General features: G+C 36.7%; 10 protein-coding genes and 2 long non-coding RNA genes across 18 annotated transcripts; 5 read left to right on the top strand and 7 right to left on the bottom strand.

Moving 5' to 3' along the window:
• Positions 1–4,407: 4,407 nt before the first annotated feature.
• LOC147509133 (uncharacterized) lies at positions 4,408–4,854 on the top strand. Its single transcript, XM_086597724.1, has one exon. It carries the CDS (start codon positions 4,408–4,410, stop codon positions 4,852–4,854), a length of 447 nt encoding a protein of 148 aa, XP_086453850.1.
• A 10,645-nt stretch (positions 4,855–15,499) lies between these two features.
• LOC147509132 (beta-glucosidase 12-like) lies at positions 15,500–27,984 on the top strand. 2 transcript variants are annotated; one of them, XM_086601445.1, is made up of 13 exons: positions 15,500–15,736; positions 15,851–15,920; positions 20,690–20,748; positions 20,855–20,930; positions 23,657–23,734; positions 24,188–24,275; positions 25,221–25,473; positions 26,178–26,293; positions 26,521–26,738; positions 26,849–26,880; positions 26,973–27,075; positions 27,198–27,306; positions 27,648–27,984. In XM_086601445.1, the coding sequence occupies exons 1-13, from the start codon at positions 15,581–15,583 to the stop codon at positions 27,829–27,831; spliced, it is 1,542 nt and encodes a 513-aa protein (XP_086457571.1). In that variant the 5' UTR covers positions 15,500–15,580; the 3' UTR covers positions 27,832–27,984. The 2 variants fall into 2 exon arrangements, with proteins under 2 accessions (XP_086457571.1, XP_086457572.1); XM_086601446.1 differs by lacking the exons at positions 15,500–15,736; positions 15,851–15,920 and adding an exon at positions 20,340–20,439.
• Positions 27,985–38,683: 10,699 nt separating this feature from the next.
• LOC147509131 (uncharacterized) lies at positions 38,684–42,071 on the bottom strand. Of its 2 annotated transcripts, XR_015218362.1 has the most exons (3): positions 40,625–42,071; positions 39,561–40,590; positions 38,684–39,459 (listed from the first exon to the last, which is right to left on the bottom strand). It is a non-coding gene; the product is annotated as an uncharacterized LOC147509131 (long non-coding RNA). The 2 variants fall into 2 exon arrangements; XR_015218361.1 differs by having other exon boundaries at positions 39,561–42,071.
• Positions 42,072–47,353: 5,282 nt separating this feature from the next.
• On the bottom strand, positions 47,354–48,516 carry LOC147509130 (uncharacterized). The gene is made up of 2 exons (XM_086599194.1): positions 48,454–48,516; positions 47,354–47,934 (listed from the first exon to the last, which is right to left on the bottom strand). The coding sequence occupies exon 2, from the start codon at positions 47,930–47,932 to the stop codon at positions 47,369–47,371; it is 564 nt and encodes a 187-aa protein (XP_086455320.1). The 5' UTR covers positions 47,933–47,934; positions 48,454–48,516; the 3' UTR covers positions 47,354–47,368.
• Positions 48,517–53,474: 4,958 nt separating this feature from the next.
• Positions 53,475–54,091, bottom strand: LOC147509129 (uncharacterized). The gene is made up of 3 exons (XR_015218360.1): positions 54,029–54,091; positions 53,878–53,926; positions 53,475–53,561 (listed from the first exon to the last, which is right to left on the bottom strand). It is a non-coding gene; the product is annotated as an uncharacterized LOC147509129 (long non-coding RNA).
• A 4,574-nt stretch (positions 54,092–58,665) lies between these two features.
• Positions 58,666–67,161, bottom strand: LOC147509128 (beta-glucosidase 12-like). Of its 5 annotated transcripts, none has more exons than XM_086601439.1 (13): positions 66,793–67,161; positions 66,398–66,467; positions 65,845–65,903; positions 65,669–65,744; positions 65,050–65,127; positions 64,871–64,958; positions 60,774–61,026; positions 60,243–60,358; positions 59,873–60,087; positions 59,752–59,783; positions 59,306–59,408; positions 59,060–59,168; positions 58,666–58,964 (listed from the first exon to the last, which is right to left on the bottom strand). In XM_086601439.1, exons 1-13 carry the CDS (start codon positions 66,937–66,939, stop codon positions 58,799–58,801), a joined length of 1,512 nt encoding a protein of 503 aa, XP_086457565.1. In that variant the 5' UTR covers positions 66,940–67,161; the 3' UTR covers positions 58,666–58,798. The 5 variants fall into 5 exon arrangements, with proteins under 5 accessions (XP_086457565.1, XP_086457566.1, XP_086457570.1 ...); XM_086601440.1 differs by having other exon boundaries at positions 65,845–65,907; positions 66,793–67,058; XM_086601444.1 differs by lacking the exon at positions 59,752–59,783 and having other exon boundaries at positions 59,991–60,087; positions 65,845–65,907; positions 66,793–67,058.
• Positions 67,162–72,708: 5,547 nt separating this feature from the next.
• On the bottom strand, positions 72,709–73,314 carry LOC147509127 (uncharacterized). The gene has a single exon (XM_086601437.1). The coding sequence runs from the start codon at positions 73,181–73,183 to the stop codon at positions 72,881–72,883; it is 303 nt and encodes a 100-aa protein (XP_086457563.1). The 5' UTR covers positions 73,184–73,314; the 3' UTR covers positions 72,709–72,880.
• A 930-nt stretch (positions 73,315–74,244) lies between these two features.
• On the bottom strand, positions 74,245–78,401 carry LOC147509126 (ATPase, V0 complex, subunit E). The gene is made up of 3 exons (XM_086601438.1): positions 78,065–78,401; positions 77,932–77,979; positions 74,245–74,454 (listed from the first exon to the last, which is right to left on the bottom strand). The coding sequence occupies exons 1-3, from the start codon at positions 78,160–78,162 to the stop codon at positions 74,391–74,393; spliced, it is 210 nt and encodes a 69-aa protein (XP_086457564.1). The 5' UTR covers positions 78,163–78,401; the 3' UTR covers positions 74,245–74,390.
• Positions 78,402–79,137: 736 nt separating this feature from the next.
• ATLIG4 (DNA ligase IV) lies at positions 79,138–97,178 on the top strand. The gene is made up of 26 exons (XM_086601436.1): positions 79,138–79,641; positions 79,734–79,819; positions 79,890–80,026; positions 80,113–80,187; positions 80,397–80,488; positions 81,629–81,700; positions 84,003–84,082; positions 84,171–84,208; positions 84,288–84,294; positions 84,460–84,615; positions 85,016–85,091; positions 86,455–86,579; positions 86,667–86,701; positions 86,785–86,843; positions 87,995–88,078; positions 88,518–88,610; positions 88,696–88,744; positions 89,260–89,347; positions 89,538–89,741; positions 90,404–90,529; positions 90,610–90,709; positions 90,797–90,902; positions 94,827–94,951; positions 95,035–95,196; positions 95,717–95,872; positions 96,309–97,178. Exons 1-26 carry the CDS (start codon positions 79,208–79,210, stop codon positions 97,036–97,038), a joined length of 3,495 nt encoding a protein of 1,164 aa, XP_086457562.1. The 5' UTR covers positions 79,138–79,207; the 3' UTR covers positions 97,039–97,178.
• Positions 97,179–109,574: 12,396 nt separating this feature from the next.
• LOC147509124 (FAD-dependent oxidoreductase family protein) lies at positions 109,575–110,835 on the top strand. The gene has a single exon (XM_086601435.1). It carries the CDS (start codon positions 109,575–109,577, stop codon positions 110,808–110,810), a length of 1,236 nt encoding a protein of 411 aa, XP_086457561.1. The 3' UTR covers positions 110,811–110,835.
• Positions 110,836–111,405: 570 nt separating this feature from the next.
• Positions 111,406–119,639, bottom strand: LOC147509123 (PHD finger-containing protein 6-like). The gene is made up of 8 exons (XM_086601433.1): positions 119,485–119,639; positions 119,047–119,132; positions 117,375–118,171; positions 117,098–117,251; positions 114,959–115,174; positions 114,752–114,876; positions 112,165–112,287; positions 111,406–112,037 (listed from the first exon to the last, which is right to left on the bottom strand). Exons 1-8 carry the CDS (start codon positions 119,512–119,514, stop codon positions 111,859–111,861), a joined length of 1,710 nt encoding a protein of 569 aa, XP_086457559.1. The 5' UTR covers positions 119,515–119,639; the 3' UTR covers positions 111,406–111,858.
• Positions 119,640–133,960: 14,321 nt separating this feature from the next.
• On the top strand, positions 133,961–142,069 carry LOC147509122 (uncharacterized). Its single transcript, XM_086597722.1, has 4 exons — positions 133,961–134,160; positions 134,389–134,914; positions 134,967–135,291; positions 141,819–142,069. The coding sequence occupies exons 1-4, from the start codon at positions 133,961–133,963 to the stop codon at positions 141,896–141,898; spliced, it is 1,131 nt and encodes a 376-aa protein (XP_086453848.1). The 3' UTR covers positions 141,899–142,069.
• The last annotated feature ends 2,110 nt before the right edge of the window (positions 142,070–144,179 follow it).

Here is a 144,179-nt window from a genome sequence, read left to right as displayed (position 1 = left end):
ATCGATATACGACTAAGCAAAAACATATTTATTGAGAGATAGAAATTTGACAAGTTGTTCCTTGAGCTTGGGGTCTAAATCAGCCCCTACATAAATAAATTTTGGGTCATCATTTGTGCCCAAATTGACTTTTTCTCTTGGTTTGATTTGTGCTTGCTTCTCCTTGAGCTTGTTTGTTGCTGATACGGGAGGGCTGGAAGATTAAGGATCTTGCGGCTTTGGCATTTCTTTTGTTTGGACGACCTGAGCTTTGGTCGTGCTTGTTGCGCTGCCTTGATTACATCGATGAGCTTCTACTTGGTTACTTCTGAGCTCCATGATGCCTCAGGGTCCGGGGAACTGCTGGACTTGGTGTAAGGTTGATGGAACTGCATGGATCTTGTGAATCCACCTACATTCTAAGATGGCAGTGTAGGACAACTTGACGTCAATCACACTGAAACGTGTTGAGGTCTTGATCATGTCCTTTTTTTCTCCAATGGAGACTGGTAGGATGACGTCTCCAATGGCATCTGTGTGGTCTCCATTGAACCCATAGAGTGGTGCATTTGACTCTATCATTACCGAGTCTAGTAGGGGCATATCCTTATATGTTTGGTAGAAGAGGATGTTGCAGGAGCTGCCTAGATCGATTAGGACCCGTTTGACTGTCCATCCGTTGATTTAGACGTGCATTACCAGGGCATCATTGTGGGGTAGGCACACCTTGTCAAGATCTTCTTTGGTGAATGATATGGAGGTCGTAGATTGAGAGTTGGTAGGAGTGATCACCTCAGCTTTGTAGGAAAGGTGGTAGATTTCTTCTGGTAAATCCTACAAGCTCCTTCTTTTTCACGACTGGAGGTCTCGCTTGCTGGAGGTGTCTGTAATCATGTGGATTACCTTTTTCTCGTCGTGATCGGAGGAGTGTTGTCTCATGTTGTGCCTCGACTGACCTGGAGATTTAGATCATCGGGCTGTTCTGCTTCTGCACCTTCTGCGAGCAGGTCGTTCATGGCTCCAACTCCTGCTTCTGTTACGGTTAGCATTCAGCTTATGCCTGAGGTCGTTTTCCGGCAGGAACTCTTTCAGTTTTCTCTCTTCAACTAAGTATTGGAGGTAGTACTTGAGACTCCAACATTCGACAGTGTCATGGTGGTGAAGTTTGTGGAAATGGCAATATGGACGTTCTGGTATCGCTATCACCTTGTTTATGTTTGGCTTAAAGTAAGGTGTTGTATATATCTTCTTCAAGATATGGCTTGGCATCCTGGAGAAATTGGAGAATTCTTTTTTGGTGTAGGAGGGCTTGTGGGAATTGTTGCCCTTGTTGTTGTTGCCTGAGTGTTGATAGCTTTCTTTGGGTCCTTGCTTGTCGCTTACTGCGAGAACTTCCTTGCCTTTGCGCTGGGCCATCCATTCTTCGTACTTCATGTACTTGTCGACTCTTTGGTACAGGTTGTCTAGGCGCTCTGGCTTGTTGTGCATGAGAGACCCTGCTAGGTCAGCTTCGTCTAGGAGGGTGCTGGTAAATGCAGAAGTTGCAAAGCTGTCCTTCAGGCCTGGCTCCATTAATAGGAGTTCCTTCTTAAAATGTCCTAAGAAAGCGTGGATCGTCTCGCCGTGTGCTTACTTTAGCTGGAATAGCGAGTCTAGGTCGGTTTGTTTCTTCCTGTTGTAGGCGAACTCTGCTGTGAACGTCTCTATCAGCTTGTCTAAGTTGCTGATTGAACCAGGAGTGAGCGTGTAGAACCAGTTTAATGCTCCGTCCTTCAAGCTTACTGGAAAGAGTTTGCACTTTAGGTAGTCGTAGTCTAGAGCGTTGAGCGCAAGGATCTGGCTGAAACGAGCTATGTGCTGGCCTGGACATGAGCTACCGTCGTACAATAGGAACTTTAGTTGGATGAAATCTGAGGGAGGCTGCTTGTCCCTAACTTCAGTGGTGAATGGTGACGCCTTGTATGACTGGAGCATCTTTTGAATGATCTGGGTTGCGCTGGCCTTTTTGCTTGACTTTTCCAACCTCTGGGCGAAGTCTTCTAGTCGTTGATTGGTGGTGGTGGTGAGGGCTGTGACTGCATTGTTCTCAATTGGGTCTGGAGTCACGTTGTTGGTGTTGGAGGTGGTTTGCTTGCGCATAGCTTGGTTCTCTTGCTGGAGCATGGTGAATGATTCACTGAGGAATTTGACTTGATCGACTAGAGCTTGTAGCTGTGCTTCCATGGTGGTTTTCTTGACCAGCTTCATGGGCTTGAGAAAAGAGTGTGTGTGTTTTTCTCAAGGAAACGAACCGGCAGACGGCGCCAATGTAGACATTTGTATATTTTGGGGTCTACAACCTAATGTTGTGGTTGGTAGGGCCTACATATTAAGTTTCTTGGGTAAACTTGAATCAAACCTTACATAGTTCATCTATCTCTACTTATAGATGTTTGAGCTGACCTTCCTTATTTTCTCTAGGCCGTTGTTAAGTGTAGATCCATATTTTGTGCTATCTTGATGATTCGTCATTATTCTTGATGTTACAAAGTAAATGTCTCCTTGATTGGTGCATTGACTGAGCTCCAGGATCGCGCTAGATCATTTGCTTCCATATATGGTTGTAACTGATATTTGAGACGACCTGAATCTAGGTCGTTGTTACTAGCTAGTGATGTACGAGCTGTGAAGATACGACCTGGATTGTGGACACTTGTGCTATAGTGATATGCTTGAGAACGGAGGGTACTTACACTTACCTAGCAATTATCTTTTGATTGTCTCCATTCAACATTCCTTCGATCTTTTGATCCCTAACAATCAAATGGAACATATATGAACACTGGATTGATTTATGGTGGCCACTAGCAATGGATATGTAAGGGAGCCACTCAAATGTAGGTGAAGATACCGTTGCATATGGCATGGCCTTAGACAAAGATGCTTCTGAAATTATTAGTACTTTGAAAACTAAGACCAATGATGTAGTTTTTAAGTTGCAAAGCTTTTAAGATTTTGGTACTTAACATTTAGCTCATTATCATGCATTATTGCTTCTTAATATTTCATAGTATTTTCCTAATTTTGCGGAATTATTTATTATTGTTATAGTTCATAGTAAAAGGTTCAGATTATAGTACTTTCGAAGGATTTTTTTTTTTTTTTTTTTTTTTTGATATCTAAAAGAGTCCGGCCATATGGCCGGGTCAAAAACCTTGTTGTCTAATGGTCCCAAAGTAAGCAACATGTCCATTTAATAACAACCATGGGACATCACTTTAAAAGTGATGTTTGGTTTGGAAAACAAATCGATCACTTTTAACGTGATTTTATATTTCTAATTTTCACATCACTTATTAAGTGATTTTAAAGAATAAATAAACCACATCTCAAACTTTACATCACTTCTAAAGGTGATGTTGTAGACATTTTCTAAGTCACTTTCAAGAAAAGTGATGTTAAAACAAGATTACCACAAACTACTAACATCACTTACGGAAAAAGTGACGTTAAATTTTATGTACAATATCATATTTGTAGAAGTGATGTTAAAAAGTGTTGTCATATCATAAAATTGTTGTAGTGTCTAGCCTACATAAAAGGAAATAAGATATTAATAACACATAGATAGGAACAACCTTAAGTAGAAATAATTATTTAACTATGTTTCGTCCAAAAGAGCATCAACACTTGTTTGATTGCCCAATTGTAATTTACTTGTGAGAACAATCATAAAGCAAAAAGTGCGTGAATCAAAGGTACTGATGGATTCAATTATCTTGAATTCTCAATAGTTTATTTAGTTTTGTTTAGTTTAATATTAGTTTAATCTAATCTCTATAGTACAACCACAGTTTTTAATCCCTCAAACCCCCTTTCCATTCTCATCCTTTATAGTGATACAAATTAGGAGCAGATTGATACCCTACTCATTGAGGGATATTTAGGTTTTGATCTGATGTGTTTTAACCAACGACAATCATCCATCATCCATATTCTCATACTCTCATCTCATCTCCATTCTCCCACATCTAAAACACATACTATCAACTTTAAGCGTTCTCTAGTCTTTTAACTATGGATATTAGATCTTCTCACATTAGGGAGAGCTCGTCCTCCCCAACCACTTGGAGTTCCTTGTTTGGTACCCAAGGTCCAAACTTTATAGTTGGAAGTCTAGAATGGATAGAGACTGACAATGACCTAGATATATATAGCTGATGTTCCAGCTGATATTCTAGATGAAGGAGCAGATTTATGGAAAGAATACCTTGTGGGCGAGTTTCTTTATTGAAAAACAAAACACTGCCATTCCCTATGGTTAAAAAGCTGGACTTGGAAAACTAAGGCTGACTACGAGATATCAACAGATAAAGATGTATTCTACTTAAAATATATTTTAGAAAAAGATAGAAATATGGTACTTGAAAGAGGTCTTCTGTTCATAGCATGAAGAGTCTTCATGATAAGCTAAGGCCATGGACTGAAGAACTTGAAGTGCAAAGGAAAAATATGTCTACACTTCCGATTTGGGCCAAACTGTGGGATATTCCAAAGCAGTTATGGACAAAGAGAGGAATCAATTTGATTGCAAGTAGGATAGGTAAACCTCATTGTTGGGATGAGACTACACAGAAGGCACGAAAGCTGGATTATGCAAGAGTGTGTATTGAAATCCCAACAAATGCTAAGTGCCCTGATTACTTAAAATTCGAATTACGAAATGGAGACATTGTAGAAGTTGGGGTGGAGTATCTATGGATCCCATCAACTTGTTCTATATGCAAGAAACAGGGACATAAGGATTCAATGTGCCCAAATGCAACAAAACATAGACAATACCCAACAGTGGTCAGAAGGGCACCTCAAGCAGCTCAAAGAAGACCTAAGCTATAGAATTAACTATCACAAACAAGCAATAGCAATGTAAAATAAAACATACTACAATGAGACACAAGTTGTAACGTGGTTCCGCCAATGATGCCTACTTCTACAAGAGCCAATCTTTTTATAAGTGTAGGAAGAAAAATTACAATCATTCCTCTCAAGTCTCTCCAAACTTACTAGATCTCTCTTTACAAGTTTTATATCTTTGCAAATGATTTCTCTCAATTTTGGTTGCTTTCAAAATTGGTTCTCACTTGTATGACTTGTATGACTTATGGGTAAAAATCTCTAACTTCATATATATAGGATTCCGAGATTTTGGTGTAAAATAAAATTCTGAATCATCTCGGTTTGTCTGTGAAAAATCGGAATTCTATCTGTGCACGGAATGGGGGTGTGCGCCCCTTGAGCTAAGCATATTAAGGGGTGTCCGCCTGTGAACAATCAACTTCCAATATTTATGTTACGTATCTTGGAGATTTCTTCTGTGTAAGACTAAGGGCGTGGGCCCTTTCTATAGAGATCATCAAAACAAAGAAGCTTTTTATTGATTCATTAATGGCATTTTACAATCTCTCAATTTCTCTCTTTCTCTTTCCTCAAATGTAAAAGAATAGAAAAATGAAAATGTGGAAATGAATCTACGATCCTCTCTTTCCTCTGCTTCCAATCCTTTTAGAGTTGTTTCACATAGCTTCATCCAATAGCTTTGTGACATGTGTCTATTCCTTTCTCTTATCTTCTATCTATAACTTAAATAAATATATCGGCTCTCTCACTGATATTGCATTAGAAAATTTGTGAAATAATAACAAATATCGGTACGTACAATATTTAGCCCCCACACCTTCTCGAAAGCAAATTAGGAGGCGTCCACCCCTTCACTTCTTCAAACAAGTCAATACCAATTCATGTCACATGGTGAGGGACACACCCAACGCTATCATGGAGAGTCATCCCATTCTCGCCTCAAAACCCAAACCCGCCCGAAAAAAAAACGTGACCAACCAAGCCGACAAAACCCAAACCGAACCTACATAGGGTCTTTGGTCACACTATCTAAACCGGACCGACCGAACCCGACCCGATAATTTGGCCCTAAACCCGTTAAAAGGGTTAAAAAGCCCAAACCATATCCGCATCGAACCCGAACCCAAAAACCCAGTTATATAGGGTAAAATGCCCGACCAAAACCCGAACCCGAACCACCATAATTCCCAACAACTATATTTTCATTTATTATCTATTTATCTTCAACAAACTTTTTAGTCTTTTGCTCATTACTATTTACTTTTGGTCTTTCAAGACAAATTACCTTTTGGCCTACCATCTTCTATTCCCTCCAACAACTCCCCAAGAAATAAATAATCACACGCTCACGATGAAGAGATTGGTGGGTTTGATGATATTCTTTAGTTTGCATTCACTTAAAATTTGCGGCACCTTCAAATATCGTGGTCACCAAGGTCGAAAGCAAATCAACAATATTTCACACCACCACAAGAAACTCCCAAAAGCCATCAATCTTATCGAAAATCAAAGTCGATTCACACCACCAATTAGAAGTCGAACTCCCAAAAAACCATCAATCTTATTGAGTTATTGTCTTTGGAATTGCTTCTCACTTGTTTTGAATCTTTGATAAAAGTTAAACGGTCAAATCCAATAAAAAAAAGATGGCTTTTGATTAATTAGATGAAAAAGAGGTTTTTCTTTGAGATCTAATAACCAAAATGACGTCAATGAAGAGATTTAATATTCTTTTATTTCAATTTTCGGGTTTACCATGTCACATGGTGAAATATAGGGTTACACATCTAACAAATACCCGAACGCCCGATCAATGGAGGGTCATATTCGCTCAAAACCTTTCGGGCGGGTAGTCCCCGTTTGGACATCCCTAACCACAAATATAGTTGCAACGACAAGAAAAATTAATGACAACTTAAAAGAAGAGATTACGACTCATTGCCACACGAACAGTTATTTGTGGATAGACATAAGATATATATTTTTGGTACTGGTTTTTTCGGATACGTTGGAAAAGTCTCTATCACAAGTTGTGTAATTGCTTTTGTTATTCTGGCGTCCAAGAAGGATTGAGGATTTTGTACGAGTTGAGAACAGATCTATTATATATCTAAACTTCAAAACATCACCCTCAAGATCCCTTCCTCGTATACTCGTATGATCTATCACATATTTAGTCATAGAAATGAAATGTGCTGCTTCTGCCACGACATGAGATGATTTTTAACCCAAATAATAAAGTCTCCCCTATTACTTTTGACTGCCCCATTCATCTGTTATCCCTTATCCGCGTTGCAATCAAGTTTGGATATGATATCTAATGTATTGCTAGTAATAATGAAAAGAATTAGTCGAGTGCGTATAATGGAAGCAAAGACCAAAATATCAAATTCGGTGAATATCTCAATGTATCCAAAAACCGAAATATATCAAACATATTGAAAATATCAGATATATTTATTTTTTTGTTGACCAGTTAAAATTTTATTTTGTATGTCGATATATCGGATATATCGTCAATTATATCAAAAATATCGTCAATATATCGGTCAAAGTGAACAATTTACATTGGATATATTGTATATATCAGTCGATATATATTGTTATATCGGAAATTGGGAAATATATAGGAAAAAAACATATTCAATATTCGGTTGAGATATATCGGACATTTCTATCTCGGTGTACCCAAAAAACACAATATCTCGGCGATATTTTGGGCCTTGAATGGAAGTGCTCAGATCATATGCGTTTCCATTTGAATATTTGCACTCAATTATGGCAAATTACGCAATACAACCCATATGCTATCTCATTTGCCATTTTCCATGTCTATATTTTTCTGGCAAAATTTGTCAAGTGAGATAACACTATTGCTATGATGAACAATCAGAAGAAGATTGTACGGTACGTTACTTTTAAGTGCAATCGGTTCAATATTTGTTCAATATATTTATTACAAACAAAAGGACTATTAAGGGTTCTTTGAGCCGCCATGAGATGGGCATGGCTAATCAACTCCCCGCAAAAACAATTTTGCGTAAACCGAACTAGCTTTGAGATTAAGGATCTCATGCAAAAAGACCAAGACAACACCAAGACACCGTAGATGAAACTCCATTGAGCTCTTGAACAATGCCCTTATTATCCGAACAAACCACCACCTTGCTAACACTTAGCCGACGAGCTTGTTCCAATCCGACTTTTTATCGCTTGCGTACGACCTCTCTTCTCACGATCCTGGCCGACGAGCCGCTTCCTACGTAACATAAGCCGATGCCCATTTATTTAAAGTATAGCCTACAGCCCGCGATGTACTAGGGTCGAAACTACCGCCACATGCTAGCATAAAAAGTTCGTGAAGATGAGAGTCGATATCAAGTATTTCAAACACACGGAGCATGAGCAGAATAAGACACCTTCGTGCTTGTTCCAAAGACCCTATCCGGGTGAACAACTTTATGGACGGGATCAAAACTAAAGAATTTCTATCTACCCAAATCATATAGGCGAGATGCTAGGATAGATAAGTTAACAATAGTATCCTCCTTAGAGGTACATTGAGAGATAACCTTAGTGATCACATCATCAAGACTAAACTGGCCGATTCCGGGGATCAAAAACGATAGCAAGGGGTGAGGCAAACCAAATTTTATCTAAATAAACACAATCAAGAGGGCATGCTCAATGCTTTCAAATGCATGGTGATGGTGACAACGAGGACAGGTATACACAGGACAAACATGCCGATCAAATAACACTTTCCTAGTTGGCAAGATGCCGTTAAGCATTTTCCACAAGAAAAGTTTGACTCGATGTGGAATACGAAGTTTCCAAATATAGCACCAAGTATTTTTGGCAATAGATAAAGATCTAAGAGTCCTACCGACCTTAGCTTGACTTAAAAACCAACTATATGTCGATTTGACAGTAAAAATACCATTTTTTTCTAAAGTCCAAATGATCTTCTGATCCAAATTTTGTGAAAAAATACGAGTTTTTAGAATCTCATCCCTAACCTCTGCAGTGAACATCTCATTTAACAAGCTAATGTTCCAAGCATTTGTAATATTATCAATCAAGTCAGAAACATACCGCACAGCTCTCATAGGATCCGGTTTAGGTCCAAAAGGTTTCTTAAAAGGCATAGAAGGAATCCAATTATCCTCCCAAATATCAATGTTTTGTCCATCGGTTATCCGCCAACAGTGAAGAAAGGAGATGTCATTTCTTACCTTAATGATGTTTTTCCACCATTTCGAAGCAGAGTGACTTTTCTTGGCTTGCAGAAAGGAACCGTGTCGAAAGTACTTATCCTTAATAAGTTTAACCCATAACAAGTCCTTCTCAGTCAAATTTTCCAACACGCGGCTTTAGCTATAAGAGCTTTATTCTGATACAGAGACTGTTTAAAACCTACCCCGCCCATGCTTTTCTTACTACAACATGCCGTCCAGTTTAACATATGCAACTTATTACTACCATGTTCATTATGCCCCCACCAAAAATTAGCATTTATCATATCCAGGTTGTGACAAAAAGACTTATTATACAAATTAGTTTGCATAGAGTAAATAGGGATAGCAGACACGACACTTTTGATGAGAGTACTCCGCCCAGCCATAGACAGAAACTTTGTATTCTAGTTTTGTATCCTAGATAACACGTTTTTCATAATCCTAGAAGTACTAATATGATTGGGTTTGGCAGGGTTAAAATCAATACCTAAATATGCATTGCTAGTATTGGTTAACGGAATTTTTAAAATCCTAGAGAGGAGCTTTTGATGCTTATGATGCAAGTTATGACTGAACAACAGAGAAGACTTGTGAAAGTTGACCGACTGCCCAGACATAGCACAATACTGTTTGATGCCATTTAAAATATGGTGGGCTTCTGCTATGTTAGCACGCATGAAAATGAAACAGTCATCAGCAAACATGAGATGAGTTACAGGTATAGATGATCTAGAAATATGAATGCCATGAATATGCTTGGAAGCTAACAGAGAAGAAATTTTTCGCGATAAAAACTCAGAGCATAAAATGAAGAGAAAAGGGGATAAAGGATCCCCCTGACGAATGCCCCTAGATGCATAAAATTTACCAAAAGATGAACCATTAAGGTTGAGGGAGAAAGAAGTAGAAGTTAAGCAAGTCGCAATCCAATTGATCCATTTTCGACAAAAACCAAATTGCTCTAGCATTTTAAAAACGGAGGGCCATTCTAGCTGATCAAAGGCTTTATGCATATCAAGCTTGATGGCCATACAACCATGAATGCCTTTTTTTCCTTTTTAAGCTTTTGCAGTAACTCATGTAAAATGATAGTGTTATCAGATATTTGCCTCTGTTTGACAAAGGCAGACTGCATAGGAGAGATTAACTTATCTAATAAAGGCTTTAGCCGATTAGCTAAAATTTTAGAGATAATCCTATATACAATATTACATAGACTAATAGGACGATATGAACTAACTTTGTTAGGATGCGGGATTTTAGGAATCAGCGTGATATTAGTATGATTAAAGGTTTGAAAAAGATTGTTATTTTGAAAGAAATCTTGAATAGTATTCATAAGATCATTTTTGAGCAAATCCCAGTTATCTTGATAGAATAGGGGGGTAAAACCATCAGGTCCAGGAGCTTTACCTGGATCCATAGCAAAAAGAGCGGCATGTATCTCGGATAAAGAAACATCTTGAGTTAACAAATCATTATCCAGGTCAGTTATAAGATGATCAATATAAGGAATAGTATCAGGAATGATGGGGCTAGAAGAAGAAAACAGAGTTTGATAAAAATCAACTATGTGGTTACCTATGTCAGTCCTGTTAGTTAACCAATGATCATTGTCATCTTTTATCATGAGAATCTTATTTTGATTTCGCCTACCATTTGTTATATTATGAAAAAACTTGGTATTATTATCACCTAAAGAGAGTTTCAGAAACCTGGATTTATCCCTCCAAAAAGCTTCTTGCTTAAGATTAATCTCACTAATTTTGGTTTGTATTTCATATTCCAGAGCAAGAGTGTTGTAAGTAGGCGTAGTTAACTGGAGTTGACTTAGAGTGTGAAGAAGGTGGTGGATCTCGAAATGAGTTTTACTGAAGTGTTGCTTGTTCCATTTTAAAAGACCAATTCTGACCGCATTCAAGTTATTGATAAAAGTGTTAAGTGGATTTATAGATAACCAATTCTGTTTGACAATATCTTTATAAGACGGATCATAAGTCCAAGCACTTTGAAAATAAAAAGGTTTCCTCATTTTAGGTTGTTTGGGATTGGAATCAAAAAGGATCATACTATGATCAGAGTAAATAATAGGGTAAGAGAAAATAGAAGCATTAGGAAAAAGATGAAAAGCTGGTTCATTGAAAAAGGCTTTATCAAGCCGCTCTTTGGTTAGGACCGAGGAGACTTTGATTATGAGAAATTGAGAAGAAATAATAAGGATGATCTTGGACACACTCATAAAAAAACACTCTCATACCTCAATTTTAAAACAAATAAATAAAATTATTTTAGACACATTTAGGTTCCTAAATTATCATTTTTTTTATTAAGCGTACCCAAGACAAAACAAGTCATTTATTAGAATATACATCGTGGGACTATTAAGTACCCCATACTAATAAATCATAGATACTCTACGTTTTTCACTTGAAACTAAAAAAAAGAACATGTTCTTTTTCTTCCTTTTTCAAATGAAAAAAAAAATGTTCTTAAATTCTTCTCCAATAATTTACCTCACTCTCTAGCAACATTTCTCTCACCAATAAACATAAGCACGAATCAACTATGCCAAAGTAATGAGGATGAATACCAACCTAAGAGCATCATCAACGCGCTGCTAAAAAAAATTGTGACACATCAACCTTTTGTGTCAGTAAAAATTGCAAAAATCACGTTATGTACCAACTCATTTTTTCCAAATGTTTCTATTTCGGATGGGAATATTTGTCTCATCCCTATTATTTAATTTTTTTTTACACGGATAAACTTGTCTTGTCCATTATTCTCTCCATTTCCTTGGCGCCAATTCATTTTGGCGCCCAATGGTACAAATTCTAGCCATTTCAATTTTTTATTAAAAAAAGATAGAAAAAAGTTTGGACAAAACTTGACCTGTCCCATTTGTGGGACGAGAAAACTTGTCTCGTCTGACCCACTGCTAAAATTGTGAGTATTTTGGTTGTGAATTTAACAATAGCTAATATAGAAACGAGGTTTTAGTAACGCGTTGGTGACCCAATTCAAATTGCCAAAAAATTTTGCTACCTATCGCATTAGAAATAGTTTTTAGTAGTGCGTTGATGATGCTCTAATGAGGATGAAGAAAAAAAATCAAAATCAAAATTTGACGAATAGGGGAACTATTATGCTTTGGATTACTACAATGGACAAGTATAAATACCCACATTTTTTGTCTAGACTAAGTCTCGATCAGCAACTAATGATTTCGTCTCGATCAGCAACTAATGATTTCGATCTGAAGTGCAAGATTACAAGGTCGTGGTTTGTTTGTTTGTTTGTTTGTTTTTTTTTTTTTTTTTTTTTTTTTTTTTTTTTTTTTTTTTTTTTTTTTTTTGCCCCTATTGGAAATACCCCAAATAAATTTGGAAGATATTATTGGATTCAGACGATTATTAGGGTATGGAAAAAACTTTAGTTAGTTGTAGGGTATGAGAGTGTTTTTATGGGTGTGTTAGAATTCAGATATTGAGGAGAAAAAGTAAAGAGAAAAAGAAGTAAGATATGAGGAGAAAAAAATGTTGCAAAAGTCAACAAAGTGGCATAATGACAAATTTTGGGGCCCACGTGTATAAATAAAAGTATATTATACTTGAATGACATACATCCCTTATATAAAATTTTATGGGTTATTTAGACTTTAGTCCTACTTTTTATGGGGTATTTAGGCTTTAGTCCTAAAATTATCGATTATTAGGTTTTAGTCCTACTTTCATCTTCGATTTTCTTAAATAACCAAAATACCCTTAGATCATGTTTATCACGTGACTTGAAATTGTATAAAAGTAGGACCAAAACCTAATTTACCCAATTACAGGAGGAGTAATCCTAAAAATGAGATTTCGACTATTCAACACAATGTTGCGTTCATTGAGTCCTTTGAATTGGAGTGCTACATTCATGGGATTGAAATCCGCTCTGTCTTAGGAGACAATTGTTCATCAACCTTGAGCACCGAGAGGGAGCAAATTTGTTTTAATAAGGACATAGTGATTATCACTAGGATCGAATTTAATCATTGGTAAATTAAGTTAGTTTGTTGAACTAAAGGTTTGTTCATGACATATTTGTTGTATCAATTTGATTTTCTTGTTTACTTAACAATAAATATAATTTTATAATAAGTTTCCTACATAAATTATATCTGCTATTCGATCATTGATAGTTTTCATCTTGATGAATTAGATGAGATAATGAGGGAAATTTCTACTCACTCCCTATTTTTAGTTTAGATTACGAAAAGTGAGAGAGAGAGACGAGTGGGCGGAGATTTCTTTTTTTTTTTTTAGCCCTACTGGAGCACTAGTTTAATACAATAATGTCCATTTAGTTTTAATCATAAACATTTTAAAAGCGGAGCTATACTTGTAAAACCAACTCTATGTAGTAGATTATGGGCTCACTAAAACTATTTATGGGCTTGGGCTTTTCTGAGCTGGAAGGTCTCTCTGTCTATGTGGCACTCTCTTTAAAGAAGAACCTCAATTCAAGCGGTAAATTCTTCATTATATATTTGTATTAAACACGCGACTCGTCAATATTTGTATTTGTATTTTTATCCTATAAATGTAGCACTCCAATTCAAATGACTCAATGAACGCAATATTGTGTTGCGTAGTTGAATCTCATTTTTAGGATTTACCCCTCATGTAATTGGGTAAATTAGGTTTTGGTCCTACTTTTATGCAATTTCAAGTCACGTGATAAACATGCTCTAAGAGTATTTTGGTCATTTAAGAAAATCGAAGATGGAAGTAAGACTAAAACCTAATAATCGATAATTTTAGGACTAAAGCCTAAATATCCCATAAAAAGTAGGACTAAAGTCTAAAAATACATTTTATAGTATTTTTGTATTGTACATTTGTAATATCAATAGTCGAGTGAAGCTAAACTGGGAAAATGAAATGTCCGTGGAGTCGAAAAATTCTGTTGGTGTGATGTTTTTACCCTCCACTTATTTAAGCTATTACAAAATGTTCCTAAAATAACAATGTAATAATAATTAGAATGCCTTACGGGCAAAGTAGGAAATCTACACTGTAGATTGGCCTTCTCTCTTTATCTAAATCTAAATCTAATCTAAACAGTATAAAAAATTATGGGTCTGAGCAATAGTAGATTCTGTTTCTGTCACGATGACACTTTGATTATTATTATCAATTACAGGGGCAAAGTTGAAAATATATTTTTTTTAAAAAGAAAAACACAAAATGCAAGTTGGTCAATCAACTTGATGGGTAGGGCTGTCAATGGGTTTCGATAACCTAATAACCAACCCGAACCAAACCGATAAAAAATGGTTTAGGTTTTGGTAATTTGGTTTGCCCTCTACCGACCCGAAACCGAACCAAACCAAACCGATAAGACATTGGTTTGGTTTTGGATTTGTCCTCCACCGAACCGATATGAACCCGAACCGATAAGATGGCATTTTAGTAATATTTATGATTAATTTTGTATATGTTTATCAATTGTGTGCATGGCTGAAATTAATTGATTTAATTTAGAATTTAATTGATTTAATACTTTTCAGTTCGGGTCGGTTTTGTTTCGATTTGTAATATACTAAGGTATGCCCGTGTCTACGGCCTGCGAGACCTCGATGCACCTGTGGCGCTATCTCGACAACTCGTCGCGCCTTTGGCGCAAGGACTGCCCAATTGTCCATTATCCATAAGCCCAATAGCATCAATTGGGCCAGTCAACTGTGCAGTACCATGTCAAATTTGGATGCCCAACAGTTTATAAACTCAACCGCAATTATTGACTTTTAGTTGATTTTTGAATAGATCCCATGATATTGATTGCACTAAATAAAATTGCACAAACCCTCCAAACACTTAGATTTGTCAAGTCATATTTTGGTGAGAATAATTATCTATTAGATTTTTGGGCCCACACTGTTCTATTTTGTTAGATAGATCTTATCGGTTCGGTTCAGTTCAGTTCGGTTTCAGATTCTCAATTTTCTTATCAATTCAGTTTGGTTTCGGGTTTCCAATTTTCTTATCGGTTCGGATTCGGATTTTCTAGAATCCGACCCAAACCGATCCATTGACCACCCTACTCATAGGCTTCGCTCTACTCAACAATAAAAAAAAATGTGGGTTTGCCAAAAGCACAATGCTAGTATTATATATATATATTAGTTAGATTATGGTCAATTTTTTTGCTAGGTGTTATGGTTATGGGTCAACAAAAACAGTTGTGTGTTAAAATGGTTAACATGTTTTTTTTTGGTTGAGGTTAACATGTTTGAAACGAGGTAGTCTCAACTGAAATAAGAGTCAGCACTCAGCAGCCCCCCCATCCATGTCAACAAACACGTATGTATATGTTTCTAATGGATAATGTTCCTATAATCCTATTTTTTAAATTGGGACGGAATTCTATATATATATCCGAACATAGAACCAACGCCTATTAATTAGGAACCAACCTCTGTCATGGGTATTGCAAAGCTAGTTCATTTGGTTTTAGACCTTCTTTTAATGCTGAACACAATATTTGTCAATGAAAAAGCCGATTATGATTCCTCTACATTCAATCGAAGTTTTTTCCCGAAAAATTTTACATTCGGGACAGCTTCTGGTTCTTACCAGGTAGATTATCTAATTTCTATGTTCACTTAGAATGTTCAAATGCATGTTGTTGTACCATTTATATATTTCTGAACTTATTTTTTTTCATCTGTTTTTCCTTATTGTTGATGATAGTATGAAGGTGCATATAATGAAGATGGTAGAGGACCGAGTAATTGGGATACCTTCACTCGTGAACAACCAGGTAACGAAGTGTTACTTTTCGGAAAGCAATACAAATTAAACTTTTGTACATGTGAGCTCGATCGCCCGTGGTCTAATTATCTGCTCACGTGTGTGCACATATGTAACTAGCTTCATAGTTCTAGATTTTCAGGGAGAACTAAATTGTACATAGTTCAATACAAAATTAAACTTGCTTTTCAGTCTTCTCCTTCGCTTTGACGAAGAACGAACTCTTCCACCCACCCCATCTATCTTTTAAGTGCATAAGAAAAATAAAAAATGGAGAATGATACCGGCGAGAAAAATTATTTGGTTTCAATTTGGGGCTTGGAACTTGGGGTTGGTGATTATGTCAAAGAGAAGGGAACTTTAATTATCAGAAAGACGACCATACTACTAAATACTAATATATGCATCATCATAACTTTAGAAGGTAAATATGTTAATGCCTACCAACGAAGAAAAAATACAATTTTTATCATTAAGATCAAAAAATTTATTGACATTATAGTATTGGGTTTTTGCCCGACTTAAATTGAGGCCTTGGTTTGGTAGTTCAAACCATAGTACAAAATATCATGATATATTGCGATATTTGGAGATATCTATTCATATTTCAGAAAAAAGATATATAAATATCACGATATGTTTAGAGATATATACGACTGCAAATATCAGTGATATTTTGATAATATTTGTGATATTTGGAGATATTTGGCGATATTTTGTATATATAACAATTTTATTTAATATTTACCATTATATTTCAAATAAATATAAATAATGTATCATGATATATCAAAAAATATCTACAATATTTACGATATTTGTCGATATTTTAGATATATCTACAATATTTGTATGTGAAACAATATCAAATATCTTCAAAAAAGAGAATATATCCACAATACATATCTAGAAATTAAATATCGATAAATATTCATATTCTGATATTTTATACTATGGTTCAAACTTCAAAACAATGTTATCTTACCCAGCCTAAATCTCGACCTGGTAAGAGGACCTGGTTACTGGGTTGGTGGTCCAACCCGTAAGATTGGGACTGGACTATTAGGTTGAAGTTGAAGTGTTGAACATTGAACTGCAGGAAGTAATATATAGATATATATAAATTATTCAAATATACAGTAAAGATATTCTTACTCCAGCGGACAATGTGTGCTGTGTTTTCCCAAGAACCTCGAGTTACCCGTCCAGCAACATCATTATATTAAAGGTGTAAGTCAAATCAGGTGAGTCTTTATGTTAGTTCCTAGAAACAAGGTTGTAAGTCTGCATAATAATTTTTTAATTTTGTGAGATTGAGAACTGGGTTAATGGCTCAGTCAACTAAAAACAATATATTTTCATCACGTTGTGTTTTGGTTCACAGAATTTTGTTTTGAGAAGAAACTGAGTTTCTGATTTCACTTTACTTGAAAATATAATCCGTGAATATCTTTTTTCCATGTTTGGTTAAAAAAAAAACAATTTTCATAAAGTTTTCCGCTGAGAGCACTTGATCAAACCTTGCAAAACATTATATCAAAATATCAAACCCACAAAAGGTAGATCACTCATGCGAACCACTAGATTAACCCTCTCATAACCACTAGATCACACCCTCGAAACCCCAAAACCTTTATTAAATGTGTAAGTCAAATCAGGTGAGTATTTATGTTAGTTCCACAAAGAAACAAGGTTGCAAGTAGGGCAGGGAATCGGGTCGGATTTGACCCGAATCCAAATAATTTAGATTCGGGTCGATTTTCATATCCGTTTATTTATTTGGGTTCGGATTTATGTTTGGATATATTTTTTGGGTTTTTTTTGTATTTTTAGTGTTATCCGATCGGATTGGTCGGGTTCAGGTTCGATTTGGATATAAAATTTCGGTTTTATTCGGATTCGAGTTCGAATTCTGATATTGTCAAACTAATCGGGTTTGGATTCGAATATAGTCATATTCGACCCGAACCCAACCCATTTTCTGCCCTAGTTGTAAGTCTACATAATAATTTTTTAATTTGTGAGATTGAGAACTGGGTTAATGGCTCAGTCAATTAAAAACAATATATTTTCAACATGTTGTGTTTTGGTTCACAGAATTTTATTTCAAGAAGAAACTGAATTTCTGGATTTCACTTTGCTTGAAAATATAATCTGTGAATTTCTTTTTTCTATGTTTGGTTAAAAAAGAAAACAATTTTTATAAAGTTTTCTGCTAAGAACACTTGATCAAACCTTGCAAAACATTATATCAAAGTATCAAACTCTCAAAAGGTAGATCACTCATGCGAACCACTAGATCAAACCTCTCATAACCACTAGATCACACCCTCAAAACCCCAAAACCTTAATATCTTTCGTCTTTCTTTTACTTTGTAAATTATGAATTTGCGCATTAACGTTAATTAAAGGTGGAAGATTGAGGTAATAGATCTAAAGATTAGTGTTTTGTAGTAGAGATGGGCGGAGGTTTAAATCATAAGACATGAAAAATAGAAGGGAACACAATTTTTTTTTTTTTTTTTTTAAATTGGTTTCTTCCATTTGTACATGCTCAGGGAATTGCTTTTCCACTTTTCTATTTTCCTCACGTTACCAAACACAACCGAGATTTCAAATTTCATGAAACCATTTTCTTTTTCTCACTTTTCCGTGAACCAAACATAAGTCTCCTATTTAATTAAGATAGAGTGATAGACCATCTATTTGATGTTGCTACTTAATTGCTTGCTGACCATTATCATATACTAGTCATTGTGCATGTGGTACCCACGTGGGGCCACATTGGAGTTTTTTTTTTACTTTTTTTTTATTAATTTATACATTTAAAATTACTATTGTACCCTTAGGTGCAAACCTTTCTCCCGACACAAAAACCCACCGAAGCCCACATATTTACCAAAAAAACTATTTTTAAAATAGCAAAATTATTATTTTACCCCTCCAAAAAACAAAAAAAATATTAAAAAATTTAAAAACTGCGAAATGACAAAACTACCTTTGTGGCGTACGTGAATCTACTATTATTCATCGACTCCATATTTTTCCATATAGTAAAGATATGTCTAAAACTTACTTTCCAAGATAAGTACATCAAACAATTCTACACATCTTTAAGATATATATACTTAACTATAATTAAGACGTTACACTTATCTTGGCCGTTTATTAAATATTCATATTTTGAAATTAGATTATACCTTTTTGTATGATTTGTTTGGTTGCCTATATATGCAATAGTAGTAAGGCCGAATCTTTGGGGCCCACAAAAATGGCTTATCACCAATTGACCACAGACCCACAACTGCATACCACTAGGAATGGCATGTGATAGTCAATTCTAGGGCCCAATAGGCCAGTGGCACTGGCATCTGAAGCAGTGTTCAGAAAAACGCTAGACAGTAGTCAGGCGGTGGGAGAGCGCCTAAGCCTTCTAGACAATGCCTAGACGGGCTAGGCGCTAGGCGGTTTTTTTTTCCCTAATATATATAGTAATACACACCTATACTACAAGAAATGAATAAAATCATTTACCATAACTCAAAAAATAAACACAAACAAAAATAATTATTACAAAAATGTGTAATAGTTGAAGAATATCAACTTCATATAAAAATATGCTCTTTGTTATAGTGGCATATAATTTACATTAGACTTTCGTCTTTTAAACTAATTCAAATTTTAAGCCTACACAGGCCTTTAATTTTCGACATTTAATCATTAAAAAAAAAAAAAAAAAAAAAAAAAAAACTTTACTAGACCGCCTAGACCCCCTAATCGGTTCACCTAGTTGGTCCACCGATTTTTTAAACGACTTGGGCCTAGGCGAGTCAGTTGGGCACCGCCTAGACCGATTTTTAGAACAATGATCTGAAGACTCACGCATCCCTGAATATGAATCCAGAGTCATAAAGAGAATATATCTTGACTATTTTAAAAAAAAATCTGGATTGATCTGAATATTGTATTGTACAATAATATATTTTTATTATGCGATTTGTGACTCTTGGTCACACTTTTTAGAACAGTTTTGCCCATATTATTACTTTATATTTACGATCTTACCCTTGTTGTCTTAAACATTTAGTTTGGGCATAACATGTATCATGCTAGTACATATAGAGATGCACGGAAGGAAAAATTGGATGCCAATTGTTGTTGTTGATAAATATAGGTTGCATACCTAATCCTTGTATGATCTACCCAGTTGTGTACTCTTTCGTACATAAGTTAATTACGAGATTGATCTAATTTGTATTAGATTAAGGGCCCAGATTAAATGAATCTTTATTATTTGACTTCAACGCTAAACAGGGGCGTCTTCAAATTCTAGATGACATTTCTTGTATGACCGAGATTTTAAGTTGAGAGTCTTGCAGGTACTTACGATCTTCTTGGAATAACGGGGTCATCTTCTACTGCATGTTCAAATGCGGGCTCGAAGAATCAGACATTTCACCATCATTGCCCTTCAATTTTTCTATTAATTTTATTTTATTTTAACCGAAACTTCTGTAATTAGGCCAAAGGTAACAATAATACCAGTAATCTATCAAAAAAGAAACAGTAGTACCAGTAATTTTATTGTACTTATAATCTTTTCTCTTCTCCACAAGGCACAAATATTTTACTGATCCGTTTTCAATCTTAGCAAGTGTCTAACCTCAATTGATCCTAGAACAAAATGATCCATTAGGAAAAAACTAAACTACCCCCTTTCTATTTTATTGATTTTGAGTATTTATTTACCTATTTTTCCATTTTTATATGGCAATACAGAGAAAATAGCAGACGGGAGTGATGGGAAAGTAGCCGATGATCAATATCATCGATACAAGGTATAGTACATATGGCATGAGATATCCTGCTCATTTCATTCATTGATTTTGTAATTGAGAATTGACTTTTTCATTGCCTACGTACATACTCTTTATACTTTTATAGAAAGACGTAGCGCTTATGAAGGACATGGGCATGGATGCTTATAGATTTTCCATCTCATGGTCAAGAGTTTTACCTAGTAAGATATCACACATTTTCACTTCTCTGATTATTTCCTTGATAACAATGCTAATTAATGGTATTGGTACAAGCAGACAATGTTTTCCAGCATATTGGGGACATTGGAGCTTTGACAATCTACTTAGTGCCTTGCAAGTATTGCAAGTTGGGCTAACCCAACCATAGTACAAAATATCAGGATATAGGTATTTATCGATATTCAATTTCTGGATATATGTATCGTGGATATATCTTTTTCTTTGGGGATATTTGACATTGTTTCATATGCAAATATCGTGGATATATCTAAAATATCGACAAATATCATGGATATTGTGGATATTTATTGATATATCATGATACATTATTTATATTTATTTGAAATATAATGGTAAATATTAAATAAAATTGTTATATACACAAAATATCGCCAAATATCCTCAAATATCATAAATATCGTAAATATCGTCAAAATATCACCGATATTTATAGTCGTATATATTTCTAAATATATTGTGATATTTATATATCTTTCTCTAAAATCTGGATAGATATCTCCAAATATCGCGATATATCGGGATATTTTGTACTATGAACCCAACTGCCCAACCTAGATCAATGATAAATTGATGGCATCTAGAAAAGCATAATCTAATTTGGTTGTGTTTGCTTCCAAAACAGGAAAACATCTACCCCTTAATTTTGATAGTTACCCACCTATATCTAATCTAAAGATTAGTTGATGACAGGTGGTTGTGGTTTCCTACCAAACTGAATGTAAAAACTCTGTTATCTCAATTTTCAGTTCATACATCATTATTATTATTATTATTATTATTATTATTATTATTATTATATATATATATATATATATATATATATATATATATATATATATATATATATATATATATATAACCCAACTGCCCAACCTAGATCAATGATAAATTGATGGCATCTAGAAAAAAGCATAATCTAATTTGGTTGTGTTTGCTTCCAAAACAGGAAAACATCTACCCCTTAATTTTGATAGTTACCCACCTATATCTAATCTAAAGATTAGTTGATGACAGGTGGTTGTGGTTTCCTACCAAACTGAATGTAAAAACTCTGTTATCTCAATTTTCAGTTCATACATCATTATTATTATTATTATTATTATTATTATTATTATTATTATATATATATATCTTAATATTAAAGCTCCCGCAAGGGGTATTTTTCGAACTCTATTAAAATTCCACGTCATCTCCTATTAAAACGAAAATTTCTCTCCTATTTGAAAAACGGGAATTTCTCTTCTATTATAACGAGAATTCTTCTCATATTAAAACAAATTCTAACACTTTTAATTAAAGCGGGAATCCTTCTCCTATTAAAATGAGAATTCCCCCCCTATTGAAAATTAAGTGAAAATCTAGCGTATCTAATTAAAACGGGAATCATTCTCCTATTAAAACATAATCTCTCTCCCAATTGAAAAAACGGGTTTTTAAAACTTAATTTAAAACAATTTGTTATAAAATTAAAAATAGTTAGCGACTAAAACAATAGTCCCAATTTTTTTTTAAAAATATAAATGTTTTCAAAAGATTCCACAAGGGGTATTTTTCGAGCTCTATTAAAATTCCACGCCATCTCCTATTAAAACGAGAATTTCTCTCCTATTTGAAAAACGAGAATCTTTTTTTATAACGGGAATTATTCTCCTATTATAACGAGAATTCATTTCCTATTAAAACAAATTCTAGCACTTCTAATTAAACCGGGAATCATTCTCCTATTAAAATGGGAATTCCTCCACCATTGAAAAGGGAAAATCTAGCATATCTAATTAAAATTTGAATTATTTTTTTATTAAAACAAAGATCTCTCTCCCAATTGAAAAACGGTTTTTAAAACTTAATTAAAACAATTTGTTGGAAAATTAAAAGCGGGTTAGCGACTAAAACCGTAGTCCCAATTTTTCTAAAAAAAATCTAAATGTTTTCAAAAGAGCGATTATCTGCATTACAAGCTATATATATATATATATATATATATATATATATATATATATATATATATATATATATATATATATATATGAACTGAAAATTGAGATAACCGAGTTTTTACATTCAGTTTGGCAGGAAACCACAACCACCTGTCATCAACTAATATTTAGATTAGATATAGGTGGGTAACTATCAAAATTAAGGGGTAGATGTTTGGCAGGAAACCACAAGCACTTTTTTTGGCAGGAAGCCACAAGCACAAGCACTTCAGTTGGGCAGGAAACCACAAGCTTGTTGTTTTTTTTTTTTTTTTTTTTTTTTTTTTTTTTTTGGAAGGGGGGAAACACGAAAACACATGCACTTTGGCGTTTGTTTTTTTGTTACTTATAAGTGCTTGTTGCTTATAAGTTTTTGTAGGTCAAGTTTTCTTACTTACAATTTTGGCACTTAAAATATACCAAAATAAAGGATTGGATTTACTTACAGCCCATCACTTACAGTTTATAGAAGTAGTAGGCGCTTTTAAGCCTCTCCCCCCAACCAAAAAAAATTTCTTTGAAGAACTTAAAATTCTAATCCAATGCAATGCTTACTATTTAGTTGGTTTGGGCTTGGCCACTTTAGCAGTAACTTGATAAATAATATAATCATTTAATAACCTTTGTTGTATAACCATACCTGCCATATTGCTATTTAATGAGTAATAATTGTTGTTTTATTGGTGAAATGACTTAAACTTTTTTTTTAGATGGAAAGCTAAGTGGGGGAGTTAACCAAAAAGCAATCCAACATTACAACAATCTCATTAACGAGCTCCTATCAAATGGTAAATAATTTGGTGTCCCTTGTTAATATTTCACTCTCCTCTAAATTCTATCATCTGCCTACTTTGAGTATCATTGTTCAACTCAGGTCCGAAAATTCAACCGATATATCAAAATATCGGTGATATATATCGGGTTTTGAGATACCTGATATGGACAGATTTGATATATCGTTGCCGAATATTGACCCATTTTCAAGGCGATATATTTTGCATTTTCCGATATAATTCTTTTATATCAATGATATATATGATATATTTGATATTTTCGGTATATATACTTTGATTTCATTTGACTGTTTGACCGATATATATTGATCATATTTCTAATATATATCAATACAAGATGATATTTTGACTGGTTCACCCAAAAAAAATATCTTTGATATATATATTTTTTGATAGGCGATATATATATATACCTTGGTTCAAGTAACATTGTTCATGACACGGCAGGTTTGCAGCCCTACGTGACTCTGTTTCACTGGGATGTACCACAACACCTTGATGATGAATATGGGGGCTTTCTAAGTTCACGTATTGCGTAAGTAAAATTCTCATAATATTTTGTAGTATTCGTTAATCTTGGGATTTCATATACCTTCTTTAAACATTGGGGTCAGGGTCCTTTTCTCAAGATTTTCCCCATTTTATTTTAGAAAAAATCTGGAGCACACAGGCTATATCTGTACTATCAAATCTAGGCCCTCTAATAACCAAACGGTGAGGGTGTATTGCCCCCACAAAGTTTATAACTAAGGGATGAGATGTCAGCGCACCCATACATCCCGTGTACTCTAGAACTGCTATTTAGTTTATTGGTGATTTGAGAGCATCTCCAATAGGGGGTGTAAACCGTATAGAGTAGAAAGTTTACACCCCAAGTGTCAAAAAACTTTATTCAATGGGAGTGCTAAACTATAGATAATAAATAGGCTATTAGTTGATAGAAGGGGTGGGGAATTCCCCATCTCGCTATCAGTTGATAAATAGTCCGGGCGACACTTGAACACACGTATGAACAAAAGAAACATTCGGACGTCACTTGGAGTGTCTTCCCTATCTATTTCTAAACTCACAATTTGAAATTTTAAACTCGGACTCACTTCAAGTGTCATCCAAGTTTAAAATTGAACTTTCTTACATTTCTTCATTGGAAACAATAGATAGTAGATATTTATAGACTATACAATAATTTGCAATTGGAGTTGTAAACACCTAATGGCATCTAGGTAGAGCCTACATGGAGGTGTAATTTTACACCCCCATTAGAAATACCCGGAGTGATTTGCAATATGTTCACTTTTCATTTGCCTTCTGTTGAGAAAATTGACCCGTGCACCAATGAATGCAAGTTTATGTTTGGGCACTTTCGGCCTAATCATGTATGAGGCCAAAATGGTCTCCGAGAGCTTGGGTTTAGTTGCTCATATTGACCATAACACGGCTTCAACCCAATTCTCTAAGCATGTTTGTATGGCATATACAGGCTTGATTTCCAAAACTATGCAGAGCTTTGTTATAAGGAATTTGGTGATCGGGTCAAGCACTGGACTACCTTAAATGAGCCTCGGACCTTCAGCGACCGAGGTTATAACTCGGGCAAACATGCTCCTGGTCGATGTTCTGCACCAATTGGAAATTGCAGCGCTGGAAATTCTGGAACAGAGCCATATATTGCAGCTCACAACCAACTTATTGCTCATGCAGCTGCAGTGAAAGTATATAAAGAAAAGTATCAGGTGACATTAGTTGTGCAAAGTAGTTTTTTTTATGCAAATAGTTTCTTATGGCTTGAGCTGATGTGATGGGTATGGATTAAGTATGGTTGTATGGAAGAAAAGTGCCCAGAGCTGGACTTAGTAGCACATTACAACAACTAATTGGGTCTGGTTGTAGTTTTTTTTTACTTAGAGCATCTCCTGGTAGAGGCATCAAGTGTCAATTTGTCTCCACCATTCAGAATTTCGTCAAAATCTAACTCTAGGTGGAAGCAAATATAGAGGTAGCAAATGTCTGGCCGCATCCGTAGAGACAAATTTGTTATTTTGTTTGCGGATGCGACATGACACTACCACTATCCCGCGACAGTGGGATTGTTGCATGTTTTTTTTTTTACTTTTTCAACTTAGATGGGACAAAAGTGAGAGTGTAGGGTGTTTTTGGGGCAACTCTAGCCACTTTTTTAGGCAAACTTGGGACACATTTTTAACAAAAAAGATATTTAAAATGAAAATAGGTCCCACTATTATTATATTTGTTTCTATCGTCTAGAGTTAGTCATTGTTTGAAAATGTTTGTTCTCAAACTTGGCCTCAAACATAACACTTGATGCCTCCACCATCTAGAATTGCTCTTAGAAATTGAATCAATTGCTAGAGCACAATGAGCTTGCTAAACTAATCCTAAATTTCGTACAATAATCTAATGCATTGAAGTTGTGCAGGCTGTGCAAAAGGGAAAGATTGGAATAACACTAAATTCTCATTGGATGGTCCCTATTTCTGAAGCAAGTGATGACATAGATGCTGCTCAACGTGCCATTGATTTCATGTTTGGATGGTAAGTGTTTTTCGCATGAATGTTTAAATAAAAACTATTTCTTTGGTGCAGAGAAAAGAAAAAAGCCCCATATAATAGGTCCATTGTTAGCATTGGAGTTTATTAAAAAATAAAAATAAAAATCAGAGTAGTCGGTCAGATATATATATCCACTCCAATTTTCTCAAATTTTAATTTGTTAATTAACTGAGAAATAAAATTTAAATGTAATTACTCTGTTTGTATAGGTTTATTGATCCATTGACCCACGGCGAATATCCAAAGAGTATGAGGTTACTTGTTGGAAAACGATTGCCGATATTCTCCAAAACGCAATCTGAAATGGTTAAAGGATCGTATGACTTCATCGGATTGAACTATTATACGGCACAATATGCAACAAATGTCCCCTGTTGTCGTGATATCCCAGCAAGCTTACTTACAGATTCTCAAGTTAATCTCACCTGTAAGTTACTTCAAGAGTCCCTTGCCATTCCATGCAATGAACTTGATTTTTCTTAGTGTGGCATATGATGTTTTAAGATCATGGTTTGACGAAACAATTTTTTTCGGCAGACGTGAAAAATGGAATTCCAATCGGCCCAGTGGTAAGAAGTTTTTGACGAACCTCGATAAACATAGTATCATGAATCATTTCAACTTTATATGATATACTAATTATGTTGAACCATCATTACAGGCTGGTTCACCCTGGCTACATGTGTACCCAAGAGGGATTCTAGATCTCTTGCTTTATACCAAGCAAAGATATAACAATCCTACCATTTACATAACTGAAAATGGTATGATCAACTAAGATTATTTTCCATCAACTTTTATTTATGATTTGACGATGGTTTAACAAACGTAGGTCACTTGTAAGTAGATCGGTAACTAAGCATAAAATTTTGGACCTCTGTTTCAGGTGTATCCGAAGTCGATAACAACGCATTATCTCTTGAGGAAGCATTGGTAGACAGTATGAGGAGAGACTACCACCATGACCATCTTTCGCTTGCGCTAAGGGCTATCAAGTGAGTTTTAGATTGGATAAACGATATAAAATTTGAAGAAGCATGGTCAACTTTTTTTTTATCACTTTTATATATAGAGGTCTCCCAAAAAGAAAATTGAACATGTACATGTACAAAAGGGAAGTCATCGTTCTTAATGGTATCACCAACATATTGCATCATTTATATTGGGGTATATCACTCTATAAATTTAAATTTTCCTCTTTATGTACTTATTTTCACCAGCATATTTAGCTTTGTCATCTGGCAAACCTCCCTCTACGGCTGTACTTCGTTTAAAAAAAAACTGCATTCATTCGCCCTTTCACTAATTAAGCTTTGTTTAACATTGTTTCTTACAGTGAAGGGGTGGATTTGAGAGGGTACTTTGCTTGGTCACTTCTGGACAATTTTGAGTGGGAAGCAGGCTACACTATTCGATTTGGATTATACTATGTTGACTACAAAACTTTGATGAGATACCCGAAGCTATCGTCCCTTTGGTTTAAGGAATTCCTCCTCCTGAAGAAAAATAGAAACGCTTGATTAATATAAAATTAATTAAATTGATATTCTTTTAGTTTTCTCTAAATATGTCAGACAATGTGTGTTTCGTATATTATAAGAAACAATGACACTTAATTGTTTAATTTGGACGAAGGTGTGTGATTCATTTGTTAAATGGGATTCAAAAGTGAAGATTGTCTAAAGGGATAAGTACCTGAACAAATCTCATTCACCCCAAAAAGTGGGAAGAGATCAACCTGATCCTAATAGGCGAGTCCAAATTTGTTCACCAGCACATTTGCTGGTGAAATCTACCAGCGCTATTTAGAGCCCACGTATATTACCAAATCTCTCCTATTTTCTTTTTTCTTTTTTCTTTTTTAGAGAAATGAATTAAAAAAAGTAAGTATATCAAAAAAAAACTAAAAAAGAAATAACAATTTTTTCTACGATTTTCTCCTCAAAGCATTGGCGTACTCTCTCTCTCTCCTACTTCCCTCCAACTTCCATTCTCTCTCCCGCCCTTCCTTCATTCTTCATCTTCTCCACTCTTATACCTTTCTATATTTTTCCTCTTTTAATAATTAAAGATGGAACCTGATGAAAGCGAAACCGGAGAAAAATCAAATAAACTATTATACGAGGTGAAACCTGTACTTGGAATGACATTCGAGAGTATAAAAGAGGAGGCTAATGATTACTACAACAGTTATGCAAGAGCTGTTGGGTTTAGTGTAAGGATTAAAAGATCAAACAGTGGTCACTCGGATTCTAAAAAAATAATAAAATGTTGTTTTTGCTGTTCATGCGAAGGGGTGTACAAAAATATAATAACGCCTGAAAAAAAATAGGGATGAAAGGTGATTTGGATGTTTGGCGGAATTCGAGATTAGGCTAAAGAATGAAAAATATGTTTTGACTAAGTCTTTTAGTGAACATAGTCACGATCTCGTGCCCCCAATGAATTCTAACTTATTGAGGTCTCACAAATCACACGGTTCTCAAGAAGAAATGGTGAAAAAATGCATTCAGCGAGATTAAAACCAAGTCAAATTCATGCTTATGCTTCTGCAGAAGCTGGAGGGGCCAAATATCTAGATTACACTCGGAGTGATTTGAATAATCTGTTACAGAAAGAGCGAAGAGAGTTTCTGAAAAAAGGAGATGCACAATGTCTTCTTAACTACTTCAGAGAGAAAAAGAAAGAAGACAAATTCTTTTCTTATTCTATTCGGTACAACGAAGAGAATGAAATAACAGCACTTTTCTTTTGTGATGCAAAGGCAAGACGAGACTACGGGTTGTTTGGTGATGCAATTGCTTTCGACACAACCTTCAAAACAAATAATTATCATATGATGTGTGCACCATTTGTGGGTATCAACAATCATGGGCAGACCGTTATTTTTGGGTGCGGATTATTAAGTGATGAAACCACAAAATCATTCATCTGGTTGTTTTAGACATTCTTGGAAGCAATGGGTGGGCAGCATCCAAAAACTATTTTTACTGATCAGGCTATGGCCATTTCTAATGCGATTGAGGTGGTATTCTCTAAAACTAGTCATCAGCTTTGTCTTTGGCACTTACGTATGAATGCTTTAAAGAATTTAGGAAAACTTGGTGAGTTCAAGAAAATTGTTAAGCAGTTCACAAAATGCATTTATGTCAGACCAAACCAGTCTTCCACAAGAAGGTAACCAACTAATTACATATTTTTATGTTTCATCTGTTAGATTTGATATATGTCCATGATGCTCCCCAAGTGAATTAAGTTTGCAATGGGTTCTAAAATCTGTTAGTTAAAGGATTAGTGGTTCATGTGTATTTTACTGCATCATTTGGATAATTATCTTACATTATTGTAACTGAAATATAAACCCTGTCAATTGTTACAATGTGAGGGGTTGGCTTCCATGAGGCTTAGGGCGTGCCTCAGAGGGTTATTGAGGCTTAGGTCTTAGTGGAAAAAACAACTCATTTTTTTTAATTATGGAAATCGAACAATTTTCCATGTGAATAGCGTTGTTGTGTCCTATGAAAAAAGATTGAGGGTGGTTGTGACTTGGCAGGATAAAAACTTAAAAGAGAATTTGAAAAAAAAAATCAAGTGATGTATCTTTGTCGCGGAAGCAAGAACAATAGATACACAATGTATAAAAATACCCAAAACTAGGGTTTAATGAATAAAAACGAATTCTCTTAATTCAATAATGATAATCAAGTCCGAAAATCTTAATGTTTACATCTGCTTATATAGAGAACTAGTTAACAAATCCTAAGCATAATAGAACTTGGAAAACTAAAATAAAAGCTAGTCTAATTCTAATTAACTAAGGATTTAAAATAGAAGTAGAATAAAAGATAAACTATAGCTGTAGCATTATGCATGTGTTGTTCACATGATAATCTATTGCGTCCTCGCATCAATCCCCCCAACTTGAGAAGAGCTCGTCCTCGAGATTAAGTCCTTATACTTCTGGTAGAAAGTAGGATCCATGAGTTGAAATGTAGCATCAGAAATCCATGAATTTTCTGAGAATGGACGGTCACACCACTTCACCAAATAACGATCATAAGTACCCTGGCGAGTCGTAATAGTAGAAACATCAATGACAGTTTCAATCTGATCTGTAGCAGTAGCAGGAACAACATTACGATCTACAAGTAGGGGAATAGGTGGAATACTATCGCCAACAAAAGGAGTGAGATCCGCTACATTATGAGTGCGAGATATACGCATCTCAGGAGGGAGGTCCAATTCATAAGCATTTTCTCCATGACGGGCGACAATGGGAAATGGGCCAAATCGTCGCATCATTAACTTGTGAGATGAAGGCCGACGTTCTTTTCTCAAATAAACCATCACCAAATCACCAACCTCGAAAGTCACCAAGCGCTTGTGTTTGTCTGCATTAGTCTTGTACATGGCATAAGATTTCTCCAAACTCTTCTTGACATCCTCATGAATAAAGTGAATCCGGGAAGCAAATTCCTCTGCAGATGCACAAACGGGAACAGTCAATAGAATAAGAGCAAGATCAAGAACAGTAAGAGGAGTCATGCCAGTTACAATCATGAAAGGAGAAAGGCCTGTAGAACGGTTGACAGAGTTATTATAAGCAAACTCTGCTTTTGCTAGAACAAACTCCCAATATTTGGGATTATCATCAATCTAACATCGCAATAGGTCACCCAGTAAACTTGACATCTTTGTCAGAAGTGATAGTGCGGGAAACGAACTATCTTACGGGAGTATAAATGAGCAACCTGTGCAGCATCTATAGTACGAGTGTAGGGAATGAAATGAGCCATTTTTGAGAAACGATCCATAACCACAAAAATAGAATCCTTTCCGTGTGTAGAACGTGGTAAACCCAACACAAAATCCATGGAGACATCAACCCAAGGTTTGTCGGGAATCGAAAGTGGAGTATACAAACCAGCATTAGTGTTCTTACCTTTTGTTTGTCGCACACATAACATCGCCAATAAACCGGTTAATATCTCTACGATAGTAGGCCAAAAGTACTTCTCCCGATAGAGGCAATGGTCTTTATGATCCCAAAGTGACCATTCAACCCCCAAAGATGCATTTCAAACATAATCGATCACGCGGGGAAGAAGAAACGGAATACAAAGTCATGAACCCCCGAAATATGAAACCATCATGGAGAAAAAATTCACCAGATACACCATGATGTACTAAACAGTCGGCATGAATAGGACCAAAATAGGCATCGTGAGCATATAAGTCGCGTAACTCATCAAAACCAAACAAAGAGGTACGGAGAGTAACCAAGAGATGCGAACGACGACTCAAAGCATCAACAACTCGATTATCCTTTCCAGCCTAAAACTATAAGTGGAAAGTATATTTCTGCAAGAAAGAGTTCCACTTTATATGTCGAATACTGACATCCTTCTGAGTATTAAGATAACGAAGAGCTTCATGGTCAGACTTTATGAGGAATTCACGATAAATAAGATAATGATGTCAATGTCGTACAGCTTGGACAACTGCATAGTACTCCAAGTCATATGTAGAATAATTCAATTTAGCACCAGTAAGTTTCTCACTATAGAAAGCAACCGGCTTGCCATTTTGGCTCAAAACAGCACCAATGCCGTACTTACAAGCATCACATGTTACCTCAAAAGAGTTGAGTGAAATCTGGAAAAACTAAAACAGGGGTAGAAGTCATCTTCTTCTTAATCAAGTCAAATGCCTCATTAGCTTTAGGAGTCTATTTGAAAGCTTTCTCACATGTCAAAGCAGTTAAAGGAGTCATAATACTGCTGAAATTATAAATGAACCTTTTATAGAAAGAAGCTAAACCATGAAAACTACGAACCTGAGTCATTGTAGAAGGAACTGGCCACTCAATAATAGCCTAGACTTTGGAATCATCAACACGAATACCATTGGCAGAAACCACGAAATCCAAAAATACCACAGAGTCAACCATGAAAGAACATTTCTTAAGTTGTAAATAAAGCTTCTCAGTACGCAAAACACCCAAAAGAATCTCAATATGCTTGATATGTTCAAACTCAAAAGAATTGTAAATCAAAATATCATCAAAGTAGACAACACAAAATTTATTCAAATAAGGCTTCAAAACCTGAGTCATAAGACGCATGAAGGTAGAAGGAGCATTAGAAAGACCAAAGGGCATGACCAACCACTCATATAAACCGTCTTTTGTTTTAAAGGCAGTTTTCCTTTCATCTCCAAGGCGGATTCGAATGTGATGAAATCTAGATCGCAAATCAAGCTTAGAAAACACCTTAGCACCATGTAATGAATCAAGCATATCCTCAAGACGTGGAATGGGAAAACGATATTTCACAATGATTTTGTTAATAGCCCTGCTATCAATACACATCCTCCAACTCCCATCTTTCTTAGGAGTAAGTAAAGCTGGCACAACACAAGGGGACATACTCTCTCTGACAAATCCCTTAGCTAATAACTCAGTAACTTGCCTCTGTAACTCGGCGTGTTCAGAAGGAGCCATGCGATAATGTGGTAAGTTAGGGAGGGGAGCTCCAGGAATAAGATCAATAGCATGTTGGATATCTCGTAAAGGGGGCAATCCTCCATTAGCAGGCTCAATACAAACATCAAAATATGAATCTAGCATTGGTTGTAACACAGGTGGTATAGTAGTAGGGTTTGCAAGAAATGACGCAGTAAGAGCAAGAAACATTATGCAATGACGTCCGTTTGCTAGAAAACCTGGTTTCACTGGTGGGTGTGGCTGAGAAGGTGGGCGAAATGGAGTTAGTGGTGCCAATACAATTTTCTCGCCACCAGAAGTGAAAGTATAAGTGTTATCACGCCCATTATGAGTAACAAGGAGATCATACTGCCAGGGACGACCAAGTAACAAGTGGCATGCATCCATGGGTGCAACAGAACACCAAACATCATCCTTGTATTTAGGACCAATGGAGAAAGAAACTAGACAACGACGAGTAACCTTGACTGTGGCACCATCTTGTAACCAAGAAATAGTGTAATGTTCAAGATGTGGCTCATCCTTGAGTTTCAGCTTGTCCACCATATCTTTAGAAACAATATTATCATTGGAACCGCTGTCAATGATAACATTACACAACATGCCATTCGAAGTGCAGCGAGTACGGAAGATATTATGACGAAGCCATGACGTAGGATCATGCTTAACAACTAGAGTAACTAAAGAACGGCGAACAATCAATTGGGGACAACCAGAATATGCATAAGTTAAAAAGCCATCAATCTCAGTGACGTCTTCTTCTGGATAGGTGAGATTTTCTTCATCCTGTATTAAACCCACGCGTTTGCGTTTAGGACAGTCACTACGAACATGTCCAATTTACTTACACTCATAGCATGTGAGTGGACCCACTCTGGTAGGAGGAGGTTTGGATGATGAATGAACATGGGTAGAAGTGGCACTAGCAGTAGCTGAAGGGGATGAGCGAAGCAAATCTTCAGCTTTGAGAGCATATTTAATAGCATCAGATATATCATAAACATCTTTGAAAGCTAATGCCTTTCGAAGTGGTTTGCACAACCCATTCAAATAACGCCCAATTTTTTTATCGACGGATTCAGACAAATCAGCCCGTGTGCACAACAAAGAAAATCCTCAGTATACCCAGCCACACTTTGAAGCCGTCGTTTCAAGTTTTGGAGGTGCATGAATAAATCCCTTTCATAGTCATGAGGAATAAATTCTTTTTTGAACTCTCGGCGCATCTTATCCCATGTAGTAATCTTGTTGTAACCCAATTTAGCACGAGTCAATTGAAGTTCATCCCACCAAACAAGTGCATAGCCCGTTAATTTAGTCGCAACTAATTTAACACACTTAGGATCCTCAAAAAATTTATAATCAAAAACTTTTTCAATCTTATTTAACCAGTCGACAAAAACATCAGGCTGTAATTTTCCATTAAATTCAGGCATATCTAATTTAATATCACCCATCTGATTCTTCTCTAAAATGCGCAATAAACAATTAATATCAAAATTACCTAGGGGGTGCTGAAAATTTCAATGCCGTGGATTTCTCCGATTTTTCCCATTGCGACGAGGTGGTGATGGACTAGATGAGAAGTCTGAAGGATCAGGTGGATCAAAATCAGGAGCAATGCGGTGGGGCTGTCGTCAATTTCGTTGTGGAGAACTTGGTGGTGAAGCTCGTCGACCACGGGCTATGGTAGCACCCTGGTGGAGTCTCAAATTCTGGTGGGCGTGACCATGAGGAATGGGCATGAAAGCACGTTGTGCTCGGCCTTGGGCCTGGTCTGGATAAGTCCATAGTTGGAAATTAGGTGCAAAATTAGAACCTGGTCCAGTGCTAGGAGCATATTGGGCTTGGTCAGTAGAAGCCCAATTTGGGGTTTCAATCTCATGAACAGACATAGAAGGAAGAGGTCTTCTTCCCCGATGAACTGGCTGTGGAGGACGATCTGCCTTTGGAGCAAAAGCTTGATCTGTGAGGTAAACTTGCTGATTTTCTTGGCGACCTCCTTGATTGCGCTGATGGTGGTGGTTGCCAACTTGATTTGGAGGAACCAAATTCGGAACTTGGCGGTGGTGAGTTCTTAGATCTTCTCCTTCTCCTTCAAAATCAAGATTTTTGTTGCTGTAAGTGCTGTGATTTCTCTCTCTAACTCCATGGGTGTGGTAGGGAGTTTGAATTCCATGAATAGGAGATGGTAGGTTTGATATGCTGCGATTGTGGGGGTCGGCAAAGCCCACCCATCGAGCAATAATGATGTTCGTATCATTAGAAACTGTGGGTGAATGTGCTATAGAAGGTGTGTGGCTACGTTGGCAAGGTCTTTGGAGGGTCGCGATACATCGACATCGAACCGGAACTATGCAAACCGCGGATCACTAGGGGCATCGTCTTCATCCCTTGGCACGAAGTTGCTCTTTCAACAGCTATGATGCGTCGATAATTAGGTACGAGTTTCAACAACATCTCCTTAATCTCTCGCAATTCCATCTTGCTACCTTGTAGTTCTTCTTCTACACGGTTTAGTCGTGTACTTACTGCTGGTGGTCGTCCGTGTCCTCTTTGTTGAGTGTCCATGACGAGCAAACCAGGAAAAACCTAAAAATCTGATACCAATTTGATGTATCTTTGTCGCGGAAGCAAGAATAATAGATACACAATGTATAAAAATACCCAAAACTAGGGTTTAATGAATAAAAACGAATTCTCTTAATTCAATAATAATAATCAAGTCCGAAAATCTTAATGTTTACATCTGCTTATATAGAGAACTAGTTAACAAATCCTAATCATAATAGAACTTGGAAAACTAAAATAGAAGTTAGTCTAATTCTAATTACCTAAGGATTTAAAATAGAAGTAGAATAAAAGATAAACTATAGCTGTAGCATTATGCATGTGCTGTGCACATGATAATCTATTGCATCCTCGCATCATCAAGTTCCAAGGGTCTTTGTTTATTCTACTATTGAAACTCCAGCTCAGTGTGCCTAGGTGTGCAACTTCTTGTGTCCAATGTAATAAATAAACATATTCGGACGGTACAATGTAAGTATTGCATACAAATATTGTCTGACTAATGTGTTTCTTTCCTTTCTCTCTTTCTAGGCCAAGACAACTAAGAAGATTGTACTGAGGTTGCAGTGCCAGAGCTGCAAGTATGTATCCTAGCATGCGATCAAGGTTATTATGTTCAATATACTTTGTTTATGTTTATGCATTAAATCACCTGCTTATTAATGCGTGCTTTGTGGTTTCCGCAGAGTGCAAACATTTTTAGATTGGCGGGGACAAGAAGGGGAAGGGAACATCTCTCTTTTAGGTTGTTGCTTCTTCATTGTTCTTTTATTTCACTTGTCTGTTGCTGAGCTCATAGTTGCTACAATTTGTTTTATTGAATTGTTGAATTTGATTTTCCATTCAATACAAATACAATAGTCGTTTTTTTTTTTTTTATGGGATTGATGGCTTGTGTATTTAGAAAGTCCAGACCTGGGAAGAGACAATTTGTGATGATTAATGTCATGAAGTTGCGATGATGCTCTCTCAAAAAATATGAGTGGCGTAAAAACTAACATGTCAGTTCAGTCCCATAGTTATCCACTAGGCCAAGTAAATTTCCAAGGAAAAATTTCTCATGCATATGTATTGCTGCAGTCAAGCACCTGTTTAAATTAGATCCTCAGAAAAATAGCATCTTTAGGCCACCTACTTGTGGAAAATAACCTAATTGGGCAGGATGCTAAAATATTAAGCAGACCAATATTAGCCCGTCGGGAAACTAATTAAATAAAATCTTTGAATGAATTTGCAGTTGGATTGTATTTTAGTTTCAAAAATTAAATTTCTTTTTACCAAACCCTTGAGTTTTTTTATTTTGTTTGGTTATCTTTATAGAACCGTGTATGGAAGCGCAAAAGTTTCATTCTTATATTACCTGACCATACTTAATCCATCTCCTTGAGTTATTCAAATATGATACCTTGAACTGGATTTTGATTTTGATTTGGCTTCACTAGGCAGACATGAAATCACGGAGGTACTTCTTTACACCATGCTATTAACAAAAAAGCTCGAGTAATCATTTTTATTTTTATGAACTTGGATAGCAGGAATATACAGAATTGGGTTTCACAGTTCTGCCTCTAAAAATAAAATAAATTCATAAAGACATACAATGTTCACTCTCTTCAATAAAATTTGTTTGTCTAGCATGTGCAAAGCACGTGCATTTTTGCTAGTATACATAGTGTGTTTAAATTAATTAACATAATGAAATATAAATATACCTCATTAAATTGTTGTAACTCAGGTACAAGCACCGAACGCTCCAAGTGAAATGTGGTCTCCATTCCCTGAGAACTAACAACGCGGTATGACCATGGATCATATGGATCACTAGGTGGGGGTGTATAACCATGATATACTCCAGATGTTCTTGTGGAACTTGCAGATTCTGGGAATTGGACGTCTCACCTAAAACTCTGACTAGTTGCAACATCCATGTTTGCACTTCTATACAGTGGACCCGTAGATAGGCTTCTCCTAGAAACTTTCCGCCAATAAGTCTCATAATAAAGACGTACTGGAGTTCACATCAACATAATCTGTAAAACACGGTCACACACTCTCAACGCGATACCGTTCAATCAAATTCTCTGAAACATCCATGGTACGCATATCTGTGGGTGGGGGAGCAGAAATATATGTATATCCAATGGTTTGCATAGTCACCCTCTTAGTCACACAAACCGTGGGCATCACCTATCGCTCCCAATCTAAAACCTCGCTCTCGCGGTTTTACAGCAAATGCTCCTCAAAACCGCGCTCTGTGTTTCTAGAAACCGCGCTCCGTGTTTCTAGAAACCGCGCTCCTTGTGTTCTTGAAGAAAAGCGTCTCTTTCCCATCATTAAAAAGTGCAAAATTTTGTTTTAAGTTTAGATTTAATCATCATTTTGCTAAAATTGAGACAACTCCTTCTATTTGGGGTGAGATTGTATAGATTTGGAAGGTTGTGGCATTTAACTTTTCAAATATGCTTCTGGTTTTAAACTTTTTTTGTGTAACTGTGAATTGGGAACGAAGAGAAGAGAGTGACAAGGTGAATAAAATATGGATACTTTAAAACGTCTAACAATGACTATTATTTTGTTTTTGACTGAATTATTATTTGTCTAGTTAAAGCGGTATCTAGCTTGCATCAATGGGCTTGGACTTCTGGTATCACTAAGCGTTTATGCCAATTTTATAACATTTGACTATTTAAAAATTAAAATAGGGTCCCACCTTAAATTGAGTTGCATATGAAATTTGTTATTCAACAAAAATGAGATGTGTACCATAAGTATGTAATATAGTAATGTATTTACTATGAAATTATTCAAAATATTCTATGTGTATATGCGCTCTCAAGGCACTTTGAATTATGGAGCTTCCCAAGTTAGCCGCTTTCTCGCTCCCGCTTCCACTTCACGTTCTGGTGACTAAGGTCACCCTATCTCCAAGGAACCAAGCACGTATATCAGGGGCTTGCAATATGAATCTTTTTAACGACATTAGAGTACTATGCTGACATATATACATATTCTCAAATTGAGAACTTTGCCACGGACTCCAAACAATAGATCTCATACTTTTCGTCTCTATTTGGATCCTAGCAGCTTGAAGATCATTACGGACCTCATCCCTTAATCTAGCATGACCATCTGCTGCCCATCCCTGTGGGCGAGGCCATAAGTCTTTATCTCAATCCTCTCTCAGTATAGGGTTTAAGCAAGCCAAATACTCATACCACCAATACTTAAATAATCAAATGAAAGTATATCTAATTAATTTAAATTATATAATATTTAACTAACAAAATAAAAGCTTATATCTTAAAAGTTAAATCCTATTGAATTACCTGTAGTATCCAAGTAATTCTGTTGCATTGTTTCCCCATTTGATTTGTTTGTACAAACAAATCAAGCTAGCCCTGTATATAAATGTGGCATAAAAGCACCTCCCCAGTCAAAATCTTCCAAGCTATCAAGGTCTACCAAAGATGCTAACCAACCAGCCCGAACTCCAAATTTTCTTGTTGTAAAACTCACTTGGCCTAAAAAATATAACAAAAAAATCCTGATAAACTCATCCTCCTCCGCAGAGTTTGGGTCCAAATATAGGGCGTCAACTTCATGTTCTAAACAATAATCTACATCTAATCGATGCATGAATTTGTCTCTGATGTGCAGGTTCAAAATGTATCTGTCATCCATATTCCCTAGAACAAGTCTACCTTCAAAATCAAACAACGAAGGCAGTAGAGTCTTCAACCTTTCAAAATCATCTTCGATACTTGAATCAAACAAAACTAGCTTCTTCTTGCCCACACTTAAACCCGTTAGCATTGTAAAGTCAAGTGGTGTGATACCAATCTCACCACATGGAAGGTGAAAAGTGTGCGTGGTGTGCCACCATCGTTCCGCCAATGCAAATATCGATGGATGATCAACCAATGCTCGCTTTCATTACCGCGATATCAATAGACCAAAAGGTGTTCCCAAAATTCGAGCTCTTCGTGCTCCATTTCCTCCCTCTTTCCACTAGATGACTCCGAGTCTCTTTAATACTGGCATTATGCGATCTCTATTTTGTCGAACTCATTTTCTACACGTTGAGGCATTTAATCAAACAGTTAGTATACGTTAAATTCGAAACACGATTTTAAATCAAAATCAATTGAACAATGTTCACAAACTCATACTTACTCCATCAGTGTTATATAAACACGAAACATGCTTGTCTGGATCGGGAGCCAACGTCGGATGATCAACAATACTCAATCTCCGTGGAAAATTGAAATCATTTTCCGATACGAGTTTACTATCATTTTCCCAAGGATTTGAACTCCCCGAGCCACGCATAATAGTCTTCTTACGTCCAGCTCGACGACATTGATCCATTGCAAAAAACATAAACAAATTTGGTTGAAAAATGAATTTTTATTTGGTGATTGAATATTTGGGTTTTGAGTTATCTTGCTGAAGCTCTCGCGGGGAATGTTACTGGAAGCTTGTACGTGCATTTTAAATAAAATGTGTGGAATAGGGGACGGGACAACTATTCCCGTTTTAAAAAACTTTAGATTCGCACGGGACAACTAGTCCCGTCCAAATTTTTTTACCCAAATTTACACAAATCGCGCTATTTCTTCCCTTCATTTTAGAAATTTTGAACTGCCAAAACTGATGAGGTGTCACAACGCAAAATGGAAATGCGTTGATGATGCTCTAAATTTGGAGAGACTTGAGAGGAGTGATTGTAATCTTCCTTCCCACACTTATAAAAGGATTGGCTCTTGTGGAAGTAGGCATCATTGGTTGAACTACGTTACATCTTGTATCACATTGTGGTATGTTTTACTTTACATTGTTATTGCTTGTTTGTGATAGTTAATTCCATAGACTAGGTTTGTGGTTGTTGGTTATAGTGAAAGCTTAGATTTTTCGATTGGAGTTTAGAGTGTTCATATTCAAGCTATCTTAGTGGGGATCGATTGGTATCGGTTTCCCCAACAGACAGATCGGGGAAAAGTAACTCTTATAACCAATTTTTTTTTAATCACTCACAAGGACCGAGTAGATGAAAGGTTAAGTATACTCTTGACGCAAAATTAAAAATGGCTCGAGTAGGTGAAAGGTCAAGTAAACCCCTGATGCAAAATAATAAACGGTCTGGCCCAACCAAAACGATCCGGTGTATATAGTATGAACAATCACTGCTCATACATGTTCATACCTCAACATGAGTTATGAACAATCATTGTTCATACCTCAATATACCTAAACATAATGTGTGGTCAATAAGAAGTATGAACAATCATTGTTCACACCTATTGGAATATGAATAATCATTGTTTATATATTAACATGAGGTATGAACATACAAATAGTGATTGTTCATACCTATTTGGGGTTCATACCTCAACTTGAGTTATGAACACTCATTGTTCATACCTATTTGGGTTCATATCTCAACATAAGTATGAACAATCACTGTTCATACATCAACATATTGTATGGTCATTGTTCATACCTCAACCTAAGCTATGAACAATCATTGTTCATACCTATTTTGGGGTATAAACAATCATTGTTCATACCTTAACACGAGTTATGAACAATCAATATTCATATGAACAATTATTGTTCATACCTCTTAACATAATGTATGATTAGTAGGAACACATATTGGAGTATGAACAATCATTATTCATACATATTTGGGATATGAACAATCATTGTTTATACCTCAACATGAGCTATGAACAATTATTGTTCATATATCAACATAGTATATGAAGTATGTTCATCTATTTGGGTATAAACAATCATTATTCATGCAACAACATAAGGTATAAATAATCATTGTTCATACCAAAACGATATAAAGGGTAAAATCGGAAAATTTTATTTCAAATCCAAACTATTTGTCTTTACGGATTATTTTCACTTGAAAATTGGTTTTATGGGTTATTTTCACTCGAAAATTGTCTTTGAGAGTGAGAGTGAGAGTGATTAAAAAAAAACATTGGTTCTGAGAGTAATTTTCACTCAAAAATGGGTCTTGGGACTAATTTCTTATTGTGGTTTTATCTAGGAAATTTTGTCACTTGTCCGATTTAAAACTATTGCGTTCAGTCCACAATCGAAACGCAAGAATTGTAACCAGCTACGTAGACAATTGATCGAAATGCTGGAGACAATTCGATCAATCGAGATGCTGTTCAAAGTCATGACTTATCAAAGTCGATCTTTGGTTTTGAGCTTCAGGTAATCAATGTGCCACGCAGGGGTCAAATATATGTTGCGTATAAAATTAAGTTGATGTGAGCATGAGCAGGCCGGATGTGGCATTCTTATCATCCCGACCACATATTAGATGAAGATCAATATGTATGAAAATATATGTACTCTAAGTTTAAGTCTATCCTTCTTTAATACAAAGATCCCTACTAGCTAATTCCGAAGCCAATTCAATTTTTATCAGGAAATTACCCTGTCAAAATCTGTTATTCAACAGCCGAAAAATTGTATCTATAAGATTGTCCTTAGTATGTCTGCCGATTTTGAGTTAGATAATATGTATAATTTTCCAAACTAAAAGATGACATCAAAGCAAACTATTGTGTATGGTCCGAATCCTTTTCACAAGGCGCTAAGTAGCTAACAAAGCAAAAATCTCACTTTCAAGGAATAGTTGAGGTGACCTGTTCGATTAATTAAGGTGATTCCATTGGGCACTCATCAAATTGGATTGGGCAACCCCTCAAAAAAAAGAAATTTTACAAATTTGCCATATTACAAATTTGCCATAAAGCCCAAGCCCAGCAACCAATTCAACCGGTATTGCCAAAACGAACCCTCCGGGTCGTTTACGTTTTAATTTCAAACGACATGACCATGTCGCCCGAAAGTGTACACACTCAAACGACTTGGCGGTCGTTTTCTGTTTACACTCAAACGACATGGTCGGTCGCTTTTTGAGTGTAAAAGCGAAACGACATGACCATGTCGCTTCGATTGAAAAAAAAGAAAAACGACTTCGCCAAGTCGTTTGAGTGTACACTCGCATCGACATGACCATGTCGCTTTGAGTGTTACTTTGAGTTTGAGTTACACTCAAACTAGATGGCCAAGTCGTTTGAGTGTATACTCAAACGATATGGACAAGTCGCTTGAGTGTTACTCACACTAACACTGAAACTACTGGCGGCCATGTAGTTTGAGTGTACACTCAAACTACGCGACCATGTCGCTTGAGTGTACACTCAAACTACGCGGCCATGTCGTTTGAGTGTGCACTCAAACTACATGACAAGTCGTTTGAGTGTATATCAAACGACATGGCCGCAGAAGTTTCAGTGTTACTACCTCACACTAACACTCAAACTACGCGGCCATGTCGTTTGAGTGTACACTCAAACTACGCGGTCATGTCGCTTGAGTGTGCACTCAAACTACATGACAAATCGTTGAGTGTATACTCAAATAGTTTCAGTGTTACTCTCACACTAACACTCAACTACGCGGCCATGTCGTTTGAGTGTACACTCAAACTACCGGTCATGTCGTTTTGAGTGTATACTCAAACTACATACCGCGTAGTTTGAGTGTACACTCAAACTACATGGCCGCAGAGTTTCAAAGTTAGTGTGAGTAACACTCAAACGACTTGTCCATATCGTTTGAGTATACACTCAAACGACTTGGCTTATCTAGTTTGAGTATACACTCAAACTCAAAGTAACACTCAAACGACATGGTCATGTCTGCCCGAAAGTGTACTTTCAAACGACTTGGACATGTAATTTGAGTTTACACTCAAACGACTTGGTCATGTGTTTGAGTGTACACTCAAACGACGATGGACACGCACTCAAACGATTCCAAATGCACTCAAACGATTTCAATTGAATTAGAAAAATTGAAATCCGATTTAAAAATTGGGTTAGAAACAACACAATTACATCAATAAAACTACATGCACTCTACACTCTTTATCCGTATAATGACATAGTATCTTTATAACCAAGTTAAAACATGTAATCAAACATGCTATAAAATCTAAAATAATAATTTGTTTTATATCTAAACTTGTTATTATTATTATTTTTCAATTGTGAATCATAAACTAGTTTGGGGTTTAGAGTTCAGAGTTCAAGGTTTAGAAATTTAAGTACCAACATATTTCACTTAATTATTTGAAATAATAATTTGTTTTATATCTAAACTTGTTATTTTTATTTTATTTTTAAAATTGTGAATCATAAACTAGGTTGAGATTTAGGGTTTAGGGTTTAGAGTTGTTTACAAATTTTGTGCTAACAAATTTTACTTAATTATTCAAAATAATAATTTGTTTTATTTATAAACTTATTATTTTTTTTATTTTCTTTTCAAATTTTGAATCATAATCTAGTTTGGGGGTTTGGGGTTTGGGTTTAGGGTTTAGGGTTTACAAATTTCAGACTTCGACAAAAAAAAAAAAAAAAAAAAAATTTAATTTCAAACATATTTCACTAAATTATCCAAATCTAAAATAATAATCTGCTTTTATATCTAAACTTGTTATTTTCCATTTTTTATTCAATTGTAAATAATAAACTAGTTTGGGGGTTTACAAATATATTTCACTCAATTATTTGAAATATATCAAAATTTCAAATATATATAGAATACTCATTCACTCGGTTTAGAGTTTAGGGTTTACATAGAATACCAAGTTTCTCTACACACTCAAGTTTCTACACACTCAAGTTTCTCTAAATGGAACATGAAGATGAAGAAGAAGTATTTGAGGTAATGTTTGATGTACAACAACAAATTAGAGAAGAACAACAAATTAGAGAAGGAGAAAATAGAAGATATGTTGAAAGTGAAGAAGTGGAACAAAATGTTGAAGGTCAAGGTGAAGAATTTGAAGATCGACAAGTCGAGCAAATGAAATTCCAAGAAATCGTCGACGACAAAATGCAAACCTAAATAATGAGGTAACACTTGATTAAAATGAGTACAAAACACTTGATTGATTGAATGAATGAATGAATGGATGCAAAATGAATGAATGCAAAACCCGAGCCCAAACGACATGGTGGTCGCTTTGGTAACACTATCAAGCGACATGGGCCTGTAGTTTGAGAACACTACTGAACGACATGGCGTGTAGTTTGAGAACACTACGAACGACATGGCTGGGTCGTTTCATTACACTACCGAACTACATGGCCAGGTCGTTTCATTACACTATAGAACTACATGGCCGGGTCGTTTGGACTCTTGATGAAACTACATGGCTGGGTCGTTTGAAACTAAATGCATTGTTTGAGACTCTTGTTTTATTCTTCTATATGTAGAATTCTTTTGCCGCTATCCGGAACCGATCTTCGCAAACTCGAATGATGTGGATTGTCAACCGATTTTAAGTGATACAACAGAAATTTTTACTACAGAAGAGGTATGATTGAGTAGGCATTGATTTTTTTTTTTTTTTAAATTTTCTAAATATAATTTTATTAGTGTATTAATAATAGTTGTTGTTTTTTTATGTGTGTAGGTCTTTCATACACGAATGAGGCAATCGATTGGGCAACCGCTAGAGGAAGACAAGTTAATGTTGTTGTAGTCATTGAAAAGTCGGAGTGTGCCAAAGGAAACCGAAAGTAGCAAGATTGAATTTGGCTTTATGAAAGTGCTTTCGGGTGTGTATCGGTCACACAAGAAGGAAGGCTAAGAGAAGGCTAATAAGAGAAGGTCGGAACCAAGAAATCGGGATGTCCATTTAAGTTAAAAGGTATTTTCCAACGCTGCAATTGCCGATAGTTGGAAAATTGTCGCTCTTAATGGTGTTCACAACCATCCATTGGCGAAGACCCTTGAAGGACATGCATTTGCTACTTTCCCTAACCGTTCCAGAGTTCGAGTATTTGTCGAGATGAGTAAGTGTGGAATAAAACCTAAACAAATATTGGATTCCATCAAGAATAGGTATCATGATAACATCTCTAGTATATCCTAAGTCTACACCGCAAGCGCGTAAGGTGAGGAAATTGATATGAACGGTCTCACACAATTACTGATTGCGTGAGTTGTTAGCAAAAGAACATTATTTTGAGGAGTTGAGACAGGGATGAGAATACCGAGGAGATAACGGGATTGTTATGGGCCCATCCGGAAGGTGTTAAGTTGGCTCGACTTTTCCAACAGTTTTTCATGTTAGACGCTACCTACAAAACTAACGGTATCGGTGGCCTTTTCGCATGCGGTTTGTAGGGGTGACTTCAACGTGGAAATCTTTCACCGTGTCATGTCGTGTCGTCTTTGCCGAGACAACAATGACTATGAGTGGGCCCCCCGCATCATTTTAGTGGTTTGCTTGGTGACATAAGCCCATCCGTGATCGTGGTCCGCAGCGGGGACTTAGCCCTAATGAGTGCCACCGACGAGTTTTTCCTAACGACACAAGCATCTATGTAGATGGCATATCGCTACGTCGTCCCTTTCAAAATGTTATGATATTTTTCCAACTGAAACTTGTAGAAAGGCCCGGTTTAGGGAACACCAGTAGTCAAATCGAAGATGAGGGTTATTTTCCAACAGATGGGATGCTTTGGAAAAATATTACGGGGTTGAAATACTCCAATTTTGTTTGTTATTTCTTGCGAGAGACTTGGTTTCCTCCACGGGGATCGATTCATATGTTGTTGGACCACCAACACATTCACTTTGGGAGTACAACGACCAATAGAGTTGAAGGGTCTCATGCTCGTGAAGCGTGTACTAGGAAATGCAAACCGGCCATGATTTTTTGAGTATGTTTAAGCTTAATCCACCCGATTCTAGAGATCCGGATGTCCGAGATTAGAGCTACCTTCGAGAAAGTATGATTGTAACTCAGCACCACCACCGGATTCCTTTGTTTCGTGAACTCGGAGGCCTTGTCTCACGCAAGTGTTTAGACTTGTTATTTGAAGAAATAGATACCCGTAAAAGCGTGTTAAAGATGGAGAGATAAGGTGTTGGTGCTATTTGGCGACGAAGTCATGGACTGCCATGTGCTCATGAATTAATTGAGTTTGAAGAGCAAGAGCGGTCCATCCCTTTGTCCGCTATCGACCCCTTTGGAAAACATTGTCCGCTTCTCCCAATGTGTCGATTGGGTGTTGGTCCCGATGTTGCACCTTCGATGGACTTGTTCATGAATAGGTTTGCAATGGTTTTACGAAGAAGAGCGAGGGTTATGATTAGGAAGCTTATGGAGATTGCCGCATCGAAAAGTACATGGCTAGTACCGCCTTGTGAGGAAGCAAAACCAAAGGTCGGCCGAAGGTAGCTGCAGCAGAAAGCTTCAAACTGGAGATGATAACTCTTCAAAGCGAGATCCATCTCATTTTGAACATTCTCAACGTGACCATGAAGAGTGGGTCTCGTCACAACCAAACACTACGCCCACCCAAAACACCCACACTACACCAAGAAAGAAGTCTTCTCCAAAACTACCAACCCAAAACATCCACACCAAACCAATAAATAAGCCTTCTCCAAAAACACCAAAAACAACCACACCAAGAAATAAACCTTCTCCCAAAACACCAAAAACAACCACACCACGAAATAAGCCTTCTCCAAAAACAGTCACACCACGAAATGTGAGAGATGGCTTAGACTTTGGAAAGACGAGGGGTCCTAAGGATTACGGGTTGGATATTCCTGAAGAAATGCATAAATACATTGTTAGAGTCCATGACCACGTTGGCGATGGCAAATCAAGGGTTATAGAGCTTTCTCGCATTACATTAGGAAGAAGTCAAGAAGAATGGCCACAGATGAGAAGGGAGTTGTACGAAGAGCTTACTGACAACCTCCCCCTTTATTGTACTTTGTACAATCAAAGTGAGGTTTTTTATTCGATGAAGGAAATCCTACATGAAGAAGGTTACGCACCCTTAAATAAGTGGATGAGCATGCCTTTTGCTGGATACTTATTTGCTTCAAAATTTAATGTTGTCCTTATGCATTTAGGAGCTCGTCAGTGCTTCCTTCTCATGCAACAACTCTGACTCATAGTCATACAACAACTCTGACTCATACGGGCCTCCCCCATACACACCTCTTTGAAACTCCAAATCATCATTGGATTTTCTTACGAAATCCAATACCGGAGGTGCTTCTTCCACTGGTGGTACGTCTTCTACCACATATTCTTCAACATCATCATCCTGCTCATCCTCCTCCTCACTCTCCTCCTCACTCTCCTCCTCACTCTCACTCTCCTCTTCTACTATACTCTTCCCTTTGTCTAAACCTACATCTAAACCTACATCTAAACCTACATCTAAACCTACATTAGTATCACTATCTACACTATCTACACTATCTTCACTAAACGAATCAACCTCAGGAACCTCAAGAACCTCTTTTTCCAAATGGTCCCCTCTACGCGCTGATGCCGTTAAGCCGTCTGCCCTATGTCTTTTTCTTCCAACTGCATCACCGCTAGAGGAACCGCCACCAAACAATTTCTTAACACCCTTTAATGTAGTTTTCGCTACATTCTTCACATTCTTTGATCGAGGACCCATCGCTACAAAGAAAAATAAAACAAGTATTAGTAAACCATATTTAAATAAACAATGTACAAAGAAAACCACTAGAAAAAAGAGATCATCCCAGTCGTAAAACTAATAGACTTATAAGCTTGCTATGATAACTCCAAGTATATATGAAGAAATAGAATGAGGTGTTACGCTATCCAAATTCTATCGAATTTTGGGCAGAGTTTCCTTTGTTTAGTCAACATTTCGTATACTTAAACCTGTCATAATCTAGAAATCAATAATGACATCCTTCCAACAACCATATGTACATAATACCCTATAAAATATTCAACCCACAATACAATTTCTAGCCGCATATACAAGATCAACGTATGAACCGAACCGTCATTTATGTACATCAAGTATTATAACAAAATAACTGGACTCTCTCTACAACAAAATGAACTTGACTCTGTCCCTCGTCAAGCACAGGGGAAACCACCCAAAAAAACCACCTTGATAACATACATTCAGTAAGTTTGATAACCAAAGAAAGAGCTTCTCACCTATAATGCTTTACCGCTTCAGTTTTGTTCCCCTGTATCCAGACCTTAAGCAAGTACTTGTAATCAAGGTCATTACTCATTAGTCAAGACTCTCCATATATGCTTACTGCTATTTTTTAACCGATATGTAAAAGGCTTGGAAGTTCTTTGGTTTTATGTTCATTTTAGTGAAGCCTTGTCAAAGAAGTTCAATAGGATTGGAAATTCAAATGTTTGGTGAGAAACCACAAGCTTCTTTACTATTCAGATAGAACTGATTGTAAAAGCTCATAATACAAGATAATTGCAAAAGTTTCTTTATCTTTCTTTTAACGTTCAATGCTACACTTTTTGTCGAGAATGTAAATCAATGGATAAAGATATGATAACACAAACCCATGTCACTATCAAATACAAATTCAAGTGTCAAATGAACCCGATTGAGTTCTAATTTCTAAGGAACAGTTGCAACAACCCCCCCCCCCCCCCAAACACCCCGTTTCTTTCTATATTTTATCTGATGTAAACCCTAATTTTTTCCTATATAACGGTGTAAGAAAAAGGCCAAAACCCTCAATGCGTATTCTTTTCTCTCCAAACTTTCTTCTTCATTAGCAATACTATAATTCTATTTGGACGAAAAAATCGAACATCATAAATCGATAAATATCAAAGAAAAATCGACTTATCTACTAATCGATTCTACTCTAAAACAAATCAAACTTCCACAAAATCTAGCAATGCAGAGCTAAACAGAGCTAATCAAGATTCATTACATAAAAACTAATCAATATAACACAAGATCAATACACAGTGCAAAATAACAATCATTCAATACAGATCAAGCTAATAAACTCAATTAAGTTGCTTAATTTTTCACCTGATTTGCCATTTCAATACACCAGAGTAGTAACACTAGTAACCAAAACCAAAACCACCTCCTTTTCCAATACTTTCAATTCAAAAAAAAAAAAAAAAAAAAAAAAATGAAGAGATACGAGCATGGAAAACTAGTTCATGATAATTTATGTTTCTTCCTTCATTTATGCGTTTGTATGGATGGTTCTTTCTCGGGTCCATGTTCCATTGAAAATGTAAACGTGATTCTGTTTATATGCATTTTCAGCTGTGTATTACAATATTACTTAGTACTTAAGAGTTTCAATGAGATTCCATGATCTCCTTTTCTGATTTCTGGAATGCTCTGGGCATTATGAAGATTAGTATATAAGTGTCTTCTATGTACCTGTTTGGTTTGTTCGTGTTCTGTGCATCTTTTCAAAGATTTCCCTTCTGGATTTTCAGTTATGTATTCTATCATAGTTTAATATTCAAAAAACATTTCTTACTTCCTGAGTTTGGAATTCTATTAGCTTGGGATGTGATGCCAAAACTGTGTTTTCTGACTTTTAGTCGAATTTCCACATGCTAGATCATACTATAGACCAACTTAATAGCATCCTAGATAGTAAAACAACAACTCCAAGTCCACATGCTTGTATAATACGCAATAATTCTTTTATTTTTATTTGTAATTTTTTTTCTTTCAATCTCTTCTGCAATGGCATGCTCGGAGCACTCAATAAAAACTTGGTGTGTGACGGTTTAAAAGGTAAGTGTCTTGACTGTTAATCGTGGGGCAGTAGGAACGGGCAACCCCTAGTAAGTATATAACAACCTTACTCCAATTGTCGACAATCTTTGTTCGATGTTATATAGACCCAACGCTAAAATGGCAGTGGTCGTATCAAAATATTCCCACAATAGAGATATTGAAAAAGAGATTCAGGATCTCTGACATCTTCCGTGTGTACTAAATAAACTCCATATTTAATAAAGAGTAAAACTGTAAAACAAAACAATCCCTATTTCACGGAACCCGTGCTATTAACGAGCCCTTCCTTTTAGACTTCTCAAAGTATTGGATTTGCATTCGAGACCTACCCTAGTGCAAACCTTTGTGCTTTGATTCTCCAAGATCGCAAAAGGCATTTCAATTATAGACCTCTTTTTTATCCTTTTTCCACCAAATGGTGGTGAAGGCGACCCCTAAAGTTTTCTATAAATACTGTTGAGGTAAGGAAAATAACTTCCAAAATCCAAAGCTTACCCGGGGCTATCCACCTTTCTTCATCCCTCTTTTTTTTTAGGTATTCTTTACCTGGTCCTATACTCTTATCTAGTTTTGAGCTATGGGTTCGAGTACCACAAGTCTCCGAGACGGTCTTGGGTGCGACAAAGATGAAGGGGTAGGGCGAGGTGAAAGACAGATTTTATTCTATCAAAGGATGGATCGACAGATTTTATTAAATCATCCAACATCTCCAAAGAAGCAAGAGGTGAAAGACCCTTTCTATGTATTGGACTTGGGAATTCTAGTGAGCCTAATGGAGAAATGGACGCCGCACCATGCCCATTGTCCGTCCCTTTTATCTTTGTCAAATGCAATCCACGAGCCTGCCTTCCTAGGTGCACTTGCGGCTCTAGGAGCGGGCTTTGATTGTGCTAGCCGCTTGAAATTGAAGCCGTCTTAGCACTTGGAGTTTCACCGGATCGAATTGTTTATGCAAACCCCTGTAAGGTGAGGCTCATATCAGGTATGCAGCTAAGCGTGGGGTCAACCTCACCACCTTCGACTCACGAAAGAAGTTGAGAAGATCTGAAAGTGGCACCCCAAATGTTCCCTCCTAATTCATGATGGTGGTGCAAGATGCCCTCTTGGTCCTAAGTACGGGGCATTGCCTCGAAGAGGTTACTCCACTTCTTCAAGCAGCTCATGCCGCCGCGCCCGGTGGTATCCGAGTCTTTTCCATGTGGGCAGTGGAGCCACACACTCACGCGTGCTTACAGCGGTGCAATAGCTACTGCCAAGGCGGTGTTTGACACAAATGACAAGACTTGGCATGCCTCATATGCACATTCTCAACATTGGTGGTGGTTTTTGGATTGGAATGGTTTTTGGATTGGAATGGTTTTTGGATTGGGCGATTCTAATTGGATTGGGTGATTCTAATTCGTTTTTGGTTAGGGTTCGAAGGGTTTTTGGGCGAGTCTTGTAGATGACCGACTAGAGAAGGTTTTTCCGGTTTCGCGATGGAAGTGGGGGGTGTACTGGGCTTTTTGTTGGGCTTCGCAATTTGGGCTTGGGCTGGAGGCTGCCCAATCCAATTTTGGTGGCGCCAATACAGGACCCAACAAGTTAATATTCTGAAGACTAGCTAAACACATTCTATGTTTAGCTACTTTCTACTTTTGGTCTTTGCAGGTTTCCGACTCAGACCCCTACAGACGTAATAATTCAAGTAGAAGACGTCAACTTTTATGTTCACAAGGTATGACAAACAAAGATCTTCTCTTAAGCTACAGTGTTCAGAAAGAAACAAAGAGCATATACACCCAAAAGAGTGAAAAATGCCACTTGGAAAATATAGAAATTCTCATAACTTTGTCCATCCCAATGATCCCATATAGCTTATCCCACTCCTCTCGCCCTCACTACTTCCACCCCTTGTCACAACCAACACTATTAGTAAAACATAGAGGCAGGGAAATTGGTTCCGAAGTGATGAAGTCAGTCTTTGGCAAAGGATCAGAGGCGATGAGTGATGTGATATTGATAGGAAATTGGTGCCTTTACATTATGAAGTTCGAAAGATTTCAAGCGAGATGCATAAAATATACAATACTTTAAGAAATTATAAGAAAAACATGAAAAGAAATGATCTTATTGGGCAAAATGAAATTATACCCACAAAATAAAATATGCTAGGAAGCTAACCCTCTAGAAAAAAAAAAAAATAGGTTAAACGCTTTACTAATTCAAATTTGTCCTGTTTTGGCATCCTATAAAATGAACCTACAAAATCAATGCCCACTTCAGAAAATCACAAGGTTAACTAAGAGCGTGCCAGCATTTCTGTTTTAACATATGATAATACACTAGATTTAGATATTCAAGTTTGAACTCATTTGGCCAGACTTAAACTTGACCACACAAGATATTCAATGAATGAAACTTTCAAAGGCTTATACATAATTCAGTTCCTCCCCTCTCTGTGATGATGGCCAGCGACTTCCTTTGATTTCAAGAAGCGGTTACACTGAGTCAACTCAATCGTAGGTCTCATAGTTCAGATAATGGCTACGACTTCAAACTAGACAACTTCCCGGGAGGAGTAGAAACATTTGAGACCGTTCTAAAGTTTTGCTATGGCCTCCCAGTGGACCTCACACCGACCAACATAGCTACACTAAGATGTACAACAGAGTTCCTACAAATGACCGAAGAGTCTGAAGAAAGCAATCTTATAGCCAAGACAGAAGCTTTCCTCACATTCATAGTACTCTCCTCCATTAAGAATTAAATATTCACAACTTACAACACTAAAAGTAGAAAGAGAGCAATGACGTCCTAAACATAATACCCAACTAACCCTCACAACAAAAACACGAGATAACTTCGAATCAATATATCTCTAGCTCTCCACCATTAATCATCAAGTAATCAATATAACAAGGTTTTTATTCCAAGGTAAACAATAATGAAACAACAATGACTCAAGCCATTAATCCACATTCTGAATGCAGATGGAACTAGCATGACATGCACCTACACCAATGGCCAAATGCGTTCAACTAAAAAGAACGTAACTTATTCAGTCCACACTGTTGCCGACTTGCCGTGTCAAACAATATTTGGAAATTCGAGGAAACCCAAATACATATCAACAAAGATGGAAGCCTAGAATACACACAATCAAGAAAAGACACAACAGATCCTATAAGTGAACATGTCATGCTATAATACCAGTTTAACTAACTATTGAATTTTTCCTGTTATCTCTTCTTACATTTTCTTCCTTATAGTTTTACTCCATAAACAAACTTTATCTTCATTTTGCAGCGACAATTAGTTGCATTGTACCCGACTAAACACGGATGGTTTCATATAATTGAACTGTGATAATAAAGAAAATTACGACACTCAAGTCCATAGTTGGGCACACAATGCTTTTGGAGAAATTCAACAAGTACCTCTCCCGATGGGCACAAAGACGATTCCTCCAAGCAGATGTTTGGTAGTTCGTCTCTATCAATTCTTCAGTATAATCAACACTCAAGTAGGTAAACTGAAAATAAAATGAGTGTATTACTATATTAGTATAAACTCTAGCTACTTCCAGGCAATAAGAGTTAACATTATCGACTACATGAGTTGGGCACATCAAGACTACGACTAAATCAAACCGGCAGATGTTCTTAGAACAAGATTTAATCCAACATTATGGTCGGTAGCTTAGTATCTTAGACAAATAAATTTACATTCAGATACAGTATAATTGAGATATATATTCACACTAACATAACCTAATAGTAGGGTTCATATTATTGATATATATTCACACTAACATAACCTAATAGGGTTCATATTATTGCAAGATGTACCGTTCTCAGGTGCCGAACTCATGGTTGGATTGCACCATCTTGATCCGCTCTGCATAATAAGGGTAATCAAGATCATTGTGTGTCGGGTTAAGCTGCATTGGAATACTATCCCAATTATAGATAACCAAAGAAATCTCTATCAAGAAAGTACCTTTAGTATGGTTTCAGATTTCTCCAATTGGTACTCCTTTTATTAACTTGATAAGAACGGAAATCTAGCGTCCGACCTCTTTCACGAATCGTGACAATCCTCACAAACAAACCCAAATGGGTTGGAGATTTGTTGTTGGAGATTTGTTGTTGTTTTATTAAAACAACAACCGTTCTTAATTCAATTGTTGGAGATTTGTTGGAGAAACTCGAATCGGGATTGTTGGAGATTTGTTGGAGATTTGAAATTCGAATTTGGGGTTAGGGTTTCGAAGGGTTTGGGCGAAAGAGACGACCGGTAATGGTAGGTTGTTGCCGGTTTCGATTTGGTGGGGGGGGTGTATTGGGCTTTGCGATTTGGGCTTTGTTGTTTGGGCTTGGGCGGAGGCTGCCCGATCTAATATAAGTGGCGCCCAATACAGTACTCTTAATTAAAAGCAACAAATACCTACCCTCGCGTCCAAAAGGCCACCCACGGATAATCTAAAATGGCAATCTTGGGCTTTATCCTGGGCCTGTTTTGAAAATGAACAAAATATTTATATATTTGAATAGTACTACCTCTTTAGATTTTCAAAATTAAATGAGGCATCCGTTGGGGAAGAAATTTTGACTTCATCTGAGCCCAACCCAGGCCCAACATATCTTTCTCCCTTTGTTAGCTTGTGTGGCTGTGTCAAATAACCTTGAACTCTGACGAAGAGCTAACAATTCCTCATATATTGTTTGATCGAATCAAAATTGGATATTGATGGTGAACCTCTAATTCACTTTTGGATCTCTAATTCACTTTTCATGATCCACATGAGTTGGCATGAGTGCATGACATAACTGTATTGTTTGTTTTTTTTGGATTCAGTAATCAAAGCTTCTTAAACTTAAGTTTTAAGCATTTAGAAGTTCAAAATTTGTTTGTTTTTTTTAAGTAGTTTAAGTATTCGGTGGTAGTTTCAGCCCGCACCAAAATTCTTTTTGAATGCTGAATTCTAATACTTTAAACAAGGAAGTCACTTCTTGCCCTTTTTTAAGAACTCATCTACTTTCTTACCATGATTTTTATGGCTTCAAAATGAGTTCTTCAAAATTTGATGATGGCGTCATGGATTTTTTTTTCATTTTTTTAGGGTGAATGATATTCATTTTGTTAAAAATAGAATTACATATATATTTTTTGAAAGTAAACAAAATATGAAAATAAACCGTTAAAATATATTTGTGAAAGCATATTTTAAAATAAATTTATTTATCATTTTTTTTCTTCGATAATCCATCTCCCCTCCTCAAATCTAATATATATTTTGTTTTATAAGAAATCAAATTATTGTTTAAAATAGATAATATTGGTAAAATTGTTCGAATGATTTATATTCAGCATTCAGAGCCAGGTTATTATAACATAAAACAAACATGTTTTTCAGAGTTCAGCAATCAACATTTAGCATTTAGAGGATATGCCATTTAGCATCCAGCATTCAGAGGCTCAGAAAAACAAACGACCCCTTAGGCTCTTTTTCAAAGAAAAAAAATGTGAGAAATTTTAGCAAGACTGACAAACAACCTTCCAAGTTGTTCGAAACTAGCACATACTTAGCTCTCGACCAATAAATCACAATATACAAATTCTGATTATTGTCAAGTGGATCTGAATATTTTTAAATATTTTCAAATCTATATATCATTTTTTTTTTCTTCCAAACCATCGGTATAATATGATTGACGATATATTAACAGCATAGTAATCTCTATTGATTTTTTAAAGACTATACATTGAGATTTTTGTTAATGGAAAAACCAATTAATAGATATGAATTTTTTTTTATTGTTTGGACAGTTGCTTAAGAGATTTGGAAATGGTGTCCACACGTGAGAATGCCAAATTGCCAAATTGGTCTGGATTCATAGTCCAATTTCCTTTTAAATTTTAATTATATATGCCCAGATTTAGGCTACATTTGCTTAAGATCACGAGAATTGAAAATGTTGTCCACCCACGTGAGAATGCTAAATTGCCATATTGTTCTGGATTCATAGTCCAATTTCCTTTTAAATTTTAAATGGGGAATTTTGACTTAACCCCCCAAAGTTTAGTAGCGTTTTGACTTAACCCTCCATTTTTAAAATCGTTTGAGTTTGCCTCCCACTCCGTCAATTTTGTGTGTAACAGACATTGGTATTTTAGCTATTGACCATTTTACCCTTATGAAATAGACGTTGCATTGCCCCCCACATTAACACGTTAAACCAGCTTTGCGAAAACCCCCCAAAGGTTGCCATTATTTAATTCTTTCACTCTCTCTCTCTCGTATTTTCCATATTGGCCATATTTTATTCCTTTCGTATAAATATCATCTCCTCCTCGGCCCTTTAGTCTGAAATCAACACAAATCTCATCTCATTTTTATGGGCGGTGGCACTTGCGAGGTTAGCAACACAAATCAACTATCTAAGGCTCTATTCTCACACTTAATCTTCTTCCTGACCTTCTTCTTCTTCTTCTTCTTCATTGACTGTTTACTTAAACATTGGGGGGTTTATGCAAATAGCATATTGACATTTGAAATTGAAGAAGAAGACATCATGAATATGGTAACACCTCTTGACTTCTACTGTGATTATCAACAAGAAAATCACCTTAGTTCATGCGTGCTCACTCTTGTTGAGCATACCATCTATGCTGTACAACCTCTTCATCAACCAAAAGCCCAGTCTTCTTCTTCTCCCAAAGGATGGATAATTAAAGTGAAAGAAACAAGGCCCAATGTATTTCAGTTCCTCGAGCCACTTTCTGGATGCCCAATTAAAGTTCTACCCAACTCCTTTCCAAAGATGCTCAACACACTGGACTTCAAAATTTATGTTATAGGTAAAGAATATCATCTTGAGAAAGCAAAATCTGAACGTGAGGGTCGAAAAACAAAACAGTCCATGGATCATTTTGGTGTTAAGAAGCATGTTTTTTCTCAAGCAGCAACCAGCAGTGATTTTGTAGTCATGGCAATACATTCTAGTGGAAAATTATTGGTATTGTTCCGATCAGGTGATAATAATTGGAGTGTTATCGAATATCAAGAAGATAAGTTTTTTCTTGAGATTGCTGTGTTGGATTTCTTTGAGGGGATTACTGTTTCCTGTCACATTAGGAAGAGATCCCAGTAAGGAAGTTCAGTTTAATTTGTAGTCTGAGAGTGTTGTTAAGTTAGGAGAGAATAGGTGAAATTCTTTGAATCTTTAAGGGGGAGCAATGAACTTGGGTGATTTGGGCTATATGGAATCTGTTTATTTCCCTGGAGGTTCTACTCAGTTCTGGATGCCGGATAGTTTCGCTGGATATCCAAGGAAGTGAAAGAATTGAGAAAATCAGAGACTTGTCCAGGTGCAAAGAGCCTCACACCCACACTTCTAGTTCTACCCTATAAGCAAATTGTTTTGATTTGTTACTACATTCTAAATTATCCTTCATTTGTTCATATCGGTATTGTCATACATCAGTACTTTTTGGATATTCGTAGCAATTGTCTTTTCTCATTTTGGCAATTTTTTTGTTATATTTAACTTTTGTATTTCATTGGTAGAATCTACTCGTTCAACAATTATAGAAAGCTTGGATTATGTTCAGTGGTATGATCTTAAGATATTGGATATATGTTCAATGCTATGATCTTAAGATAAGTTTGGGGGGTTTTCGCAAAGCTGGGTTTAATGTTAATGTGGGGGCAATGCAACGTCTATTTCATAAGGTTAAAATGGTCAATAGCTAAAATATCAACGTCTGTTACACACAAAATTGACAGAGTGGGGGGCAAACTCAAACAATTTTAAAAATGGGGGGTTTAGTTAAAACGCTACCAAACTTTGGGGGGTTAAGTCAAAATTCCCCATTTTAAATATATATGCCAACACTTAGGCTGCGCGTTTGGAAAGATGAGTAAAAGAAAATGTTTTCATGGAATCTAAAATCTTATGAGTGTTTGGCAAACAATAAAACAGAAAAGTGGAAAATAGATTCTCAAAGTAGAAGGGGTGAAAACAACTTCCTAAAAAATAGAAAGAAAGTTGTTTTCTTTTCCATCTCGTCTTCTCATAAGAGATTTATCTATCTAACAAAATAGATAAGTGTGGGGCCCAAAAGACCCTATCCAATGGTAGATAATCATTCTTACTAAAATATGACTTGGCAGATCTAAGTGTTTGGAGGGTTTGTACAATTTTGTTAAGTGTAATCAATACCATGAGATTCATCCAAAAATCAACAATTGAGACTGGGCTTATAAATTGTTAGACTAGCCCATAAACTGTTGGGCCTCCAAATTTGACATGATATTGTACAATTGGTTGCCCCAATTGATATTATTGGGTTTATGGATAATGGGCAATTGGGCTCGTCTTGCGCCGAAGGCATGGCTTACCTGCGCGACAAGTTGTCGGGATAGCACTGCATGCACGTCGAGGTCTCGCGGGCCGTAGGCACGGGCATATCCTAGTATATAAAAAAAATAGTTTTCCTCGTTGAAACAAACAGTTGGAAAACAAATTTTTGATAAGGCAGATTCCAGGAATACAATTTCTTGTTGAAAGAGAATTCTGCCGAACCAAGTAGCCGTAGAGAAATTAAGTACTGTGGATTCATAGTTCTTAATGTAAAGCTTGCTAAAATGTGTATTTATTTCTGATACGAAATGACATTTTCCCTAATGGAAAGGCAAGGAGAATCCCTTCCTTATGTGAATGTTTAAAAGACAGCCGAGCATATATAATCACCTTTTATTCCTTATCAATTGTGGAGGAACTTTTTGAACCATATAGATGAGTGCTTGGGGTATCTCTTCTTAGTTTTGAAGTCCACATAGTTAATACCAAATCGAACTGTGTAGCCTTCAGCCCATTCAAAATTGTCCAAAAGTGACCAAGCAAAGTATCCTCTCAAGTTCATACCTTTCCTGTTAAAACGAATGCTCTAACTTAGTTTAGCAAAACCATGATTTGCAATGGAAATTTGTGTATTTAAACCCTTTGATGATAATCTATAACTTACTTGATGGTATTCAGAACAAAAGAAAGATGGCGATGATAATAGTCAATCCTCATATTGTCTGTTAATGCTTCCTCAAGAGAGAATGTCTTGTTATTGACCTCATCTATACCTGCAAGCAGAGAAGTAACAAACACAATTCGTACTTGTATTTTTTATTACTGGACTAGCTATTAAGTCATCACTTCTTATGAATGGTATGAAAAGAAACGTGATTAAAATTTAAAAATTATTCAAAACCTTAATTACCGTTCTCTGTTATGTAAATGGTAGGATTCTTATATCTTTGCTTGGTGTAGAGCAACAGATCTCGAATCCCTCTTGGGTACACAAAAAGCCATGATGAACCAGCCTGTAAGATCGTGTATATTAAAAAATGTGATTTTTGCCAAGTATAAACTAGATTACTTCCATATGAGCTCAAAAATAAATGTAGGCGACTTTCAAAATGCAAGTGGAAGTGAAAGTGAATTGCGTACGCTTGCTGGTACGTGTTGGTTCAGTTAACTGCTTTGTGTTGCGATACTTGCTAAATCCTACAAGGGATGTACGTGTGAAGCATTGCAGCAGTATAAATGTTTTTGGGCTTCTCTACTTATCACCAATTGATTCTAAGTTTGATGCTCATAATGATTTTTGTAAATTATTTGTAGGAGCATACTAGTTTTTAGTATGTTCTATTTAAAAAGTCTCACCTTTGGGCCAATCGAAGTCCCATTTCTCTCCGCTATACATAGCAAAACCGCTTTTGGTTACAATATTAGATAAATATATATATGAACAAAAGCAACGTGGGGTGATTGCGCTATAACTTACTAGTGAGCGTAGCGAGAGAATCTGTGAGATAGCTTGCTTGGACATTACTAGAGGGATTATTTGTTGCATAGTTTGCAGTATAGTAATTTAATCCAAGGAAGTCGAATGATCCTTTTACCATATCAGATTGATTTTTGGAGAATTTTGGCAGTCGGTTTCCAACGAGCAACTGCATGTTCTTCGGATAAGCGCCATAAGTCAAAGGATCCATAAACCTATATATCAAAGATTAGTTAGTTCAAATAATCCTAAAATTACTAAGTACTAATGATTGTGTATTTGTGCTTTGAACCTTTGACATCATACAAATGATTCAAGTAATTTTCTTATCAAAAATGAATCTTTGATTAACTTTATGCAGTTGTCTTACCAGCCAAACATGAAGTCAATGGCTCGTTGGGCAGCATCTTTATGAACCTTGGCTGGAGAAAAAGGCACCATCCAATGAGAAACTAGTGTTATTCCAATATTCCCATTCTGCTCAGCCTGCAAATCTCACTTTCATTTTATTCCAATCTGTAACTTTCTACAATATGTAACTACTGAAAGGTAATTAGGTAATCTTAATTCCAGAAGTATGTTTCAAAGATCATACAAAATCATAATGGTTTTGTAATTTGTATCATGATCGAGGCCACATACTGAAATACTGTGTCAATAATGAATAAGTTGTATTTGATCGCATTTCTGAAATCGTAAGTTTCCAACTTTATGCTGAATTATGATAAAGTTTTGATACTGTTTTAATAAGGCAATTCGCAAGGCCAAGTATGTGTGGCGTCCCATGCATATCAATTATCTCCAAATTAGTTGTGGGTTTAGTCCAAATTACGTCATTATGGATATACAACACAGTATATCTTTGAAAACAAGCCATTAAGACCATTTTACTAAAGTTCACCTGATATTTTTCTTTGTATACTTTCACTGCAGCTGCATGAGCAAGAAGTTGGTTATGGCCTGTAATATATGGCTCTGTTGCTGAATTCCCAGCACTGCAATTTCTAATTTGTTTCGAGCATCGGCCTGGGGCCAAGATGCCCATGGCGTAACCACCACTGCTGAAGGACGAAGGCTCATTTAAGGTAATCCAGTGCTTCACCCGATCACCAAACTCCTTGTAGCAAAGCTCAGCATAGTCTCGAAAATCTGACCTGTACTCCCGTCAAACAATCTTAATGGACCAGGCCAAAGAAATGTATAAGAGCAATAAAATATGAGCATGTCTTCAGTGCGCAGGTCGTATGGTGCGCAGGTAATATGGGCTCAGGCAATAATGTATGGTGCCCAGGCAGTGGCGGAGCTAGGAATGTAAGTGAGGGTGAGCCACCCAGAAACCAAATATAAAAAAAACAATACACTAATTTTTTTTTAACTAAAAATTTAAACCCGATCACAAAACAAGTATATTTCGAACATAAAAAAATCATATAAAATAATTGCATTAAGTATAATATAAAAAATAATAAGAAAAGAAAAAATAATTCAATCTAAACAAATACTTATTCATAGTTGTTCTTGGCGGCCTTCTTTTTTATCATCTTTCTTCATCTTTTGGAAGCGTTGCAAGATCAACTCGGTATCAATGCTATCAAAAACTTCTTTTTCAATGTATATTATTAAATAATCATTCAACCATTCATCCACCATCCGATTGTTGTTGTTTTGGTAGAAGAGTAGAAGACTTAAATTTTAATATAGAGTAATAGAAAGTGGAGGAGAGGAGAAGTAGAGTATGTTAGGGTTTTTTTTTTTAGTTGTTTTTTTTTTAAATAGATACAAGATGATTTCTGTTTGGGTTTATATATGGGTTGATAAAAACGAGATAAATAGGAGCACAAATACTATTGGGTTTTCTATTAGCTTTTTTGGTACTATTGTTTTTTTCGCATACCAAATAAACAAGTCAAATCTGTACATCAAGTACAACACCCATCACATGACATCTAACACATCCTTTTTGTTTCGCTCAGCACATGCCACCTTTTTTTTTTGCTCCCTTATCACTTGGTTGATCACTTCAGATAGCTCCTTTGTACAATTGCTTTTAGATTCTTCCTTGAGATTCCTAATTTGTGATGATTTCTCTTTGAAAAATCAAAGAGGAATTTGAGACTCTTCACAAGCAGCTTCTTGAGAAGGAGATTGACCTGAATGTGTTTCTACAAAAGCACAAGAAGCTTCGAAAGGCGATCACAAGCGTGCACTCGCTCATCTTCTTGCAAAATCATCTTCCGTTGAGGCTATCAAGTATCAATCAGTATGATATATGAAAAATATCATTCTCAAACAAGAACATTCTTGTCTCATCCATATCGCACCACCCAACTTCTTGACATTTGAGTGATAAAATTAGAACAATCTACAGTTCTTTTGTATTTTTTCTTTGTTGTTTATATATTTTTTTTTTTTCTTTCCATTTTTCACTCCGATTTGTTAGTCGTCATAAACTCATTGCTTTATCCGCCCCCTCGAACTTCGGATGGTGGCGAGACTTTATGAACTTCGGATGGTCACTGATAGCTACTTTTTTTTTTTTGTTTTTTTGGTTAAGTTGAGGATACGCCAGGGTGTACCCTGGGCCCCCCTGGCTCTGCCACTGTGCGCAAGTAATATGGGTCTTTGGATCAGTACTTTTGCCATTAAATACACACGCACCCCTTGGTATGAGTGGCCGAGATGTAATGGCGCACCATACATCTCGCGCACCATAGATTTAGCCATAAAATATAGCTTGAGCCCGCAATGATGTTAAACATGGCAATGTGCTAATGTGGCATGATTGAAAATGTGTATTCTGTATACGGGCATTTCTAATTGAGGGTGTAAAATTGCACATCCACAAAGTCTCATTAGGATTTTACAATTCTCACCACACACTAATGTATTGATTATAAATATCCAATTTATCCACACTCAATACTCAATAGTTTCCAATGGAGAAATATAAAAAATTTAAATTTTGAAACTCGAGCGTTGCTTAGAGCATCTCTAGGTGGTGGTAGCATATTCTTCATATTTGAAGAATGCGAATGAAGAAATTGGTCGCAAATTTCGACCAACTCTAGGTGGTCGCAAATTCGATTACCAAAAAACAACCCACGCGACATTAGCACTGTCGCGCGATAGTTGTAATGTCGCCCATGTATAATTTGAAAACAACTCACGCAACATTAGGAGTGGCGCGCAAGTGAAAAAAAAAACCCCTACGCGACATTAGGAGTGGCGCGCGACAGTGCAACTGGCGCGTGTGTTGCTGGTCAAAGTCAAAAAAGTTGTGGGACGACATTTGCAATGGCGCGCAACATTACCAATGTCGCGCCGCATCTGCATCCAAATTGCCAAATTTGCGAACAAGAATGCGAATAAGCAAGTAATGCGACCACGAATGCGTCCACCTAGAGTTGGAATTCCGGGAAATTTCGACGCATTTCTTCAAATTTAAAGAATGCGACCACGAATGCGTCCACCTAGAGATGCTCTTATAACGTATTTTAAACTCATGCGTCACTCGTGATGCCCGCACCTTTTACTAACTTGTATCCGAGATGGGGAATCCACCACTCCATTTAGAAGGTTGGTCATCCTCCATTTGAAGGGAATTTTTGAGATTAAGAGTGTAAACTTCACTCTTATATTGTTTACACCCGTACCCCGCAATTGGAAATGCCCTAAAGTGTACGTGTTAGAAGTTAGAATGTTTGATATAACCCAAAATTAACTTGTCATTGTGTGAACATAGTACACAGCTACAAAGATTATTGAGATTTGTTTGTCATCCATTTTGATTCTCAAGAAAACATAGTGGTGTCATTGGATTGAACTTAATCAAACCCGAGATTGTGTAAATTTTAAGACCTTCGTACATTCTCTAAACATCCTTCACTGGGTTTTTAATTTGCTGTCATAAGAGCATCCCGATGGTTGGATTATATATGACTTGCCACCTAGGTAAGTCATAACAAAGTATAACCCAAAAACTTACCATCAAAAACCACAACCCCGACAGGAAAAGTTGGGTTTTGGTTACTTTTATGAGCCATGCGCGGTAAGTCACATGCTGTACAGATGGTTTTCTGTTGTCCATAAAGTATATCTGAAAAGATCGTCAAGAGACAGAGAACCTACCGTGCAGCAGCAGAGTTGCCACACAAGTCATCGGTTATTTCTGTTGCTAACACCAAAATGACAAATAACCTAGTTTTTTAAGCAATAGGGTATGTCCGTGCTTACGACCCGTGAGACCTCAACGCGCTTGCCGCCCTACCCCGATAACTCATTGTGCCTTCGGCGCAAGGCGTACGCATGCCGAAATGCGTGTTTTCGGCACGAAACAACACGTCGCGCCTTTGGTGCAAGGCCAGCTGCGCCTTCGGCACGAAACAACTCGTCACACCTTCGGCGTAAAGTGTATGTGCGTCTTCGGCGCAAAACAACTCGTCGCGGCGCAAGGCCAGCCCAATTGCCCATTATCCATAAGCCCAATAACATCAATTGGGTCAGCCAATTGTGCAGTACCATGTCAAATTTGGAGGCCCCACAGTTTATAAGCCCAGCCTTTTGGCTGATTTTTGGATGCCTACTCCCACTATTACAATTTTTTTTTAATTGAGCCCATGCTCATGGTTCCAAGCCCATAAAATATTCAACCCATAAAAATTTTGTCCAATGTTGACTTTTTTGTGTGGGGGTGGGTGAGGTGAGAAAAACTGTTTAACTCACCCTAAAAGTTTTTTAATTCACCCTCCATAAGTTTTGAGTAGCTATGGTTAGGAGGTGTGTCGACCACGTCTCACCTTAGGACGTGGAATCTGTCCTCCCACTCCTCCCTATTTTATTAGATAGATTTGACACAACCATTAGGGCACACCTATAAAATGGTTGTTTCAAACATTGGGGATGCTCTAATACTTCCCTTCTATAAATGTTATTAGTTAAGGCAGGCATGGTCGCTACCACAAAACGGAACAGAATATGTGACACTACCTTTGTACTTACACAATATGTGAGCTTAAAAAGCCTCCATATTCATCTTCAAGGTGTTGTGGAACATCCCAATGAAAAATAGTCACATAAGGTTGCAGACCTGCATATGTTTAAATATAGTGAGCCTGATATGTTGAGAAGACGGGAAAAAATAAATAAAATGAAAGAACATTGGCAGTGCAAGGATGGACCCTTAGACAGGAGCTCGTCAATGAGGTTGTTGTAAAACTGGATGCCTTTTCTGTTCACTCCACCGCTTAATTTTCCGTCTAACATCATTGACAATAAACAATTAATATGAAATAAAAGAATGACAATAAACATCAAAATATGGGCAATTTTCACTTTCGGATACCCAGACCAAAACTAAGCAAATTTTTACTTAGTTTGGGATTTTGGGCTATCCCAAGAATATTGGCATGAGCTAGATCGTTTCACTAGTTGGTTGTTTTAGTTTGTGGATCTCGTATTCTGTCAACTATAGTCTATAGGGAAGGCTAGCTGAGAGAATTAGAGTATGAACGAAAGTGGAGGAGAACAACAATCTTTTTAGTCTAAGGAAGTTGTTTTCTTTATTTTAATTTTTTTCCCTACCATACATCGAGTTTTCTCTTTGGCTTTCCTATTTTTGACTGAATTTTGATTCTACGGATCGAAATTTTGATTCTAAAAGACACAACCATCATCTACTCCGTGAAGTAGAACAGTGAATGATCTTTGAGCCCCAATTAACTTGAGGAAAATTGCATCTTTTCTTTTATATAGATGAGATGGAGACAGACATGGAGTAGAGATGAATGGGTATCCTACTAGGCATAACTCTTGACCATGAGATGGAAAATCTATAAGCGTCCAATCCCATGTCCTTCATAAGCGCTACGTCTTCCTGTTTGGGAAAGAAAGGCAACAGATAAATAACATTGTGGTAATTTTTAATAAAAAATATGTGGACAACAAGAACAAACAATGTTGATTACAGTACCTACCTTATAGTGATGATAGTGATCATTGGCTACATCTCCGTTGCCACCGTCTGCTATTCTCTCTGTCTTATCACATTAATTTTCCCAGTAAGTAGAAATAGAGTAATATCACAATGTTCAACAATATATCACATCGACCTTACATCGAGCACACACACATACCGGTACACGTACATTTGTTTATCAAAATTACCAAAGGTTCCATGACTTCCATCAAGCTATTCAGAAATTAAAAAGGTATTGGAAACCAGGGTTCTAAGTTCTAACTGGGCCCTTGTCATGCCAAAAAACACCAGAGGAAATCCTGACACTCGTATGTTTTCAAGCTTCTTGAATAAATGAATAGTACATATTACTTTATGGAGATTTTTATAAAAAATTCTCAAAAAAATGGTCCTAAAATTTTTCAAAAGTATCTGCTAAGTGCAAACAAAGAACAACGAAGTATGACCTTCATCAGGTTCGTACTTCAGAACTTCAAATGTAATTAAAATGAAATTAAAATTGTGCACCTGTGTCAAACTAAAATTGTCATGTTCCAGAAACTATTCATTACCTGGATGCTCATGAGTATACGTATCCCAGTTACTTGGGCCTCTACCATCTTCTTTCCATGCACCTTCATACTAATTACAGGAGAATATATCATAATTATATTAGAACAAACATTTTTTGACAAGAAGCACATGAACATGGCCTATTTTAGCCTCTATATGTTGTGTTAATTACCATCAACGCGCTACCAAATCACAGCACATCACAAATTTTATATGTAATATCTCTTTTTTTTTTGTTAAAATTTATAATGTAATATCTCACTTATGCTAGTTCTAAATAAAAGTTAGTTGATGCTTAGCTCAACACTAAAGGTATAGATTAAAAATTGTGTACTAACATATACTTTGTAAGGTTGTAATGCTGGCAAATACGAAAGCGAAATGCACTTAGTACCTGATAAGCAGAAGAAGCAGTCCCAAAAATAAATCCTTTAGGAAAAGTACTTCGATTGATTGTGGAGGAATCATAATCTGCTCCTTCTGTGACCATTAAGCCAAGCATAGCGACAATGCATAGTGCCAGATGAACTCGACTACCCATGACTGACTAACAATTGGATATTTGGATACTCAAAGCTCCATGCTCTAACACGATATATATATAGTGATATTGCTGTCTGATTCCTACTATTGGGATAACCATAAAATTATGGGTGTTCCAATTAAATTATTGAGTTATTGACTAGTACACACATGCTGGCCTACCCTTCTTTCTTAGTAGTTTTTGACTTTCTGCTCAGCAGGGAAAAACAGTTGATGTGATAATGTACGTGAATGGATTTTACAGGAATAATATTTGCGAGATAAAGGATCTAATCACTATAAGACTATATTTGATCAATTAATTAGTCACTAAAAAGTAGGCCCGTGCATACGCACATTCTCTTTTGAAAACTTGCTCAATAACATATGCAAATTTCGTAATAAATTATACGTTGTAATTGGAAAAAAAAAATAGGGTTTTAATTTCATAACAAATTGTTTTAATTGAACATTAAAACCTCGTTTTTAATTTGGAGAGGGATCCCGACCCATAAGTTTTAATTTCCTAACAAATTGTTTTAATTGAGCTTTAAAATCCAATTTTTTATTTGGAGAGGGATCTCGTTTTAATAGTTGACTAGAAAGCGTACATACGCACCGGCTTTTTTGAAAACTTGCTCAACAATCATAACTATACATATGAAAATTTTATAACAAATCGTGATTCCTATTTTAATCGCTAACCCGTTTTAATTTCTTAATAAATTGTTTTAATTAAATTTTAAAAACTCGTTTTTTAATTGGAAAAGAAATCCCGCTTTAATAGTTAACTTAATTTAGAAGTGGTATTCCCGTTTCAATAGAAGAATGATTCATGTTTTAATAATAGAATAATAATTTCCATTTTAATTAGAAGTGTCGTTTTAATAAGAAATGATAATGTGAAATTTTAATAGAGCTCGAAAAATACATTAGTGGGAGCTTTAACATTAATATATAGATAGATTTGATCTCATATTAGTTTCTTTAAAGATTATGTTTTTTCCCTATTTATTTGTTATTTCCATTTTAGATGATTCTTTACTATATTTGTTTTGTGTAATCTTCTATATAGTTCATGTTTGGATTTGATCTTATTAATCAATTGCACTCAACTAGTTTAGTACAGTACTCATTCAATATTATTAGTTTTAATTTGTCTCAACAAATTGTTTTAAATTTTTTTTACCGGTTTTTTTTTTTTTTTTTTTCTGGTGGGATTCATAGGAAAAAATGTCTCATTTTTTTTTCTCGTGGGCCCACAAGATAGGAAATTAAAATTTAAAAAAAAAATGTGCAAACAAAAATGTCATGGCTTCTCGGCTCAAACCCCTACGCCGCATTATAGGGTAGAATATATAGTGGGGGCTTTATATTTAGACTAGAAAGTAGGATACACACTAGTTTTTTGAAAACTTCAACAATCAATGAATATATATATATATATATATATATATATATATATATATATATATATATATATATATATATATATAAGCGGGAATCACACTTATAAATTAAGTCAACTATTAAAACGGGATCCCTCTTCTAATTAAAAATGGGGTTTTAAACTTAATTTAAACAATTTGTTAAAAAAAATTAAAATGGGTTAGCGGCGAAAACAAGAATCACGATTTATATAAATTTTCTAACAAATCGTGATTCTTGTTTTCGTTGCTAACCCATTTTAATTTTTTTAACAAATTGTTTAAATTAAGTTTAAAAACCCCATTTTTTAATTGGAAGAGGTATCCCGTTTTAATAGTTGACTTAATTTATAAGTGTGATTCCCGTTTTAATAGAAGGATTCCCGTTTTAATTAGATATGCTAGATTTTTTTTTATTGTTTTCAATAGTGAAGAATTTCCATTTTAATAGGAGACGATGACGTGGAATTTTAATAGAGCTTGAAAAATACCCCTTGTGAGAGCTTTAATATTAAGACTAGAAAGTAGACCCGTCGTTCATATGCATCAGCTATTTTAAAAACTTTCTCAGCAATCATAACTATACATATATTAATTTTCTAACAAATCGTGATTCATGTTTTCGTTAAGTTGCTACCCCGTTTTAATTTCCTAATAAATTGTTTTAATCAAGTCTTAAAAACTAGTTTTAATTTCTCAACAAATTGTTTTAATTAAATTTTAAAAACCCGGTTTTTAATTAGAGGAAGAATCCCGTTTTAATTTAGAAGTGTAATTCCCATTTTTAATTAGAAGTGCTAGATTTTTCTTTTTCAATAGAGAATGAATTCCCATGATAATATAAGAATAATTCCCGTTTTTATTAAAAATGCTAGAATTTCTCTTTTCAATAAGAAAAGAATTTTTGTTTTAATAGGAGTTGATGACCTGAAATTTTATGAAAGCTTTAATATTAATATATTAATTGATTGGTCTTTTCTAGAGGTGCGGTCTGCTTTAATTTGTCGACCACCACCAATAGTTTTAATAGTTGTGTTTCTTGTTTGAAGCATAGTTCAGGATTTCAAAATTTTCAGAATTCCAATAAATCTAAAAATCGAAATTTATCAAATTTCGACTCCTATCATATTCGGAATTTCAATTGATTTCGGAATAAACAAATTTCGACTCTATATTTGGAATTCCGGTTTTAAAAAAAACCAAAATATTAGACAGAATTCCGAGGTTTCTAAGAAGAGCCTTCTTCATGAGATGTATTGTCTTGTTATGTGGGCCTTTGGATCAAGATTACCAGCGCCCCTATACACACGCACCCCCTGGTATGAGTGGCTGTGATTTCACAGCGCACCATACGTCCTGCGCAGGGTAGATTTAGCCTTCTAAGAAAGGATGAGGCAACGTAGGCAGTTCCATCCACATCTATTCAATTCGTTATTCCATTCCGGCTGCTTTCAGTCTTGGAGAGGAGATATAGAACTATTCGTACGTACGGAATGAACCTGTAAGGGTAAGAATTCCGAGGTTTCGTTTAGAAGAAGGAACAAAAAAATGTACTTCTCCAAAAACTTTGGAGGAAGGGGAAAAAAATGTACTTCTTCAAAAGCTTTGGAGGAGAGGGTGTCGATCGAAGTATATGACAGAGTATTACATTGGCAAACATTGGATTAATACTTGAGAACACGAGTATAAAATGTTGGGATTTATCTACATATTAGGATATTAAGTTAAGAATAATATGTGCGATATTGTCCATAATATCTCTTCATAGTGGGTTACTATAATTAGTGTATTTTATATGATATATTTTCATGTTAAGGTGGTGTAATTCTCTACTTAAACTTATAACAATGAGTTCATCGATCTAACAACAACAATAAAACAAATTGTTCATATTTTAAATTGTTCAAATTAAAAAGCTAATCTAGTGGGGATAGAACCTTTTTTTTCTATGGAAAAGGCAGGTTATGCTGCAATTGGATTGTCTCAAAAACATAATTCGGACAAAATATCTACTCATGACTGGTCACATTATCAACTTCATATTCCATGTTCTTTGCATACTTCATGGAGAAAGATTTGAAAAACGAAATGTATTAAACAAGTGCTTTTGTCTTGAGCTGAATTTCATCTCCTTGTTTCAAGATATTCTGGTCTTCGATATAGTTAGTTTCTGTCAAATGAAACAAAACTCTGCTTTATTCTGGTCTTCGATATAGTTTCTCTCAAATGAAAACAAAACTCTGCTTTCAACTAAGAAAATTTTTTCTTAGGGATATGTTATTGTATTTCACAAGCTTGTCACATGAGCATGACTGTGTTGAAACTTGAAACAGGTTGGGTTTGTCGTGCTGCAAAACAAGTCCTGGATCACCTATCACATGACTATGCAAAAACTGACAGGCAATGTTGATAATACATCCATGTGTGCACAAGGATAGAATCAGGGGAGTGTGGATTGTGGAGGGTGGACAACACCCGAAAATGTGAATTTGGAATTAGCTACGAATAATTAATATGAGAAACTAGGCCACGCGGGAGATTGGTTTTATTTATTTTTTTCTAAGCAACAGGACTTTCAACCCTCTTTCAAGCTAGATTAGGACCACTTTGAGATATTCATTTCTAAGAATCCAAATGCACTTAGCCATATAAAGGAAGAATCCAAAAACTTTGCAGATTGCACCATACCAATTATTATTGTTGATCTATGAAGGTGATGATAAGTTAGTGGTTTTGCATTTGTTGAGGTTGTTGATAACTACCAAAGTCTGATTTCCTTGGTGTGAACTCCTCCAGGGATAGAAAGTAACTAGATTGAGGTGTGACTTTCTAGTGAAATCTCCCAACAATCTACGTTACCAATGACATGATGATCAAATTGTAAGAACAAGGAGTGGTAAGCGATAGATAGGTCTTCTGGGTCTGTCTTGAGTCTTGACTACATCTATTCCAAAAATGTGTCTCTAAAATCCTCAAGCTTTGGAGCTCCTTTGTCATCTCTTATAAGAGAGCAAACCATCATGATCTGTATCCAGTTGATCAACGTGCCCAGACACTAGTCTTTCAAATGCCTGCTCGTCCTCGACATAGTTACAGATTGTCGCTTTCTATTACCTCTACACGACTACGCTCATTCCTTCTTCAGTACTTTTTTCTTACTTGTCAAGGGCAGTAGGAATGTAGGAATGAATCAAAGTTAATATGATGAACTAAAACAACTAGGATCGGATCGGAGTACGATTTTCTTGTGAGTACGCTCAGGGAGGTTGCATTTGTTTTTATAAACAAGGCCAGAGTGGTCTCTGTAAGTGCCGAAATTCTATCATCAACTTAGGTAGTTTATCCAGCCTATACAAAAATGAAGTAATAGAATTGGTTTTCTTAGTGCTCTCTTTTCTACCGAATACATATCACTGAAAACCGCTCATCCTTGCTTCACGTCCCATATTAAATCTATATATACATCCATTCACCTTCTCATCCACCTCAACCTTCACAATGCTTTGTCATGCTGGGGTGTATTGACAATCTGACATGTGGCCTTGGACTGCCACCTCATTACCACATGTTTCTCACTGCTACATCATGTATTTAGATCATGCCATGTCATTCCACCTCATGTTGTAGTAAAGTGACATTTGTCAAGTACTACTATAGCCATGAGCCATGAGCCATATATGTTTCATAATGTGCTACTTCCTTGTGCTGCCATGTTGTACTCCATAGGATGCCATATGGAGTTTTGCTATTGGATCAAATGATCGATTTATTAGGTTTTAGTCACTTACATACAGTCTCAAACTCATTTCACATGACCGATTGGTTTGTACGTAAGTCGATCAGTTGTCTTTCACTTCTGTGTTCACATAAATCATACATGAGGGAGCGTGGGACTTGGTCTTGTCCTGTTTGCTTGGCTCAACTGGTTGGTCAAACACTAATACTAGAGCTTTCTTCAATACTTTCAAGGGTCAAGGCATCACAATTAATCGATTAGATACATCAATTAACCCAGTGAGGTCTTCAATAAAAAATGTCCATTCAAGTGATTAAGTTAATATGATCTAGAAAGTCGAAGAACATACAATCAAAGTAACTAGTTTATTAATAATTAGGCGTCAAAGCTCAAATTCACTCCTATTTTCCACTGATTATGATGTACGAGATGATCTTAGACTATGGCTTTATGGCCACAGACTATTCTTCTTTTCTTACTCTTTTTAAAAATTTAAATTGGTTTGTTTTTGTAGTTTACATACATTAAAAACGAAGGAAACGCCACTTCGCGTCAAAGAACGAACACTGTAAAGTTGATTCCACTCTCGAATGTATAGATAGAACCCAAACCAGGTCACACAGACTTAATTAAAAATCTAAACTGATTTGGTTTTGTAGTTTACATACATAGATCACAACTTCCAACACGAGGTGAAAATTGCCTTAGGAACAATATGATTCATAGTACAATTCCCATCAACGCATCAACACATATAGAGCAAAAGTTAGTACCTAATACAGTCCGTTCAGAACCACCTATTTAGCACAACTACACTTGCACCTAGACATGCATTTCTTGCAATCCGAAAGGCGTGGCTTCCCGCCATTACAATCACACTTTTTTGAACACACGGATTGTGATTTACCACCCCACAGACACCGGGCCATGCAACGTAGTATTGGCGCACATGCTGGGCAGCCGTACTTCATTTGATCAGCAATGCAGTCTCTACATCCGTTGCCTTTCGAAGAAGAGCATGCTAGAGAAGGGGCGATAACCAGCAACAATAGAAACGAAACTATCGCCAAAGCATTTAGTTGAAACCACTTCTTCTCCATCTCTTGCTGCACCAAAACATGCGACTCTAAGGCACTTATAGACCTCTTGGCGAGAGAAATGAGAGTAGAGAGCTCCAAAGAAAGGGTAGGTTCTCAAAAAGTCTTTCAAAGCTATTGAATTCTATTAAATGTGACTGTATTTCTATCCATTCAATGTCTCGAATTGTGTAATGTTTCTTAGTTCAAGCTTGGTGCTGCCAAGTGACCCAAGCTCATCTACAGCTCGGACCTCCACATAAATATGAAGTCAACTGCAAATAGACAAGTCTTTCTCATCCTTTTCTTTTCATTAGTTTTTCAGAAAAATATATGAAACTTCCAAATATTTGCACGAGTCTGTCATCATCTTCAATCCAAATACACGGAGAGAATGAGGGTACAATATAACAAGAATCAGAAGAACGATACTACAGAGTAAATGCAGACACAATACTACATAGTAAATAAAACTTAGACTTGGGCTTCCTTTGGGGCTTGGGCAAGCTTTTAATGACTCATTTTTTCAGTAACTAAGAAAAACTTAATCTGTTTCCGGGTTACACTTAATCCGAAAATATGACTAAATTATCAAAATAAACTGCCTATTTTGGAGCATGTATACCATCTTGGCAAGGTCTTAACTGTAGGTATGATCCAAAATAGCATTACGATCTTAATTAACATGTTCCGCATCATCTCATGGCTCATACATTCACTCACACCTGTGATAACTCTCGTGCACTAAAGGTATAATGGCATGCAGGGGGATATTCCAACTGCACTGAGGCATGAAAAATAGAACCCAAACCATTGTTAACCACTGCACTGCACTTAGGCATAAAATTTCCATCTCTGGATCAAATACTACCAGTGATTCAGTGCACCGTCTTTACGGCTTTACATATAGGAAGTATATAGTATAAGCTAGATTAAGTGCTGGGGAATGGGTAGAGGAAACAACTACAGCTGAATAGGGACCAGGCAGAATCCATCATTTATTACTCTTTTTGGAGGTCTAACAATAGACTACTAAACGCTTTTGATAAACTGAAGAATATAGACTGTTCTGTAAGGCAGATACAGGAAGCACAAACCATCATACAATTTTTCTAAATAAAATATAAGAATGTTCGAATGAGAAAAAGGGTCCAAACAGTATTCCAGGGAGACATCCATCATACATAATGTTGATGCAACAAGCGCCATCACGTAACTCCTTGGAGAAGCATCACTCTTCACTGAGGATTGGATTAATTAATGGCTTCATCTGCGCAAGATATACAATTGCCCACCTAACAAAGAAAGATAAATATAAAAACAATGTTATAGGAGTAGATGCAGTTGTCTGCTGAAATTTCGATCTTAGCATTTATGAGTTAAGTATTTAAGACACAAAATATTATGAACAATGGATCTACAAATCTCATATTGCAGAATCAGTAACATAGTTTTGGAATACTAATATTATTAATACATGGTGACGATACCAAAGAGTGCCAAGAAAAATATATCTCTACTGCAACTCATAAAGTTAATTGCCCAAGGCAGTAATTCCCACCATTTGAGCAGTCCCTTTTGGTCAATTTAAACAAATATGGAGAAACAATGATATGCATCAAATATTTATCACTAAAAGCCTAAACGCATATATGAACCAAACTTTACATTTGCTCCAAAGTAAAGTTCAAATGGAAGGGCAAGAAACCATAATATATGACAAACGCTAATTGGTATCTTAAAATGAAAATTATAAAACAACCTAAACTGTTGCACAAGAGTCAGGTGGAGTTTCACTCTCCAACATAGCCACCTTGTCTACAAAGATATCTCCACCATCACAAATAGTTGAAAATAACTTGATCGTTTGTGATCATCCTGCGTACCATGTGTTTGAAATTAAACTTCTGATCCTAATCTCCTCCAAACCCTGTCCATCTACATTCTCATTTTTGCCCTTAACTCCTTGTCTCCGTCTTCTTCATCCACATTGCTATTGTATATAGATCTTTCAAAATGTTAATATTTTTTAATTCTTGCTGTCCCCTACCTCAACTCTTCGACTCTAACATATACTCAAGTACATACTGTTATGTGATAATTATACAGTTATTTCAAAAGTGTGAGTTCATAGTTAACTAGTCAAGTTGAATCTAGGCTGAAAAATTATGTATCACGGACTTAATTACTTGTCAAACACGTACCTAGAAAATCCTAATTAGTTCTATTTCAGTATCACACAAATACCCATCTTTATATTAGTTAAAAATGTTAGATCATCTCCATAAGCTACTCAAGATCTAGTTCCATGTTGATAAACAACCTAATTTTTCGTTTCTTCTTTCCATCTCCAAATCCACCACTGACCCTCCGTGCCATTTTCGACTTCAAGTAGTTATAGGCCTGTCTTTTGTCCAGAGCTTAAGGTGAGTCGCCGAATTTCACTTGTCTTGCCACCAAATTAGCCGAGACCTAGCAAACTCCATACCTAGACACTCCTCAGCAACTAAATATGCTCCCATCTACTAATGTGGTGCATACTACTACTGGTCGCGGGGCTAGCAAGTGATGGGGTGTCAAAGATGCTAGGACGTTCCTTGCTTTTATAGTATTCTATTTTTCACAACAAATCAGGCTTATTTAGCCACAAAAAAACCTACGTGGTAGGCGGCAAGGTTGGCAAACATGTACGGCAACACGATTAAAGGCGTGGGGCGGGAGGTTGTGCCTTGGCGCCTTCGGCTACAAAGAAAAGAATAAGATACTTATCCATAAGAATATCTACATGTACATGAATGAAGAGGTCGAAAGCTTGAACAGCAAGTAACACCACAACCCCTGCAAAGAAAATTCCCCACAAATAAGGTAAGTCTTGCTGAACCTATAGTAGCCCAACCAGCTACACCCTCGAGCTGGTGCTCAAAGACAACACCCCAATCTCAACCAAGCACCCTAGGATTTCCTTAGATGTTTTCATGGATCATCCATAGGGATTACTTCATGCACACAGCTTTAATTCAATTTTTATGGTAGTTGATTGATTTTAAAGATGGTACACTCCATACACTGTAAAAAGAGTCTAGATGCTGGTCATATAACTCGTTTATACTCACAAAAAATTAAACGTCTACATGGCACTCCAGGGAGTATCACTTCTCATCGATGTCAAGTTTACTGAACTCGACTGGATCGCCTTGAACACCATCTAGTGAGTAAACTAGGTATCTACCGGAGGTCGACTGTTTGTTGGCTCACTTGACCTCGTTTGTGTCGCAGTAATAGATGAGCTTGATTTTGGAGCTCGCTAAACCAAAGGACTCTAGCCCTTAACATACTGAAATTCGACTCTAAGGGCTCAAATACCTGACCTAATACCAACTATGCTATATGCCCAAAACTATTGCAAGGTAAAACAGTCACATTTGAAAGCCTTTTAAACCACCAAAGGCATACCAATATAACGCAGAGTATCATCTGCATGTGAAATAGTAACCAGTTAAAAATCTATAGAGCCCTTAAAAGCGCCTTTAAGCCTCGAGGCAGAAGGCCTCCTTGAAGTTTGGCTGAGAGGCGTAAGACTCAGATTAAAGATCGAAAATAAAATTAAAAAATAAATTAATAATAAAAAAATGTATTGTAGAAGAAAATATAAATAAATCAAACCAAACAAAAAACCTCGAGTCATATGACAAATTTAATTAGACAAGCACAAAGTTATAGAAGCTTTCAGTTTTACTTTGTGAGGGACACTGACGAGCTGCAAAAACTAAAAATTTGAACAAAGCAAGAGACATAGGTTTAGGGATGATTGTGTGCTAACTAAGGGTTTAGGACAACATATTTCATTTATAGAGTTGGACTAACGTGTAGTTTTCAAACTTAATAGGATAGATTTCATTTTTATTTATTTTTTCCCAAAGAAGATCTGTAAGAGGGCTTCATTGAGGCTTAAGCCTCGAGGGGTAGGAATCGGGGGCATGAGGAATAAGTCTCTTTAACTAACAAAGAGGCTATAATCACAGTGTGTTTTCTGTCTATGAGGCTAGAGGTTGCGCCTCATGGCCTATGTCCCAGTGATCAATGCTAACATCGTTACGATCCCTTCCTCTTTCAAGAAATTTTACTTGAAGTAACCCTGTACTAAAGAATATACCCCTCTTATCTATGTCTTGTGTTGGGCCATATGAATGCAAGGGTAGACAATGGAAGGAGGAAGAAATGAATATCCATGTTTTGAAGTACTGGCATTTTGGATATCTTGGTATAAAGTCTACAACACCGTGAACGGCCTAACTTGGTATGACGCATTGACGCCTTCAAGAAATACCTGAAGAAGTCACCGAATTGGGTACCTATTCTTAATTAGCATATGCATTGACACCGGAAAACAAGGCGTGAACAGAAAAGGAAAAAATTAAACAATTAATAATAATTATAATTATTACAAAAAAATAATAATCTGGTGCTCTGATCTCGACCAAGCACCCCACATGTTTTCATTGGGATTACTTAATGCACAGGGATTTAATTCAATTTTTACTGTAACTGATTGATTTTAAAGTTGGCATACTCATGAGGTTAGATGCTGGTCATATAACTCAATTGTACTTGCAAGAAATTATATATACTCCTCTTGTGTCTATCGTTGTATAAACATAGCCTACAGCTAACTTGGTATGACTCGTTAAATAAATTAGCATGTGCATTGGGGATTGGAAAAGATGATTACAATTGAACACCCAAGAGAAAGAAGAAGATACAAAAAAACTTACATCAACCAACAGCACACAACTGCAGTGATGACCAATGTCAGGTGTAAACTGCAAATCAGTAAAAAAAAAATATGAATCGTTGACCGGATAAAATTGAATAGAATTAGGGGGAGGGGGGACTTATTGTACTTACAGATTTGCAGAAGGACCTCTATTGCAGCATATTCTCATGAATAGAGCGGCTACAATACCGACCACGAGGAAAATTATACTTGTTAACAAGAAACCCATTTTTTGGTTTTTTATTTCGATCTACACCCCCAACTCAATATTGAAATTTATTAACTACTTAAAAGATAAATCTTCTTCACTCAGATCTGCGAACCGGTTGTAAAACCCGAGTGGTCGATCTTGATATGGGCTTTTTGTTTTTTATTATTATTATTATTAGAAAACCCAACACTCATACATTTTATCCAACTTTACCCTCACCCCATTATCACCCATTCACCCCAACCAGGGCTGTCAATGGGTTCGATAACCCGATAACCAATTTTAACCTAAACCGATAACAAACTGTTTCGGTTCGGGTTTTAGTGTTTTGGTGATTCAGTTTTAGTTAGCTAATAGGTTCAATTTGAAGTTCCGAATAGATGTTGTTTGGTTATGGATTTGCCATCCATCAAACCTATATGATTGCAAATCCAATCCATCAAACCGATATGATGGCATTTTATGATTAATTGAAACATCGTCTAATTGTCTCTTTTTCTCTCCAACCTCTCATTTGCTTGTCAAAATAAAACTCTCATTTTTGTCTCCTCGAAATTATTCCTGTCTCGTTTTACTCACTATTTTCTCTCTCAACTCATTCTTGCACTATATAGTAATTATAGTTTTTTACAAGCTCAAAAAAAAAAAATGTGGTAAAAATTAATTTATATGATATAAATTTTAAATAAATTTATAGTTTCAAATGGAAATATTTCTCGTCAGTTCGGTTTGGATTCGGATGCATTATAATCAAGTGAGCAAAGAGTATATTTATTGGACCGGGGTCATCGCTTGACTCCCTTTCGCCTGTATCTCTCTCTTTCTGCTCACTCTCCAGTGCTATGCAATAATATAGTATTATCGGTTTGGGTTGGTTTTGGACACACCATTATTTTATCGGTTCGGTAATGAGTTCCCAAAATCCGACCCAAACCGTTCCATTGAAAACCCAACCCAACCCCACTATAAAATGCCCAGGAAAAGGCAGAAACCATTTTTCATAAGAAAGAGAGGGAAGCCGACTATAAATCTTCCGAAAGAAGGAAGTGAAAAAAAAAGAAAAATGGGAGACGAAAAAGCAGTTCCGTTCAGTGTCCTCTGTTCAATGTACAACTGGATGGCAAAATCAAAATCCTCATCGAAAAAACGTTCAAAATTCCGTAAATTTCTGGACAACTACTGCAAATCACCCTCCGATTATTTCAACTCCATTCGTTTAATCCTCCCGTCACTCGACCGCGAACGTGGGTCCTACGGTTTAAAAGAATCAGTACTTGCCACGTGTCTTATAGACGCGTTGGGTATATCGAGAGAAAGTGAGGATGCCGTTAGACTTATTAATTGGAGGAAAGGTGGTGCCAAGACTGGGGTTAATGTTGGTAATTTCGCACTTGTTGCAAGTGAGGTTTTGCAAAGGAGGCAGAGTTTGAGTTCTGGTGGGTTGACTATTTTGGAACTCAATGTTTTACTTGATCGTTTGTCTGCTACCGAGAATCGGTACGGGTCTCATTATTTATTTATTATTATTATTATTATTTTAGTTCAATAGAAATAGTTTTTAGTTTACTTTACATGCAAGTTTCGAATAGGGCGGAAAAGACTGGTGTTCTTGCGGAACTTATCAAGAAAACAAATGCTCAGGAAATGAAGTGGATTGTCATGATTATACTTAAAGGTACTGTTAGTCAACCTCGTTTTGGACTTACTAGTTATGGAGATGATATGACTTATGTTTCTGCTCATAGATTTGAAGCTGGGAACTAGTGAAAAGAGCATATTCCATGAATTTCATCCTGACGCGGAAGACTTGTTTAACGTTACTTGTGACTTAAAACTAGTATGTGAGAAGTTAAGGGACCGAAGCAAACGACACAAACGCCAGGTGTGTGCAGCATTCTGTAACCTCTTTACATGTGTGTTTAGTATGGTACCTTATTATCTTTGGGGGTTCTTCCATCTTTTGATCAGGACATAGAAATTGGAAAAGCTGTGCGCCCTCAGCTAGCTCTACGAATTAGTGATGCTGCTGCTGCATGGAAGAAGGTTGGGATTTGAAATGATTTCACAGTCCAATAGCTTTCCTTAATTTTACTAGACCAGCTAAACTATCTTTTCTTTTATTTGTTTGACAAACTATTGTCTCTATTATCGAGATGTCCATCATGTTGCTTGTATCATCAATTGATCCTTAATTGTTTTTTTAAAGATACGTCAAACAAATTAGCTGAATTTTTATTATTAAAATTTTATAGCTTCATGGAAAAGAAGTGGTTGTTGAGTGCAAATTTGATGGTGACCGCATACAAATTCATAAGAGTGGAGCAGAGATACACTTCTTCTCAAGGTAGTTTCATATAGAATGATCTGTCTTGTTATTTCTTTAAGCTACTTTTTAGTAGATAATTTTCAGCTTGTCACCCCTGTAGGTATTACAGTATTCCAATTAGCATATTCGTTTCCAAATAATTATTCTCCTTACTTCAGCTTAGTTTAGTTTGTTTTTCAGTTTTGAAATTTACTTTATTAAGCAGGTTTGTTAAGAAATAAGAACCATTATATAGCAACAAATTAAGAAATGAGATGAACTAAGATATATCTCTACTTAGACCAGTTTAAGCTTGAACTATATAAGAACGTGCCTGCTGTCCTAGGAACATAAATACTATTTTTGCCCATCACATTGTCCTCTGCAATTCTGAACTGTTTGTAGATGCTTAAAATACTTGGGTGATGGGAGAGTAGTTTGGTGTTATGAAAAGGTTGATAATTATAAATTTAGGGCCGTGAACATCTCCGATCACAATTTATCAAGTATCTCTAAACGGATATCTGAAAAGGATTTCTTTCCCTTTCAAATTCCTGGACCTTGAACTGGACCATGTAAATCATATAGAAGTCGTTGATTTTAGCTGTGAAGCACCGATACGTCCCTAAGGGTGAAGTATCCGTGTCCGACACGGATACGCGTCCGATAGATACGCGATTTGGAGTATCCGATTTTATAATTAATTTTTTAATTTCCGACACGCGGGGGACAATAATCTCACACATACAAGAAATTTTTTTGGAACTTCAACAAAAAAAAAGCAAGTGAAATAAAATCCAAGTTAAGAAGAGATGCAAAAGAAGAAAGATGAAGTGAATCCAAGTTATACATGTAAGTTGCTGCTTAATGTGTTTGAATTGGTCATTTTATGAAGTAGAATTGCCATTTGAATTTGAATTTGGTGAAAAATGCTCAATTATATAATATTTATATATACATTATTCAAATGTGTCCATGACGTATTTGTGTCCTATATTTTTGAAAAATGCCCTGTCCGCATATCCGTGTCGTATCCGTGTCGCGTATCGGTATCCGTGCTTCCTAGGATTTTAGAATTTGCCAAATTTATCAAAATTAGTGTGATTATTTAGTATTCAACTGTTAGTTCTCTACTTGGATAAATGCTAGTTTTATAACTTTGGCTGTTCATGTATGAAGGAACTTTCTCGATCATCCCGAATACGAACATGCAATGTCAAATATTATAAAAGAAAACATCCTGGTTGATAGGTGAGCATTATCTCTAAACTTGATATGGAGCCTATGTTTTAAAATTTTGCAACTAAGTACATGTTGTACGTTTCATTTGATGTGTTCACACTTCATTCCACCTATTCATTTCAGTTGTTTATTTTAATTTGTCCCTATGTTTTCCATTTTTTATTTTATCTAAGGTAACCCCTGTGTCTTTTTCTTTTTCTCTTTTGTATTTTCTTGACAAGACAAAATTTCTTTGATAAAAAGACACGGTCATTCTAATTTGTATTAGAATATACTTCATTGAGTACCTAAAGGCCTGGCTTATATAAGCCTATAATTTGGCCCATTAGGCGTTGATATTCTGAATGGCTTCCTGAGTGGATTGGATCAAGCACTTTGTTTCCACCATCAATGCTAAAATCACTTGAAAAGGAAGCAAATACTAGAGCGATTTCCTCCATATGTGAAGATTGAGAAAGAGCCAGCTAAAAGAACTCTATTAATATGGCAATAATTAAAGTGACACCTGACTAAAGGTGATACTTGAAATAATTAGATCTACTCCGAAAAAGCAATGTAAAAGAATATTCTGAGCAGATGCATGTTCGATGAGTATTTCTTTGAGACTGGCATGCTGCATTGACCTTGGCCTTCCTATATCAGGTGGAAAAGGTCATTTTTTTTTCATGGCATAATATTCCTTCAAACAAGTGTAGATTGGACATCAAAGGACCCCTTGATTGTACAGACTTTTAAGGCATGGTCCAACGAACACTACAATAAATAGGAAGTGACCCTAAAGGAAAAGTGAATTGCAAGTTTAGTTGAAGATCTCCTTTTTTACCAGAATGTTGCTCCCTTTGCAGAATTCTGGCATTTTTGTTAAAATTGGTGCTTTTTCACAAACTAGGATAATGTTGAGAGAGAAATAATAATAAGGATATAAACACATTACAACAAACTATGTAGAAGACAGTGATGCCATGTTTGGTGGGCATAACATACACGCACATTTTAAAAAATTGACAATATTGAGATTCACACTAAACTTTGAATGCAAGTGTAATATAGATACAGAAACCAAATCGCTCCTCCTTGTCACAGACGCCAAGAATTTAGTTAATTCTTCCTCCTTATGCTAAATGGGCTTTTTCGTAGGGTGATCATGAAGATTTTCTTCTTGAAAGCTGAGAACTAAGCCTCTAACCTTTCAGTGTGCAATCTTAATTCCCTTCATTGCCATGTATTTAGGATAGGATCCTCCGTAGATCGCCTCATCTGTGTCTTGCTGTAACCTTAAGTCTGTTGCTCATAGTAAAATCATAATATTGCTAATGAAGAAGAAAGTTTGGAGAGAAAAGAGAGTATGGCTCAAGTAATTTTGGCCTTCTCTCACACTTCTTATATTGGAAAAATAGTCGGTTTACAATATAGAACTCTAATGTCTCACTTAGAACTCTAACAATCTGATTAGCAAAAACAAAAATAACTCTTAACACTCCTTCCTCATGAAGCTGCACACCTTCTATTTGTTGTTCTTATCAGACCCTCCTAGGTGATATTGTTGTTTAGAATATTTTTTTATTTTCTCATTTCCTCTTTCATTTGAGGTACGTGGTCACGAACTTTCAGCTAATACTGCTCAAGCGACTAACACCGCCATTAGTATAATCATAAGACAGTAATTACATTTGTACTACATTGTTTTGACGCACACGGGTGTTCAGTTCTGCGAACATATGTCCGTTTGCTGCATGCCCAGAAACAAAACGAATACAAAATGGTATCTTGGACTATTTTTGAATATTTTCCGAATTGTGAAAAACAATACAAAGATCTTGGATCTTCCTCAGTGCGAATGAAGTGCACTACTGGACGACAGACACATGCATTTGCCCTTGATTTGCTTTAAAATCTAAGAAGAAATCTCAAAATTTTAGTGTATATTTGAGGTGTTAATGTGCCCTAAAATATATGGATTTACCTTTTCTTTGCTTGATAAGCAAATTATAAGTCCGCCTCCAAATCTGAGAAAAACAGAAGAATAAAGCCTCATAAGAAAATTTCAGTTTCACAAGGGAAATACTGCTTCTGTTATTGTCTTTATTAGGTCATCATGAAAATCCTTGCTTGTAGGTCTAAGGAAGTCATTGTGTCATTATTTCCCACTTTCAAAATGGCGTCTGTGAAAGACAGGGAAATTGAAATTCTCGATCGTTTCATCATTGCTAATGAAATTCTAGAATGAAGATCCGGTATGGTATTTATTAGTCATGGTCATATGTGTGATTATCAATTGGGTTGAGTGTTCTAAGATTGGATGCATGCTCAGGTGCATCCTTGATGGTGAAATGTTGGTCTGGGACACATCTACCAATCGTTTTGCCGAGTTTGGGTCAAACCAAGAAATAGGTATTTAAGATTCTGATAAAGTTATATGCATGAGTGGTTCATATTCAACCATTTTCTTTCTATACTTTGAACTACTTTCTTTTGACAGCAAAGGATGCAAAACAAGGATTTGACAGTGACCGCCAGGTCCATTCCATAAACTTTTTCATTTACAATTTAAATATTGTTATTTCCAGAGCCTAATTTATATTTTTCTTATATGCAGTTGTGCTGTATCCTTGTGGTTCAAAAGTTCATTGGCTACTTAGTCTTTGTAATTTGGTTTTCATCTGTGTGATTGATTTGCTGAAGTTTTATCTTCTGCAAATTGACTGTGCAATCAACTCTTGGATTTGTAATGGAGTTAATTATGTTTACCGTGACAAAGATATGGTCAGATGTTGCATTTGATATTCTTTATGTTGGAGATACTAGTGTTATCCATCAAAGCTTAAAGGAACGTCACGAGCTTCTTCGGAAAGTTGTAAAGCCTTCGAAGGGCCGATTAGAAATATTAGTACCCAATGGTGGTCTTAATGCTCACCGTCCTCCAGGTGAAGAAATTAGAAATGTTCTCTTCTTTTATCTGACTCTCATGAGATATTTCCAGATTATGAAAGCTCATTATAAAAGCGATGTTGCTGAATATATTAAATATGCTTGTCTGTTGTTAATAAACTTATAAACCTTTCTTCTCCTGATGCCATCTATGGAAAATCAAACTCAAGATGTGATTTTTTTTCTTCCTGTCTTCCATGATGTATCAATTTCCTTGGAATCATATTCATCTTATTGAGAACTATGTACACGTCCACTAGTCCTTTTTTATGATGTGTCGGTAGAATTGTCTGTTACTGGATTAGTGTAAGTATTATCTTAGTAAACCTATATTTTGCGTGTCAGTTATTAGTTGGTTATTTGATTATTACCTCTTTACTTGTGACAAATTTACAGGGGAACCATGCTGGTCTCTTATTGCGTATAATGTAGAAGAGGTTCAAAAGTTTTTCAATGAAACGATTGAGAACAGGTTAGAGATATTTATTCTCACCTCTTTCATTGGTAAAGCAAACCATATTTTTCTTTGTTTCGACTTTAAAAATTTCAAGTTCATACTATTCAGTCTAAAGAGTTTCCATTTTTTATGTTGTAGGTACAAACCCCGTGCACACACACACACACACACACGCACCAATATAGCAAAAAAGTGATCACCACCCAAATAAAGAAAAGCTATGTAGTCAAAGATTTTCGCAGGTTGTTGTGAGAAGTGTTCTCAAAGCGGCCCAAGGCGTGAGGGGTATATTAGTTCCTAGCCTCGCACCCTCGACCCTGGCAACATAGGTCAAACGTGAGAAGAGGTGGGGGTAAAGAAAGGAGAAGTAACAATGATTTGCACCAAATATATATCGGTGGAAGTATATATTTAGTTAGACAAATCATTAACTGATTATATTATTTATTTTTTTATTTGTTTTATTTTTTTAAAATCAATCAGATAAAAAACAAATCGGCATTTTGTAATTGCAAAAAATGGAACCTAAAAATAAAGTCCTAGGCAATGTCATTATTGTATAATATGTATTTACCTATAAATATAAATAAAAATGAAAATAATTGAAGGTAGTGTTGAGATGTTTGTTATAGTCCCACATGGGACATGTGAAACATTGCAGTATAGTATAAATGTTCCTGAGCCTCTCCACTTATCACCAAGTCAATTCAATCCAATGACTTAGGATAAAGATGCTCAGTAAGTCGATGAAGCATAGCTAACACGTTTAAGATGGTACCAGAGCAGGCTATTGTTGTTGGCCCGAATGGCCCGTTTACTCCACATCACTCACGTGTTAAGCTCAAGTAAAACCACAAGTGAGGGGGCGTGTTGAGATGTTTGTTGTAGTCCCGTATGGGATGTGTGAAGCCTTGTAGTATAGTATACGTATTTTCGGGCCTCTCCACTTATTACCAATCGGTTTTAAGTTGGATGCTCATAATGTTTAAGAGGTAGAAAAGTGAAGGACTTAGAGTTTGAATGGACTTAGTGGAGATAGTGCACATGGATTAGCTGGCTTAAGGCGTGTTGGGAATTAACTGAAAAAGACATCATCGTCTCGATCTAGGAATTTCAGGACAGTTTCATTACTGGAATGGCAACTGAATTTTACCTGTTTTACTCTGATCCAAAGATGAATGGAGCTTATACTCAGAAACATGAAACCCTCCTAACCACCCCAAAAGAAGGAGAAGAAAAGAACCACACACTTGCACAAAATGTAAGAAATTAGTAATATTTACCGATTACTAGTAAGTTTGGGTTGCATAATCGTACTCCTGTTTGCAGTGTTTGCTATTTATCTTTCACACAAATAACATTATTTCACATCTTTCAGAGATGAAGGGATTGTCTTGAAAGACCTTGGCTCTAAGTGGGAGCCTAGTGATCGGAATGGAAAATGGTTAAAGTTGAAGCCAGATTACATACGTGCTGGTTCTGATCTGGATGTTCTGATTATAGGTCTTTGTTTCTTTTTAGTTATTTTTTATAATAAATTATCCAAAATGTGTTGTTCAAGTTCTTTTACCGCGGAGTGCATTTTGATAGGGGGATACTATGGCTCTGGACGTCGTGGTGGGGAGGCGAGTTTCTTCCTTCTTTCAAAATTCTTTTTACTTTCAATGGTGTAATTTAAAACTACTTACAAATTTACAATTAATTTCAGGTTGCTCAATTTTTGGTGGGTCTTGCTGAGCGTTCGGTCCCTAACATTTATCCCAGACGGTAAATTTAATAAACTCGATAATTCCTTGAAAAGCAGTTTTGGGCTCTCATTAGTTCCTTACTCTGAGCTTGACTGGAGACACTGTTAAGTAAAAAAGGATTCACCAAATCTGCAAATTCTATTAACTAGGACTTATAAAGGCGATGAAGCTAATATACATTGATCCAACACGCATACAAGGTGTCTGACACGGCGAAATATAAAAAACTGGGGTATAGTACATACAAAATGTATCCGTGTGTGTCCGACACAGACACGTGGATACGTATCCAACGGATTATTTTTGAAATATGGTGTGTCCATGTAACATAGCTACAAAGTTAATCTGAGAACAAGTGGGCTGAAAAAATCGTCATAAAAAAGGGGATTCCTTCCAATTCGACGATTGTAGTTCATTTACCTTATTCCCCTCCAGCATCTTCTTCCCTGATGAAGATTGAAATCCCAAAAACTGGTAGATGCCTATCCTTGTTGGTCTCTCCAGTTTTGAGATTGTTCGCCTTCTTTGAAATGGCCAACAGTCTTATTGAAAGTGTTGGAGAAGCTAACTAGCCTAATTTTTCTTGAATATGACCAGTAACATCCCTTTGACCTGAGTGCTTGTTTCATTATTATTACACAATCTTAATTTTTTTGTCTGTGTATTGGCGATACTGCTCAATGCTGATATGCTACAGTGTCATTCTATGTTATGTATGGCAAGTTTTCCATTCCGTAGATTTTGTACTTAATGAATCAAATATGTATTTTTTTTTGTTTATATACTATTCAATAGGGTTATTGAGCAAATATTTGAACTTGATCAATGACTAAAACGAGGATATTTTTGTCCTGAATTAACACCGAATGCAGAATTGCTAAAAAGGCACGATTTACTTTGCCAAGTGTAACACATTTTTCCAGATTAGAGTTTTGATGACTTTGCTGTATCAACATTGCTTGCAACCGTGCATAAATTTTTGTGTTTGTCACATTATTCATAACAATCCACGCGCAAGTGCTGTCTTACTTGCTTTAGTCCAATACTATTGGTTATGTATGATTTGGGTGATGAATTCTACAGCCTGGTGAACTAGAATTTCATTTTTCAGCCTCTTTTAAAGTTTACTTGTGAACCTTATGGTTGATTAACAACGTTCTTCTTTTTCAGCTTTATTTCATTTTGTAGAGTGGGTACTGGACTTTCTGATGATGAGCTTGATGCTTTAGTTACAAAATTGAAGCCTTATTTCAGGTAAATCACAGAGAAAACAGTGTGTTTTCATTTGACTTTGAATTTTTTTTCCCGTCTTTTAAGTCCCACATGCCACATGCATATAATTTTCTAACGAGATTTGTCAAAATCGTATGATAGGATAGGTGAATTTCCTCATCATTTAGATAATCAGCACTTGAAATAGGCCTTACTCTTACATTCTAGCCTTTTCAATAAAGTATACAAAATGAAAAAGAAGGAAAAAGAGGGTGAATGATTTTAAGTTTTTAACATTTTCTTTGAGGACATATTTTATGAGATTGTAAACTTCACGAGTGGCTCATTTTTACCTTTTGAGGATGATCTCAACAGTGGGATGATTCTCTTAACCGAGAATCTACCTTTTGAAGTTTTCTGTATAGACTCGCTGTACAGTACGCATATATTCATAGTCACTGCCCTAAATTTTGTTTGACAGGAAAAATGAGTACCCAAAGAGGACACCAAGCTTCTATGAAGTAACAAATAATTCAAAGGAGAGACCAGAAGTTTGGATTGAAAGCCCGGAAAAGTCAGAACCTTGTCTTTGTACATCCAGGCCGAACTAAGATAATTGCATTTTCTGACAATAAGTTTTGTCTTTTTCCCTGTTGCAGATCAATCATACTTTCCATCACTAGTGATATCCGAACAATCAGGTCTGAGGTATAGTCCAACAACTTGAGATATTTGATTTTCATGCTATGTAGTTCACATTTGCAAGAAAGGGCAGAGTTCAATATGCTGTCTTTCCCTGATACCACTGCTTTATATGGGTACTTCATATTTTGTGCTGTGTCGTCAGTGTGTACGACACTGACACACAACTCAGATTTGACTACCACACTTCTAGATGAAGAGGTGGAGGATAATGTACCTTAATAAGATACGACCCAAAGTAACATTAAATATTAGAATTGAAATCCTGTAATTTCAAAATTTTACATATCGTTTCCTATAACCTTCTTGTCAAATAGTTTTTTTAACTAGAAACAAATGAAGAAAATAAATACTAGCTTTGTCCACGAATCTTGTTTTTTAGACCATGTCATGTCAGAATATCCGTACCGGTGTCTAAATCGGATACTCGCACACGTACCCATGCAATACGGAGTCTGCGATTTTTAATTGTATTTTCAAGTGTACTTTTTGGTATCTAAATAGGTGTTTTTTTCTAACAGGCATTTGCTGCCCCATATTGCTTGAGATTCCCCCGTATTGATCGGGTGAGATATGACAAACCTTGGCATGAGTGCCTTGACGTGCAATGTAAGAACCTTTTTGTGTGTGTGTGTGTGCGTGAGTGTGGATATTTACAACTTCATTTGCCTAAATCCTTAAGCAGCCCCCCTCCCCTCTTCTCTAGTGATCATTGTACATTAATGCATGTTGAAACAAAGAATGTTTCCCTCTTTATCTTTTCACAATATTCATTGGTCTTTTTATTACAATATTTCAGCTTTTGTGGACTTGGTTCATTCAAGCAATGGTAACACACAAAGAGGAACGGGTTATGGAGACTTTCAAGAGAATAAACCAAAACGAATAAAGACATCATCAAAGGGAGATAAGAAGATCTTTTCTGTTGTTCCTTCTCATTTTATTAAGACCGATGTTTCTGGAGTCAAGGAAGCAACTTGCATGTTTGCAAACATGATGTTTTGTATCCTTTGGCTATTTGACAATTTTCTGGGATGTTTATTTCTTTAATTCCTCTACCCCTACACTCTTGTTGGTTTTGTTCTGGAGCTGGTTATATTCAGTACTAAGCTAATGTTGTTTATGATAAATATGCTTGGATGCTGATCTGGATTTGTTTGTCCCTTTTTGTTGTCTAGTATGTAGACTTGCTAAGTTGGTAACGATGCTTGCATGGCTTGTATAGGGAATGTTTCATGTAAATTTTAATTAACAAGGTTGTTGTGACCGTCCATTTTCTTTGTTTTCTTTGTGTTTATTTTTTGATTAAAAAAGTTGCATTTGTTTGCTTATATCATTTTAAGATCCTTTGTCTAGGATGCTTAACCAAAAGGATGTATTCTGTAGGTTTATTTCTTGATTAATGGTTTCCCAGTCATCCAGATGGCCAGTGATATCTATTCCCGAACTATTGTGGCGCAAAACAACCTTGTATTAAGAATAGAAGGATGATGCTTTACCTTTATTATTTCAGTCTTCTAATGCTTGTCTCATTTAATTCAATTTGTTGATACTTAATTAGTTTTGGTTTTCCATTTAAATAGTGTTCTTTACGAATACGTTTTGGCACATGAAGATAAGCAGGTTGTTTTGATGTACCTCCAGTTCTTACCTTAACTTCCATAGACTTCATCAATGTGCCCCCAAACCATTCTTTAGATTCTTTCCACAAAATGGTGGCCGAGAATGGTGGGAGTTTCTCAATGAATTTAAATGACTCAGTTACACATTGTATTGCAGCAGAAAGAAAAGGTATGGTTTACTTTGGTTTTGAGCATCAGTATTTTGTTAGAATCTAGAATAGTTTCTTGACAATGAGGACATTTTTGTAGGGATCAAATATCAGGCAGCTAAGCTCCGTAGGGATATTATTCACTACTCGTGGGTCTTGGATTGCTGCTCTCAAAAGCGTCTCTTGCATTTACAGCCAAAGTTAGTGCCAAAATATATTTAATGTATATTCTTTGTTTTTATAGTTGTTCAAGTATTTTCCCTTCCTTAACACTCTTTTTCTTGAAGGTATTTCTTATTCCTCGCTGATTCTTCAAAAACCAAGTTACAATCAGAACTTGATGAGTTCTCAGACTCCTACTTCTGGGATCTTGATCTTATGGACATTAAACAGGTTCGTTAAGTCCTTATTATCAACAAATGACTGAATCATTTCAGGATATTGCATAAATTTTTGGCATCTCCAAACATGGGGGATGAAACCTATATTGCCAAGAAATTGTAGGTGGTGCACTATTATCACTTACCTTAATAGAAAAAGGTGGGACAGGAGGATACTCATAATCCACATTGTCCTAAGAGAGAAAGCCATGGAAAACCAAGATGTCATGGTTTATATTTGACTTCAACACTCAACAACTTTCGAAAGATTTGAATATGATGTGATCAACCCATTGCCCCACCAGTTCATACGAAGGGTAATAATGTAATATACAATGATGTTGTTGAGATGTTTAGTATAGTCCCACATGGGATATTTAAAGCCTTGCAGTATAGTATAAACGTTCTTGGGCCTCTCTAATTCATCACCAATTGGTTTTGAGTTGGATGCTCCAAAGTTTTAAGATTGTGTAAGAACAGGCTAATGTTTTTGGCCTAAAGGGCCCGTTTACTCATCATCACCCAACTTTGTTGTCCACCTGATAGGCTCAACTAACCCACACGTGTGTGTGGGTTAGGGGGTGTGAGATGTTTAGTACAGTCCCACATGGGATGTTTAAAGCCATGCAGTATAGTATACAAGTTCTTGGGCAGTTGGGCGTGTCTCCACTCATCAACAATTGGTTTTGAGTTGGATGCTCAAAAGTTTAAGAGATGGTGTTCAGTTTTCGTGGGATATTCAACAAGGATATTAAGTGGCTCATCAAAAAAAAAAACCACCAAAATGCCTTTTCAATTATCGGTTTCCATTATTACATTTGAGTAATAAGCTTGATTCTGATTTAGGAATGCAATAATCACATAATACCCTAGAAATATTTTAATTGATATTTACCAACCTTGATTTTGTGGGTCATAGTGCCATACAAATTATTTATGAATGCCATCAATATTTCGCCATTTAATAATTATTTAGTCCTTCTCTAAAAAGTAGCTACGTAAGTTAATTTAAAATAAGTACGTAAGTAAAATTTCACCTAGAAAATGAATTCAAATCTAATGTTTGGTGGTTATAAAACACTTACCATAAAGATCATCTCCACAAAGTTTCAGCTCATTTAGAAACCTCTAACATAGATAAAAATTATTGTTATCTTTAAAAGGAAATTTAACGGTCTAGAAATTGAGTTTTTGCAATCATTGTTTGTCAATGTTAGAAGTTTCCAAATGAGCTAAAATTTTGTAGAGATGATATTTATGATGAGTATATCATATCCATAAATAATTAGGGTTAAATTCATTTTCTAGATGAAGTTTTACTTACGTACTTATTTTAAATTAACTTAAGTAGCTATATAAATATGACATATGGAAATAACATACACATGCCAAAAGCGGACTTGCACATTGAACTAGGGGCTGATTTATGGTAGAGATGACTTGCCCACCATGGATAGTCCATAAAAAAATAGTTGAATTGGATGTCTCTAGTCTTGTGAAAAAGGTGTTTAAATTCTGGACCGTCAGATAAATTTCAAACTCGAACTCAACTTTTGGTAGGGTTAGATATGTTCAAAAGAGCTGATTTTTTTCATGGAGATCACATCCGAAAAAAATCAGCTTTTAGTTCATCACATAGGTAAGTAGGATTGTCTATGCAATTAATTGCGTATATATATCGGGCTGGCTATGTCGACATACACAAATGACATACACAATCTTACCTACCTACACAATGAACTAAAAACTGATTTTATGGGGATGTGATCTCCATAGCATGAAGATCATCTCTACAAAAAATTAGCTCTTTTGACCATGTCTAATCCTACCAAAAGTTGAGTTCAAGTTAGAAATTTATCTGACAGTCCAAAATTTAAACACCTTTTTGACACGACTAGAGATATCCAATTGATTTGATTTTTTTGTAGAGATGCTATCCATGGTAGGTAAGTCATCTCTACTAAAACTCAGCCCTTAGTTCAATGTGTAAGTCCACTTTTGGATTGTATATGTCAATTTCGTATATTATTTATGTATGTTGATGTAGCCAGCCCGTATATATATATATATATATATATATATATATATATATATATATATATATATATATATATATATATAGTCCACTTTTTGGATTGTATATGTCAATTTCAGTATATTATTTATGTTGTTGATGTATGTTGATATATATATATATATATATATATATATATATATATATATATATATATATTTATATATATATATCCACAAAAATTTAGTTTATTTGAAAACTCCTAACCATGAGAAAAATTGCTCTCAACCAACGAATTTTTATCAACAATCCAGAAATATCGATTTTGTAACTTTTTTTGGGAAAACTTAGAAATGTTTAAAGGACCCGATTTTTAGTGGAGGTCATATCCATAGTGAGGACATTTTATCCACAAATAATTGGCCCTTAAAACATCTTGAAGGGTCAGGTGGGGGGTATTGTATAAAAAGTATTGTAAACGGAACCTATCCCATATATATATATATATATATATATATATAGTCATTCTCTAAAAAGTATCTACTTAAGTTAACTTAAAATAAGTACGTAGGTAAAATTTCACCTAGAAAATGAATTCAACCATAATTTTTTGTAGATATGATATACTCAACATTAATATCATCTCTACAAACCACTTCCAACCTTGGTAGGGACATAGGGTAGGTCGAAATTATGATAGAGCGAGAAAAGGGAGGAATAGACAAAAAAGTGAATAACAAGGTAGTACACTTAAGAAACCACTTCCAACCTTGGTCGCCTTTGCTTGGAACTCGTCTATCTCTCATATAATGTGATTTCGATGCTTTCAGCAGAACTTACCTGAGGACGGGCGGATCCAGGGGGTGGGGGGGAGGGGGCACCCCAACTTTCCCCCAAAATAAAAAATAATAGTGATAATAGTATATAGTTTACCCAAAAAAAATATTAGTAGTGTATATATGTAGTGGCAGCCCACCTTGAGTGCCAATCTTGGATCCCGCCCCTGGCTAAGGATGCTTCTTTGCGCAGCTTTCCCATAAATTATGTTTAAGTGGTTGCTTTTATTACACTGGTTGTTGTCATCCTTCATTTTTCACAGTCGAGGATTCAGAATTCCGAAATCCTATCAAAAGTGTGGTTCTCTATGCGAATAGCAGCTCTGTAGAGCATTTTGACATTTTTTTTCGTTTTTAATGAGTGAACAAGGAATTGTATAAAAGTGTAAATAAACGTTAGATGTTTGATTCAAGAATGTTTGTAGATTGCAAAGCGTTAAATATCAGCCAGGTAAACCCCTGTGGACCTGTACAAAAGCAGCTGTGGCTGCATTTCAGATCCGCTCTAATAAAATAACCACCAGCATTTTATCTTACAGAAGAAAAGATTTCATACCATGAGGAGAAACCCGATTAGCAGACCAAATAGTATGGATAGATTTGCTGCATGAGGAGTTGCAATAGATTAAATACTTAGAGATTTGTAGCTTTTCGGTTATTCTCTTATCCTTTTCTCCAACATCATTGCACATGCGACATAGTTTATTATTACTGCCATTATAGTTTATAAAGTTGAGGCATGCTTGGAAAATACCAAGCATATACTGAGAGGAGCTGTAAGTGGCTCAAATTTTCTCAAACATAAGGTCATCCCAGTCAGAGGTAACACGGGTCATACACGTGTAACAAGCAAAACCTTAACTATAGTGAATGCAGCTTGAAAGGACATTAAACAAGTAATGTCGCTGCAAAGATACACTTGTACGCTTAAGATACTGTTAAAGATATGATATGTTTCATGATTTTGACTAGGAATTTTATTTGATTTTTCTATTATTATTTTTTTGCTCTTCTTTTATATATGGCAAAAAATGTTAATATGAAAAATATGTTCTGCATATATGGCTGAAAAATGTTTTCCTTACAGCTTCTCAAGAACATAGACAGATTGGAAGATTGTAAAACTATTGATTACTATACAAGGAAATACTGTCCAAAAGAGAAGTGTCAGTTTCAGGATTGCCAGATTTACTTCCACTTGTTGCACCCTTTGTAAGACTCTCTGCATGTTATTTACATTTCCTTTTTAAAACAATCATGCTGATGAGCTGATCCAAATCAATTGGTATCCAAAGAAACACGGATTGGGAAATTTTACTGGAGCTTGCTCTGAAGAGAATGAAGCTGGAAGTGTCCATGCATGGTGGTGAAATCAGCAACAAGCTCGCGCATGCTACTCATTTGGTAGTTTTGTCAGTACCTGGGTCTGATGTAGACGTAGAAACTTTTTTCAAAAGGTATTTTATTCATAAAGTGATATTGCATAGTAAGGATCTTTGTTTATTCTTTTTAATCAAATAGCGATTTATGAATCATTCATCTGAAGAACTGGTGATGTCCACAATCACCAAAGTTGTTTATTGTGAACTGCATGCTTAATTCCTTTGGTTCAGTCTAGAAGATATATATATAATTATCTACTTAAAGAGCAATGGCCAGATGCCTCCTAATAATGTGATCATTACTGCTTTTAGGTTATGCTGTGTTAATGATGTCACTGGTCGTGATATGACCAAAGTTATCACTGTAGCTTGTGCTAGTTCATTTTACATCTATATGGGAAGTAATTGGCGACGAGTGGAGCAGCCACAAAAACTTATATGTTGATTAGCTGGAATTAAGCTCCAAATGTGGGACAATTTATCTCAACAAAGTCTACTTCCCATATAGATGTAAACATCCATGTAATTTCTTAGAGAAGTAAACAGCCATTTAGGTCATATTGTAGTTAACTTTTTCTGCTTCTGATTTTTGCAGCTTGTCAGTTTCAGATAGACGTCTATTGCACAGCAAAAGGTTTTATGTTGTTCAGTACCAATGGTTAGAGGATTCCTTTGAGAAAGATCGTAAGTTGAACGAGGACGCTTATAGCTTGAAGTTAGATGAGTTGGAAGAATCAAATACTGAAATAAGGTTAGAACAAGTATGCTTTGATATGATTAATCCCTTCAATCTGTTGCATGTTTTCTTGGACGAATATAGAGTAGGTAGTATTGACAAGTGACTGCTAACTCTGCACACAAGTTTAAAGTCATGTGGGCAACTGAATTGGTTTTGACAGTCACCTGGAGAGAGTCTTAATTAAATCATTGGTCTAAGCAGTGGTTTGATCTGACCAAGCAAAAATACAAAAAAATGAGTAGTCAGTTCTGATGATCATTATTTGAAATGAAGCGGAGACGGGGATTAAATAATAGGTAACTTAGATAAGCCTTTGAATCTATTTCTTGTTGTCACCACTCAGCAGCTCAAATTACACCGCCCTTGTGATATAACCACTGTGGCATAACACTCGTCATAGTTTATCTCATTCTCTATCAGCTTGTAAGCTGTGTTTTCACCTTTCCAGCAAACATGTCTTGGAAACACTCTCCAGCATAGATGATGCAGAAAGGGAAAACATCTCTGCGTCTCCTGTCAAAGATGTTGAGCGGAGTGGAGGTAAACCAGCTGTACAGGAGCACAGAATCTCAACATTCTCTGAGAGGAACAGAAAGCGGAAAAGAGGCAGGCCCACCCAAGCAAACATGGAGACCCGCACAAATATGAAGAGAAGAAACATTCGGGGAAGGCCTGGGCACAGAGCTGCTAAAATAGATGAGAATGAAATAGAAAAAAGTGCTTCGTCAGATGATGCATTACACAAGGATGAAGTTGGATCAAGTGGAATTCACAAAAGAATACTCGAGGAAGATGTAGGAACCAAAGGGAACAAAGGACCAGTGAGTATTGATACATTACATGGTGATGAAGCAGCCGAATGGTCTGATAAAGTTGATACAACTGATCTAGGCGGTGGAAATAACAGCCAATACACTGAAATGGCTGAGAGGTCTGCTAGCGTGCATGAGATCGAAAGAGAAGTAAAGAAAAATGCATCAGAGAAGTTGGAAGTAATGGTTGATCCACTTGAAGCCATGTTACTGGACATGATACCCTCTCTCGGAGTGGAGAAACCTGAAACTACAAATCCGGTTTTTGAAGGTAAGAAGCCGTGTATAGATCCTGTTTTGGAACAAGGGAAGAAGAAAAAAGTTAGCTATAAAGATGTTGTTGGTGAGCTGCTCAAGGATTGGTAGCATGCCTTAATAGTGGCTGGAAGGATTCTACATTTCTAGACAGCTCGACCATAGATGTCATTTCTGAATGCGAAAAATCTTGTATAGTTAGCGACTTAGCGTATCACTTATGGTTGAAAACTTCCACAAACACTGGTTTATGTAAGTAATGTTACATGTGTTCAAGTTCAATGCTCGGTAAATGGCCTTATAGATGTAATCAAGTACATTCTAATGCTCTGTCTCTCTAAAATTTTCCTTCAAGTACAAGTACCCAAGGGTGGAATTTGAGCCGAGGGCTCGGAGCTCGGCTTGGGCTTGGCTCGTTTAAGCTCGGTTCGAGTTCGCTTGTTTACTATATGGGCCGAGCTCGAGCTCAAATTAAAACTCGTGTAACAAATGAGTTTGATAAAGCTCGGCTCGTTTAGCTCAAATAGCATATTTATAGTGTAAAATGACCGAGCGGCTTGGGCTCGGTTTGGGCTTGGCTCGTTTAAGTTCGGCTCGAGCTCGCTCGTTTAACTATATGAGCCGAGCTCAAGCTCAATTTAAAGCTCGTGTAATTAGCGAGCCGAACTTGAGTATGGTAAAGCTCGGCTTGTTTAACTCGAATTTCACCCTTACAAGTACCTATGTCACACTGCATTTGCTTCTTGTAAGTTGTCACTAATGCATAATTCTTTATGAAGAAGAGTTAATTTATACGGGAACTATAAAAAGGCTTGTAACAATTATGTGCCGTGTTACAAGGAAAAGATCAAAATGAGATTTCCATGAGAACTATAATGGGAGAATGGTAAATTTATTTTAATATTTATATGATTCCCCTGTTGTGAAGAAAAACAATTGTATAGAAGTAGTCAATAAATTCAAGGGTTAATTAGTATTACCCCCATACTAGATTAGCCAATTAGGATTTCCTCCAACTAGATGGAGAAATTAGGGTTTCCCCCCTAAGTGCACACAAAAAAAAAACACGGTCAATCTAAGTTGACTTTTGTTTTGTGTGTATTCAGGAGAGAGACCCTAATTTCCCCATCTAGTTGGAGTAAATTCTAATTGGCTCATCTAGTAGGGAGGTAATACTAAAAGATCCTAAATTCAATACAAAGCAACTAAAAAGCTTTAGTTGCTTTTTAGTGAATTTTTGGTGGTTGCCTCTGTTGAAGCGATGATGTGGTGCAAGGGTGTTTTCTTTGAATCCGTAGATGGGTATAGCGAGTTGAATACTAGGTGCAAGGAGGCATTTATGCAACTGTAGGCATGTTCTGGTATATTTTACAAAAACTAGCACGATGCATGTGCTGAGGCACACGTTGTTTTTATGTCCAAACTAAATGATTAAGACAGCGACAGTAAGATCGTAAATATAGAGAAATAGCATGAACAAAACCATCCTAAAAAGTGTGATCAAGAGTCACAAATCACTATATAAAAAAAATATTATAGTACTATATTATTACTGTAGGCCAGCCAGGAATTTTTTTTAAGTTGTGAAGATACTTGAATTATGGGTTGAAAGTTGAAACCATTAACCACTGTTCCCCACCTTCTAACACAGTGAATCGATCCATATCTGAACGTTTTGTTGCTGGAGTCCAAGTTGTTAAAATTGATACTAAATTCGTGTGTAGGATGAGATGTATTCTTAGAGATAGAGCAGAGCAGTATCTTTATTGGCTTTATTGCATATATGGATGTGGCGTTGTTTAAGTGTAGGTTAATTTTTTGTAACAACGGCAGCAACTAGAAAGATCAGGCGAAGCAGAATTTATACCCATATACCGTATGGTTTATTGATTTCTGGTCTATGTAGTGTCTGCTATTAATGATAGTCTATCTATTGTGCGTCTCAACGGAGTACTTTGAGGCACCTAGCTACCGGAAAAGACAGTGCCCCTAATACACGGCCACCGGTCCATGTGTGCCTCAGATACAAAACGATGCATAACTCACTATCTGGTGTTCATCTCAATTCTCAAAGCAACATGGACATGAGGATGATCACTTTGGAGATGTCGGCAAGGTATGCTTCAAAATATTGGACCACATGCATCTTAAGTCCTTCTTATCCAGAAAAATCTTAAGAGTTCCCATATCTGAGGTTTGAAAAGTTTGACTTCATGTTCGTCATCTTATGTTTTCTAGTTGCCCTTTGCATGATACACGAGAAAAACAAAAGTTGCAATTTGCGCTGTTATCTGTATTTGGTAGCCTAATATCCTAGACTTGATGAGACATAATTGATGACGGACTTTGTCAAACATTTTCAATTTCAGTGACGATGATTGGTGACCGCAGTGATGATGATTGTTTTTATTAAACTACTTGGTAACTACTAACCTAATTATGCCAACTAAATATCTAAATGAGAGATAAGGTAGGTTTCTTACTATATGCATGTTATATCGTATAATAATTAATGGGAGTCTTGCACTATAAGCAAAAATGATATATTCTTTATGAGCTATAAATAAGCTAGATCCATTTGCTGAATCGATGAAGATATACCATTAGGATTAACTAGCTGGATAGAGATGTGAATTATAGTGTTTTCTTTTTCTTCGATAATATAGAATTATAGAATCTGTTCATAGTATATTATGTTGATCGAGCAGGTTCCGTTTACCACACTTTTTATACCATAGTTTACACTATGTCCCACAACTTTACATATGACGTAAATTATAACCTAATTTTTTGTAGACGTGTTCAACTAACCATGAAAATCACCTCTACAAAATTTCAACTCATTTGATAATGTTTAACTATGTCAAAAGATGATTACAAAATCAAAAAATCTAAGCCGTTTAAAAAAAATCAAAATTAAGAACGATTTTTAACTAGGTTAGAGATTTCTAAATGAGACGAATTTTTGTGAAGAAGTTATCAATGGTTAGTAGATCATATCCACAAATTATTAGCACTTAACTCATCTTGTAGGTTGAGTGTAGTATAAACTATGGTATAAAATGTATGGTAAACGGAACCTGCTCGTATATATATATCGGGTTGGCTACCTAGACATCTTATCTTGTCAGCCCATTACAACCGTTTGATCCCATCTAATCCAACGACCAGATCATTGCTGCTAAACAACAAAAATATAGGTTGGGGCAGATTGATCTTTTGACTTTCTTTCTCAATTAAGCTAAGACAAAACCCATGACTCTTGTTTTCTCCCTTCTCTCTCTCTACTCGCCAAGAGTGAAGATGACAAACTAACTTTCCACCCCCATTGAAGCTTAACATTGCACATCCCTGTCTCTCTCCACCCTGGTTTCTCTCCCTACTGATGCTTGAAATTTTTTGATGCTCATTACACAAAAAAGCTTAAGTCTTTTTGATGCTCATTACTGAAAATTGAACTTCTCTTTCCCCTTTGATTTGGTAGAATGACTAAAAAATAATAATAATAAATAAATAAATAAAATAAAAATAAAATAATCTATTTTGTTCTTATCAGTATTTTTTTTTTCCATCTTTTTTGTTTAGTGTTTGATTTTTGGGATCTCCTATCATGACTAATTAAATATTGCCAGTTCACTAAAAACAATTATGAAGTGTCTTGAAATTGACATCAAAAAATTATAGGATTTATACAAAATGGAATGATCATACTGTAATTGGAATATTATAAAAAAGACAAAGATTGAAGAAGGCAGTAAAATATGAATTCAAAACTCTGTATACAAGGACTGAACCGACACCCTTTTGAATCAAGTTTCATGCAACACAAAATATAGAAAATCTGTAAAATCTAAACTTTGATTCAAACACACAAAATTGAATAATACGCGTAGAAGACAAATTTGAACTAAATAAACTTTATTATATCAATTCAACCATTTATATTAAACTTTATAAACAAAAGAACTTACCACGTCATATCGATGCATCTCTTTTCAACAATATCTCTCTCTTATTATTCTCTTATTTATTCTTATGCTAATGTCTAGACACTCACACACATATATATAGTTTCTCCAACTATTAATTTCTACTAAACTACTAATTAGAAACTTTTAATACCAACCCAATTCTAATCTTACTTGTATTGCCAATATCAACTTGGTTCCTAATAGCAAATTTTACTTGCTAATCACACCATTTTCTAATTAATTAGCCTCTAACTCTAATTTAACCAAAATAGCTAGATCTAAAATTACTAATTCCAATAGCCTCCTTTAATTTGAGATCTAGCAAGTACTAAATCTCAATTTAGCAATTCCAACAGCCTCTCTTAAATTGAGATTTTGGAACGCGGTTATTCCTAAGAACGTTTTCAGCTTAATTTTGGTTTGTACCATTTTTTATTTTTCTTACGAACACTTGGAACCAATCTGGATCTTGATGAGTTCTCCCCTTCTACACTTTTACTCTTCCCACGAAATACTGAACCCTTCTTATATCTTCTCAAGTTTGGTTTAGATCTTCTACTATCTTGTTTGCATACTCTTGATACCATTAAAATCTTCACAAAACTTTCCCCCTTTTTATTCTTGTATATTTTCCTATTTTGTTTATGTATCTTTTGTACCAATTTGACTCTTGAACAACTCTCTCCTTTATTTCCTGACTTGTAACAATGCTTCTTGTGTAGTGTTTCTTCCGATCTAGTTTTCAAGATTCACTTTCTTATTTTTCTTGTATATTTCCTTATTGATTAGTTTGATACCAATTACCATCTTGTCACAGAGATACTCAGTAAACTTAATTGTCTCAAATTTCTCATGCATCTCCATGGATTTTCTCCACCAATATCTACTATCAGATTTTCTTCTTCATGTACTACTTCAATGTATTTTTCTTTTTTGTCTTCTTCATCATCATGTACTTCATGTTCATCATCATCAAAATCAAGACTAACAATCACTTCTTTTGAGTCTAACACTTATGTGTTTTCCTCAATTTCTTTTCCATCATTAACAAAATCAAGATTGACATTGAATCTTCTGGATCAAAAGATATGATTCTGTATTTTTCTCAATTTTTGTTTCTGAAACCAACTCTTCTTCTGCACACTTCTAATTACTACAACGAATTTCTGGGCACAACTTGTTTTGATATTCATCCGATGTATTGCTCAATGACAAAATTTGATAATCTTCTCTATTCTCAATAATAATGTCTTGGTTTTCAGCAACTCCTATCCTTTTTGTATTTGCACTCATATCTGCAATGACCAAATTCTTTACACTTGTAGCACCGAACTTTTGATTTGTCAACCCTTGTATTTTTACCATTACCATCAAAACAAACATGTAAAATCTCCCATGTATCTTTTGAAGTTTGAGCGGAAGCGATTTTTTTATAATTAGAAATATCTAGTCCTCTGTGAATACAACATAATGCTATGCCATCTATTCTTTTGTTTTCTTTAAGTGTACTTTTTTCTTCTTCGGTCAACAATGTTTCATCTTCAAGTTATTCAATTCCTTAATCAATGACTTCCCATATATTCATGTACTTAAACACAATCTCCATCTGAAAACTCCAATGCTCAAAATTCATGATCTCTTCCCACTTTGGAACCATCCACATACCATCTTCCATTGATTAATTTTGGATCTTTAACCGTAAAGCTCTGATACCAAATGTAGAATCTAAACTTTGATTCAAACACACAAAATTGAATAATACACGTAGAACACAAACTTGAACTAAATAAACTTTATTATATCAATTCAACCACTTATATTAAACATAAACAAAAGAACTTACCACTTTATATCGATGCATCTCTTTTCAATAATGCATCTCTCTTATTATTCTCTCACTTCTTCTTATGCTAATGTCTAGGCACTCACACACACATATATATAGTTTCTTCAACTACTAATTCCTACTAAACTACTACTAATTAGAAACTTCTAATACCAACCCAATTCTAATTTTACTTGTGCCAATATCAATTTTGTTCCTAATGGCAATTCATACTTGCTAATCACACTATTTTCTAATTAATTAACCAACAACTCTAATTTAACCAAAATAGCTAGATCTAAAATTACTAATTCCAACAAAATCCACCAGTCTTGACATTTGAAATTCCATATAAATCTTGTGCAAGTCCACAACTCCATGACAATCAACACCCCCAAAAACTTGAAATTTTTTCGTCCTTGTAATTTGAGATGAAAAAAAAATTGGTTTTTGCCAAGAAAGCAGCAATAAAATGAGCATCAAGAGCTAGTATGCCTTTTCTCCAAGTTTCCTTATTTAGATGGAGGGAGTTCAGTTCATGATCTTCTCTTATTATTATTATTATTATTATTATTATTATTATTATTATTATTATTATTTTCTGTTGAAAAGAGGGGAAATAGGAAAAAAAAAAACAGAAAAGTCATATGGTTAGAGAGAGGGAGAAAGGATAAAATATCGAGTTCTTTTTTTGGGGTCATTAGAAAGGCAAAAGACAAATCTGCCCCATTATATTATTTTGTTGTTTGGAAACATGATTTGGTTATTTGATTAGATGGGATCAAACGGTTGTAATAGGCTGGCAAGATAAGCTGTCAAAGTAGCCACTAGCCACCCCGTGTGTATATATATATCAACCAGGCTCTGTTTACCACATTTTTTATATTATAGTTTATACTACAACCCCACCACCCGATTTGGTTATTGGATTAGATGGGATCAAACGGTTGTAATAGGCTGGCAAGATAAGCTGTCAAAGTAGCCACTAGCCACCCCATGTGTATATATATATATCAACCAGGCTCTGTTTACCACACTTTTAATATAGTTTATACTACACCTACAAAAATGAGTTAAGGACTAATAATTTGTGGATATAATCTATTAATTATAGATAGCATTTACACAAAAATTCTTCTCATTTGGAAATCTCTAACCTAGTTAAAAATCGTTGCTAACTTTGAATTTTTTTTAACAGCTCAGATTTTTCGATTTTGCAATTATTTGTTGGCATAGTTAAACATTATCAAATGAGTTAAAAATTTATAGAGGTGATCTTCATGGTCAGTTGAACGCATCCACAAAAAACTTGGTTATAATTCACGTTGTAGATGAAGTTGTGGGGCATGATATAAACTATGATATAAAAAATATGGTAAACTGAACCTACTCGTGTATATATATAGTTATAGTATTTGTTTCAGTCCCACATTGAGTAGGCAGTAGTCTAAGTGTGTGTTCACTCCTTATTTAAGGAGAGTGAGTCTATATGTAATGGTATCTAAGCATAATAATATTTCTATTTTATAGAATTATGCATGGTATTGAAGCTTTAGGGTTTAGACCTAGTATTTCACGTTTTCTGGTCACTGGTGGCCGGAAACCTACGACCGGCTATTGGCCAGATTTCAGTAAAGATTTGGTACTTATTTAAGGTCCTTTTAACCAGATTTAAAGTCCACTCCTAAAAAGACCTTAAATAAGTACCAAATATAAAACAACCCACAACTTCACCTACCAAATTATTTAAAACTTAAAATTTTGTGTATATGATCTACTAACCATAAAGAACATCTCTATAAAAATTCAACTCATTTGATATCCTCTAACTTGGATAAAAATTATTGTCCACTTTTGAAAAAATATCTAACGGTCCAGAAATGTCTAGTTTTTGCAATCATCTTTTGCCAGTGTTAAAAATTGTCAAACAAGTTGAATTTTTGTATAGATATTATTTGTGGTTAATAGATCATATCCATAAAAAAATTAGGTTTTAAATCATTTTGTATGTGAAGTTGTGAGTTGTTTTAGATTTGGTACTTATATATATATTCAAAGTTAGTTTGTTTTTTTTTTTTTTTTTTTTTTGGTGGTATTTGTTTATGAAAGTTGGAGATTTTTTCCGGTGAGCAAATCTGGTGGTGTTCTTATAACACCCCGTGTTTTATTTTTTTTCTAATAATAATATTAATGGATAATAGATAAAATAAAATAGGATAAGTGTTAGTGGAAATAGGAGACGTGGGTTTAGGGGATAAACCTTCTTCCCTATTTCGGGAGGTTTTTTTTTAAAAACAAAAAAAGAAACAAAATAGGGTTGGTAAAAAACAGAGAGTTTTACAGAAAAGAGAGTTTCACAGAGACAAAAGGGAGGAGAGAAGTTTTTCTGAAAATGTACGAATAGCTAGCTGACAGTCGGAGCTAATCACGGGTGAGTAATTTAGTTTTCTCATCTATACATAAAAAAAAAAAAAAAAAAAAGGTTTTACTGTAGTACAATGTTGTTGCTTATTTTTCTGCTCTTCCTCTCGTCTATGATTATTCTACTTGTTATTGTTAAAAATGGTTTTACGTATTGGACTGTTGGAACTGTGAAAGAGTTAATGGCTGTACAAGCTAAGCCCACATGACAGAGAAATCGTCTCTGAAGGAGTTAAAAACCTGTATATTGTTTGAATATTTATTATGTGTTAAATGTTGGTTTGGTTGGGTAATGGAGGTTGTCAGACGGGCTGTTGAAGCTTGGAAAAAGCTTGAATAGGTGTTAATGGTGGCGGCTTGCACAAACATCATCATGAAAATTATTGTGAACTGTTATTATGTTGATTGTGTTGGTTGATTACTGATTGGTGGTGGTGGAATTGTTATATGATAGCTGTGAAGCTTTGAACCGCCATTAATGGCGTTCAAGCAAGAACCAAACCGTCTGGATTTTTGTGTTGTTTAATTGATTGTTTGTCTGATTTGGTTGTGAGATTGTTGTTGGGTTGAGGTGGATTGTTGGTGGTTGATTGGGTGCTAGAAAGGGGACGATTGAAGCTTTACAGAGTGTTAATGGCGAAAAAAGTGATTTTTCACAGTATAAGGGAATCACGAATTGTTGGTATAGGTACATGGGGTTTTTCTCCATGAGTCAAACCGTGAGTTTTATATTGGAGATAGATGGCCGATGGTGGCTCTGTAGTGGTGGAGGCGCCGTGAGGAAGAGGAAGAAGAAGAACGTCCTGTTCATTCTTTTTTTTGGCTGTTGGGCTTGGGCAGATATAAATGGGTGGGCTTATGTGTTTTTAAATTTTAGATTTTCATTTTTGGCCTTAAGTTTAGACTTTGGGCCTTAAGCTTTGGGATTTTGGGTTAGAGAAGTTTAGGTCTGGTTGTCTGCTGTTGACTTGGCTGGTTGACTGTTGTTGACTTTTGGCAGGTTGATTGTTGACTGTTGATTAGGGTTGACTTTGACCAGTTGACCCAATTTTACCTTTTAACTCGGATTATGATTCGGTCTATTAGGATAGGTCTAGGGCTATTAGCATGCTTGGCTTTAGGCTAAGACCTTTCTATATATATGTGTGTACGTGTATTAACTGCTATGTGATATTTCAGTTTTTTTTATGATATACAACGTTATGACACTTAGACATCAATCTAATTAATAACGCGTAAACCAAAAAAAAAACATAAAGCAAGATACTCTTACGTTCTCTGAAATAATTTATACTATAAAGTTCAATAATGCGTAAACAAATTTACCACCTCTTTTAGAACTCTCCACGCCTCAAGTTTTGGAATTGAGTTTTATGGCTGTTGATGTCATATGTTAGGTGGGCATTTATTGAATGTGCCATAAATGGCCCGTTAACGTTATATATGGGTATTCATTGAATGTGCCATGAATGACCGTGATTGTTTGGGCTTTACTAGAGAGGAACTAAGGTATTAAGCCTTTATGGGTTAGTTGTATTCTTTGATTATACGGGTGTGCTTGGACTTGCATTTGAATACCTATAGAATATCTACATATGTTATATAAAATTTCTAACTTTCTTTTGCAGGAGGGTAGGACTTAATAATATTTTGTGCAGGGACGCGGTCTTACCCTGATATAGCAGTGGATATCGGTAAGTTTAATTCAATTACTTAGTTAGTAAAACAAGTTATTATAACAAGTTAATAAGATAGGAGTCTTGCTTGGGAAGAAACTATGTCGGTTGAAATGACGGAACTACATGTCTTCCAAGCTGATAATGATTATATTATGATCTTTAAAGTATTAGTTATGATAAGTAAAGACTAGAAATGGTTATATATGGTTAATCTACTCATACCAGCAAATTTCATTTTGCTGACCCATGTTTGCTTTGTTTTGGCAACGTGGGTGTGTTCTTGGGAACATAGGTGGAAGGTAGTGGAACCGCGGCGTGTGATTTGAATTCTTGCTTGGAGCAGTCCGTTAGTTATTTTATTAGGTCTGATCTTTTGGAAGTATGTAATAACGTAGTTTCCTATTCATATGACATGAAAATACGATGTTGAAGACCTATTATTCTTAGAATGTTATATTGATGATTTTTGGATGGAAGATAGTCTTTTAAAAAAGTGAATTTGAGAAATTTTGGAGATTATTGTTTTCAAGTTGTTTCTTTTATGATGTGGGTTGTAGGTTTTGACATGGGTTATATCCACCCCGTCATAGCCTGGGTTTTTAGACAATTGAATCGAGTGATATTTGAGATATTTATATTTCAAATATTTACTTTGTAATTGTTTAGAAATTCGGGCTGTGACAGTTCTCGTTGATTCTATTATTTTTATGCTATTGGTTTTACTGTTCACGACACTGTTCACTAGAGTTACTGTTCATCAAGTTTATATTCATTCAATCTAGTGGTATTACCGTTTGTTCTCTTCTTTTGGTTTTATTGGTGAGCTCTCAATCTCTTGACTGACTTTATCTGTTTTTGGTCGAGAGATATGGGTTAAAGCTTCTCCTACTCTCAAATTGTACGATTTACAATTTGGTAGGACTCCCTAATGATTATTGGTTGGTTGATAAGTATTTTAATTTATAAGGGTTTGCTCACTTGTATGGTTTAGCTTGTAAGGGTTTGACTCCCTTTTATGTCGTGGTGCCGAGTTCTTTGGAGTTTCACATGCTTTTTGTTTTAGTCCTCTTATTGAGGAACTTATCGTATGTTGTTGTCATGGATGGTTCAACTTTTCAGGGTTTATTCCTTTTTTATGTCGCAGTGGTGCCGACTGCCGGAGTATTATGGTAATTCATTGTTTTTTATGCTGTCATTATTTGTCTGCGACAAGATGCTTATAAAGAGTTAGGTACATTATGTCTTTGGATTTGAGGGGGGAGTATATATTGGAAGTATTTGCTTCTGCATTATCTATCAAATGATGTTCGAAGTTTTGGTATAAGGTGCTCATGGATGAGATTGTTATTTTGGCTTTTGGATGAAGTTTTTCTAGTTGGTTTGGTTGTATCTCCCCTAGTTATTTGTGAGTTGTTTGGATACATCATCCCTAATGCCACGATTGGTCTTTAATATTGATTATTGGATCCAACTCATCATTTTCTCTTGTTGGTCAAACTCTTCCATTGTTCGATGTACCCAGTTCTTGAGCTACCTCTACATGAGGAGAAGTTGTTATTGTAGCTTCCTTGGCATGTGTCTGAATTTTGGAGCTACAAAGTCCTAAGAGTCCGGAGTCTTTGTTTTTGTTTGTTGATATTGTTGCGGATGCTTGTTCGAGGATGATGTTTGCAATGAAGCGTGGAGGTTTATATCTTTGTATTTGAAAGGGATACTTTATGTGATATTTCTGTATATACTCAAGGGGAGTGTTATTGACTGGTTACTTATTGTAATTACAAGCCTGAAATATACAAAGTTTGTATATTTCGGCTTGAGAGAGAGTGTTGAGATATATATATAAATTCTAATATGTGTTTAGTCCCACAATGAATAGGTAGTAGTCTAAATATGCGTTCACTTCTTATTTAAGGAGAGTGAGTCCCTATGTAATGGTAATCTAAACATAATAATATTTTCGCTTTATAGAATTCTACATATTACTTTGACATCTAACGTTCCACATCTTAGTTGTCGCTCCAAATACCAATGTTGGTACTATTCACAAATTATGACGCCATATCTATTAGGTATGGGACTTTATGTAGGGTTTGTTTGATAGGAATTGTCGCAAAAGCGAATTTGGTCACTGTTGGAGCTCTAATGTTTAACACTCTCTCCTCTCTTCTCTCTTCCTAGGTCCAGCCTCTCTCTAGTTTGGCCCAAAAAGGCCCTTCTTCTCTCTCTCACTTCTTTTTATACACCCTTGTCTTCTATCTCAGATGTCCATATGTCTTTCCATCCCTCGCTCTCTCTCTTTTTCCATATGTAGGGTTTTTACTGCGTACCTGCAGGACCACAGACCGATCCTATACTCGCGAGGTCTGTGCATATCTTGTCTCGGGCCCATCATACTGTTGATTCTTTATATCACCGACCCTACCATCACAGTCACCGTTTGCCAGTGGGAACTGGCAAATTTATCATGGCTAATAAAGTGGGTGATTTATGTCAAAAGATTCTGGAGAAGACATGACGAATGACTTGTACGTGTTTTCTTGTCTTTTGAGCCCCACTTGTACATCATTTTTTTGTTGCTTGTAGGAGTTTGAAAATTTGCTGAACAGCTAAGATCGTCACAATTTTTGTCCCTTTATAAGCTAACTCAGATTCCAATTGTTCTCAAAGTGAGAGCATCATATTCTGTGTACTTAGTTGTGAGTTGTGACAAACTAAGAGTGCGTTGTCTTTGTGGTAAAAGAGATAAAAAAAATGGAGTATTCCGGTGAGCAGTTTGATGTGATAGTCATAGGTGCTGGCATCATGGGTAGCTGTGCTGCATATCAAATGGCTAAACGTGGCCAGAAAGTCGCCCTCCTCGAGCAATTTGATTTCTTGCATCCACTTGGATCGTCTCATGGCGAGTCACGCACCATTCGCACTACGTACCCTGAGGACTACTACTCTGATATGGTTATTGAGTCATCTCGTCTATGGGAGGAAGCAGAAGCCGAAATTGGTTACAAGGTATATACCAAGACTCAACATTTTGATATGGGTCCAACAAACAACAAGAGCTTGCAATGTGTGATTGAAAGTTGCAAGTCTAATTCACTTCCATATAGTGTTCTTGATCACCACCAAGTCTTTGAGCAATTTAAAGGAAAATTTGAGTTGCCTGAGAATTGGGTCGGGGTTTTGACACCATTGGGTGGTGTAATTAAGCCCACAAAAGCAGTTTCCATGTTCCAAACACTAGCAATTCAAAGAGGAGCAGTTCTTAGAGATAAAACGGTAGTTATAGATATAAAGAAGGATAATGAGAAGGGTGGTGTTTGTGTTTTTACAAGTAATGGCTCTATGTTTTTTGGTAAGAAGTGCATTGTGACAGTTGGTGCTTGGATGCAAAAATTGGTTAAAGCAGTTTCCGGACTAGTCTTGCCTATTCAACCCTTACACACCACAATATGTTACTGGAGGGTCAAGGAAGACCATCAGGTTGAGTTCAAGGTTGATAGTGGTTTTCCAACATTTGCAAGCTACGACGAGCCTTATATATATGGTACGCCATCGTTTGAGTTTCCCGGATTGATCAAGATAGCTGTGCATGGCGGGTACCCATGTGATCCGGATAATAGAACATGGACCTCTACAGTGATAGAGGACTCGGTGTACTCATGGATCGAACAGAGATTTTCTGGGCGTATCGAGTCAAGTAGGCCTGTATTTACCCAATCATGCATGTACTCTATGACGCCCGATGGGGATTTTGTGATCGATTTCTTAGGGGGAGAGTTTGGATCAGACATTGTTGTAGCTGGAGGATTTTCTGGCCATGGTTTCAAGATGGGGCCAGTGGTTGGGAGAATCTTAGCTGATCTTGTGGTCAATGGGAAGGCACAGGATGCGGAGCTACGGAACTTCAGGTTGAGCAGGTTTGAGGACAATCCAAAAGGCAATGTGAAAGAGTTTGAAGAACAAGTTAACTCATATGTTGATTCTCTATGAATGAATTAAATTCTTATTTGGTTCATAGTTTTAATGCGTTATGTTGTGCACATGCATATTTTATTGCGTTTGAGACCGGTCATCTTATTGTTAGAATGTTGGTGTTAAAACTCGGCTGAATTGCGTCATCTTGAAGGAATTAAGTGGTGTCACTCGTAATTTGTCTTGGTCAGGATAAATTTTCTAATATCTTTTCGATGAAAGTGACACCTTCGCCTTCGTGCATGTACCAAAACCAGATTATGAAGAGTGCTTTGGCAATATGGACCACCATGTTGCATTATTCACTTACTCAGAGTCTCCGACTACAAATTTTAAGTAAAAACTTTCTACACGATCAAAAAATTTATCCAACGAATTTTCAATAGATAAGAATAAACAGTAGTGCATCTCCAGTTGGACGACTGATTTCGCATTCGAAAGGTTAAATGAGCAATCTGTAGAGACCAGAGTTTTGGCCCCTCAATTCAGATCAAACAAATTATAAAGCCCTTGAAGAATGAAAATCGGGAGGTGCCGACCCGCCAGCATCAAAGAGTTACTGATCTCCTTTAAAACAGACTTACCAAAAAAAAAAAAAAAAACAAAAAAAATTGAGCAATAAAACTCGGTAAATAATCCATGAAGTAAGCTATGTTTCACAAATTAAACCACTGAACACAGCTTTACTCAGAATATAAACGAGGGCAGTAGTGATTTCTGTACAACAAGTTGTTCAATAGTACGTCTCCGGCTCTCCAACCTCAAAATTCAAACGATTCTCTCTAAAATTCAAGTTAAGGTAAAATTTTTGCCTAATGAAAGGAGTCGGATTTGACAACCATCCTATTCTATTTCTTCTTGAATTGGCCGCTCCAAATGAGAAATATGTGGAACCTGTTAAACATAAATACAACTTTGGAAGGTAGAATGTGGAAATTCTAGGTGAAAATTTTCCTGGAATAAAATGAGATAGTAGATCATCCCTTCACTCATCACCATTTTCAGGGGGCTTTGAGTATTCCCATCAAAGATAGGAAGCTCTTCTTTTCTTAGAAGACAGATCAGATTACTTATCTCTACTTGCAAAGCCTGGGGGGATGTCTGAACTGGTTGAATCTTGTGAATTGCCTATGCTACTCTTACAGCTATCTGGCCTAGGTACTCGAGGAAGGTAAATTGGTCTTTCGAAACCAGGGGGCGTGTCAAGGTCACCTCGCTGATCCTCACTGATATTTGGCAATGGTCCTGCAAAACAAATTCTTCAATTTGGATGGTACAGATAAGCAGGAAAACAACTTTAATGATCTATACGCATCAGCCACATTGTTTGCAGTCCCAGACTGCACTTCCATAAGATTTATTGAGTTCTTACCATCATTTTCGGATTTGCATGATCCGGCCTGAATTTGATGTTGACTCTTATTCAAAGATCCAGAACACAAGCGGCTCTTCAAACTACGAAAAACACCCCACAGATAGAACTGTTTGTTTAATCCTGGTAAAGTGTTATAAAAAGCAATTTCAGTGGAAGCTCAACAAAAGATAGTTTTCTGAAATTGCATATGGCTTTGTGGGCTACAAGATACAAATGAAAACGTGTACGCTTAAAATGACAATCCCCCCTCCATGAAGAACATCATCACAGAAAGAAATCAGACCGTTGAATATGTCTAACCTTATCAACCGAGTGTAGTGAAAATGAGAAACGGTAGACCGTTAGAAAATACCAAAACTTCAAGACAACTTTTGTCAATGTTAGACAAATTGAATGAGCCGAGTTTTCGACTTTTTGTGAGGATGAGCTTCATGGTGGGTCGTGGGGAGGTCATCTCCACAAAAAAGCCAGTCCTTCCTCCTTAATTTATTGTGTAGGTCCACCTTTAGAATTATGTGTGTGCACGCATCACACTAATGGATGTTCACCTTGTGAGAATTCTTAAATTAAAACTTCTTGTGTTTAAAATAAGTGTACCTCAAAAAGATTATAAATTAGTAATTAAACGATTACATAATACATTTACGCTAAAGCGCATGAAAATGAAAAAATTGTGAAAGTCCAAATAGGTATGTATACAAAAGATTGTAGTATATAAAATGTGAGATATAACCTCTTTTAGCAGTGCCCGCCTCCTGTTAGATACTTTCCTTAGTTTTGGACTCTACTTAACTACATCTACATAATTTTCTTAATACGTTCGCAAGCCTAACACTCTTAACAAGTCTCGCAAGAAGCTTTATTTCACAGCTTCCATTTCTTCAACCTATAAGTCTTTCTCTAGTCGAAGTAGTGGACAGATACATCTTTCGGAGATATTATAGTTCAGATAGGGTTCCTTGCTTGGCCATGTATGACTGCATCCCTTTGTTTTAGTTTTCTCTCGTAGTTGTAGTTTTTTATTTTTCTAGTATCAATATTGTATCTGTCTTTCCCTTTGTTGTATCTGAGTGGGATATCTCATCCTACAAAGTTAGCTTATGATATATATATATATATATATATATACACACACATCACATTTTACCAGAACCTAAAAAAAATAAAAATAAAAATAGAATAGTCTCTCATAACCTCATAGGTAATGTTTTGAAAAGCGGAAGCTGGCTAGGCACTATTAATTCTTTGACAATCATTTTAACATAATACAACATGAAATGAAGAAGTCGAGCATCGAAGTTAAAAACAGTTGGTGATAAGTGGAGAGGCCAAGAAACATTTATACTATATTGCAAGGCTTCACACAACCATGTGGGACTATAACACATTAAACATCTAAACACGCCCCCTCATGTGTGACACATTACTTGAGCCTGACACATGGACAACACATTTGAGTGACGTGGAGTAAACACGCCCTTTGGGCTAAACTCAATAGCCTACTCTGACACCATCTTAAACTTTATGAGCATCAAACTAAAACAAAGAAGGTGATAAGTGGAGAGGCCCAAGAACATTTACAGTATACTGCAAGGCTTTTCACACATCCCAACAAGTATCTCAACATAGTCAAATTTCATTTCATAAAAATGTGTATTGGTTCTCCAAACAAAACACTCTTTGGCTGTGTTTGGTTCACTGAAATCTGATTCTAAAAGAAAACAGATTATTTGATTTGGTTTTCCATGTAATGATATTCTAAGAATTTGGATTTTGTGTATTTGGTTGAAAATGGGAAAGTTTGTTGTAGTTGAGTGTAGTTTGGGAGCACTAGATCAAGGCTTGTAAAACATGCGCGAAGTAGGGAATCAAAACCTTTTGAAACCTGCAATCTCTAAAATCTCTCCACCTCTTTCTCTCTTCCGTCAAAAATAGAAAACAACTTCCTCTCTGTTAAAATGGAGGTTGTTTTCCTGCTTTTGAATACATTTGAAGAATTTGTTTTCTAGTTTTTCATTTTCCATTGTAAACCAAACATTCAAAAGTTTTCAATTTCCATGAAAACACTTTCTTTTTCTCAATTTTCCTTGAACCAAACACAACCTTTTTGTTTTCTTCTTTTGATCAATAAAGGTATATTCATATATAAACAAACCAAACAAAATACTTATTAAACAACTCAGTTACAAGAATTAACTTCCAAAACTAGAGTATCCCAATTACGAAGGAAATCCTGAAATCTAAGCTCCCCAAAAAGATTGACCCCACCCCCCGCGCGCTCTTTTGAGCAATCATATAGAAACAAACCAAACAAATTACTTAGTGAAAAGGCATAATCCAAACATTTCCACAATTTAAAACACAAAAAAACATATGAAGTTAGGCGCTACTGAACTAGTCCACTAGGTCTCTAACTCTTCTTCTACATAACCCTCCAAACCATCAGGATCTTGATACCATACCAAGTTTCACAACCAATCAACAAACCGTTTTATTAGTTCAAGGCTTCAACCCTGATCAGTAAAATAACTAGGTGTTGCCCTTCTCGTCTATTGTTTATAAGAGGATAAAAAGAAACACTTACTCTGTGATTCAACTGACAAATGTCTCGAAGAAAATATCAATAGTTCAGCACCAGCCAAAAAGGTCTGCAGGCTCGAATCACGCTCCTCGATCATATTGAGAAGGTCAATGTATTCCTCTTTGCACCTAAAGGATTGAGTGTGATGGTTAAATTTGACCTTATAGATAATTGATAAACAGAGGTCCAAATATAATTGCTAATCCAGACCTGTAGGAATTGAAAGCGCAAAAAAAGAGAGCAATGTCATCAGAACAAGGAGGACCAATGTTAAATATCTGTGGCCACACATCAAGACGAGGCACAAGCTTAAACTTAAGCATTGCATCCATTTGCTGTGAAACTTGACACGCTTCACGAGAACTTCTTTCTGGAGGGTGAGCATAAAATGTACCATATGTTGTACCAAGAATCTCAAAGCTTCCCCTACAGAAAGCAGCTGTACATTTAGCCATTAATCCAAAAAAGAAAAGAAAAAAAAAAGCACTTGTTGAAGACAGTACCTCAACATATTTCAAAATCTAAAGTATATATTCCATTGAAATAATAGTTACAATGAACTAAACTCATTCAATTGAAAATGATATATTTCCAGTGAGCATGAATATAGGCGAGTGTTTAAAAGATACAGCATCCGGTTACACAGATGTAGCCTTAAAACTGGTAAGTTAATGCCTACCATTCTCACTCAGTATTGTTAAAACCCATATCACAACACCTACGTGTTTGTCTCTTAATGTTGTGTATTGTTATACAATTATACATGCATAAAGACCATTCCAAGATTTCCATCCATTATTTAGTATAACACTCGTTTCTTTTTTGAATGAACAATATTAAACATTTTACTAAGCTTCTTTGAGGTGAAGAGAAAATTAAAAAATAGCTACCCTACCCTTCACAACCTAAAATCTACACCATAAATATAAGAAGCTTTGGAGTAAAATATGAATCTCTATTAAAGCCTATCAGGCAGCTTAGAGGAGAGGAAATTTTGAGAGTTCACGCAGGAAACAGAAGACATATTATATTTGGAGCATGATTCATTTTGCCATTTTGTGGGGAATTTGGTTGGGAAGGAATTGCAGGCATTTCGAAAAAGTGAAGACTATGGAGGAGGTCATCGTGTCTAATTGTCTATCAATGGCCTTTTATTCTTTTGGTCTAAGGTGAATGACGAGAAGAGGGATATACCTTTTAGCCATTTTATGTTTTGATGGGATTCCTTGATTTGTTGATCAGGGACCTTTGCTTAGTAATTTCTTGATTTTATGTTGATTTTAGTAAATGCTTTGTTGTTATACTGGTAGGACACCTCAACCTACTTTCTTTTGGTTTGTTTCATATTAATAAATAAATTACACCGATCAAAATATAAAACAAAATAAAATATACAATAAATAAATAAATAGAATAAGGCATGTGATGTTGGGATTGCAATGGCTTGGTATGGTAAGGATAGCACATGAAAGGGAAAAAAATATGGGCAAAAGGAAAATATTTAGGTGGAAAAGAGGGAAGATCAACCTGTAGCAGAGAGAGAATATTTTGTAGTTTTTGTACAGTCGATTCAAAATTTTAAGATAAATTCATGATGTGATTTAGAGTACATTAGTTTCCATGTCATTAAGCAGTATAAGAATAAGGCTTGATTACAACTTTGAGGTTGCTTATTATAGGGGGTATTCTAACTTCAAATTTAGAAATAACCATAAATTACCAACCTCGAAATAGTTATTGAACCTTATTCTAATACTCCTTAATGACATAGAAACTAATATGCTTAAATCACATCATTTAATATTGTCAGAACGATCTTGAGGAGACAATCTATGGCAAGCTAGAAGCGCGCAGAAATGCACCAAAGCGATTGCCTCGTGGGAGCCAATGTGTGTCATAGGAACGCCAAAATGTCAAATTTTGGCGTAGCCATTAGACTTTTATATCTTAAGGCATTAAAATAGATATAACTAGAACTTTCTTTCTTCAAAGAACACACAATTAAACCATAATCTTGTTGCTAAAACTTACTCTAACAAGAAATCAACTACGATAAAACTTGACACCAGAATGATATCACTGGCTTATACTATTGATGCCTACATGGTCCAATGGAGAAGGCAAACGATAAATGGACCACGACACACGTTTACTCCCTATGTAACAGTAGTTTTTCACATATTAGCCTAAATTACAACCAGGGCATTGACCAGATTAAATAAAAAAGTATAACATTATAAAATGGCTGTCTAGTGTCTACATATCTAGCAGAAGGGAAAACATCGCCATCTTTTGAAATTAAAAATAACGAATAATACATCATATATTCATCAATGTAAAGTTACTCACTTCCATGTCGATTTTATTGCAGGGGAGTTTGGAAGATCTTCCTCTCCAAATCTAAATGAAGTTTTGGAATTTGAAGTTGTATTTTTATCTAGACAAGTAACAGTGTCTTCAGGTTCTTTTTTGCAAGCATACTCCTTTGATGGTATAACATTGCCTACATCAAATTTAGATCAAATTTAGAAGCATACAAAGATATACCATTGTAACACAAATATCCTTTTACAAACAACTTATGAAGAATATAAACTCTCGTACAATCAAAGCAAGGAAACTACACCTGCACACTTAAACGTTCCAGATAGTGTTTTCTCAACAACGCATTTCTCTTTGGCACCATGAACCACACCTCCAATGCGGTTTGAAGGAGAATGATGCACTTCAGGAACACTTTGCCTCATCACCTTTGTCCTAAGAGCCTCCACTTTACGTGAACATTCAGAGGTGGAAGATTTAGATGGGAAATGAACCTGGGATCTCAAGACATGCAATGGTACAGCTTGCTGTTCTAGATCAGTCTTAGTTTGAGTCGTAGTTGTGGGAGGCTCTAGGTGTCGCTTCAGATTAGTCTTAGTCTGTCCTGTAGAAATTGCAGGAGGCTGAACAGTCCCAGTCATTGCTATAGGAATTGAGGGAGGCTTTGGATGGCCATGAAACCTATGGTGGTCTTTTTCACAAGATAACTTGAAAAAAGCTGTCATAGGCAAAGGAGTCTTCTTAGAACCAAGACCATGATTAGTTTTAAAGGAATCCGTTTGTGAGGTAAAAAGATTTTGTAAAGAAGCCTTTGGCTTGGCTCCAGATGACAGTTCATAGTAATCTTCAGGAGGGAGATAGTTCACTTTAGCAGTTTTAACCTTATTGGAAGCACTTCTGTGAACTGGATGTGCCGCAGGCTTCCCAGTAGTATTGCATATGCTGGAACCTTTGGAGGAGCCATTACCTGTGTCCCATGTCTTCTGCCTTTCAGGCAAAATTTGCCCAGGATATTTTGGTGAAATCAGGTTCCTTTGTGATTGACATGCTTCACACCACCAAATCTTTGGAACTTCAAGGAGATTGATCCGCATGCAATAACTGAAACGGAGAATAACAAAACATGTTTCTTAATAACAGTAAACATTACGTGGGATTATCAGAATTCAAAAATATAATTAAATGTGGGATTTGTCTGTTTTATCCACCAAGAAATCTTATGGCAAATTCTGTGTCCAATATTGGACTTTAACCATATGGTCTAACTGAGTCTAGAAAGTCAATTATATTTTCTAAACCTAACTTTCATTGCCACGTGATGGAGTTAAAATGTTAAAGTAGATCAGATAGAAGTTAAATTGTCCAGCTATCTGAAGTTCTGATTACAAGTGAGGTATCTTTTGATTGGGACCGTCACATGGTGACAATCAACTCCATGCACAAAGAGACTAACTAAGTGAAACACAACACTCTTAATCTACAACTTCTTCTCAATATGTGAGGTATTAATAGTTATTACTGGAGTTCTTCAAACACTTGTACATTTCGAAAGGCAGCTGCTTCCAAGGCCTTTCGGTTCCTGGAAGTGCTGCTTTTTTCGTTCAAAGCATTCCCTCAAATTGCCATAGAAAATTGTGGCCATAGAAAGAGCATTTTCAAACTCCATTGTAACATCTCTTACTTCTGGAGGTGAAAAAATTTGCAGATTTTAGAAACGACGCAAAACAATCTTATGAGGACCAGTTAAATTGGATGTTGAGATAACTATAAAAGGCTAAATTACAATGACACAGGCACGTGTATCCGTATCCGACATGGATAAAAAGTGTCCGACAAAGTGAAGTAGCAAAACTTAAGGTATATCACATAAAATTTGTGCATTTGGCATGTCCGATGAGGATAGGTGGACACGCATCTGACATAGATTATTTTGAAATACATTGCATCCATGTAACATTGATAAAGAGTAATCTTACACATGTTCATGAGAACTCCGGCAGTTGGAACAAGTTGCAAGGTCAGTAGCCTCTCCAATAGCTCCACATACATCACATGCTTGACCCTGAACAATAACGTGATGATGTGAGAAACCGATATAATAGCACATGCATACAAAATAAACAACTATGTAATTGTGAGTCAGAGACAAGCATGGTGGAATGCAAAAATGTTATACTAAAGAAAATTCCACTACTTGATGTTTTTCTAAAGCCTCGCAATCAAATGTACTTGTCACCAATTGGTTTTAAGTTGGATGCCCATACATATTCAATAGATTAAAACAGTAAGTAAGACGGAAAGAACTCAATGTAAAAAAAAATAGTAAATAAATTAGACCTTACACACAACACCTCACATAACGAAAATAAATAAACCAATTTTGCAATAGAAGCTTAAGAAGCATGAATATATACCGTCTTGTGCATTGAACTTGAAGCTCGCATTCCAAGTTGTGTGTTTTCGAACAAAGAAAAGAGTGTGGGACTGTGTGACAAGTAAGAAATATGGACCGGCCTAAAAGATGATCAGGAAGCTCAAAAGCTGGACACTGGGACCTCTCTAGTCTCTACTTACTTGCCACCTCACATATTATGATAAATGCTGCGAGACAACTCTTTTCTAGAGTTGCGTACATGCTACTCGCTAAATATCCACTCGAGAAAACATTCGTGGGCCTGACAAAATACCTTAAACTAAATATCAAGTCATCTTTATCTTTATAAATAATAAGAGTCGCAGTTTATCAAATAATATGCCTACCCACTCCATTACTCCAAGATTGCAAGACTAGCAACTATTCGTAATTGTACTGACAAGTTTGACCCTTGAATTAATTATGGGTTTGAACTCCTCACAATCAGAAATATTGTTGTTGGATATTAATTGCACAAGTTCAAACTACGAGCTAACTCGGGGAAGCACAGAAGTTGCTTCTTCTTTTTTTGATAGGATACTTGGGTTTTCCCTTCAAACTTTATTTCATATATATCTTAAATTGCTGTAGCTTTGAGCCTTTGACATTCATTAGTCCATATTACTTTTATGGGCTTTGTTTGTTAAACACATTCTGAAAATGGGCTATATCATAGGATAAAATATCGGGTTAATTAGACTAAACTTCCCATTTTATATACATATTTAGACTAAATCCCCCATTTTATGATTCTTTAGATATAAACCCCTATTTTGTTTTCTCCCCATCACACCAACGTCAATATTTTACTTAATACTTTAACTGCCCCTGTTTTTTTTTTTTTTTTTTTTTTTTTTTTTTTTTTTTTTTTTCTAAAAATAACTTGTGTCTTATGAAATCAAAAAACTCGCCTTAATTAGTAAATAAAGCGGAAACAAACATGTGGGATAAGTCAACAAATCACATCATATATCGGATATCGCATCGGAAAGAGAGATTGATTCTCCCTTCTCTTTCCGGGCAAGTCCTGAGGAAGGTCGACTTGATAGTCTTTATCCCAGTGGGAATCTGATTCATTGATTTGATTTAACCTAGCGGGTAGCGCGCTACTTCAAAGCTTGCACCCGACAACTACTTATACACTAAGGTCGAGTGTATCTCTTTCCGATCTCTGTTTAACGTCCTCTCTTGACTTGCCGTTGTCTTAATTCAAGTAGGAAACTGAAAGGCAAGTTGACACTACTACAGAATGACACATATACCACGGTTATTCCAAAAACCGTGGGAAATACTTATATACCACGGCGGAAATATTTTTGGTCATTGGTTTACTAGTATATGTCACAGTTATATGAAAACCGTGGGATAAGTTGGGCCATATACCATGGTTAGTTTTTTTTTCAGCATGAGAATACTCAACATCCCCACTACCTTAAACATAAACAGTGATATATAAATTTTCCACTTTCTACCGTGGTTTATGACTTTATGCCAAACAAGGACCAAAATATCGCCGATATATCCGATATATATCGGTATTTGGGTACACAGATATCGATATTTCCGACATATATCCACCGAATATAGAACCCTTTTTCCCCGCTATATATCGGAATTTCCGATATAAAATTTTATATTGCCGATATAATCGATATATCCGATATTTACGATATATATCAATTGACTTTTTGATCATTTTTTAATATAAATCCGATATTTCCAATATATTTCTGGTATATATCCGATATTTCTGATATATCCGATATTTTAAATAGTTTGGACTGGTTACCCAAAAAAATGGATATATCCAAATATCCGATATATATCGGTTTTTGGGTACACCGATATATATCCATTTTGGGCTTGATATCGATATTTTGGGCCTAAATAGTCAAATACGCCAAAAAAAATAAAAAATACGGCGAAACTCGTTCAAATTGGATATTCCCGCTAATCTCTCGGTCTCTCCCCCACAACTTCCCAGTTCCACGACTCTTAGGATTCCCGCGGGTTTACGATTCTCACAACCCGTTTGGATAAAAAACTGCTAGAATTAGAATTGTTGTGGACTCCCACAACCTTATCTCGTGAGAAACGGGAATTAGATTTTGAGAGAATTATCATAAAGTTAGTTGTGGGGGTATACGTGCCTATAAAACTACAACTCAACTCGTTTTCTTCACATCAACTCGTCATCGTCCTCATTATTCAATCACTCGAGGTAACCATTTTCATAAAAATAGCAACTTTTTTTTTTTTGCTGATTTTAACCATGTCTTCTTCACTTGCTTCTTTTACTGATTTTAACCATGTCGTCCTCACTATTCACATTTGTTTTTGTTGAAGGTGACCAACTAACCAAGTTCAAAGGATTCTGGCAGTCTCTATTTCAAGTATTTTTTTTTATGTATATATTTGTTTTTGGCGATGAGATGTGATACCCTCTAGTTTCAAGTATTTTTTTGCAATGATTGTATACCCTCTAGTTCAGACAAGCTATATTCACTATAGTAACGACACTAGTTTCCGCTTGGCTACTGAGAACGATCCTCTATAGGAGGAGTGAGCCCATCTCTTGATTACTCAAGGAAACAAAGGTATTTCCTTATAGAACAGATCTTGTTCAAGTAAGGTCGTTTCTGTTTTATTGTTACCTAAAATCTCAATGAGATTATGATCCTAGTTTACATTCCTCCTTAGCAAAGGTAACTGTATTCTCTAAAACGTTAAACAAAAACCTATGGTTTGATTGAGCAAGGTTTCCTATTATCAACGTAACGAAATCAAACGATGAGGGACAATAGCCGCATAGATAGTCGGAAAAACTAAGAACGCTTTCGTGAAGTCACATCCAAATTTGCCCCGGAAAGTGGAATGTGATGGTCGGTAGTATATTGTCATTAGTCGCGACTCATACCCAAATTGACGCTGAGTAGTACAAAATCCATTCCATACATTGGTAGGAATGGCTACTTTAGGGGTAAGAAGTACCATGCCGAGCCATTTTCACGGAATCATAGGCCTCTGTTCCATAAAAGCTAAAGGGCTTCCATCGTCAAGGACGACGCACCACCTTTACCATCACTTCTAATTCCAAATGTCCCAGGTGGGTAGTCAAGGGAGCAAGTCAACATAGTAGAAACTTTGATATACTGGTCCTTGGATCAATTGAGTAGTAAGTAGTTGTGCATCTGGTTTAAACTGAGCATCTGCGCCGAATCTTAAAAATGTACTACTTGCTGCTGGATTGTCTCTATAATGTGGTATGCAGTAAGACATGCGACCTAGACTATGAATAGGACCTAGTTGATTTAAGTGAATCTCCAATATTTTCATATGGAACATCCGGAATGAACGGCTAAAGCTCCTAGGCAACGATGTCTTTCACTCATGGGAAGAGAATAACGTAAAAGTATTAGGGCTATCCGTTAGAATTTGAACAACCGAGACTAAAGCCTCGCGCATAGTTGGGATTATTAGCTCGTGTCGAAGGGTTTATTTATAGCTTGAGCGTTTTTCATCATAAATTAGCGGCCCGGTGATTTAGTGACCCTTTGCTTGAGTACCCTCACTATGGAAAGATTGACTTCACGCGAACCTATGGAAGACTAAAAGTCGTTTTTCATTCACAAGAGAGCTTGAAACAGATAGCTTTGGATTTGCAGAGCTTGAAACAGATAGCTTTGGATTTGCAGAGCTTAAAATCGATTGATTGATTACACAGATGGAGGAGCCGAGGGAGGGGCTGTGTTGCCCTACCGGTATCCGAAGTATACACCTTCTATCGCGGATAAGATTCCGTTCATTGGTCACCTCCCGGCGGTTTATGAATGGGGTAATTGGTCTAAGCCTCCCGCGAGAGGTTACGATCCTCACCCATGTCATTGAAGCCGGTCAACCATCCAGTGGCTTAGCTGACAACTACTTTAAGTCAGGAAAGCTAAGATTACACTGAAGAAATAGCTATATAGGTTTAGCAGCCCTTACTTCGTTTGTGGCTTCTTTTTGAACGAAATGAATTTCTACTAAAGATAAATTGCCATTGTTGCAGGATTCTATAAAAATAGCTACTATCAGAGGTGCTGGCAGAAGAACTGTGTTAAAGGAGAAAGTAACTCGTCAGTAAGGGTTGAGTTATATTTGTAATATAATACTTATAGTCCGAAACGAGCGTTTGTTTATATACGAAATAATTTAGAGAAGCTTGTATCCGCTCTCAGTGCCTTACCCTAGGACTCAGTAGTCCTAACTATACAACAACCTGTTGTGACAGGCTAAACATCTAGTGTTTGAATATGAGGAACCATTTTATTTAAGTCTAAGTTCGGATTGCAATGCTTATCCTTGCTGTGTAGACCTTCCTTTTTGTAGAGTAATCTCTTGAAAAGAGACCTTAGACACTGTTTAGTACAGGCTATAGGTTCTAATTTGACTGGGACACGGGATGAAGGAAAGGTAAAAGATTTACCTTTTTCTTCTTTTTAGAACCCGAAAACTTAATACAAAAAGATGGATACCGTTCATGGTAGGCGGTTTGAAGTTTGTTAACAGGTGGGAGCTTTTCAGTTCGTTACCATGAGGGATGTTTTACTCTAATGTGTGGCATACTTGTAGAGGGTATAAAGAAGCTTACATGTTAGGATTTTACTTTGTTTGATACTGGTAGCTCGGTGGTTTGAAGATCGTTAACATGAGAGCTGTTTTTTTTTTCTCTATACTATGATATAGTTAGTATTGGTATTTCATCTACAATTAGATATTTCTTTGACTCTAAAGTGTGGTATACTTTATAGGGTATAAAGAAGCTTACATGTTAGGATTGACCTTTTGTTTGATACCGTAGCTTCGGATTGGGGAGCTAGTATCGAGCGAATATCACTCTTAGGTATTTCTAGTCCTTGCTTCCACTAAGGCGGGCGAGCGAGCTATCAAGTGTTTTTCTCTTGGCTTTCTCTGCCTCTTATCTTCTTACCTGGTTTGCTAAGTAAGCATAGTCCTTATAGCTCCTCGCTTTATCTATCCAACAGACCCTCAAACCCCTCGTGAGTTCGGCCCCCGGTGGCTTTTCGGTCTTTTGCTAGTAGGTTGATCGTTTAGTAGCATCTACTCTTTTAGCGAATGCTTTGATTCCCACTTTCCTCATAGTGAGGGTTGGAACTGTATTGATAAGCCCGACCTGAATATCTCCCGGCTTAAGCTTTGCCACAGTTCTCCCACTTATTGAGTTGTTTGGAAAGTGAAGCCTCTGCCGCGACTAGCTGATGTATTCATGCCTCCAATTTCCTAAAAGTAAGTGGTTCTTAGAGTTTGAACTTCGTTTGAGAAAGCTGCTAGTTGTCCAACCAGTTGCTAGCTTAGGTTCTCCAAGTTGCCTTCCACGGTGATAGAGATCTCTTGTTTTCCGATGCTTGCCCGAAGGAATGGCGAAACTTAAGCAACATTAGCTCGGATGAGGCTTGCCTTCGATATCTCCTTCGAAAAGGCAAGTAGCTCCTTTGTGAGTGAAAGGCTTCCTTGCTAGAAGCCGAACGCTGCTTTGCTTAAGTGCTTTAGGTTAGTGAGTGCCCCCTCGATGAGTTAAGCGGCGTAAGCGCAAGCTTTAACTGCTCCTTCTTGTTTTGAGAGTTGGTTGATCAATAACCATTTGAAAGCTCTTTCTTTTGCCCAAGTATCCCTCTTCTTACAGTCCTCACTAGATGAGTGAGGGAATCCAAAAGGAATCACTCCTGGTTTTCTTTTTGCTTGTCGTCCCTCGGATGCTAAGAGGATAAGGCTGCGAGGGGATAATGCAAAATTTGAAGCTATCGGGTTGCGTTGCTCTTTCTTGCTACTTCCCTGTCGGGTTAAAGCCAGGTTTAAGAATTCCTAGGTTTCGAGAAGGCAGACTTAATAAGCTGTGGGAGGCAACTTGGAGAACCTAAGTTATTTATGGAATACTTCTATAGGGGATTTTGAGTTGTTATTTGAATTCTATTTATGGAATAGTCATCAGTTAGAGTTATTTATAACTATAGAATAGTATGTTTGAAGTTATAAATACCATGATTATATAATAGTAGTCATTAATAGAGTAGTCATAAATACCATTAGTTATAACTCTCTTTTTATCTAAAGTGGTGCATATTGTATAGGGTATTGAGAATAGTAGTCATTTATAAATACCATTATTATAAAATATACTATTATATATATATATATATATCTCCTAAATTAGTTCTCTGGCAATTGGGTGGTAAGGCTTGACAGAGACTTGAGTTGTCTTGTTGGTTCGTTGTGGGTAATTCAAGAGAATATATTCTGCACCTCTATGCAATGATCCCTTCTTTAAAACTGTTTTAAAAGTTAATAATACAACTGAAATGTATTGCACTCTGTTGCTTGATCAAGAACACTACTGATATATGACGTTTGGATTTTAGCTATAAGCTAGATGCTACCTAAAACTGAATGGTCTAGAGTGATGCAATGATATAGATATAGTAATGCGTGTTAATTTGTATGTGAAGTCACCATGGATATCCATTGCCTACTACTTCCAACAGACTTAAAATGATCAAGAAAATGTGGACTTCAAACAAGTAGAAAATTAAGAAAATAGACTGGTCATCACAGTAGGTTTGACGTTTGAGAACCTTATAAGCAGCTGAACTCTACTGTTAGACCACTTTAAGTCATAAGCTTGATTTGAGATTGCCAAAGTAGTAATTGCAGTAAGTAACTTGAGAGTTATTGTAAACATTCTTCCTTTGTCTTGCAGATTCTTGGGAAAGATCTTGGAGTTCTTGAGAATAGTACGTGTAAGGACTTGAGTGGAAACCAGTATTCTTGCTAGGTATTGTTTTCTGCATTCAGTTCTCTGAACTTTTCTTTGTACTTTTATGTAGCTCCATGTAGTATGCTACATGCTTGTTTTTATTTTGTGGTTACGGTGTTTAAAATGACTTATCTTTATGGGGTTTTAGGTTTTTGTTTACTTGCAATAGGAATAAGAATGGATAGGTCCCGGATGACTATGGATAGAGTAACGAATCTAATTCGGCAGCGGTCTTGTACTTTCTTAAATGTGCTTGAAAAGAGTGTAGGCCGAAGATGCTTCATTGGATAAGATGCCCATGCTCGCTTTGTGGGAATAATCAACACCGGACTTTGGTGGAGATAAAAATCATCTATATGAAAACGGGTTTTGAAGAAACCTATACAACATGGATATTGCATGGGGAAGATTCTCCTAGTGATCACCCTTGAAGTGGTAGTACATGTCAACCTCTTTCTCAAGATTTTGAGATCCCCGATGATTTTGCGACACAACTAGAATGGTTGAGGATGCATATGAGCATTTCAATCGGGATCCCTGAAAAACTTTGTAAGTTGCTTGAAGATGCGGAGAAGCCTCATTGTACAAAGGTTGCAAAACATTTACAAAGTTGTCATTCCTTGTCGAAATGTTCAATTTGAAAGCAAGAAGCGGGTGGTCGGACAAAGAGTTTTAGCCTTTTATTGAAGTTGTTCGAAAAGCCCTTCCGAAATTAATGAGTTGCCAAAATCCATGTCCAACGCTAGAGATATTTTGTCTACGTTTGGAATGCGATCTGAGAAAATGCATGCATGTCCCAATGATTGTATACTTTATAGAGGTAAGGAGTACAAGTCTAGAACTACTTGTCCGACTTGTGGAGCGTCAAGATACCAAGAAAACAAGGGTAAAGCGCCTGCAAAAGCATTGTGGTACTTTTCACCTATCCCAAGATTTGTAAAGATGTTTCAATCGGCTCAGACAACAAAAGATTTGGTATGGCATGCAAATGAGAGAGAAGTAATTGATGGTCAAATGTGTCATCCTGCTGATTCTCCTTCGTGGAAAGAGATCGATAAGTTGTGGCCAACTTTTGCTTCAGAACCAAGGAATCTACGATTAGCTCTTTCGACAGATGGAATCAATCCACATAGTAACCTTAGCAGTAGGCATAGTTGTTGGCCCGTTATGTTGGTCACTTACAATCTTCCTCCATGGTTGTGTATGAAGAGAAAATTTTTGATGTTGACAATGTTGATATCAGGTCCACGACAGCCGGGTAATGATATTGACATTTACCTCAGACTTTTGATGCCTACAAGCAGCAATCTTTTACATTAAGGGCTGTACTAATGTGGACAATTAATGATTTTCCCGCGTTAGGAAATTTAGCTGGTTGTAGCGTCAAGGGGTATTTTGCTTTTGTCCAAATTTGCGGTGAAGAAACAGATTCCATTAGATTGAAACATTCAATAAAACATATATCAAGCACATCGAAAAGTGGCTTCCAAAACCATCGGTTTAGGAAGCAAAGAAAGGGGTTTAATGGGCAGCAAGAATGTCGATCAAGTCCAGAGCTGTTAACTGGGAAGAAGATTTTGGGGAAAGGTCAAGGGGATCCGAGTCAAATGGGGAAATTTTTTTTTGGTGATTATGAAGCCAAAAGCATCAAAAAGGAAGTCAAAGGCATCCAATGAAAAGTCAGATACACGAAAGAGGAAGCGGCTTGCCTCGACTAATGAAAGCGAAAGTAGAACTTGTTGGAAGAAGAAGTCCATATTTTTTGAGCTCGAATATTGGGAATTTCTGCTTGTACGGTACAATTTGGATGTTATGCATATTGAGAAGAATGTTTGTGATAATATTATTGGCACACTTCTCAACATGAAATATAAAACGAAGGATGACCTTAAAAGTCGTCTTGACCTTGTTGAGATGAATATTAGGAAAGAACTGGCACCAGAAACAAGAGGAAATCGAACTTACCTTCCACCAGCATGCCATACATTAACTAGAGAGGAGAAAGCAAAAGTTTGCAATACTTTGCTTGAGCTGAAAGTGCCGATGGATATTGTTCAATTTCCGCATCGCTGCGTCGGTGCAAGATTTGAAATTGTACGGTCTCAAGTCTCATGATCATACATTGATGCAACAACTTCTTCCAGTGGCTATAATGATCGGTGTTGCCAAAACATGTGAGATATGCCATCATTAGGTCGCGGTTTCTTCTTCAGTTCTTTTTGCCAAAGTGGTGGATGTGTCTAAGTTGCGGAAATCCAAGACAATTTGGCGGTTACATTGTGTTTGCTGGAAATGTATTTTCCACCATCATTTTTGACATTATGGTGCATCTCACAATTCATCTTGTACATGAGGTCGAGCTTTGTGGTCCAAGATTCTTTTCGTGGATGTATCCATTTGAGAGGCAAGTACAAGCTAATTTCTTATATTTTTCAATAATTCAACGAAGCTTCCCCTTTTTCTAACTCTTATATGTATTAAATTTTAGATTCATGAAGATATTGAAGGGATATGTTCAAATTGAAATCGTCCGTATGATGCATTGCAGAAAATTATCTTGTTGAGGAAGTCGTAGAGTTTCTTCTCGAAAGTACTTATCAGTCCGCAAACCGTGGGAGTTCCTTTAGGAAGAAACATGGATACCAACAACAAAGAAAAAAAAGATACAATATCCAACGGGAAGCCTCTTGGTGGTACGAAGGTTGTTGGAGTGGAACAATACTCTTGGGAGCAAGCGCATCAATGTGTTTTGCAAAACACAGATGATGTACAACTTTATATTAAGTAAGTCGGCATTAATTATACCTAACAATGTCGTCTACAAGAAACTATGAAAGTTTCTTGCTTAATTTGGACAGTTTGATGGTTACTGTATTTTCCTAATTATGTCTTTGTAGGAAGCATATGGAGCACCTAAGACGTAGTAATCCCCTTAGGTCAGCGAAATGGCTACAAGATGAGCACCACCGCACCTTTATTTACTGGCTTCGTAAAATGGTATACTAATTGAACTTGCATCACATTTAATACCATATTATAAATGTGACTAACAAGTTCCCAAAACCTGCAAAAGCAGGTTGAGGAAGAGGAAATGATTCCCGGGAACGATCTCTCAGACATCTTGAAAGTTGTAGCTCAAGGACCTCGTCGAGACGTTATAAAATGCTCCGCTATGTTATTGGCGGGTTTTCTCTTTCATACAAAGGCTCATGAAGCATCACTAGTAAAACCGTAATAGTGGTGTAAGCTTAGTGGCTTCAACAATGCAAATTGCTAGTGCCAAGGATAAAAACCCAGTCATTTCGGAGATGTGTTATTACGGTGTTATTCAAGAAATATGGTTGCTTGACTATATGACGCTTAAAGTCCCAGTATTCAAGTGTGATTGGGTTGACAGCAGAAATGGCGTCAAAGTGGATGAATTGGGTTTCACATATGTTGATCTTGGTAGAATAGTCCATAAATCAGACTCTTTTGTTCTGGCCTCCCAAGCCAAGCAAGTATTTTATGTACCCGACCAGCTCGACCCAAGATGGTCAATAACATTGAGGGCTCCTGAAAGAGACTACCATGAGGAGGAGAATGAGGATGAGATCAACGTTGGTTGCTCTATTGATGTAAAGTCCTGAATTATTATTAAGGGTATTTTTGTAAATTTCATATCAACTCTAGGGCCGTTCTGTAAATTGGTCGTCGGGTTTATTTTTCACCCATAATGTAACTTCTTTCGAACTTAACTCCGACTCATAAGTCCGCGTTAGGTAAGCGATCCATATACGAAAATTTGACAAAAGGCCGGTTTAGCGGTTTTAAATTGCGGTCGGGCACGAAGTTAACGACTTACGCCACGAGGAGTGAGTTATTATTATAGCCTGCGGAGAGATAGAATATGGAAGATTAAATTTAGCGGGATGAGCCGGAGAAATAATTACGACGCGACGTCAAATTCGTTAGTGGTTAGGAGTCTAAGTAGGACGTTAAGTCTAATCAGGATATATTGGGCTTGGGCCTAAATATATCGCGGCCCAAAAATAGAAAAACCGAAATTGCGAAAACACAAAAATCGCACTTCTTCTTCCCCAATTCGACAGTAACCAAAACCTAGGAGAGAGAAACCAAAATCCTCTCCATTCACATCGATCCAACCATAAATTCTTCACACCCAAACCTATAGACACTAAACCCAAATGAGAGAATTCGAAATCTCTTAAAAAATTGAGCATCTCGAAGCCAAATCGCGGCGGCAGTTGGGGTAGTTCCTCTTCAATCGATTCAAACAAGAAATTGAAACCCCAAACCTTAGAAACCGTGAATTCGAAGGTGGAGATACAAAAATTTCTGGAAGTTCGCCGGATCGCAAAGACAGGTGAGTGCGATTTCGTATATATGTGCTGATTTGATTTAAATTGTTGATGGAATTGATATCTCGATTTTAATGGAGTGTATTGTGGGTGTTGAAGGTCGGCAGTAGCAGTGGACGAGTTTGAGTGGAGTGAAACAGTGGTGGATTCGAAAAATTTAATTGAATTGCGTCGTGTTTTTACGAAAGGTGAGTAATTTGGTTTCAAACAATTAGTTTAAACTCGTTTCAATGGATTGGATATGTTACTGAAGACATTTGAATGGGGTGGTTGTAGAATTCGGCAAAGATGTAATTTGGAAGCTAGGGAATTTCGAGCATACCAAGCGAAATTGAAGTGAAAGGTGAGTGATTTCGCCTCCATCAAATAATTTAAACTCGATAGCGATAACTTGTGATGTATTGATGTAATTAATTGGGTTGGGGGTGATGTACCGCGGCAGTAGCTCGGTTGGAGGCGCTAGTGTGGAGCAATTTTGGTGGAGCTGCGAGCTAGGAGCGATTGTTGCTTGCTGACTCGGTAAGAATTTGATTATTCATTACAATTTCAATGAATTTATGTCGATTTATAACTGTATAAGAGTTGATTGAGTAGTGATCGAGGGATAAGAACACCCACTGATTTTATTAATTGAATTAATGTTAATTGAGAAGTGGAGAATGGGTTGTAGTTGAATTTGGACTGGGAATTGGGATAGAATAGGATTGGCGTAGATATGAGGGCCTGCCATGGCTGAAATAGCAGTAGAGACTGTCAGAGTAACAGTGCCAGAAATGGCCTGTAGCTCTGTTAACGGTAGTTAGATAAAAAAATAATAATTCGAAACCAAATTAGAGTGTCGAGATTCTTCTCGACTTACGCTATATAAGAATTCTCGCTCGTTCGATAATTTCTAATGGTCGACGATATATATATGATGTGTAGGAGTAAATAATGAGGGGATTCAGCTTAAGCGAGCTTGATTCAAGTTAAGTGGGCTTGAGGAGAACGGAGCTTGCTAAGGTAGGAACCTACATACCAATATATGGTCCGCTTATTTTCATGCATGATTTGAGTTGTTTAAAATGTTAAGAAATAGTTTTATGTATCAACCATGCATGTATATATGATATTCATGTTTTGCATTGTAGTTTTCCTCGATATGAATTAAGTATATGGATAGCTTTCGCGTGAAATGGTTTTCTCAGAAAATCGGGGTAGCGAGGGATTGTTTTCGGTTAAAAGTGAAAACTGGTTTTGGGAAAGGTTCGCGTCTCTTGTCCTCGATGGGGAGACAGAGAGATGGATTTTGTAATCGGGTAAGGATTACCCGGTTGTTTGTAACTAGGTGCGAAGTTCGATTGGTCCCGGATGGTCGTGTTATTTTACGATGATTAGCCGTTTGGGAATCATCGGTTGTTATTTACTATGATCGCCCGTTTGGGAGTCATAGGTTGTTCCGCTTCGATTTCGAAATCCGTGAACTCACACCTATATAATCAACAGCTTTTAAAAGAAAAACTAGATATGTAACTAGAGTATTTGAAAATAATCGGTAATAATGAGTATATATATATAGATATTACTATGTTTATCACGAGGAGATTTAGAAAAGGAACCGTGGAATTCCTATAAAGAAGGAACCGTGTCGCGATTCCCTGAGACGGCAGTTCTAGGATTCCAACCGGTGGTGTACACCTTCGAGGTGGTGGGCCACCTTTAAAGGGATGCATCACCGGATGTAGTCCGAATTCCTTTTCTACTTTTCTAGATAACCATGCTTGTAGTGTCACGCTTTGTATGGTGATTAGCTTGAGTGGGGTTACATGTTACCTCGATGAGGTTTAGGCGCCGTGAGTGAGAGTTTAGTCCACTCGGATGCTGCGTCGTGATCCCGAAAGCGATCTGCGGTCGTCGAACGGTTGACCACCGTAAGTTAGGTGACAGCCCCGTATGGGGGTCGTGGGTCACAGTGGCCCACCCGAGCCCTAAAAGCTTTGGGGATTTTGTGTGTACGAACACAACAACGCATTTCAGCTCCCTCACGGTAAAATCGAAAACAACGCATGCATGGTTCACACCGGGAAGCATCTTGAACCGAGATTGCCTCGCGGATCATTTGAGTACCGCATCTCCCTCACCATTCTAATAGGATGCAAATGGCCACAATATGGTTGTATGCTGATTGTGAAAACTATATTTTGTATATCAATGAAGCATGCCGATATGATTTACGCTAGTTAGTGATGTATATATACATAGTCACAATATTTGAATACTATTATAGAAACCCCGCATGTTTTAAATGTTTTCTATAAGTAGCTATTTATTGGTTATGTGAGTTTCATCGGGCATAGTTGTTTGCTCATCCTACTTAACATTTCAGCATTTGTTTCGCGGAGGGGGTTTCCCTAACCCTAGTGATGACGGGTATGGTGATTTGGGGAGGATTTCCCCATGCTTGACGAGAGGCGTGGTCAAGTTTATATTTTGGACTGTATAGAGATGACCTAGGTTATTCTTTTGCTGTATATAATGAGCCTAGCTCTTTTCTTTGGATGTATAGAGATAGTTCCTTCTTTTGTTGTATATATAGAGAGCTAGGTCATTTTGATGTAATAATCGTATTTGGCAAATCCGTTCTCCTTGTTTTGTAGTTATATCGCCATATCCCCTCAGAGTAGTTAGAGTTAAGTGTAGTATATATGGTTGTTGGATGTATGTATGGTTGTTGGAAGGGAATTATAAGATGTCCAGGGTTTATGACAGGTTATGACAGGTTTTTAGGGTTTACGAACGTCGATCAAACAAAGGAAACTCTGCAGAAATTTCGTAGAATCGGGATGGGTGTCCGCCTCGAGATTCATTCCACGCCCCTGATGTGTGTTGGGTCTCGAGCGACAGAAAACGGGTATCGAGCGTCCACTATTAGATCCGTCCTCGAGAACGAAGTGGGGACTTCGTCGCGACGCGCTTCTAAAGTTTCATCGAAACCGATAAACCCTAGATACACTACCCCCTAGTTAGTAATGCGTTAAGCGTTAATACTAGTTTAGCAATGTCGAGAGTGTGGACACGGTCGGAGGAATTTGACGAATCGGACACCATTAGGGTCGGAGTGAATTTTTCATTTCGAGGGCGGCGACCGCTTGCCTAAGCCTTACCCTCGAGCGACACGCACTCATCTCTTGAAATTCTACTCACGCCATTCTATGCATGTGAATTCAATAGGGCGCGGCCTATGCTCTTGCATAATTTTGAGAAATTCTCTCTAATGTATCATACACTGAGTTGGCTCTTTGTGTATGTGCAGAATAGTCACCATGGATCCGGAAAGTACTAGTGGTGATGATGCTACGGATCGTGGTCGGGAGGACCGAATGGATAGGCTCCTCTCTATGATGAATCAAATGGCTCAAGCACAAAATGAGATGAGAGCTGAGATCGAAAGTTTGAGGGCTAGTCGGAACGAGCCCCAACCTCTTTTAGCATCTGCTGTTATTCCACCTGGTGGAACACCGAGGTAGCATCCCCAACCGTGGCGAGAGTTGAGGAGTTCGAGCCACCAGCCGCAAAGTCAATCGGGGTTTCTACTTGCAAATTTCATCGCTACGCCCACCAATTTGTGGGGTCATCCGAGGTTAAAGTAGCCAAGATCGGTTGCTAGATATGTCGAAAGTATGCTAGACTCTATGATGTGTACTTGATGTGGAACGAGTCACTTTGGTCAGCCTTCATGCTCGAGGTGAAGCCAAACACCGTGGATCGCTGTTAAGGATGTGGAGACGCTTCCTATGAGTTGGGCTAAGTTTGAGGAACTCTTCCTTTTGAGGTATGTTACCGAAGCGGCGAGAGCTAAGAAGCGAATGGAATTCCTCAAGTTAGAACAAGGAAACATGACAGTGGGGCAATATGAAGAGAAATTCACTGTTCTTTCACGATACGGGAAGGAGATGATTTCCACAGAAAAAGCTAAGGCTCGGAAATTCATTGACGGTTTGAAACCGTATATGCAGAGCAAGATGTCGGTCCTTCAGATTGATTCTTATGCTGAGGCTGTGAGAAGGGCTCAAGGTATTGAAAGAGTGGATGATCAGTTATTGCTACAGAGGCAAGAGGTTGGAAGGGTAAGACAGTCGGCATCTCAGGGTAGGCAGGATACGGGAAAGAGGCAGGTTTACCAAGGTAGTGGTTCAGGGTCGCAACAGATGTATAGGCCAGTCATTCAGCAGGCACCACAGTGGAGGGCACCACCGCATACCGTGGGTTTGAATGTGGTTAGGCCAAAGACGAGTCTACCAATTCATGAGACCGATGAGTGGATCACAGAGGCCACCGAGGGTACCTGCTCCTTCTCAGACCAGAGCACCAGTGCAGAATTTGAGGCCTCAGGGTCAGAGAGCTAGATTGCAATCTGTAATACCCAGAGTACACAAATCGAGGGAGAGTGTGGTTTGCTATGGTTGCGGTGAAGCTGGGCATATCAGGCGGTTTTGTCCCAAGTCCAGTTCAGGGGTGGAACAGAGACCACAGGGCAAAGTGTATTATCTAGTGCCAGAGGAAGAGGTTATGGATCCTGCTCCAGTCCAAGAGGAAGCCACGGTATATAATGCTATGGGGGCAGATATCAGCGCTACCGATCAAGTGGTGGAAGGTATGATATGTCTGTTTACACATAAGGTGCATGTCTTGTTTGATACGGGTGCTACTCATTCTTTCATTGCTAAAAATATGGTGGAAATTCTTGGGTTGGAAGTAGTTAATACCGGGAGGAAGCTTATTTTATCTACTCCTCTAGGAAAGAAAACTATGTTCTTTGAAGTTTGTCACCATTGTGTGATAAAGATAGGTGATAGGGAGATGATAGTCGATCTAACGGTGATGGACCTAAAAGATTTCGATATCATCGTAGGGATGGATTTGTTAGGGAAGTATCATGCCCATGTAGATTGTTTTGCCAAGACAGTGACGCTTAGAGTACCGGGACAGCCTGAGGTTGTGTTTGAGGGGATTAGAAATACGGTATCTCGAGTGGTGAAGACCAAGTCTGACTTCAAGTATGATAGATACGGATTGTTAGCTGGTCTTAGTCTCCAAGGGCCGAAGTTCGAATCTTCCGAGCTTGTTCCTGTAGTTAGTGAGTTTGCAGCAGTGTTCCCAGATGCATTGCCGGGATTGCCTCCCTGGCGTGAGATAGATTTTGTAATAGATCTAATGCCGGGAACGTCGCCTATTTCGATGATTCCTTATCGAATGGCTCCTCGAATGAGAGAACTCAAGTCCCAATTAGATGAATTGAAAAGATTGGGGTTTATAAGGAAAGCCACCACCCTGGGGAGCACCGGTGTTGTTTGTGAAGAAGAAAGATGGGTCTTTTCGCTATGTGTGGATTATCGGAAGTCAATAATGTGACTATCAAGAACAAATATCCGTTGCCTAGGATCAATGACCTATTTGATCAGTTAAGGGTGCTAAGTATTTCTCAAGATAGATCTCGAAACGTGCTACCATCGATGAGAATTCGGAAGAAGATATACGTAAAAATTTTCCGCATTACGCTAGGGCATTTTGAGTTTTGGTGTTACCATTTGGATTGACCAATGCTCCGGCTGCATTTATGGATCTCATGCACCGAAAGTGATGTGGAAATACCTAGATCAATTTGTTATCGTATTCATAGATGACATCTTGATTTATTCCAAGACTAGGGCGGAACACAAGGAACACTTAAGGATTGTCTTCCAAACATTAGTTGATCATCGCCTTTATGCCAAGTTCAAAAAGTGTGAGTTCCGTTGAATGAAATGAGATTCTTAGGGCATGTTGTATCGGAGAAATGGAATCAAAGTGGATCGCTCAAAGATAGAGGCAGTGAATAATTGGTCGGTGACCGACGCCGTCGACGGAAATCGAGGGAGTTTCTTGGGATTGGCGGTTATTACCGCCGCTTTGTGGAAGGATTCTCTAGCATAGCGTCGTCCTTAACTAGATTGACACGTAGGATGTGAAGTTTGAATGGACGGAGGCATGCGAAAAGCTTTCCAAGAGCTAAAGACGCCGATTGATAACAATATGGTTTTGACTATTCCGGATCCGGAGAAGAGCTATGTGATTTATCTTCGATGCCTCTAACACCGGTTAGGATGTGTCTTAATGCAAGAAGGCCAAGTGATAGCGTATGCGTCTAGACAATTGAATGCCCATGAGAAGAATTATCCTACTCATGACTTGGAGTTAGCGGCGATCATTCATGCTCTAAAAATATGGAGGCATTATGTGTATGGTGAGAAGTTTGAGATATTCTCTGATCACAAGAGTCTCAAGTACTTGTTCTCGCAGAAAGATTTGAATATGAGGCAGAGGAGATGGGTTGAGTACATGGAGGACTATACATTCACATTGCAATACCATCCGGTAAAGCAAATGTAGTTGCAGATGCATTGAGTAGGAAGCGAGAACATGTCCGTGCTCCGATGATGATGAAGGAAGTGGCAATTGCTGGAGTCTGCTGCTTCTTGGGTTTGAGATCACGGAAATGGAGGTGGAGATCCTCATAAGTGCTTTGTTATTTAGCACGATGATGAAAGTGACGCAGAAAACACCTTGGTTCGTGAGATTGTGGATGCTCGTAATACATCGAGGGATGGACCTAGGTACCGAGGATATGTGGATAATGCCGAGGATGTTGATTGGGAAAAATCCGGAGACGGAAGCATCGATTCGAGGAAGAATTTGGGTACCTTTTGATCACTCTTTCTTGAATAGTATCTTGAAGGAGGCACATAGATCGAAGTATACCATTCATCCCGGTGGTACCAAAATGTACTGAGATCTACGCCGCCGGGTTTTGGTGGCGGGCATGAAGCGACACATTCTGCGAATATGTTAAGAAGTGTGCCACATGCCAACAGGTGAAAGCTGAACACCATAGACCACCTGGTCTTCTTAAACCTCTGGAGATTCCGGAATGGAAGTGGGAGAATATAACCATGGATTTTGTATCCGGGTTACCGAGGACCAGTGAGGGAATGGATTCTATATGGGTCATTGTGGATAGACTGACCAAGTCTGCCCATTTCATACCTGTTAAGACTACTTACTCTGCTGAAAAGCTAAGTAGAATCTACATGTCAGATGTACTGAGGTTGCATGGGGCACCATTATCGATAATTTCAGATAGAGGTACTCAATTTACCGGTTCATTTTGGAGAAGTCTTCAAAGGGAATTGGGGACCAAACTGAAATTCAGTACAGCATTTCATCCGCAGACCGATGGGCAATCGGAAAGAGTCATCCAAATTATAGAGGATATGCTTCGGGCTTGCGTGCTTGATTTTGGGGGTAGTTGGAAGACTCATTTGGCATTGGCTGAGTTTGCCTACAATAACAGTTACCAATCTAGTATTGGTATGGCTCCGTTTGAAGCGTTGTATGGCGACCTTGCGAACACCTCTCGTTGGACTCAAAACCGGAGATAGTATTATGTTGGGGCCGAGATGGTTAGTGACACCACCGAGAAGATTAGAGTGATAATGGAATCGGTTGCTCACGGCCCGTGAGTCGCGTAAAAGCTATCGCAGATAGGCGTGACGTCCCTTGGAATTTTATGAAGCGACAGTATTTCGAAAGTATCTCGAAGAAGGGCATTCAGAGGTTCGGGATGAAAGGGAAACTTGCACCTAGGTATGTGGGACCATTCTTGATTATTCAGAAGATCTCTGAGCTAGCTTATAAGCTCGAGCTACCAGAAAGGCTATCACGTGTCCATAACGTGTTCCATATCTCGATGCTACGCAAGTATGAGCCGGATCCACTACATATTGTTGATTTGGAATCGTTGGAGTTGGAAGAAGACATTACCTATCCGGAAGGGCCAGTTCAGATTCTAGATGCGAGAGAAAAGAGATTGCGGTCAAAGGTCATTCCGTTGGTAAAGGTCTTGTGGAGAAATCACAATGTAGAGGAAGCAACATGGGAGAAAGAAGCCGATATGAGGCAACAATATCCAGAATTGTTCGAGCAATAAGGTATGATTTAATTTCGAGGACGAAATTTTCTTTTAAGGAGGGTAGGATGTAAAGTCCTGAATTATTATTAAGGGTATTTTTGTAAATTTCATATCAACTCTAGGGCCGTTCTGTAATTGGGTCGCCGGGTTTATTTTTCACCCATACGTAACTACTTATCGAACTTAACTCCGACTCATAAGTCACGTTAGGTAAGCCGATCCATATACCTAAAATTTGACAAAAGGCCGGTTAGCGGTTTTAAATGGTCGGCACGAAGTTAACGAACTTTCTGCCAGGAGTGAGTTATTATTATAGCCTGCGGAGAGATAGAATATGGAAGATTAAATTTAGCGGGATGAGCCGGAGAAATAATTACGACGCCATCGTCAAATTCGTTAGTGGTTAGGAGTCTAAGTAGGGCGTTAAGTCTAATCGGGATATATTGGGCTTGGGCCTAAATATATCGCCCCAAAAATAGAAAAACGAAATTATGAAAACACAAAAATCGCGACTTCTTCTTCCCCAATTCGACAAGAACCAAAACCTAGGAGAGAGAAACCAAAATCCTCTCTCCATTCACATCGATCCAACCATAAATTCTTCACACCCAAACCTATAGACACTAAACCCAAATGAGAGAATTCAAATCTCTTAAAAAAATTGAGCATCTCAAGCCAAATCGCAAGGTTGGGGGGTAGTTCCTCTTCAATCGATTCAAACAAGAAATTGAAACCCCAAACCTTAGAAACCGTGGAATTGAAGGTGGAGATACAAAAATTCTCGGAAGTTCGCGGGATCAAAAAGACATTGAGTCGCGATTTAATTATATATGTGCTGATTTGATTTAAATTGTTGATGGAATTGATATCTCGATTTTAATGGAGTGTATTGTGGGTGTTGAAGGTCGGCAATGCGATTGGACGGGCGAGTTTGAGTGGAGTGAAACAATGGTGGATTCAAAAATTTAATTGAATTGCGTCGTGTTTTTACGAAAAGGTGAGTAATTTGGTTTCAAACAATTAGTTTAAACTCGTTTCAATGGATTGGATATGTTATCAAGACATTTGAATGGGGTGGTTGTAGAATTTTAAGAGCTTGTTGGAGAAGCTAGGAATTTCGAGCATACCAAAGCGAAATTGAAGTGAAAGGTGAGTGATTTCAGCCTCCATCAAATAATTTAAACTCGATAGCGATAACTTGTGATGTATTGATGTAATTAATTGGGTTGGGGTGATGTACGGGCAATAGCTTCGGTTGGAGGCGCTAGTGTGGAGCAATTTTGGTGGAGCTGCGAGCTAGGAGCGATTGTTGCTTGCTGACTCGGTAAGAATTTGATTATTCATTACAATTTCAATGAATTTATGTCGATTTATAACTGTATAAGAGTTGATTGAGTAGTGATCGAGGGATAAGAACACCCACTGATTTTATTAATTGAATTAATGTTAATTGAGAAGTGGAGAATGGGTTGTAGTTGAATTTGGACTGGGAATTGGGATAGAATAGGATTGGCGTAGATATGAGGGGCCCGCCATGGCATGGCTAAATAGCAAGAGATCGTCGAGTAACAAATGCTTAAATGGCCTCAGAGCTCTGCTAACCGATAGTTAGATAAAAATAAATACCAAACCAAATTAAGTAGTGTCGATTTCTTCTCGACTTACGTTATATAAGAATTCTCGCTCGCTCGATAATTTCTAATGGTCGACGATATATATATATGATGTGTAGGAGTAAATACGAGGGGATTGATTAAAGCGAGCTTGATTCCGTTAAAGTGGGCTTGAGGAGAACGGAGCTTGCTAAGGTAGGAACCTACATACCAATATATGGTCCGCTTATTTTCATGCATGATTTGAGTTGTTTAAAATGTTAAGAAATAGTTTATGATCAACCATGCATGTATATATGATATTCATGTTTTTGCATTGTAGTTTTCCCTCGATATGAATTAAGTATATGGATAGCTTTAGTGAAATGGTTTTCTGTAAAATCGGGGTAGCGAGGGATTGTTTTCTCGGTTAAAAGTGAAAAACTGGTTTTGGGGAAAGGTTCAAGTCTCTTGTCTCATGAAGGAGACAGAGATGGATTTTGTAACGCGGGTAAGGATTACCCGGTTGTTTGTAACTAGGTGCGAAGTTCGATTGGTCCCGGATGGTCGTGTTATTTACGATGATTAGCGTTTGGGAATCATCGGTTGTTATTTACTATGACCGCCCGTTTGGGAGTCATAGGTTGTTACGCTTTCGATTTCGAAATCCGTGAACTCACACCTATATAATCAACATTTTAAAAGAAAAACTAGATATGTAACTAGAGTATTTGAAAATAATCGGTAATACGAAAGTATATATATATAGATATTACTATGTTTATCACGAGGAGATTTAGAAAAGGAACCGTGAATTCCTATAAAGAAGGAACCGCTTGTCGCATTTCGAGAGACGGCAGGTTAAACTCTAGGATTCCAACTGTGGTGTACACCTTTCGAGGTGGTGGGCCACCTTTAAAGGGATGCATCACTGGATGTAGTCCGGGAATTCCTTTTCTACTTTTCTAGATAACCATGCTTGTACGTGTCACGCTGTATGGTGATTAGCTTGAGTGGGGTTACATGCTACCTCGATGAGGTTTAGGCGCCGGTGGAGTGAGAGTTTAGTCCACTCCTGGATGTGTGTCAGGATCCTGAGCAGTCTGCAGTCGTCGAACGGTTGACCACCGTAAGTTAGGTGACAGCCCGTATGGGGGTCGTGGTCACAGGGCCCACCTGAGCCCTAAAAGCTTTGGGGATTTTGTGTGTACGAACACAACAACGGCATTTCAGCTCCCTGCCGGTAAAATCAGGAAAACAACGGTGCATGGTTCACACTGGGAAGCATTGAACCGAGATTGCCTCGTGGATGGGCGAGTACCGGTCGCATTCCCTCACCATTCTAATAGGATGCAGCGGCCACAGTAGTTGTATGCTGATTGTGAAAACTATATTTTGTATATCAATGAAGCATGCCGATATGATTTATGCTAGTTAGTGATGTATATATACATAGTCACAATATTTGAATACTATTATAGAAACCCTGCATGTTTTAAATGTTTTCTATAAGTAGCTATTTATTGGTTATGTGAGTTTCTACTGGGCATAGTTGTTTGCTCATCCTACTTAACATTTCAGACGAGCCAGTTGCGGAGGAGGGTTTCCCTAACCCTAGTGATGACGGGTATGGTGATTTGGGAGGATTTCCCCATGCTTGACGAGAGGCAGGGTCAAGTTTATATTTTGGACTGTATAGAGATGACCTAGGTTATTCTTTTGCTGTATATAATGAGCCTAGCTCTTTTCTTTGGATGTATAGAGATAGTTCCTTCTTTTGTTGTATATATAGAGAGCTAGGTCATTTTGATGTAATAATCGTATTTGGCAAATTCTCCTTGTTTTGTAGTTATATCGTCATATCCACTGTAGTAGTTAGAGTTAAGTGTAGTATATATGGTTGTTGGATGTATGTATGGTTGTTGGAAGGGAATTATAAGATGTCCAGGGTTTATGACAGGTTATGACAGGTTTTTAGGGTTTACGAACGTCGATCAAACAAAGGAAACTCTGCCGAAATTTCGGTAGAATCGGGATGGGTGTCTGCCTCGAGATTCATTCCACGTCCTCGGGATGTGTGTTGGGTCTCGGGGCGTGACAATTGACCATACAAACAGTAAAAGTTTGCCAGAAGTTGACTCTTTGGGTTCTTATGCTCGTGCAAATTGTGAGGGGATATGGGTCGATTCGACGTAAAACATATTTTCTTTCCTTCCAAAGGAGTTGGTTTATCTTGTACTAGATATTTTATCATTTTAGTTTATCACTAAGAAAAGTTTGTTTCGTTAATTTTTTTCCTCAATAAAATTTATTTGGATTTATTTTGATTTGTTATCTTCTGCTTAAGTAAAATTGTGTAATCATTTTAGAAGTTATAGTTGTTATCTTATTTGGCTTCATGTGCTTTTATTCATGTCTACACTCTACAGGAATTTAACATGGATCCAGAAGAAAACTTCAATCCTAACACGGAAGTTGACGAGACTCTTGACTCAGACATGGATCCAGAAGAAAACTTCAATTCAAACACGGAAGTTGACAAGACTCCCGACTCAAACATGGAAGAAAATGTGACACAACGTACTGGAGAGAAAAGGAAAGGTAGAGGAGCAGTTGTATGCTCACGTCTTACAAAGATGAAAGAGAATGAACGTGTGGATGTTATATTCAATCAAAATGGTCAACATATTGGTGAAGGTGGGAAAGATTTGGCTAGCTACTCAGGTTTGCTGGCTGCTTCTCGAGTTTCCATTGCTACTTATGGCAATTGGCATGATGTCAAAGGAGAAGCGAGAGACAGATTATGGAAATTTATAAAGGTAAAAAGTTCGAAAATAAAATTACTTATTTAGATAGTCTTAATTCTTTGCTAGTTTCAAAATCTCTTGTATGTGTTTAAGGGGAAATTCAACTTGGAAGACCACGAAATGAAAGGTATTTTGCAAGATATCGGTGAGAAATGGAGAGAATTCAAGAGCAGGCTGACTAGGTTCTTTAAAGACCAACTCGAATTGCTTAGAAAACCTCCCAGAATATACGAAAAATATATCAGCCAAGAAGATTGGGACAAGTTTGTTAAATCGAGATTGACTGATGAATTTCAGGTATACTATTTTAACACTGAATTTCTGCTTATAGTTTTTTTGCTTTCTTTCTTTCTCTACTTGCATGAATACCATTTGGTTGTATATGAGTGTGGAAATTGGAGTCACTACATAAGAATACATGATGCTCTACTTCAAGCTAGGATGAGTTGTTTCATTTAAGTCATAGAAGAGAAATGATGGGCTTATCTGCTTTTGATCTAGGCGGGGTGTCGGCTTTTGAACCGGAAGGAATGCCAAGTGCTTTAGAACGTATTACTTAGGAAGTCTAACTGGGGCAGGATCAGCCCCAAACGAGAATAGAAGCGACTCGCTTCCGGCTGGCTTGTAGTCGTAGTCTTTTAGTTTCTGTAGTCGGCATTCCCATAGAAGATCTACAATGTTCCCCGACAATTTGTAGTTGTGCCGAAAAAACATAGTAACATAGAAAACTTGGAAGGGTGGACAATTAGCTATAGCACCGCTTCTCTCTGCTTTTTTTCTTTCGGAAGGTCTTGCTCTCCTACTCTTCCCCACTCTTATTCCTTAGCTGGCTTCATTCAACCGACCTTTACCTTACTGCTTTCTTTCTAATGAAAGGCGGCGTAAGAAGGGGCGTCGTGGGTCACATCGGTTTAGTTTGGTCTTAGCTTATCGTTAGGGTACTAAAATAAAAGGCTTGAAAGCCGGCTAGCTCGCGACTTGAAATGTGCCGGGCTTCTATAACAAGGGCATTACGGGATTCGTGAGCAAGTGGTGCGATAAGACCTGCAAGAAGGCCCCCGAGCTACGATCTATCACGGCTAAAAATCACTGGAACGGAGCCGGAGTTGAAGAGCGCATACTCCTTCTCTTGAAA

This window comes from Coptis chinensis, chromosome 3 (assembly GCF_015680905.1).
Source record: "Coptis chinensis isolate HL-2020 chromosome 3, ASM1568090v1, whole genome shotgun sequence".
Taxonomy (NCBI): Eukaryota; Viridiplantae; Streptophyta; class Magnoliopsida; order Ranunculales; family Ranunculaceae; genus Coptis; species Coptis chinensis.
The sequence above is the reverse complement of the archived record's forward strand: the minus strand, read 5'-3'. Positions and strand labels throughout refer to the sequence as shown.

Excerpts from the sequence above, each read along its gene's own strand:
- LOC147509133 (XM_086597724.1), top strand. The coding sequence starts at position 4,408 with ATGAAGAGTCTTCATGATAAGCTAAGGCCATGGACTGAAGAACTTGAA.
- LOC147509122 (XM_086597722.1), top strand. The coding sequence starts at position 133,961 with ATGGATCCGGAAAGTACTAGTGGTGATGATGCTACGGATCGTGGTCGG. Across the intron at positions 134,915-134,966 it reads ATACCGTGGGTTTGAATGTG|AGGCCACCGAGGGTACCTGC; the intron begins GTTAGGCCAAAG and ends AGTGGATCACAG. Across the intron at positions 135,292-141,818 it reads TACCGATCAAGTGGTGGAAG|ACGAGCCAGTTGCGGAGGAG; the intron begins GTATGATATGTC and ends TTAACATTTCAG.
- LOC147509130 (XM_086599194.1), bottom strand. The coding sequence starts at position 47,932 with ATGGGTCCTCGATCAAAGAATGTGAAGAATGTAGCGAAAACTACATTA.
- LOC147509132 (XM_086601445.1), top strand. The coding sequence starts at position 15,581 with ATGGGTATTGCAAAGCTAGTTCATTTGGTTTTAGACCTTCTTTTAATG. Across the intron at positions 20,749-20,854 it reads ATCAATATCATCGATACAAG|AAAGACGTAGCGCTTATGAA; the intron begins GTATAGTACATA and ends ATACTTTTATAG. Across the intron at positions 26,881-26,972 it reads GAATTCCAATCGGCCCAGTG|GCTGGTTCACCCTGGCTACA; the intron begins GTAAGAAGTTTT and ends CCATCATTACAG.
- ATLIG4 (XM_086601436.1), top strand. The coding sequence starts at position 79,208 with ATGGGAGACGAAAAAGCAGTTCCGTTCAGTGTCCTCTGTTCAATGTAC. Across the intron at positions 86,580-86,666 it reads TCTGGATGTTCTGATTATAG|GGGGATACTATGGCTCTGGA; the intron begins GTCTTTGTTTCT and ends GCATTTTGATAG. Across the intron at positions 94,952-95,034 it reads TTCCACTTGTTGCACCCTTT|AAACACGGATTGGGAAATTT; the intron begins GTAAGACTCTCT and ends TGGTATCCAAAG.
- LOC147509127 (XM_086601437.1), bottom strand. The coding sequence starts at position 73,183 with ATGGAGAAGAAGTGGTTTCAACTAAATGCTTTGGCGATAGTTTCGTTT.
- LOC147509124 (XM_086601435.1), top strand. The coding sequence starts at position 109,575 with ATGGAGTATTCCGGTGAGCAGTTTGATGTGATAGTCATAGGTGCTGGC.
- LOC147509128 (XM_086601439.1), bottom strand. The coding sequence starts at position 66,939 with ATGGGTAGTCGAGTTCATCTGGCACTATGCATTGTCGCTATGCTTGGC. Across the intron at positions 65,745-65,844 it reads ATCACTATCATCACTATAAG|GAAGACGTAGCGCTTATGAA; the intron begins GTAGGTACTGTA and ends TTTCCCAAACAG. Across the intron at positions 59,169-59,305 it reads CATTTACATAACAGAGAACG|GTATAGATGAGGTCAATAAC; the intron begins GTAATTAAGGTT and ends CTCTGCTTGCAG.
- LOC147509126 (XM_086601438.1), bottom strand. The coding sequence starts at position 78,162 with ATGGGTTTCTTGTTAACAAGTATAATTTTCCTCGTGGTCGGTATTGTA. Across the intron at positions 77,980-78,064 it reads AGAGGTCCTTCTGCAAATCT|TTTACACCTGACATTGGTCA; the intron begins GTAAGTACAATA and ends ACTGATTTGCAG. Across the intron at positions 74,455-77,931 it reads GTTGTGTGCTGTTGGTTGAT|GTGGGCAATTGTATATCTTG; the intron begins GTAAGTTTTTTT and ends TTTCTTTGTTAG.
- LOC147509123 (XM_086601433.1), bottom strand. The coding sequence starts at position 119,514 with ATGCGAGCTTCAAGTTCAATGCACAAGACG. Across the intron at positions 114,877-114,958 it reads TGCGCTTTCAATTCCTACAG|GTGCAAAGAGGAATACATTG; the intron begins GTCTGGATTAGC and ends TCAATCCTTTAG. Across the intron at positions 112,288-114,751 it reads TTTGTCAGTTGAATCACAGA|GATTAAACAAACAGTTCTAT; the intron begins GTAAGTGTTTCT and ends ACACTTTACCAG.